This window comes from Notamacropus eugenii, chromosome 2, assembly GCF_028372415.1.
Source record: "Notamacropus eugenii isolate mMacEug1 chromosome 2, mMacEug1.pri_v2, whole genome shotgun sequence".
NCBI lineage: Eukaryota > Metazoa > Chordata > Mammalia > Diprotodontia > Macropodidae > Notamacropus > Notamacropus eugenii.
Genome location: NC_092873.1, coordinates 106,564,927 through 106,708,398, shown reverse-complemented (window position 1 = coordinate 106,708,398; position 143,472 = coordinate 106,564,927). Strand labels below are relative to the sequence as shown.

General features: G+C 43.4%; 4 protein-coding genes across 10 annotated transcripts; 2 read left to right on the top strand and 2 right to left on the bottom strand.

Moving 5' to 3' along the window:
* Positions 1-68,118: 68,118 nt before the first annotated feature.
* Positions 68,119-93,155, top strand: MRPS18A (mitochondrial ribosomal protein S18A). Of its 2 annotated transcripts, XM_072642285.1 has the most exons (6): positions 68,119-68,286; positions 84,449-84,480; positions 86,321-86,428; positions 89,139-89,262; positions 89,714-89,783; positions 92,689-93,155. In XM_072642285.1, the coding sequence occupies exons 1-6, from the start codon at positions 68,175-68,177 to the stop codon at positions 92,831-92,833; spliced, it is 591 nt and encodes a 196-aa protein (XP_072498386.1). In that variant the 5' UTR covers positions 68,119-68,174; the 3' UTR covers positions 92,834-93,155. The 2 variants fall into 2 exon arrangements, with proteins under 2 accessions (XP_072498386.1, XP_072498385.1); XM_072642284.1 differs by lacking the exon at positions 89,714-89,783 and having other exon boundaries at positions 68,128-68,286.
* Positions 77,703-115,656, bottom strand: RSPH9 (radial spoke head component 9). 3 transcript variants are annotated; one of them, XR_011974287.1, is made up of 7 exons: positions 114,163-115,656; positions 111,991-112,156; positions 107,236-107,365; positions 106,477-106,623; positions 94,363-94,496; positions 93,172-93,367; positions 86,166-86,404 (listed from the first exon to the last, which is right to left on the bottom strand). XR_011974287.1 is itself a non-coding variant. In XM_072642282.1 (6 exons), the coding sequence occupies exons 1-5, from the start codon at positions 114,387-114,389 to the stop codon at positions 93,207-93,209; spliced, it is 831 nt and encodes a 276-aa protein (XP_072498383.1). In that variant the 5' UTR covers positions 114,390-115,656; the 3' UTR covers positions 77,703-78,309; positions 93,172-93,206. The 3 variants fall into 3 exon arrangements, 2 of the variants coding, with proteins under 2 accessions (XP_072498383.1, XP_072498382.1); XM_072642282.1 differs by lacking the exons at positions 86,166-86,404; positions 94,363-94,496 and adding an exon at positions 77,703-78,309; XM_072642281.1 differs by lacking the exon at positions 94,363-94,496.
* A 9,450-nt stretch (positions 115,657-125,106) lies between these two features.
* MAD2L1BP (MAD2L1 binding protein) lies at positions 125,107-129,692 on the bottom strand. The gene is made up of 3 exons (XM_072642283.1): positions 129,496-129,692; positions 127,870-128,147; positions 125,107-126,050 (listed from the first exon to the last, which is right to left on the bottom strand). Exons 1-3 carry the CDS (start codon positions 129,587-129,589, stop codon positions 125,550-125,552), a joined length of 873 nt encoding a protein of 290 aa, XP_072498384.1. The 5' UTR covers positions 129,590-129,692; the 3' UTR covers positions 125,107-125,549.
* Positions 129,693-130,113: 421 nt separating this feature from the next.
* Positions 130,114-143,090, top strand: GTPBP2 (GTP binding protein 2). 4 transcript variants are annotated; one of them, XM_072642251.1, is made up of 13 exons: positions 130,114-130,228; positions 130,554-130,702; positions 136,084-136,110; positions 136,385-136,569; positions 136,969-137,077; positions 137,288-137,485; positions 137,695-137,869; positions 138,439-138,658; positions 139,122-139,257; positions 139,407-139,465; positions 140,176-140,347; positions 141,365-141,529; positions 141,768-143,090. In XM_072642251.1, the coding sequence occupies exons 2-13, from the start codon at positions 130,619-130,621 to the stop codon at positions 141,942-141,944; spliced, it is 1,707 nt and encodes a 568-aa protein (XP_072498352.1). In that variant the 5' UTR covers positions 130,114-130,228; positions 130,554-130,618; the 3' UTR covers positions 141,945-143,090. The 4 variants fall into 4 exon arrangements, with proteins under 4 accessions (XP_072498352.1, XP_072498353.1, XP_072498354.1 ...); XM_072642252.1 differs by having other exon boundaries at positions 130,145-130,392; XM_072642253.1 differs by having other exon boundaries at positions 130,177-130,261.
* Positions 143,091-143,472: the final 382 nt, after the last annotated feature.

Genomic DNA, 143,472 nt, shown 5'->3' with positions numbered 1-143,472 from the left:
ACTGAAACAACTCAACAACAACAAATCATGGAAATTGAAGCCCAGAGAGGACTGGGGTAGCTGGGAGTTGTGGTGAGTGGAAAGAGGCTTCTCCTCCAGGGTACTTATTCAGCCATATCACTGTCTAGTTGCTATAGTCGAGACAAGTCTTCTGACTCCAAGTCCAATTGTTTCACACTATACTTGCTCCTCTTTCAGATCAATTACATACAATGCTATATATCTATAAACTATGTATCTGCCTATATTCTCCTGCCTTTGAACTTACCCCCATATTAACCATTTTCAGGTTTTTTTCACTCTGCTCTCTTTCTTTCTTCTCCATATTTCTCCATTTACTCATTTCTTATATACATCCCATAGTCATAACCCCAAATGCTTGAGTCCTTTCCAACTCTGAGATTCTGTGAATTGACTTTTAATTGAACTGATGTTATTTCTCCACTGGTTATCATGGGATGTGATTCTGTGGGGGTTGGAGTGGGCCATCCAGGGACCTTGTCCTACCTGTTCCTTCTTGGTCTTAGGGGAGGGTGTTTTACAGAGAGGGACTGAAGTGTCCTCTGCCTAACTTTCTAGGAGTTAGCCTGGGCAGTCCTGGGGAGAGTCCTAACCTTGCACTCCATCCCATTCAATACAGCACGCAGCCCCTGGTGTCTGCCCACCACTGTGGAAATTTACCAGGCAAGTTGCATCACCATGGTCTTAGAGGAGGTAGGACAAAGAAACCGGAATGGAGATGGATCAGCCCTTGCTCAGGGCAGGAAGAGAAAGGGGGAGGGCTCTCTGGCAGCTGTGTCACTATCACCCATGCAGAATACACACTGGGGCAAGATGGTGCCAATTTTCATCAGCCATCTCCTCCCACATCCCAGTGCCAACAACTCTCCAGGGTACCCCATAGGTGGTTTTGGGTCTGTCAGAAGTATCTGATGGAGATACTTGGGATACTGCTATCTAGAACCCCATGTAGAGGAAGCAGAGGAAATAGTATTGAGGGCTTTCAGGCAGAAAGAGATGGGTTGGTGGGCAAGGAGGGGAGGTCGAAACAGTCCTAAAGAGGAAGCTTAACCAGTCTTATTCTTCCTCACTCCATAGTCATAATATACTCAAAATGGACAGGAGGGGACTAGTAGTACCCACTTACTCCTCTCCCCATCTTCCCCCATTCAAAACCCCAGTACCTGCCACAGGTACCAGGATATAGGCACCTAGTGATGGGTAAATCCAGAGACACAGTTGTCCACAACCATCCCTCCCCCACCCCCCGCCCGCCCGCCCAGGGACCTGGCAGCCACAAGTCAAATGCTCTTGTGGTTTGGGTGCTAGCCCAGCTTCTCGCCCTCACCTCACGGGATCATAACTTCCGTGTTGCATCAGGTTATGTAAAGTTCAGTTGCATCACACATACACATATATACACACATACAGAGCTCATTATACAATCCTTGGTGCAAGCACATGCATATGCACGCACATACACACGCACATATAAACATACACAGACACACCCCTAGGGAAGCCTGACATCACACTGGCACTCTGACCTGTCCACAATGGAAAGAGCAGCTTTGTTCCACTAGAGGAAGTGGGGGAAAGGAAGATAGACACATTTATGTTTCCTCCCTGAGGTTTGGAACTGTGACATGTTTCCCCTCAACTCTACCCTAATCTTTTCCCTTGTCACCCTAGGAAGTTGAAGAAGGTGATAGGTCTTGGTAGGCATGTTATAGCCTATGTAGAGACAGGGATATAATCAAGATCAGAGTCATAACCTGGGTGGGACAATCAGAGTCTTGCTTCAGGGAGCCAAAAAGTATTGGGTGCCAATGGAACCACCTAGAGGTAGGCTTTCGATATCCTGTGGCTACACCAGAGGGGGATTTCTTCATACCCAGTCCCTCCCTCAGAACTAGCAGCCCTTTCCTGGGGCATGTTTCCTCCCTCAAGTACTTCCAGCCCCTAGCCTAACCAGATGTATATTTCTCCCTCCAGCAGTCAGGCCTTTGCCAGTATAAAAAACTCAAAGTGTCTTAATAAATACTTCCTCCCTCCTGATGAACACTACAGGTGGGCTCCCCACCCTGACCTTTTTCACATGTAAAAATTACAAGTTACAAGCCTGGTAAATACAGCCTCTGACTAGGTCCCTTTTCTAGTGTACCTCCATCAATGAAGCATGTGCCCTGTCTGCCCTTTTCTTCTGAGGACTAAACAGTAGGGACTGAGTCCCTGGACCCACTAACTCCTGAACATCCTGCCCTGCTCCCAAACAAAATGAAAGATTTCTGACTCTCTAAGAGAAATAAGTCCTAAGTAAAAGGTCACTGTCACCCTTTCTTGAGCCCTAACCTGGTCAGCCTGTAGGAAACTTTTTTGTCCTTCCCCAGTAAAATCTTTATCAATTGAATTGATCATCCCTTCTCTCTGGACCTCAATTTTTTTACATCTGTTGTATGAGGTGTTGGGACTAAATAGACTTTTTTTTCCAAAAAAAAAAGAAAAATCAGACCTGTAATTTCATCTTATGTTGAGAACTCCCAGGAACTCATCAGTGACTTAGAGTTTTAGAGCATTTCTATGGAGTACAGAGAGGTTTTGACTTGACCATCCATGGTCACAGAGCTGGTATGAATGCCACAGGTAGAACTGGAATCTAGATTTCCTGATTCCAAGACTAGCCTTTCTATCCATTGTGCAGTCTCTCCACATACTTCACACCCATGTTCTCTGACTCCAAATTTATCACTCTTTCCTCTACACCATGATTCTTATCCGCCACAGACATTCTTTCCCAGTTGTTTGGCATGTGCTTATGTGAAAGAGCTCTTAGCAATTAATCAAGTAGTGGAGCTTCAAGTCCTTGGCTCTGCCATAAACTAGCCATGTAGCAAGTCAGTAATTACTGTTGGCTTCGGTTGCCTCTTCTGTCAAATGGGAATATTAATACTTACTGTGCCTACCTCGTAGGACTGTTATAATGTCTACATAAAATACCAGATAGGAAAATCTTTATAAATAAATGAAAGACTTTGTAAGTAAATTAACATGTAAATAATAAAATGTAAGGCTTTGAAAATAAATAAAATATAAGCTTTGTAAATAAATGTAAGGTAATATTTATTCTATCTGTAACACCTTCAATCCACCACCACCACCACTCTTCTGAAACTAAAAGATTGAGGAGAAAAGGAGTCAGTAGTCAAGACTGGCTTTTGACTGAGAGGGTCAGAAAGGATATGATATACTTATAAGACCCAGAAACTTGAGCTGAAAGGTTCAAGAGCAGAAACATATGGGTAGGATGGCAGGTGGGCAGCACCTCCTCTGCAGGCATAATGAATTAGTCACAGTAACCAGTCAATAGTTGGTCAAATAGTAAACATTTATTAAGCACCTCATCTGTGCCAAGCACTGTGCTAAGTGCTAAGGATATGAAAAAGTAACTAAAAGAAAAAAGACCTCACATAGCTCACAATCTAGTAGGGGAGACAACATGCGAACAACTATGTACAAACAAGCTCTACAGATAGAACAAAATGGAGATAATCAACATTCCCTATATCTCCTGAGTCCAGAGCAGCATATGTGTTACCTAGAAACTGAGAAAGGGTGCATTTGCACAGCTATAGATTAGGTGTTGAATGATGTGTTGTTTTGTTGCTTTTGATGATTCTATGCCAAGAGTAAAATGTTATATACAGCATCCAAGCATACCTGAAGAGTTGATTCCATTATGCCAAGGTCCTGTGAGTAGGTTTCCATGAAATAAAGCAAGTTTAGAGGAGGAAGAGTTTCTGGAAGATGGAAGCACCATTAATCACAGCTCCTATACTCAGTGACTCAACAGGATGACTGAAAAAGTGCACCAAGAACCAATATAAATGCTTCTTGTAAAACAGGATCAGGTTAGTGATTAGCAGCACCACCTAGTGTTGAAATACCAAACTACCCAGATACCTCGTCCTGGAAGTAACCCTAGGTTCTTTATATGCTAATAGACCACAAGCTCTGCCATGTCCTACCAAGCTGAAAGGTTTTAAGTGTGGGCTCAGTAGTAGACTGTATGTCTTCCTTCTAAAGACCAGACTAACTAATATATTCAAAGAGGTTAATTATCAGATTGGCCATAGATCAAAGTATCTCCTGGCAATAGAAACTCACGAAGACAGAAGAAAGTTGTGGTCAACTCTGGTGGAGGGAGCACCCCAAAAGATGAAATCCTTGAAATAGAGGAACAGAGAAAGAAAAGCAGAAATCAACAACAATGACAATGACAAACACAACTCAATAACAGACAAAGAATGAGATATCCAGGAATGGACTGGTCTGAGAAATAAGAAGATAGCAAAATGGAGAAGAAACCAAAAGGCTACCTTGGATGAAATGCTACTGACAGGCCACAGAGTGGATAAGCCCCATACAAGTAACTGGGAATGGGATGTATTCCCTAACTCTTTTCCACTTCCTTTATTCTAAGCATTGGCCAAAGGTTTCTTGATCTTCTGGCCCTACTTTCTCCAGAAGGATAGGAGGAAGAATGATAGAGTTTGGACATTGTGTGCCTTTCTCAAGCCTGTTGTCTACCCACATCTGTCCCCTTCCCCTACAACCTCCTCCAACTGTTCCTACTCCTCCTTCCACTCTGTGTTCCGGAAAGGCTTCCCTCGCTGTCCCCCAGCCCTCCACCTACTTGACATTTTAAATAGTCCTGGTATTTTCTGACAGGCAAGGCAGGGTCCCTCCTCCTCTGTTCTCTTCCTCCTCCAGTTCCTCTGCTCTATAGGAAGAGTCCTAGACTCCTACAATATTAGATATATGGGAAGAAGGGAGAGAGGAAAGTCTAATTGTAAGCCCAGCAGGATTCAGAGTACCTATTGGTCACCCCAGAAGGAAATTTACTTCAGAGAAAAAGAATATATGTTACAAACATTTTTGTTGTTCAGTTGTTTTTCAGTTGTCTCACTCTTCATGATGCCATTTGGGGTTTTACTGGCAAAGATATTGGAATGGTTTTGGCATTTCCTTCTCCAGCTCATTTTACAGTTGAGGAAATTGAGGCAAAAGGGTTAAGTGACTTGCCCAAGGTCATACAGCTAGTAATGCCTAAAGTCAGGTTTTAATTCAGAAAGATGAATCTTCTTGACTCTAAGTCTGACTCCTGACACACATATATGTGTGTATATGTGTACATGTATATGTAATTTATACATATATCATATTTATGCATATTATATATACATCATATATTTATATATGTTGTCGTGTTCGTCCTTCATTGCTGAAGAAGACCATGCCATCAGAGAAATGAGGACATGACTTGCACCTGACTTTGTTTTGAATGAGGGAAGGCTGTGCAGGTCACCAGCCTCACTTTCCCCTCCTGATTCATCTAGATCCAGTGACCAGATATTCATCAGGATGACTGATGATGACCCAGGAGTCAATGAGAGACCTTGGTCCCTCTAGGCCAATGCCTATTCAGGTACTCACTATTCAGTGAGTAGGCCTCTTTAAGAAGGAGTCAGAGGATGGCTCCTTTAACTAGCAAAAGACTCTACATATATTATTTCCTTCAATTCTTCTGTGTAAGAACCTTTCCAATGCTAAGTTTGTTTCTCTGGATATAGATGCACATATCTATGTATGCATAGGTATTTGGATTTAGACTCAGTATTTGAAGGGCTGCCTATACATACTGAAAAAACAACTCTGAGTAAATCATACTTAGATTTTATAACAAGTCAGATTTGGGGAAGATTCTGGACTGCATTCAGAACAAGGTAGTCTTATGAGTTTGGACTGACTAGAACAGGAGTGGGAAACCTGTGGCCACACGTGGCCCTCTAGGTCCTCAAGTGCAGCCTTCTAACTGAATCCAAACTTCACAGAACAAATTCCTTTAATAAAAGGATTTGTTCTGTAAAACATCTGAGAACCTAGAAAGACACATGTGGCCTCGAGGCCACATTCCCTATCCCTGGACTAGAAGCTCTAGAACAGATGAGGTTTCTGTATTGTGGGCCTTTCTGCACCCCCGCCCCCACCCTGCCACAATCAAAGCTGCCCCAACTGCACTCACCTTTGGAAAGGTCTGATAAATTCATTCATACTGAGGTATTAATGACTGATAACAGCTTAATGGGTAACCCCCTCAGCTCTACAAGAAAAACACTGGGCTTTGAGTCAAAAGACCTGACTTTGCTACTAATTAACTGTGTGACCTTGGGTCAGAAGATCTAGAACTAGATGGGATTGTAGAAACCATCTTGTTTTGAAGAATCAGGAGTTTAATAGGATAAAAGATTTGAAACTAAAAGGAACATAAGGAGTCATCTCACCCAAACCCTTTTTTACAGGCAGGAAACTAAAACCCAGCAACAGAAGTGACAAGAAAGTGACAGGGAGATTGGATCTCCACTCAAGTCCTCTGACTCCAAATATGGCGGGTGGGCTTTCCTACTGAATCACTGTACCTCTCTAACTACATTCTCTTTTCTCCAGATTCCTTCCAAGCACAGTTTGAGGTGCAAGCTCAACCATGAGGCCTTTCCTGATCTTCCCATTGGTTGGCACTCTTTCCTTCTTGGAAATTACTTCTTATTACCATGTAGATCATTTTGATTTCCTTACCTGCATATGTGTTGGGTTCCTCCTGACACTAGAGGCATCTAGGTGACCCAGTGGATGGAACACTGGGCCTGAAATCAGGAACACATGAGCTCAAATCCTGTTTCAGACACTTACTGTCTAACCTTGGGTAAGTTATATAACTTCTATTTGCCTCAGTTTCTTCAACTGCAAAGTGGGGCTAATGATAACACCTACCTCCTAGGGTTGTTGTGAAGATCGCATAGTGCCCAGCATACAGTCAGCACTTAATAAATAATTGTTTCCTTCCTTCTTTCACATTACCTTTTTTCTTAGTGTGATCATAAGAGGTCATCTCATCATTGCTCTCTCTTCAAACTGGAAAAAACACAGATTATTAGAGTTGGAGGGGATCTTAGAGAGTATCTAACACATCTATCCCCATCCCTGCCCCACTCATTTTACAAATGAGGAAACTGAGTCCTCATCAGGCCCAGATGAGCATCAGTCCAATGTTACTTTACAGAAAAGGTTTTCACAGCATTTCCTTGGTAAACTAGCTCTACTGTGAGGGTGATGGGAGTGGAAAGAATGCTGTACTAGGAATTAAGATGCTGAGGCTCAAATCCTGGCTTTACTACTCATATTGCTCTTGCATGGGCATGACAACTAACTGTACTGTGCCTCAGTTTCCTCACCTATAAAGTGAGACAGTAGGAGAAGGCTAGAGGATCTCTAGGTTGCTCCTCGCTCTAGCATTCTTTGGGAACTTTCCTACGCCTAACCTCAGTTTGTGGAAGAATGAGGAGGCAAACAATATGTCCCCACCCTCCCCTCCAACCCACAGACCCTGGCCTGACGCCACCCCACAAACACACCCATGCCCTCTGACCTTTCCCTATTCAATGTTCACACTGCAGCTTACATAAAGCTCTTGGGCAAGTTCCACTTCCCAACACCCAGAACCCATCCTTTGAGTAACCTAAGAAACTGCTCCTCCCTTCCTTAGGTACAGCACAATAAGGGTTAATGGGGGTCGGGGAGGCAGCTCATGGTAGGGAGACAGGACCTCCCTTGGGGTTACTTGGAGCTGCAGTGACCCCTGCTGGTCCTGCCCTAAACTGCCCCTCTTTCTTCACCCTTCCCTTCCTCCCCCTACCTCTTCCCTTCTCTCTTCAGTTCTCCATTCTCCCCAAGGCTTCTCCTCCTCTATCTTCTCTTTTTTCCTTCCAGTCTATGGCCTCTCCAAACCTCCCTTCCCTCTCTCTTCTCCCTCAAACCTGCTCTCTGTCTTCTCCCCCATTCCCCATGTTATCTTCCCAAGTCTCCCCCTCTTGTTCCTTCTGTCCTTTTGCTTCTCCCTCACTCCTCCTTCCCTGTATTCTCTCCCTTCCCCAGTTTAGTTTCTTTCTGTCCCCTTTCCTTTCCCCAAACCTCCTTTCCTCTCTTCTCTCCTCTCAGTCTTTCTTTTCCCTTTCCAAGCTCCCTGACCTCCTTTCTTATCCTTTTCCTCTTCTTCCTCTTCCTCTTCCTCCTCCTCCTTCTCCTCTATCCCTTCTTCCCTAGTCCTCCATCCTGGCTACCTCAAAATATTGAGGGTGGGGTTAAGGAAGAGAGAAAGCATTTGCATCCCCCTTCCCACACACACCATTCTCCCCATTTCTGGCATGATGGAGACCAGCCTGACTGTAGTAGAGGGATAAGGAGTACTAGGCAAGCTTGAGGGGGAATCCATATAGTTTAGGGTGTAAGACCCAGAATGGCCTAGGGTCACAGAGTCAGAACCAGACAAATAAGAATTACAGAATCTGAGGTGGAAAGAAAACTACAAACTATCTAGCCGTTCTGCAAGCTCTCCAGTTGGGGAAGATCCCACTGCCCCTAAGAGCAACCAGTTATACTTTGGGATAGATCTCTAAAAAAGTTTTTCCTGACCTTAAATTTGCTCCTTTTAAAATTGTCACCCTTTGTTCTGCTTTTGCCATTTGAGATCAGGTAGAACAAATCTAATCCCTCTTCCAGGTGAACGTCCTTCAGATATTTGAAGATGGCTTTCCTGTTCCCTCTAAGTCTTCCCTTTAGACTAAATATCACCAGGATTGACCTTTCTTATTCTAAGACCTTCACCATCCTGGTCACTCTCCTCCATTCATTCTACAGATTATAATCATTCAGAGCTCCATTAGGAATTCAAGGCTAAGACAACAAACTTTCCCAGTTTCACCTCCCCATCCACCCCATCTCCAATTACCATTAATGAGCCTCACATTTCTATACTACTCTTTTAAAGGCAAAGGTTTCCTTTTCCCCCAACAACTCCATAAGGTAAATAATGCAAGTATTATAATCCCCACTTTGCTAAAGAGAAAACAGAAACTAAAATGACTGGCCCCAGTCACACCACTAGGAAGTAAAAGAACTGAGATTCAAACAAGATCTCCACATTCCAAATTTAATACTCCTTACACCACTGCCCCCCCTCACTCCAATTCAACTGGCATCCCTGTGAAGGCCTTCCTCAGAAGGAGGCAATTCCTTCACAGTATGAAAAGAATAGGCATAGGCTCAGGCTCAGGCTCTCCCAAAGCTCTTAATTCCAAGGAAACTCTTTTTCCCTTTATAACATTCTAGCCCTCCATCAAGTACTTTAAACAGACTTGCTTTTGTCTAGGTTTTTCGTTATGAATTTTAAAAATTAAAGAAAATTATTCTATTTGTCTGTCATGAGACAAATTTTACTCTTGAATGTAGGTATAGTAATATCCTTTCCCCATTACTGATTTAGTGGCTTCTTTTCAGTGATCAAATGGACAGTACATGGTACTCCAGATTTAATGAAGACAACACCCTCTCACATTCTTTCACCATATATCTACTGCTTCTCTTTCAATCTCCATTCTATCCTTTTCTATTCTCTTTTTTAATATTCTTGAGAACTTTAATATCTAATTTGACTCCAGTTTGCTCCAGGACAAAATTCTGTCACCGGTACCAAGTTAGACCAAGGTCAAGAAGACTTTTCTAAGTGGTTACAAGTCAGGATGCCCTGGCATCTAACTTCTCTCCATCCAAAGAGAATTTTGAATCCCCTCTTCACCACACTAAATTCCAATTTTTATAGCAATACAACTGAACAACAGATCATAGACTTCACTACTGTCAGCATGGTATAGCAGAAAGGGCACTGGATTTGGAAACTGAGAGCTGGGTTCAAATTCCCATTGAACATTTGAACTAGCTACTTGCTAGCTGCATAAGCTTAGCTACCTTTACCAAAGCCCTTTCCTCATGCTTTGTCATAGCCTAGAGGTGACTCAGGCTGCCTTATATTTAACCACCTTGTATATATTTGTATTTACTAATTTTATTTTTTGCTTTATTTATTTTGATATGCCCTTGTGGGCTCCCCTGTTAGGATATATGCTCCTTTTCAATAGGAATTGTTTCATTCTCTAGACTTATATCCCCGTGACTTAATGAATATTTGTTAGTTGATTATTGGTCCTACAAAATTGGAGAAGTCCAACTGACAGACTGAATGACTACTATTTCAAGATGAACCCACTTAAGTAACAGAGTCCTCACTGCCAGGTTGATGGGAGAGGTGTGTGTATGAGAGGAGGTGGTTAATATTTGTCCTCAGAGACTTTTAAACCATCTCCTAACTGGTAGTATAGTCACAATCTCCATCAGAGAGGGGATCACAGATCCTTTAAGTATAAGACCTTAGTCAATAGATCTAGAATTGAAGGAACCTTTAAGATCCCTAAGTTCAACCCCTTTATTTTATCAATGAGGAAACTGAAACCCAGAAAGCTTAACTAACTTACCTAGGGTCACACAGTTAGTGTCTGAGGCAAAATTGGAACCTATCTTCCTCACTATAAGTCCAGCCCTCTATCCACTATTCCCTGCTGCTTCTGCTCGTTGTTCAGTCATGTCCGATTTTTTGTGCCTCCATGGCCCGTAGCATGCCAGGCCCTTCTATCCTTCACTACATTGTGAAGTCTGTCCAAGTTCATGCACCTTGTTTTCATGGCACTGCCAGTCCCATCCTCTGCCATCCCCTTTTCCTCTTACCTTCAATCTTTCCCAACATCAGAGTCTTTCCCACTGAGTCCTGTCTTCCCATTGTGTGGCCAAAATATTTAAGTCTTAGCCTCAGTATTTGACCTTCTAGCAAACAGCCTGAATTACTTGCTTTAACTCTTGAGCCCCATCTTCTTCTTCCAAAATATAATCTTATAGGAGGGTTTGCACATTAACTTCTTACCCAACAGATGACATTGCTTCACTCAAGGGATCATTTCCATCAAGGAAACAAACGTATACAAAGCAAGTTATACACAGAATAAATAGGAAATAATTAAAAGAAAATATTGAAATAAAGAGGGATTAGGAAAGGCTTCCTTTAGAAGGTGGGATTTTAATTAAGACTTAAAGGAAACCAGCAGCTAGGTGGTGTAGTGGCTAGAGCACTGGGCCTAGAGTCAGGAAGACTGATCTTCCTGAGTTCAAATCCCAAATCTGGCCTCGGACACTAATTATGTGACCCTGGGCAAGTCACTTAGCCATTTGCCTCAGTTTCCTTTCTGTAAAATAAGCTGGAGAAGAAAATGGCAAACCACTCCCGTATCTTTGGCAAGAAAACCTCCAAAGGGGTCATGAAGAGCTGGATATGGCTGAAATGACTGAACAATAACAAATAAAAGAAGCAGGGAAGTGAGCAATCAGAATGGAAGAGGGAGAATGGAGGACAGCCAAAGATGCCCAGAGTCCAGGGATGGAGGTTCTTGTTTATGGAATAGCCAGGAGGCCAGTGTCACTTATAGTGAAGAGTATGGATTGGAGAGTAAGGGGTTAAGAAGAGACTGGGAGGAAAGAAAGTGGAGGTACCAACTGTGGATGACCTTTTCAGGGAATTTAGCTACAACAGGCAGAAGAGATATAAGAAGTGGTGATGGAAGAATCAATTGAGGGGAGACATGAGCATGTAGGAAATGAGCCAATAAGTAGGGAGAGATTGAAAGTAAGTGAAAGAATGGAGACAACAGAGAAGGCAGTCTGTTGGAGAAGATGGGAAGGAACAGGATCACTTGAACAGGTACAGGGGTAAGGAATAAGGATACTTCATCATGTAAGACAGGGGTGAAGGAGGAGAGAATGGCAGAAGCACATGAGTGGTAGGATATAAGAAAGCCAGGAGAAAGGAAGTTCATGGCAAATGGCCTCATTTTTTTCTGTAAAATATGAGGCAAAGGTCTGAGTGTTGAAAAACTAGATCACTCCTTCCCCAACATACTTCCCAGGTCCTATCCATGTCTCCCTGGGCCCCCCACCTCTCCCCCACTACACTCACCTCTCAAGACTGTCAAGCTGTTATCAAGATACCTTCCCCATCTTTATGTCACATATAGAGACGAAGATCTCTCTTATAGCTCTACTTCTTACTTCTCTGTAATACCAGCCCAGAGGGTGGAACCAGTGAAGTGAGGATGATGCTTTTTCAGCTTAAGGAAATGAGGCTGTTTGAACCAATCAGCAGGCTTCAAGGGTAATGAGGTGTGTGTCTATGAAGTGTATCCTGCCCTGTATCCCCTTTGGGAGGAGGAGCAGGGAATGAAGAGAGGTGTCCTAAGGCCCTGGTTACTATCCTGACCTCCTTAGAAAGGTGCCTGCTAACTCTAGGGCTAGAAACCCTCCCCTACTAACCAATGTGATATTCTCCCTTCTTTCCCAATCCAATTTCTCTACCTCTTCACCAAAGATGCCTCTGCCCTGAAGCCTGTTCTGAATTGGTGAGTCCCCGGAGCAGATTTCATGAGGTCCTCACTATGCTCACTTCACTCAGGGCTTCACTATTCACCATCCAATACACACACACACACACACATACACACACACACACACACACACACACACACACACACACACAAACTCTCCCTTATATGTTGTCTTTCTCCTTATTAAAACGTAAGCTCCTTAAGGTCAGCAACTTTTTTTTCTTTTAGTTATATTTCCAGCATCAGGTATGGTCCCTGGCACAAAGTAAGCATGTTCTATCTGTCTGGGAATCACTAGATCTGGAAGGGTAAAAATAAATCCCAATGGTCCAATGACCTCAAAGATTAAGAAGTCCTGATGGGAAAGGGACATAAACCATTCCAATGGGAGGAGAGTATGAAGAAAGGACTGAAGCATGGATTAATATCTGGGGAAGGAAGGCCTGGGTGGGGCCAAGCCACAAATGGCCAATAATCATCAGGAGGCAAACGTTGCAGGTGGCTGATGGCAGGGCAGGGAGCAGTAGGGAACAAATTGTGTTTAAAAGAAAAAAAAAAACAGATGGGGTAGGAGGGGCAAATGGGAACTTTCTTGCCTTGGCCTTAGGGTGCTTCCCATACAGACCACTCTAATGACCTCACTGTCAGTGGACCAGGCCAAGCAGAAGGTTAGGATCGAGGGGCCCCACCAGTATCTGCTTCCTCTGGAGGTAGGCCAAAGACACAAGCATGACTTCAACCCACCCCACCCTCCTATACAACCACACCAAAGGACTCATTTGTCCTTCTCCATGTAGCTCCCTACACTCTTAGCAGCAGACCTCTTTTTCCTATCAGATAATACAGTTCCCCTCCTTTCCTTTCTCTACCCTCATGCCATCACCTCCCTCTGCCAGAATATATTTCTCCTCTAAATTCTGTTCAGTGCTTCCCAAACTACATACAGCTCCCAGGAAGTCTTTTCTGATTCACCACATTTACCACCAATAATTATAATATTTTACATCCCCACAGAATTTGTGGATTCAATATGTATAATTCAGAATCACAGGATAATAGATTTAGGGTCAGAAGGAGCCTTAGGAGCCACCTAGTGCTAGTCCAACACACACACACACACACACACACACACACACACATACACACACACATACACATACACATACACGCACTCTGCCCCTAGGCTTTACATCAGTATGAGGCTCATTACTATACAGAAAACAACCTACTACTCCATGAAGAGAGACGATTGAGGTGATGATGAAAAATGATATCTTCTAGCCCCCTTCCAAATAGAAGAGGTGGAAACTGCTGATAGACAAGAGTAGCTCCCACTCCATCTCCCATGACACCAGAAGAATCCTACCAACCCCTGTGATCATCCTTACATTGTTTACTCATGACTTGTGGTGATCAAAATGTGCCTCAGGTCTGTTGGCGCATATGAAAAAAGTTCCACCTCCCTTTGCCTTCCTGAGTATAAGACAGTGTTACTCCAAGTCACTGTTTCTGTTTACAACTAGCCTAAAATTTTAGATGGAGACAGGTTTTCCTAGACCTATTATTTAAGCTGCTTTTCCTCCTAGAAATAAGAATACTCCTCAAAACTCATCTAAATTTAGATATTTTCTACATGAACTGAATTCTAAGCATGTCATCCCCATACCATACTTGTGCTATGGTGAGCTACTGATCAGAAAAGCTAACTGGAGAATATATCTTTTTATCCCTTTTGTGTGTACCATCTATGATTTGTACATTGTCAACAAACCCTGTAGAGTTAGAATCAAATAAAATGAGGCTGCATTTCTATTCTTTTAGATCTAAAACTGGACTGATTTACTGGGAGCGATGGTGCTAATGATTATGATAATTATGATGTTAATGGAGGTGATGTGAACAACAATGGTGATGAAAATATATAATGCCAGTCCTAAGGCAGCATCTCAGCTAGAGCCTTTCACTCCCTCTAATATCACTTCTTGCTCCCCTATAGATCCAGCAATGGGTTCTGATGATGTCAGTGAACTGCAAGCTAAGATTGGGCTCTCTGCTTGAGTTCTCTTCACTAAACTGGGGTTCTCTCTTGATATGCTCTCTGCTTCCATCTTCAGGACTTCAGTTGTAATTCAAACTCTTCTCTCAAAATGTGAGCTATACTCAGCTCTTTTAGCTCATAGCCTCACAGGTTATTTCAGCTCTTTTGTGATGTAGACCCCAGCCAATAGCACCTATCCAAATAGCTAGAGAAACCCTTAGGAACTTGTCTTTGCTTTTAACTGTTTTGTTCCCCCATGCTGGGATTTGATCAATCAACAATTTATTAAGCACCTACAATGTGCTTTACTTGGTGAGGAAGATACAATACAAAGAAATAACCATCTCTCTTCCTATGGAGCTTGCCCTTATCTGAATTGTGATCTGAAAACTTCTTTTTGCTCCTTTCAAACAGCTCAAATGGAAACCTGGATCCCTTCAGATCATTCTAACAAGTTAGTTGTTCAATTAGGCATGCCATTTAACAAAATCAAAAAGGATTTGGGTGAGAAGATTCCTTTCTTTGCCAATTATATCCTAATCCATGCAAATCAACTCAGGAACAAGATTTAAAAGTCAGGTGTAGCTAGTGCAGCTTTATCCTACTCAACCACCACTACCGCCCTCCACCACTCAAACCAAAATGCTGTACTATAGAGCTTGCAACCTTTGTCTTATTACCTCGCCTGCTCACCCCTCCTCAACCAAATCATTGTACTCCCTATAACAGTGGTTGTGATGCCTCTCTGATGAATGGAAAAGAGCCCTGTGGGGCATGAGAAAGGGCTAGAGGAGAAAGTATCTTCAGACTAACAAGAAGTCTGTTCCCTCTTGACCACCTTCCCCATCTAATGCCCAGAACCCATAGGGACATGAATAGCAGAGTGAAATCATTCTTTCTAAAACTACAGCCACAGAAGGAACATTGGGGCTCTGGTAGAAATTTCCCACTGTATTCAAACAAGGGAACTTAGTTAAGAGTCTTCATGCCTAATCCCTGTAAGATAGATAAACACAACCTGCTAGCACAGGTTTACTCTTGATTTGGTCAGATAGGAAAGACACTAAGAAGGAGTTAATAATCTTACTTTATTCTAGTCTAGTTTTCTCAGGATTGCTGATAATGAGAGCACAAACCCTTATAGCATTCCCTAATCACTCTTCTCACAGGGGCTGGCAAAAAGGGGGGCAACTACCCCTACATCTTGATGGGGTCAATTGAGACAGGCACAACTTGTGCTTCCCTTAAATCCCCTCCAGCCCTGATGGGGGCTGATTAAGACACGCACAACATTTATGCATTCAACCCTAAGGTTCCCCCCAAGCCTCAATGGGAGCCAGTTAAGGCACACACATCATTCCAGCTTGTACACTCAACCCTAAGGTTCCCCCTGGAGGTTCCCCATTCACTGACCAATGACCACCTGCTTTATAGGGCATCAGACAAAGAAGGCATATTTACATCACCTCATCCCTGTATCTCACTGAGCAGCCACAGTGGATGCTTATATTATTTACCATTATATAACTCTGCACAAGCATGGTGGAGATGTTCTGAACCATGACTGTGGGAACTCATATCTAGTACCTGGGAACAAGAGATTGTTATGGCTATGGATCCTGGGAAACTGAACTCTAAGAAATAATAACAAAAAATTCATTTTATACACACTAAAATTCACCTTACATACAGTCCCCCACTCTGACAACCTCTGGGCCTCTACGCCTCTCTCCCCAACTCACAGGAAGAGTGTCTTTCTTCACCACATTGCTTCAGTGACCCTAGGAAAATCACAATTTCTCTGGGTCTCATTTTTCTCAACTATAAAATGAAAGGATTGGGATAAGATGGCTTCTAAAGTCCCTTCCAACTTCAATTCTATAATCTTTTGAGCCTTTCTCTTGTCACTTCCCCTCCTTCCAAACTAAGACCTAAATGGCACATTCTCACCTCTTAGGATCACATCCAAGTCCTTCATTCATTCTCTCCCTCTAGACCAGTCCACCAGCTTATTCCAGTAGTGATGCCTCCAGTCAAACCATGCCTTCTCTGCCATCCTTCCTGGTTTCCTTACCAGTCTTTGTGCAAATCATTTCCCAAGTCTAGGTGACTTTCTCTCTCCCCAATCAAGGGGCCTCTCCAGCCCTACTCTTCTCCATTTCTTTCCAAACCTGCTCCTCACATATCTCCTCCAGGAAGCTTTCCTTGATTCAACACAGTTGTTCTATTCCTTGGAGTCCCCTCAGCTCTAGTATGTTTGGTTTTTATTTTATTCACTGGTGGGTGGGGAGGGGGATTCTGGGTTAGATCTGGAGCCCACTGGAGCCTCCTGCTCGGAAATGCTTCTTCCTCTCCCCCTGGCAGCTATTTGATCTGGCTGAAGCCCAGCTGGCAGGCTCAGCAGCCAAGGAGTTGAGGTGGGGGGAGGGAACGTAGATGACTAGGCAGCTCCCTCCTTATACCCCAGAGCTCCTGGGAGCTGGCCAGTGATAGCCTGCTTCTCCCAAACCCCCTCTCTGCTTACCCTTGACCCTTGCTCCCTCTCCTCCCTATTCCTCTAGTCCCTCCCAACCTTTGAAGGGGAATTCTAGTGACCAAACATGATCCCCCCACTATCCCAGCCCTCTCCTCCTCTCTCTGACCCTACCAGCCAAGAAAGACACATGGTAGAAGAGAAAGAGAAGAGAAGAGAGGGGAAAGAGACTGAAGCAGATATGACAAAGACTGAAAGAAGAGACAGAGACAGAAGCAAACTACAAGCTAAATAGGGGAGACACACAAAAAGACTCACAAACCTATTCTTCTGAGACACCATGCAGACAACCAGTGAGTGTAAGCTACAGGTGTGATCTTAGAGAAGTATCCCAAGGCTGTCATATTTTGGCATTTCTCAGTATCCTCCAAATCCCAGATTTTCTTCTCTGCACACAGTCCCAGACAATCACTTCCCTTTGCCCCTTCTCCCTTTTTTAGTATTGCCTTTACAAGTTGTTTCTGTGTTATGGGTGGGAAGGGGAATCTCACAGTTGAACTGCCCCAACCTAGAAAAATTCTCTAGGAGATCTGATTCAGCATGCCTGAATTCAGCAACTCTTCATTTGGGGAATGGGAGGTGGGGGATGGTAGATGGAGGAGGGATGCTATGTTTCCTTCTGCCTCTCCCCTAAAATTTTATCTTCCTTTCTCATTGTGGGTAGGAAAACATGGAAAAGTAGAATGAGCCCTGGTCAGGGTATACCTCCCAGAAAGCGATAACACTGACTGGGTATGTTAAAAATGCTTGTTGAATGAATAAATGTTTCCTAAATGAATAAAATTTTCCCTACCTCTCTCCAGGTATAGGAAGAAGATTTTTTCCTCTACCTACTCATCCTTCAGATTTGCATAATGTTTGCCCACAAAGATTTACATGCTCTGCGTTGGCACTTTTCAAGCCTAGAAATCTTGGCCAGGCCACAGATGGCCTCTGGGCCACAGCAGAGCTAGAGGCTCCCAGGGCCTCTTATGCTGCTGTACATCTGGAAGGTGTTAGCTTCCCCCTTCCTCCCTTCCCTCCTCAGCTGTGTCCAGCTGTGCCACAATAGCCAACTTCTGGGAAAAGTCCTAAGAGTTAGAGGCCACTAACAAGCAGAATGGGTGGGAAGAGGCAGACTTCGCTCCAACCCCCTCACCCTACCTCTTTCTGAGGAACCTAGGAAAGAATGATGATCCCCCCACCCACCCCCCAAAGCAACCATGAAAAGGAAAAGGAAGAGAGGGCAAAGGGTTAAATTGAAGCGTTCCTTATGAATAAGCATAACAGCAACCAGAATCCAAGAAAGCTGTATCCTCTCACTCCTCTTCCCCACCCCCAGCCTAGAGGGTTACTAAGGTTTAAATAATAGAGGAGGCAAGTCAGAAAGGAGGAGGAAGCAATAATCCGTGTCTCTATAAAAAAAAATCATTTAGCCTGAGCCCCCAGTCTGTAAAATGGGAGTCATATTTGCCAGACCCCCAAGCACTGCCATCTGACATGCTCATGACTCCTAAGGCCTCCGGGTCCTTGTCATACAACCCTTAGACGCACATTTAGGTCTTCTAAGCTTTGCCTTCCACCCTGCACAGATGCTTCCCCCTAAACGTGTAGTTCCCCCAATTAGAAGGTGAGCTTCTTGAGAGCAAGAGTTGTCTTACTTTTCTATTTATATCCTGAGCATTAAGCACAGTTCTTTGTACAAAGTAAATGCTTAACAAATGCTTTTCTGTTTATTCAACCTGCCTTGTGGGGTTGTCATAAGGAAAGCATTTTGTAACCCTTAATCCACTACATCAGTGTGGGGGGTGAGAGGAGAGTGGGGAGGCAGGGAAGGGAGAAGCTGTGCAGAGTGATTATACAGGCAATGGACTAAAGAAACAGAGAATGATCCAGCTGCACCAGAGCTTCAAAGGGTCATCTAGTCTCTCCCCCTGCCTCCAGATAAAACAGCTGCCGCGGGAAGATTTAGGTCAGAAATCCCTTGCCTAAGTAATAATGGAGCAAGAAGCCGCCTGGTCCCCAACCCAATGCCTTTTTTTTAGAAACTTCTAGGCCACAAAGGTGGAAAAGAGGAGTGCGTTAGGGGAAGGGGGTCCTGCAGTAGGTAGACATGTAGAAAATTATGAGGTAGTATTAAAGGTTGGTAGATGGTGGGAATCAGATCACAGGATATAGTGATCATTGATTTGGAGCTGGAAGGGACCTTACAGACTACTGATTTCAATCCCTTCATTTTATAAATGAGGAAACTGAGGCACAGAGAGGTTAAGTGACTTTTCCAATGTCATACGGTTAGCGTCTAGGGCAGAACTCAAACTCAGGTCTTCTAGCATCCTATACACTACAGAGTTAAGGGACCTAAGAGGATCCCTTACAGATGAGGAAACTGAGGCCCAGGGAGGTTAAGTGACTTGACCAAAGATGCACAGGTAGTAATCAGAGGAGGAATTCAAACCCAGATTGTCTGATTCCAAATCCATTCTCCTTTCCACTTCTCTGCTCTGACTTCTTAACCCCTCTAAAGCATCACGCAACAAAAAACAGGCAAATTCTCATTGAAAAGCTCCAGTAAAGAGCAGCTCATTACCTTCTGAGGTAGCCAATTTCATTTTCAGATAGCTCTACTCATAAAGAAGTTTTTCTTTACTTGGACCTAAAACCCACTTTCTGCAAATTCTACCATTGCTCCTAAGTCCTGCCCTCTAGGGCCCAGTTGAAAAAATTCATAAGATTGTGGAATTTCAGACTGGAAGAGATTGCTGAGTTCATCTAGAAAAAATCATTTTACAGATAAAAACATTAGAGCCAGAGAGGTGAGTGTGATTTCAATTCAACAAGCACTTATAAAGTGCCTACTATGGCTAGACTAAATGGCCTCTGAGTCCCTTGTGGCTCTGAATCTATAGTTGCTGTCCTCTGTGTTCAAAAAGAACCAAAATGACATCACTATTTGGGGGTAAAGAAACAGTATGTCTGAGTGTGGCTAATCAGGCCAATACAAGCTCAGAAGGCTCTACAACAAATCAGGCACAAAGAGCCCATATGAACATTTGGAGTGGAAATGTTTCTAAATTTGTCTACCTCAAGTTTCTAGAGGTATGTGCAAGAAGCTAGAGAAACAATTCATTTTCTCCCCTCAAGGAGCTTACATGCTACTGGAGATAATTTTCTTTTGGATTTGCTCAAGGTTGCAAAAGTAGTAGAAGTAGACTAGTAAATGGCAGCTAAGAGACTCAGTGGATGGAACAACAGACCTGGAGTCAGAAGACCTGAGTTTGTGACCCTGGGCAAGTCACTTAACCCCTTTTTCCTCAGTTTCCCCACCTGTAAAATGAGCTGGAGAAGGAAATGACAAACCACTCCAGTATCTTTGCCAAGAAAACCCAAATGTGTTCATAAAGAGTAGGACACAACTGAAAAATGATTAAGCAACAAAAGAGATTCAAACCTACATTTCCAGATTTTAAATCCTGTGTTCTTTTTACTGTCTCCTCAAGTTGCACCCTTTTCCACATGACAGTCTTTAATGTACTTGAAGAGAGCCATCATGCCTCTTCCAAGACTCCTTTTCTCCCAGCTAAATATACCCATTCCTTTCCATCTATCCTCTGAGGAACCTATGTCCATATTATACCTCTTATGCTTCCTATTTGTGAGACCTTAGGCAAGTCGCTAACCTCCCTGGCCTCATTTTCCTTATCTATAAAATGAATGGATCGGACCCATGCCTCAGAGTATCCTTCAAGGAAAGCTCAAGCACTAGGTTGTAACTGAGATCTTTCCTGGTTTATCTGCTAGATTCTTTCTCCCTAACTACCTTCTATTTTACTTTGTGCTTTTTTATTGTCATATCTATATTGGAAAGAGTTCTTCCCCTCTCAGCCACAAAAAGCCCAGAAAAGGATTATAAGGGGTTAATGAAATATTTGATTGACTACAGAAATGAACCTATGCCCTGATCCCTTTACTGTTGCCAATACTTCTCTAACTGGGTCAAGAAAAGATTGGCTCCAGATTGGCTAAGCAAGCAGGTTAGTCATAGGGGAGGGAGTGGTGCGGGAAAGAAGAGGGGAGAGGAGGGAGGGTAGCTATAAATGACCCTGAACTAGTTTCAGAGCTGAAGGCAATTAGAAGAGTGAGTATGTTTTCTTTCCCATCCCCACCCCACTCCACCCAAAAAACTGACCATATCATCAAAGCTACTACTAGGCCAGAAACACTACATCTAGTGGAAAGTAAAGCTGCACACTGAAGACAGACACAGACACAAAGAGCCTCCTAAGGAAGCAGTTCAAGGAATATGATTCCCAGCAATTGAGAGTCAAGATGAGAGAAGTAGATCCTGAGTATCTAGTATGAGGACTACAAAGAAAGAGAGGACATTCAGGCCCTTTGCTACCAGGTACAGCCTACATGTGTGCCTCACTATTCTAAGTCTGAGTCCATTTTCTCCATGGATACTGTGTATATTTGTCACAGAATGCATCCCAGGTATTTTGGGGAGGGGAATGTTTTATGCCTACTGTTCTTACTATGCCTTCTTGGTAAATGCCTTTGCTAAGAGTTAATCAGGTCTACTGACTGACTGTTAATGAAAAACCCACTAGTGGGGGCTCCTGAACTATATACTATTAGGAGGAATCATCCACAGGGTTACCCCTGGAACCATGAAAGTAGTCACCCTTCTGGGGGTCCAACTTGCAAGTGCAAATTAAGGGGGTTGTCTAAAGGGCATGCCACTTATTCATTTTGTATATACATATATATGTATGTGTGTATGTATGTATTTGTATGTATATATTATAGAGTGTGAATTCCTTAAAAGTCAGGATTACTCAGTTTCTTGTATTTCTATCACCAGCCCCTAACACAGCATTTGGCATAGTAGGTATTTAGTAAATGCTTGTTAACTGATTGATTGATGAATTCTAAGACTCCTTTCAGTTTCTAGATCTGTGATTCTATGGTCTTAGGACCTCTTGTCCAATCCCCTCACCCATCCTTGTTGCCTTCCTAGTAAGTCTTCCCACATTAGCCTGACCTCACCTTGATTTCATCTTGATTTAATATTTTCTTGCCATTTGTCTTCAGTTTACAATCTATTCTTTAGCACTTCCTCACATGTTGTTTTTGTAGGAGCTTTACAGTCTTTCCCAAGTGTGTATACCATGTGTCCTTAACTGCATTATAAATTCCCTGAATGTCCCATGCAAACCTATTTTCATCAGATGGAGAATTCCTTGAGGGCAGGCTTGAATGCTACAATATCTACAGGGAAAAGAGAGTTTTCTGGCAGGGCAAAACTCAGATTATATTTTAGAAGCATTTGTTAAATCACAACAGTAAGTGCTGTTCATTCAACATCTGCTATACATTTAGGCCCTGTGAGCCTATGGAGAAATTTTAAAAATCTTTCTCCTGTCCTGAGGGAGTAGCCAGTCTGACACAGAAGGGAGTTCTTGCCCTCAGGGAGTTTCCAGTTTGGCTGGAGATAAAGTTCCTGTTCTCAGGAAGCTTTCTGTGTGGTGAAAACAGACTTAGTCACTTCCCTCTAGGAGGTCTCAGTCTCATGAGGAAGGAAAAATTCCACAAACCTCACCCTTTCAAACTCTAGCTCTAAGTACGGTAATCTATCAATACTTCCAGTCCTGCGTATCAAGACATGGCATATACGTGCCAAGTGGACAGCAATGGGTATGATTGCTGCAATTCTCCATATGGAATAGGCTTGGGAACCTGCTTCTGGGAGTACAGATCATTGCAATGATAGTGCCTTGGAGAGACTCTGAAACAAGCATAAACACTCTATAACTGGTTCCAGTCCGCTAAGCATGTGATGAATGGCAGCCTCTGGGTGGCTATGGAGCTAAAACTAGAGGCCTCATCAAAAGGCCTTAGTCTTGTGGACTTGGCCCTTGTGGGCTGGATCATCCTCTCGGTTTGAGTCCTTCACTGACAGCATCCTGTGAGAGATAATGCCTCTTCTCCAACATATGGTCTGTGACAACAGACCTTGGTTCTGTGTCTGCTGTGGTGTCTACTCTTTTGTTTTCGGTGTAGGAGATTAATCTGGAGGCAATGGCCTCATGAGTTTTGAAAGGTCAGAAGAGTCAGCTGTCCAGGAATCTAATCAGTACTGGGATTTCCAGTCAGCTCATCATTGACTCTGATAATTGACCTCTTAAGTACCTAGTAGTAGCTAGACAAGGACTAATCCAGTAGTCATACCAAATCTAGACATGAGCTTGGTGGGACCAAGGCTAAGTAGATACTATGCTAAGTCTGAGACTAATCTCTCAAGAGGCTGAAGTGGTATGGGGACCAATGTGTCCTTGAGTTGTTGGTGATTTGTACTTTTTGCTATATCTTTGAAATGAATATCTCTTTGTAAAAGCTAATTGGTGGAGGCAGCTAGGTGGTGAAGTGGATAGAGCACTGACCCTGGAGTCAGGAGGACCTGAATTCAAACTCAGCTTCAAATACTTACTAGCTATGTGACCCTGGGCAAGTCACTTAACCCCATTGCCTCCAAAAAAGAAAATAAAAGCTAATTGATATTAATAGGTTAAATCAGGGGTGGGGAACATGCAGCCGTGAGGCCATGTTTGGCCTTCTAGATCCTTGGTCCAAGTTTTACAGAACAAATCCTTTTATTAAGGGGATTTGTTCTGTGAAGTTTGGATTCAGCCAAAGCTCTGTACTTAAGAGGCTACATCTGGCCTCAAGGCTGCAAGTTCCCCACCCCTGGGTTAAATGGACCTGGGACATTGTTATGGTAGCTGTGAGAGGAATACAAACCAATAACATTAGAAAAGAGACATCCCAAACCCCTCAGGGGTACTCCTAGAACTCAAGGGTGACTTAGAGGCCTGATTCTGAGATACTGAGCCACAGTATATGCAACACACTTGGAAGGGACATGTTAATCTTTTGATCTTAATTCCAATCTTCATATATATATATATACACATGTATAGTCTTCCACTGTTAAAATATGAGCACCTCTTGCCTGCTTGTATTTGTACCCACAGCACCTAACACACAGTACTTGGCACATAATAAGCATTTAATACCTACTTTTTAAATGCCACTTTGGAAGCTAAGTCCACAAAATAACTATGTAGTTTGTTCGAGAGTTTTATTCTGAACTCTGAGGCACAGGGACTTTTGGGGAAATTATGGTACAGTGGATAGAAAGCTGACCTGGGTTCAAATCCTGTCTCTGTCACATTCTGGCTATGTGTCCCTGTGTTGATTAACCTCTCAGTAACACAGCAAACTTCTAAAAGTATAAGATGCAAAACAGCAGATGATATCCAGTGGTCCCCTACCAAGTGAGTTCCTCACCAAGAATTCCTTAAACTGATAAAATCACTGATCTGGTCCCCCTAAAAAAAAAACCCCAAACATACAAAACTAGTATAGGTTGAAACATTAAGTATATGAAAGTACAAACATTACAAACATGCAAATCTATTTTTAAAAATTATTCCTGTATGATAAAAATAAATATGGTAACAATAGTTATTGAAAAGAGAATGAAAATTGGTAAATTAGTACCAATCATGGTATAGCTGAAAAAGAACTTGCTCTGAAGTCAGAAGATCCATGGGCAGCTAGGTATTACAGTAAAAATAATGCCTTCCCTGAAGTCAGGAGGACCTGAATCCTAGAAGTCAGACACTTACTAACTGTGTGACCCTGGGCAAATGACTTCACCCCATTTACCTCAGTTTCCTCATCTGTAAAATGAGATGGAGAAGGAAATGACAAACCACTCCAGCATCTTTGCCAAGAAAACCCCAAATGGGGTCACAAAGAGTCAGAAACTACTAAAAAGACAGAACCACAAAAACAAATCGTCGTTCACAAGTACAAATGGCTGCAATACTTCCTTCCTTGTCTCCAAAGTAAATGCACCTAAATTAGAACCATTAGTCACTCTCCAACACCACACACTAGGTCCTGCTTGGGAGCCTAGAGGAGTTAAGGCATCCAGGATATATATGTGTGTGTATGCATATATGTATACACATACACATATGTGGCAATCGGGATTAAGTGAGTTGCCCAGGATCACACAGCTAGTAGATGTCTGAAGTCAGATTTGAAATCAGGTCCTCCTGACTCCAGGGTCAGTGTTCTGTGTGTGTGTGTGTGTGTGTGTGTGTGTGTGTGTGTGTCTGTGTCTGTGTCTGTGTCTGTCTGTGTCTGTGTCTGTGTCTGTCTGTGTGTCTGTATGTCTGTGTGTATCTGTGTATCTCTGTGTGTGTGTGTGTGTGTGTGTGTTTCAATCAACAAACAAGTAACCAGTACCTGCTGCAGGAACTCTGTTGTAGGCTGACAGAAGGATCAACTGAAGTACAGAGACAGACGTAAGATATATTTCAAAGGGAGTAATCTTCAGGACTTAGTGACAGGATAAAAGGGATAAAGGAGAGAGATGAATCAACGATGACTACAGTTTTAAGCTTGAGTATGGCAAAAATGGAGCCATCTTAATTGAAACTGGGGGAAAGGAGGCAGGGGAAAAAGAGCATTTCATTCAGTTTTGGAGAAGTGTTTAAGCTGACATCTGGATGTCCAAGTGGAAAACTCAAAGCAAACTGTAGAAGATACTTGGCTTAGGCTGAGGGGATGGTAAGTGTGCACTTCCCAAGCATGTATCCCCATGAGAGTTATTGGGAAAAGGCAGCTGAACCGTACTGAGGAGCAGGCAGGCAGAAACTGACCTAGGATGAAAGATCTGCCACCAAGAATGCCCCAGAGTTGATAATCCACAGGCAGAGCTTTGAAGGACAGCTGCATTTCAGAATTGGTGACAAGGGGTCGCCAGGGTTAAACTGTGGCAAAAAAAAAAAAAAAGCTGTGAAGTTAGGTAAAGTTGTTTTTCCCTCTAAACATGGTCCATGTGACCCTTTACCCCTAGCCTTCATCACTGCCATCCATCTCCACTCACTTTGAAATATGCCTTACTAAACTGTGTTCAATGCAAGAACTGATGATGAGGCATGCCACCCACATCCTGACAGAGGAGTGATAGTCTCAAGGTATGGAATAAGATGTACATTTTCAGACACAGCCAATATATGAGTCTGTTATGCTAGATTATGCACATTTTTTGCAAAAGTTTCCTTTTTCTTTTTTTTAATGGAAAGGATTGTGAAGGAGAACGGGGCTAGTCTGCAAAAACAAAGAAAAGGAAAAGTAAGGAAAGAGGGCCACTGAAGAATTTTTTAAACGCAGAGAAAAGAAGGAAAATGGGAAATATACACAGGCAAGCAGGATAGCTTTTAAAGTTATATGTTGAACTTCTATATTTAAAGGAAAAACAAGCCATAGATAATAAAAAGTTGAGGTTTCATGTACAATCCTTTTCCATTCTATTTGTATATTGAAGTGTTGATTTTTAGTGTTTGTTAAGTATGAAATAAAAAAGAATTTTTAAGAGGAAAAAAGGAAATTTCCTTTACTGTATCTCTCCCTTCAAAACTGGTCTTTTTATGGCTTTCAAGGACATAACTACCTAACATAATAAGCTTCTTAATGCTAGTGTATGAAAGTTAAATGAGAAACTTCACCCTATCCTTCCTATAGTTTTCTACAGACACTACTCCTACCTTTATCTAACTAAGATCAGGAACTATCATTTTAGACAATGTCAAACAGAAGACTGTAGCGTGGTAGACCCCTACAGAAGATATGTTCCTGCAGGAAGAACTTTATGATATGCCTTACAACATACTACGTAAGAAGTCTCCCTATTTCCTTTACAATGAACCCTGAAGGTCACACTCAAAGATAGGACTTTTCATATTAAATGGATTCTCCCTGATCAGCAATGAAATCTTCATTTCACAGGTCCATGCAATGTTGCAGCTGGAAAGGATCTTTTAATTCAATCCCCTCATTTTACAAAGGAGGAAACTGAGACCCACAGAGGTTAACTGACTTGCTCTAGGTCACAAAATGAACCAGCAAAGAAGCCAGAGTCAAAATACAGGCTTTACAATTCTCAGGGCAGTGCTCTTTCCCCTAGAATATGCAACACTCCACAGGGGAAAGCAGGGAGGAGTTGGGGAATTCACACAAAAAAATACCGAGGCATGTGCTCCATGGGATTTCTATTTTTCTGGAAGGAGAAACAACAGAGATGTTTGGACAACAAAACACAAGCAATAGAAGATTCAGAAATGTTCTTGTCATATACGTCATTCAATTCATTCAACAAACATTTATTGTGTACGTTGTATAAAGCACCTCGTCAGGTTGGAGAGGGGTAAAAGACATTGTCCTCACCTCAGGATGATGTCTAGAGAGAAGATAAGACACAAACACAATTATAATGCACATTACTACATGAGAAGCGCTCATTTTTACTTTGGTCAGGACCTTTTTTTTTCATAAGCATAGGGACCTTCCATCATGAAATCTCCCTCTATCAATACAGATCAGCAACTGTTCTGCAACTTCTAGTCTTAAAGAGTTGCCCAGGGCATTGAAGGGTTAAGTGACATGCCTAGAATCTCACAGTCAGCATGAATGGGGGGGGAGACTCCAACCTAGGTCTTCTTGACTCTAAAGCTAGCTCTCCATCTATTAAGGCAAGCTGCCTTTCTGAGAGAAGTGCATTCTAATTCTAATTCTGTGAAACCAAGTTCTACGCTGATTCTAAGGCAAAGGCTCATTACTGACTGAGGGATCAAGGAAGACTTTCACAGAGGAGGAAGTATCTGAGTAAAGCATTTAAGAATGAATGGGCATTCAACCATTGATGAGGGGTATCGATGAAATTCTAGGAACAGAAAATAGCATAATGGAGAAGAGGCAAGAGAAAGAGGTGTGCATCCTGGAGACAAGAGAGTAGTCCAGTTTGGCTGCAGTGTAGCATTCTTGAAAGAGAGAAATATAAGACAAAGCAGAAAGGCAACAGATTGTGGTAGGTTTTGAATGCCAGGCAAAAGTCTGAACCTTATTTGGTAGGCAGTAGACACCTGCTGATGATTTTTTTAAAATTTATTTATTTAACTTTTAACATTCATTTTCACAAAATTTTGAGTTCCAAATTTTCTCCCCCCTTGTCCCCTCCCTCCACCCCAAAACACCGAGCATTCCAATTGCCCCCATCACCAATCTGCTCTCTCCTCTATCTTCCCTCTCTGCCCTTGTCTCCATCCTCTCCTCTGTCCTGTAGGGCCAAATAACTTTCTATACCCCTTTACCTGTATTTCTTATTTCCTCGTGGCAAGAGAAGTTTTCGACAGTTGTTCCTAAAACTTTGAGTTCCAACTTCTTTTCCTCCCTCCCTCCCCACCCCCTTCTTTTGGAAGGCAAGCAATACAATATAGGCCAAATCTGTGTAGTTTTGCAAATGACTTCCATAATAGTCGTGTTGTATAAGACTAACTATATTTCCCTCCATCCTATCCTGCTCCCAATTACTTCTATTCTCTCTTTTGATCCTGTCCCTTCCCATGAGTGTTGACCTCAAATTGCTCCCTCCTCCCCATGCCCTCCCTTCCATCATCCCCCCCACCCTACTTATCCCCTTATCCCCCACTTTCCTGTATTGTAAGATAGGTTTTCATGCCAAAATGAGTGTGCATTTTATTCCTTCCTTTAGTGGAATGTGATGAGAGTAAACTTCATGTTTTTCTCTCACCTCCCCTCTTTTTCCCTCCACTAAAAAGTCTTTTGCTTGCCTCCTTTATGAGAGATAATTTGCCCCATTCCATTTCTCCCTTTCTCCTCCCATATATTTCTCTCTCACTGCTTGATTTCATTTTTTTAAGATATGATCCCATCCTCTTCAATTCACTCTGTGCACTCTGTCTTTATGTGTGTGCGCGTGTGTGTGTGCGTGTGTGTGCGTGTGCATGTGTGTGTGTGTAATCCCACCCAGTACCCAGACACTGAATAGTTTCAAGAGTTACAAATATTGTCTTTCCGTGTAGGAATGTAAACAGTTCAACTTTAGTAAGTCCCTTATGACTTCTCTTTGCTGTTTACCTTTTCATACTTCTCTTCATTCTTGTGTTTGAAGGTCAAATTTTCTTTTCAGCTCTGGTCTTTTCATCAAGAATGCTTGAAAGTCCTCTATTTCATTGAAAGACCAATTTTTCCCCAAAATATTATACTCAGTTTTGCTGGGTAGGTGATTCTTGGTTTTAGTCCTAGTTCCTTTGACTTCTGGAATATCCTATTCCACGCCCTTCGATCCCTTAATGTAGAAGCTGCTAGATCTTGTGTTATCCTGATTGTATTTCCACAATACTTGAATTGTTTCTTTCTAGCTGCTTGCAATATTTTCTCCTTGACCTGGGAACTCTGGAATTTGGCCACAATGTTCCTAGGAGTTTCTCTTTTTGGATCTCTTTCAGGCGGTGTTCTGTGGATTCCTTGAATACTTATTTTGCCCTCTGGTTCTAGAATCTCAGGGCAGTTTTCCTTGATAATTTCATGAAAGATGATGTCTAGGCTCTTTTTTTGATCAAGGCTTTCAGGGAGTCCCATAATTTTTAAATTGTCTCTCCTGGATCTATTTTCCAGGTCAGTTGTTTTTCCAATGAGATATTTCACATTATCTTCCATTTTTTCATTCTTTTGGTTTTGTTTTGTGATTTCTTGGTTTCTCATAAAGTCATTGACCTCCATCTGTTCCATTCTAATTTTGAAAGAACTATTTTCTTCAGTGAGCTTTTGAACCTCCTTTTCCATTTGGCTAATTCTGCTTTTGAAAGCATTCTTCTTCTCATTGGCTTTTTGAACCTCTTTTGCCAGTTGAGTTAGCCTATTTTTCAGGGTGTTATTTTCTTCAGCATTTTTTGGAGGTCTCCTTTAGCAGGGTGTGGACCTGCTTTTCATGCTTTGCTTGCATGTCTCTCATTTCTCTTCCCAGTTTTTCCTCCACCTCTCTAACTTGATTTTCAAAATCCTTTTTGAGCTCTTCCATGGCCTGAGCCCATTGGGTGGGCTAGAATACAGAAGCCTTGACTTCTGTGTCTTTCCCTGATGGTAAGCATTGTTCTTCCTTATCAGAAAGGAAGGGAGGAAATACCTGTTCACCAAGAAAGTAACTTTCTATAGTCTTATTTTTTTTCCCTTTTCTGGGAATTTTCCCAGCCAGTGACTTGACTTCTGAATATTCTCTTCACACCCACTTCCACCTCCAGATCCGCCCAGCCAGCCCTTGGGGTCTGAGATTCAAATGCTGCTTCCCAGCCTCAGGGCTTTGGGCAGGGGCAGGGCTGCTATTCAGTGTGAGATCAAGTTCAGGTGCTCAGGTAGGGGCAGGGCTGCCTCACGGGCTCAGTTCCCTCAGGGGGTTTATGCAGAGACCTTCAACAATGGATCCTGGCTCCTGCCTGCTTGGGGAGCCCTGGTCTGCTCCCACCTCTGCTGCTGCCTCCCGAGGGGGCCTGAGTTATGGGGGCACCCCACTCCCCTCTCGACCCACCAAAGAGACCCTCTCATCGACCCTTGTCACCTGTGGGTGGAGGGACCCACGCGGCTGCTGGAGATTCCGTCCCTGAAGCCCGCTCGGATCCGCTTCTCTAGGTACCACACGGCCGAGGCAGGGCTGTGCTCGGCTCCTGGTCCGCAGCTTGAAGGACCTTTTGCGAGAGGTTTTCAGGCTCTCTGGAACAGAAATCTCCTCCTCTCCGTTGTTCTGTGGCTTCTGCTGCTTCAGAATTTGTTGGCAGTTCTTTTTTACAGATATTATATGGGCTGTGGGTTCAGAGCTGGCGTATGTGCGTCTTTCTACTCCGCCATCTTGGCTCCGCCCCTGCTGATGATTTCTAAGGAGAGGAGTGACATGACAAAATCTATGTAGAAGAAAGCATTCTGGCAACAGGAAAAAGGACAAGCTAGAGAAGGAAGAGAGGGGAGGTAGAAGGACCTATTAGAAAATAGTTGTAATAGTCCAGGCAGATGGTAATGAGGGCTTGAATAAGAGTAGGAGAGAGATTCAAGAGATGTTGTGAATGTGGAATTGAATTAACTCAGTAGCTGATTGGATATGACAAGTAAAGGAGAGAGAAGAGTCAAAGACAATCTCAAGGCTAAAAACATGGAAGAAAGTGAATGGTAGTATCAACAGACAGATAGAATGGAATCAGAAAGAGCAGATTTGGGGAAAAGATAATAAGCTTTAGTTTCTGACATGCTGAATTTGAGGCAATAGCGTCATCATGGAGAAAAAAATCTTACAGGCAAATGAAGATGGCAGTCAATAGACATTTATGAAATACTTACTATGTGCCCAGCACTGTGATAAGTACTTAGGAAATACACAAGCAAGCAAAAGAAAGTCTCTGCCTTCAGTTAGCTTTTAATCCAAGGAGGGAAGGTAACCCATAGAAGGGAGCTGAAAAATGATAGGGGAGGGAAGGAAGGAGCCATCAAAGAGACATGTTGGTTAAATCTCAAGAATGAAGCCTTCTTAATCTAAGTACTTCTTCAAAATGGAGGTTCTAGGAGGAACTCACTAATGGGAAAAAGAAAACGCTGCAACAGAGGGAGAGAAAACAGCTGAGGAATGACAGTGAAGTTGGGATAATGAGTCTAGAACTCTGAATATGTCACAGCTAAAGATACAGATTTAGGAGTCATTTATATAGTACTGGTAATTGAAGACTTGGTCACCAGAAGAGTATTGGTTGGTTGTTGTCCTTCATTCTTGAAGAGGACCAAAATGACATCACTATATTGGGATCAGGGTGCAGCATGCCCAACTGATTGATCAGATCAACATGAACTTGGAAGGTTCTACCACAGGCAGGCACAAATAGTCCATATGAACATTTGAAGTGATGTCTCTAAAGTTGTATATCTCACAGTTCACATTTCACCAAGAGAGTAGAGAGACAGAAGAAAAGAAAGACAAGGACAAACCCTTGATGAACATCCATGTTAAGGGATCAGGACAAAAATGAGGAGTCACTGAAGGAGACAAGGAAGCTGTTAGAAAGAGAAAGGAGAACCAAGAAAAAGTAATATGTCTCAAGCCAGAGGAGAAGAGAGTATCCCTTAGAAAGGATTGTCCAACTACTGAAACTATGTCCAAAGAAGGTCAAAGACAAAAATATTTGCAAAAATATTTGAAGCAGCATTTTTTGTAGTAGCAAAAAACTAAAAAGGTGCTCATTGATTAAGGAAATGATTACAAATTATGGTTATATGAGTGCAATAACAATATGAAGAATTCAGAGAAACTTGAGAAGACTTTTATGTACTGATGCAGAGTGAAGGAAACAAAATCAGAAAGACAAATCTACATCATGACAACAATAATGTAAGGAAAAACCGTACTGAAAAATGTCTGCACTCAAATCAATGCAGGGCTGTCAATATGGATGTGTGTGTGTTCATCCTTCGTTGCTGAAGAAGACCATGCCATCATAGAAATGATGACATGACTTGCACTTGACTTTGTTTTGAGTGAGGGAGGGCTGTGCAGGTCACCAGCCTCACTTCTCCTCTAGAGCCATCTGAATCCAGTGACCAGATATTCATCAGAATGACTGGAGATGACCTAGGATGAGACAATTGGGATTAAGTGACTTGCCCAAAGTCACCCAGCTAGTGAGTGTCAGGTGTCTGAGGGGAGATTTGAACTCAGGTCCTCCTGACTCCTGCACTGGTGCTCTATTCCCTGCACCACCTAGCTGCCCTCAATATGGATTTATGAGTGGTTTGGATAATAGCAATAGCTAAGGCTTTGGGAATGAGGTAACCAAGGGACAAAGTATAAAGAGGGAAGAGAAGATCAAGCACAAATCTTGAGGAATACCCTGGGTTTTTTTTTTAAGAAATATTGCTCTCTCCATCTTGATTTAATAGGATTAAGATGAAGTATACCTCCCACCTCTTGGCAAAGAAGTAGTAGACTACAGGTGGGAATGAAACATACATTATCAGTCAATGTATTAGTTTATTTTGTTTAACTTTTTTATTAAAAGGAAGAGTTATATGGGGGCAAGGGAATTCTTGATAGTGATAGTAATGTAAAAAAAAAAATCAGTATGTTGGTTGCTTTTTCCAGAGTATCAAAAAGACATTTCCAAGCACTTTAAACAATAGGAATGGCTCATATCGAACCATCCACATTCTCTTACTTTGGCACTTCTCTGTGGCCTAGAGTGCACATTTGTAAGGCCCAGCTGGCTAAGATTTACAAGTGTGGTTTGTGTTGGAAGTCACAGAGCAAAGCTACCCAACCCCACAGGGGTATCCAACAGTGTGCCAAGCAGGGAGTATATGCTGAAAAGATATTGGTGGAGTTGATTTGAATGGCTTGTCTCCCTGATAGTCTTAGCATTATGCTCTATACCTGTGGTCTCCAAAGTGACAAGTTCCCCTAGCCATAGATTAGGCCTGAAGGTTATATGATCAACCAATAGCCACAGCCCACTGTCTTGGTGCTCATCTCCAACATAACCATACTTATCTTCATCATACAACACTGCCCCCTCTCTTCCTCCATTTCTCCCAAGCCTGGTGTCAGCTCTTCAGATCAATACTAACCTAAACTAATTGCTCCCCACAGCAGCTACACCACTAGAAACATTTGTTCCACTACACTCCTGCCTCCCAGACCTGCCTATGGAACAACAGGCATCTGTTGGAGGAAGAGCTTTATAATAGAGGATATTGGCCCATACAGAAGAATCTTACCACTGCCTTTTCATGTTGAATGATAGAGATTGAGTCCCACAGGATGAGCAAGCTTGGATAGATAATGATCTATCTGAAAGACAGTACAGGCAATGTAGAGAAGGTGATAGAATTCTAGTCTTGTAGGCAGGAAGATCTGGATTCAAATCCCACCTCAGAAATTTAATAGCTGCATGACCCTAGACATGACATTTAACCTCTCTATACTTTGGTATACTTATTTATAAACTGAGGCTGTGGAATTAAATGGCCTCTGATGGCCCTTCCACCTCTAAATCTATCATTCTATCATATCTCTTAATTTCATCTTTCCCTGCCAAATCTATAAATCTTTCAAACTTCTCTCTCACTGTCAAGGACGCTACCATCCTTCCAGCCACCTAGGTTCCCAGCCTGAGAAGTACCTCAACTTTCCCTTGCCCCACATTCACATATCCTGTCTGCCAAATCCTGCCAATTCCAACTCTATATTTTTCACACCTGTTCCCTTCTCTCTACTCATAAAGTTCAGGTCCTCATAATTTCTCATCTGGACTTTCATTAATCGGTCAATAAATATTTATTAATCACCTTGTATGTACCAGGCACTGGGCTAAGCACTGGGGAAACAAAGAAAGATTAAGGATAGTCCTTTTGCTCCAGAGGCTCACAGTCTAGGGAGACAATATGCAAACAACTACATGCAAACAAGATAAATAGGAAAAGATCAACGTAGACAAGGGACTAGAATTATGGGGGAGAGGGGAAAGGCTTCCTGTAGAAGGTAGGATTTTATCTGGAACTTGAAGAAAGCCTGGCAAGCCAGGAAGCAAAGAGGAGGAGAGAGCACTGAGCATGGGGGACAGTCACTGAAAATGCTCTGAACTGGGCAATGGAGAGTCTTGTAGGAGGAACAGCAAAAAGCTAGGTAGCAGAAAACATGGGGGAGCATAAGGTATTTGTTGTTGTTCAGTCGTTTCAGTCATGTCCGACTCTTTGTGACCCCATTTGAGGTTTTCTTGACAAAGACCCTGAAGTGCTTTGCCATTTCCATCTCCAGCTCATTTTACAGATGAGGAAACTGAGGCAAAGAGGGTGAAGTGACTTGCTCAGGGTCACACAGCCAGAAAGTGTCTGACGCCAGGTCCTGACTCCAGGCCAAGCTCTCTATGCACCATGGTGCCACCTAGCTGCCGCAGTGTAAGACAATTCATAGGGAGGAGACAGGTTATGAAGATCTTTGAATGTTACACATAAGATTTTACATGTGATCCTGGAGATGACAGGAAGTTGAGTGGAGGATGAACTAGAGAGGAGAGGGGTTTGTGACACAGATACCAACTAGAAAGCTTATTTCAAGAGTCCAGCAGTGAGACACTGAAGGCCTGCACCACAGTGCTGGCAGTGTCAGAGAAGAGAAGGGGGCATAAGTAAATGACGTTACAAAGGTAAAATTGACAGACCTTGGTGACAGATTGCATATGGGAGGTGAGAAAGAGGAACTGTGATGACTCCTAGGTTGCAAGCCTGGGGGACTGGAAAAGTGATAAATAAATTTCATTTATGTAGCACTTTAAGGCTTGCAAAGCGGTCTGTGTGACATATATTTGATCCACAGGAAGCTTTTCACCCTGGAAGTTCACTCCACCCCTGGACTTCCAGCCAGCCACATCTTCGTTTCTCTTCAGGCTGCACTCCTAATTCTCTGGACTTTCTCTACCACACTTCTTTTCCTTCATGTGTTGTCTTCCCCCATTAGGATGTAAGTTAATTGAGGGCAAGGGCTGTCTTTCTTTCTGCTTGTACCTGCATTCCTATTACTTGACCTAGCTTCTTCCATCTGTAAAATAAGGACCACACTTAACACCATCTATACCTCATGGGATTCTCCTGGGGGCAGCACATTGTAACATACAAAGGGGAACTATTTTTATTATGATGGACAGAGGTCAATGAGAAAAAGAGGGTGGGAAATCCAACCTTGAACTTGGGAGGCTGGCAGAGTCTCAGCACTCTGGGGATTTTTTTTTTTAAGGTCAAGAAAGTTTTGTATCTCAGATGACAAAATGCATTCTTACCTCTGGAGACCTGGGGACTTACAAAATGCCATCCATCTCAATGTTCCCTCTATCTAGGGGAGGCTGTGACCCTTGGTATCTAAGTCCCTGATCCACAACATGGCTGTGGGAGTAAAGAGTCACCTACTGGCAAAAACTGAAAGTGAAAGGACCCTATAGGCAGGTGCAAGTCCTGAACCATGGTTGGGATGGGGGAAGGAAGGAGAGCCCAGCTTTTGCCAAAAAGATAAATATTGTTCTAACCCTAAATCCCTCCCTAACTGCCCAGGGCTCCCGCTGAGGCCAGCAGGGAGGCAGGAGGTCAGGGTGGGTTTATACAGCTAAGTAGCTTTTTTCCTACCCAGAAGTTTCCATTTCTCTGATCCAGGAGCTGCTTCTCCTTTCTCTCTCTCCCCATGGCTCTTGCTCTCTGTGCCTATAAAACAGAGTTTCCCTCTTCTTTGCTACTAGCAAAGCTTCCTAGGAACATAGGATTATAGGATATGTTTTATTCATTTTTTTATGTATAGTGACATTGAACTGGCCTACAGGGGCCATTCCATGGAACATACTCAGTTGTCATTTTTGGTTCTGATTGACCACATAGAGGTCTGCTTCTGGTCATATATAACTTAATACTAAAGGTCTTATACTTTGAAAAGTTCTGTTATTGGCTGCTATAAGTACTCATGACTCTGTGAATGTATAAAATTGATCATGCTCTCAGTCTGTCTCTTTCTTTATACCTATGAACCATGTTAGGACTGTTTTAAGCTGTTTTCTGATAAGAGATTGGGGGAAAAGGGAGGTTTGTCCTATCTCCACCCCTCCCTCCAGTCTCCATGCCACCATGATCATCGCAAAGTATATATTCTATCCAGGCAAGCCTGAGCCTGATTTGTAATGCATCTTTTACGTGTGCCCTTTCCTGGTTTTAGGTGAACAAGTATCTATCTTGAGTTGGATATGTCCCATTTGAGAAATCTGAAGGTCCCATGGGTTGGAGCTGAATGGTAGCCAGGTAGCAACACCTCCAAGCAAGTACTCTTGGAGAAGAGAGCCACCAACAAGAGGATTAGCTGAAGCCTGCTATTTCACCAGAAAACATTTACTAGGAGTTTAGGTAGTACTGAGCAAAGATGAAATGTAAAATAACTAACAATCCTACAAACGACTTTCTGGCCTGATGAAATTTACCATGTTTCACCCCATAATCATCGCACGCTGTGGTGTCTGCTTTGTTTTGTTTTTCAGTACAAACATTGGTTTCCAACTTTTCATTGTGTAAGGATTGCATGGTATAACTCTGTTTGTAACGCTGCTTAAACAGAGCAGCAATATATTCACCAGTGGCATATGGATGTGCATTTATCTCTCGCACATTACCAGCAGCAAGCCTAGAATTCTCAACAGATGTGTATTGTCAGTGTATTTCGGGAAGCTGACTTACGTAGTCTGTTTAGAGCACTCAGTACTAACAGTGTTGTTACTCAACCCAATGAAGACCCCCAGGCACAAGGGGAGCGAAGCTACCATAAGTAAGTCATATGGTATGGTAAGACTCACATCTTCCCACACTAGCTTGTCTGCCAGCGATACATTAACATTAAAGTGCAAAGCATTTCTTTCTGATTATGGGTAAATATAAAAACTATTCTGCACACTTCAGGCTGAAAGTGATTGCAATCACTGAACAGCACGGAAACAGAACTGCGGAAAGACAGTCTTCAGCGAGCGACTATCCAATTTTAAGATATATTCATGAGTATTCCTTGCATCCTAATCTTGCACCAATGATAGTTTAGTAATAAATGATTTTTAAATAATACCAGTACAAAATGCCTCTTTTTTTTTTAATTTTAAAGCTTCACATAATGGTCACATCCCACTTTTTTGTAAAAAATTTGGCATAAAATCTGCAACGATTGTGGTGAAATACAGAAATCTAGCATATTGTAACACTAATTGTAAGTTGTTACTGATGCTTGTTTAAGTCATTCTGCTAATACGTGTAGTGAATCTCTTATGTAACATTTTTATATACAGAGAAAAAAAATCACCTCTCCCATACTTGATTTGTATTGACAATGAGATTACATTTTAATATCCCCCCTTTTTGAGGAAACCATAGATATGCTACAAAACCTAAGGTATGTAAATAAAATTGTCCCCAGCCCTGGAGTGAGAATGTCATGACCCAGAGAGTATAAGGAAAGGGAACTTCACTTGAGATAGTCTAAACCCTGTTCAAACCCCTCTAACTTGAAAGATTCTAAACCTGGTCTAAACCACAAGTATGGTTACAGAACAGTGAATGGGAGCAGTACCCTGGCCCTCCAGGACCCCACATCTGTGGACCAGCATCGGTTCCTCTAGATTGCTGCCATTCACTTTAGCATTACAATCATTTCCCAGTATATTCACCACCACACCGAGTTGAGTGCAACAACGAGAACCACAGACACGGTAACTATGACCCAGTTTGACAGTAACAATCTTAAAATCTCTCACCTCTTTATCAAAAGGGAGGAGGTATATTTCACCATCTGTGTATATACTCCAGGGCCAAGACTGGTCATTACAGTTACTCATGGTTTGGCTCACTCTTAGTGTTTTCTCATTTACTTTAATGCAGTCATATCAATAATTTTCCTGGTTCTGCTTATTTCATTCTGCATATCAGTTCAAAAAAGTCTTCCCATGTTTCTCTCATTTCTTCCTATTTAGCATTTCTTGTGGTCCAGTAGCATTGGATTACATTTATATATCACAATTTGTTCATTCCCCAATGGATGGGGTGTTTTTGCTACCAGAAGAAAAACACACACACACCCAAAAAAAACCCAAAAAACCCTCAGTTTTTACGGGATCTTTCTTTCTGTCTTTGACCTCCTTTGGGCTCTATGCCCAATGTAGTAGGATGGCTGGATCAAAAAGCATGAATAGTTTGTGAATTTCATCACATAATTCTATTCAAGAACACTTAGATTATTTCAGCAGTATTAGTGTGCCATACTGCCCCAGTACCTTTAACACTGATAATTTCTATCTTTTATGAGAGTGAAGTGAAATGTTAGTTATTGTAATTTGTATTTCTATTATTATTAATGATTTGGAACATGTACACATCTGGTTGTTGATAGTCTGCAACTCCTTTCTTAAAACTGTTTGTGTCATACCATCACTTATCTCTTGGATAATGACTTATGGTTGTACATATGTGTGTCAATTCTTCATTTATATATACATATATATATATGATATTGGACTGTTATTCAAAGGCAAGTGATAGAAGGACTTTTCCCCCACTCAATAGTTTATTTTCTTATTCCAGCAGCATTGCTTTCATTCAAAGGAAAGCATTTTAATTTTATGTAATCAAAATAATTTTTTATCTTTTATGATCTCTTCTCTCCTTTTTATCTGAGTTCTTCCCAAAGGCATGGTAAAAGGTATTTCATTCAGATCTCTAAGATTTTTTTTAAACAATGTCACATTTAATATTTAAGTCCAGTTTTCATTTGGAATCTAATATGATATAAGATACTGGCCTAAATCTAATTTCTGTCAAACTGAGGCAATGCAATTGGTGTCAAGGGTCTGAGGCTGAATTTGAACTCAGGTCCTCCTGACTCCAGGACTGGTGCTCTACTCACTGCACCACCTAGCTGCCCCCTGCTTTCCTATTTTCTCAGCAGTTTTTGTCAAATAGGAAATATTTGACCATTTCCCCAACGAGTTATTACACACTTGGTTATTGTATTTAGTTGTTTTTCACTCTTACGTTTTTAATCTGTTCCAAAGAGCATAAGATTTAAAACTGAATGTTACATTAAATATCATCTAGTCCAACTCCCTCATTTTACATGTGAGAAAACTAAAGAGGAAGTGACTTCCCCAGGGAAGCCATGGGAGTATGCTGGTAAATGTTCAAGAACCAGACCTGGAAAAAAGTAAACGTATGCGCAGCACATTTAAAATTTTTAATCTGCATTATTAACATTTTCTTGATCACTTTCTTATATCTAGACAATCAACAAAACAATAAAGCCCTGATTTATATAGTGTTTATCAATTTCTAAGGTGTGAATACTCACAATGAAAATTTAATAATGAGCTCTTGAAAGTCAGTTCTAGCTGGCTCCAGTACACCCCTGGACAGAGCTAGAAAGTTGCCAAGTCTAAGATTCAAACTCAAGTCTTCTGACTCAAAATCCAATGTTTTTTTCCTCTATACTAGACTGACTCCAGAGGACAGGAAAGATTTCTAAGCCCATAGATTCATTGGTCTGACAAGTAGGCTGGTAGATAGGGCACTGGATTAGAGTCAGAAAGAATTCAAATCTTGGCTCATATGGCACTTTATAGTAGGGGCCATCTCCAGTCGTCCTGTTCTGGAGGAAAAAGTGAGGTTGATGACTTTGCAGAGCCTTCCCTCACTTAAATTCAATTCACTTGCAAGTCATGGCATCACCTTCCTGATGTCATGATTCTCTTCAAGAATCATCTGTCTTGTTGTTGTGACAGTGATGAAGACAAAGACAATGATGATGATGGCAGTCAGGAAGGGCACACATGTCTTAGGACCACACTGGCACAGCTAAAACTTTGGGGAGACTGAGTCATATAAATGGTCAGCTGTGTGTGATAGAAGCAATAGCTGCCATATAGATGAGACTAGTTTTTCCTTAAAAGGAAACTGTCGTCCAGGTTTAATTGCTCCTGGGGACTAAGACCATTGTCCAGGCCAGTGGTATATCTTCCAGGTCCTAATTACAAAAGCCAGCCCCTGAAGGCTGAAGTTGCTTTCCCTCAGGCTTGACGAACATACCAGCATGGCCAATACAGAGAAAGGGCACCTCTACTAAATCAATGCTATAACCCTGGTAAGTGTTCTTACCATGTTATGGTTAAGTAACTTCCTTTTGTTAACTGCTAAATAATCAATGAGTGTCTCATTTCATTCCAATTCCAATTTGGCCTGAATCAGACCTAGCCTATATCAGCATTTTGTTGTTCAGTTTTTGAGTCCTGTCAGACTCTTCATGGCCCCGTGAACCATAGCACACCAATGGTTTTCTTGGCAAAAATGTTGGAGTGGTTTGCCATTTCCTTCTCCAATGGATTAAGACAAACAGGTTAAGTGACTTGCTCAGGGTCACACAGCAAGTAAGTATATCTGAAGCCTGGATTTGAACTGAGGTCTTCCTAGTTCTAGGCCCAGAGTTCTAAACACTGGAGTCACCTAGCTGCCTCTATATCAGCCCTACCTGAATCCAAATGGCTATCTGAATACATCTTGCTTTGGCACCTGGCATTGACACTGCCATTCTAAATCTACTTGTGACCACTTTCCTACTTTCAGCACCCTGGATCTGAATGTTTAGTGGAAATCCTGGTAGTACTCCTTCCTAGGCCTTTCTTGTACACTTTACTGATCTTGAATTGGGCCATGGTGCCTAAGCATTAGCACAGGGCAGCCCCTTCCTGAGTGGGTGGGTTATGACAATGACATTCCAAGCAAGGAGCTGTCCCTCTGTCAACTGGTAGAAATGTCAATATGAACTGCACCCTGCGGTGCCTTGAAGCCAATGTGACTATCAAATGTCTACATTTGGACAAGACCAGTCCTAGTGCTTGATGTCCTTATACCAGGTGGACAGATGTCCCAGGAATTGTCTCATGACAACAATTATTCCAGGGCCTAAGGGACCAGAATGCTGTTATAAGAAAACTGGTAAGTCTTAACCCTTCCTTTGTGAATGACCAATCAACAGGTATTTATTAGGTGTGTCTCCTCTGTGCCCAGCATTATGTTAAATGAAGAATGCAGAAAACGGAGCAATGGCCCTAGCCTAGTACTTCCCAATCCTCATTTCAGGGCAGGAGGTGGGGAAAAGGAGGAGCCTTCAGAAGAGAGGGAAAAAAATTATACTGCCAACTAGGTTAAAAAAAAAAAAAAGCTACGTATCACATATATACAAGACAGCATGGATGTGGTCAGTGGGAGAGCCTGGGGTTGACAGATAGCCCAGGAACAAAGGGCCTCCCTTCCTTCATCTACACATTGCCTGCGAAGGCTTCAAATTGCCTTTTTGTGACATCTTCTCTTCCCCCTCTTCACAGCTGCCCTGGGTATTCATTTTAAAGAAACCATCTGTAAAGGAGAAGTGGCACACAAGGGGATTTGAGAAGAGCCCTACACCAAGATGGGTCCCCATGCAGATCATCTTTGCCCAAAAGGAGCTCACAATCTGAATGGGAAAGCAAAAGGAAAACATAGCAAACCAAAAGAACAAGAGATAAACTGAGGACTACTGACTATAACTGGAGCCAAAGTTCATAGGACAGGAGCATCCCAGTGGATTGGGGTGGTCATTGGATTTAGAGCTGAAAGGGACTTTAAAGACCATCTAATTCGACCCCCTCATTTTATATCTGGGGAAGCTAGGGACCAGAGATGTTAAGGGATTTGCCCACAGTCACACAGCTCATGGTCAGAGGAGACTTCACGGAAGAGATGAGACTAAACTTGTTTAAGGAGTAAAATTTAGACAAATGGAGGAAAGGATGCTAAGATCAGTGGCCTAGACCTCCCAGCTGAAGTAAGATGCTGTAAGCATTCTGCTCCCTAGGCCTTGTATAACCAGCTCATCAACCCAAGAGAAAGAGTTCCTAGCAAGGTGGAGTACCTCCAAAGCATGTAGGAAATGTCCAGGAGGACAGGATACAGGACTAAGCCTTGGAAAGAGCAGGTAGGACAAGGTTGCCCTCTTTCCTCCATGAGGTTGTCTTCAAGTTAACAAGAGCCTGTTGCCCTTAACCCAGAAGATTCTCTTAGGTATCACAGACCAGGAGCACCAGGTTTGCCCTTTTGAGCCCTAATAGACCTCACACTGAGCATCCAGCCAGAGTTGGGAGCCATCTGGCCATAGCAGTGGGAGGTGGAAAGCCCAGCTGTGCTCCTGTCCATCCCTGCTTCTGACCGATGCTCAGGGGTTTCTCCTTCCCCTAGGGACTGAAGGGGGAGGGGAAGCAGAGGAAAACGTTGGGGAAGTGAGGAAGCTGCAATACTCCACTCTGTGGGTGGCCAGAGTTTCCCTCTGTGATAGCCACACCAGCAACCAGTCCTGGAAGTTTGGGTGGGGGAGGGTTGCTGTGTTGCAATCTTGGCACTCAGCAGCTGGAAGAAAAAGTCAGTCTGAGGACTAGTAACATAGGCCCAAGGATGGTCTGGGGGGTAGGGTGAGAGGACCAGCAAGGAAGAAGGGTGCTGTAACCATTGACCAATAACAGGAGCTTTGCTATCTGGGTTAGTGTGTACTGAAGGGATCCTGGTGATCCAGGAATAACCTTCCCCTACTCAGCTATCTCCTTCCTTCCCTTCCTCCAAGGTCCTCTATCAATGTGGGACAACAGAAAGAGCTCTAGTTTTAGACTCAGAGGACATGGGGTTCACATCCTGCCTCTGACACCGACTACCTGGGTGACCTTAGGCAAGTCCCTTAACCCCCCTGGGCCTCTGTTTCCTCAACTGTAAAATAAAGGGCCTAGACTAGATGGACTCTGAGGTTCCTTCCAGCTCTGAAGCTATGATCATAACATGAGTAAAAAATTCCAGAGAACCTACTTCCCCAGCTCCTTCTCTTTGCCCACCTTTCTCTTCAGACAGCAGAGAGACTTGAGGTTCCCCATAATGTACAGGTCTTCCATAGGGAAATGACTTGTCATAGGGTCTCAAGACTTTACATTCTGTCTCTGATGGTGAGTATGGGCTAGGCTTATTCTCTTACATAGTCTTTTTTGTGGCCAACAGCACGTGTGTCAGATAACTTGGCATGGTCACAGTTGTAGTCAGTAGTCAGTAGCCAGGGACAGAAATGAGTCGACCTGGTCTGAGCCTGAAAAGGAATAGAACCTATGATCCTGAACTCATTACTACCACACTCTAACCAGTGGAACTGCTAACCCTCAGGCTACTCAGAGTTCTTTCCAAGCCTGAAGGCAGAAAAGCATCTAACCATTTTCATGATCTCTTTGTCCTTGAAGAACACTATGAAAAATCTATCTAAATGGGTTGAAAACCAGAACAACCCAGAACACAAGGGAGTTCTCAACTCGGGCTGAATCATAGGATTCTGAGCTAGAAGGGACCCTAGAGATCATCTAATCCAAATTTCTTAATTCAAATATGCAGAAATTTATACACCGAGATTAAGGATGTGGCTAAGATTATACTGGGGCATCTATGTGGCACAGTGGAGATAGTGCTGAGCCTAAAGTAAGGAAGACTCATCTTCCTGAGTTCAAATCCGGCCTCATACTAAGTGACCCTGAGCAAGTCACTTCACCCTGTTTAGCTCAGTTTCCTCTCCTGTAAAATGAACTGGAGAAGGAAATGACAACCCTTTGCCAAGAAAACCCCAAATGGAGTCACAAAAAGTTGGACAAAACTAACTGCAAGGTTATATAGTAATTAATAGGATCCAAATAAAAAACCTCTGATTCAAAAGCCAATTTACTTTCCTCCTCGAGTCTGACTGAAGTAGAACCTAGCAAACCCCCCCCCCCCCAAAAAAAAAAACCTTCCAAAAGACTTAATAGCTTTCTTCAGGTATTTGAAAGTCTGTGGTGTAGGAGAGGGATTCCATTTATTCTGCTTAGGCCCAGAACTAGGGGATTATAGGAAGAGAGATTCATTTCGATGTAAGCAGAAACTGTTTAACAAATAGTATCCAAATACAGAGTGGGTTACCTTGGGAGTTAGTTCCCCTTTGGTGGAAATCTTCACAATAAAGACCAGACACTATAGAGATTTTTTGCTCAGGAAGGGGTTTAACTAGATCATAGGATAAAACCAGGAACATTGGAACGGAAGTTGCAAAGAGGCTAATTTAGGTTTGACATTGGGGAAAAACTTTCTAATTAGTTATCCAATGGTGGAGAGGTGGTGAGTTCTCCCCATTTATTGAGTATGTTATAGTGGAGATTCTTTTCAGATGTGAGTTGAATTAGATGGCTACTTTCACTTATTAAACTCTATGATTAAGAGCTAGAAGGGAACTTGAAGATCATCTAGCGTAACCTCCTCATTTTACAGAATTTACTGAGGCTAAGGGAGGGAAAATCACTTGCCCAAGATCATGCATGCAGCTAGTAACTAACCCAGGTCCACTGACTCCAGAACCAGCGATCTTTCCATGATACCCTGAGGTCCCTTCTAACTCAGAGTCTATGATTCCATTCATCAAAAACCCTCATTTTATAGATAAGACAAATGAGGCCCAGAGAGATGAGATAACTTTTCTGTAATCACATTAAAAGTAATTTATAAGTTTATACGTGGTAGAGCCAAATCCTTTCCAAATCTTTTCACTCCTGTTCCAGTATTTGTTTCTGGTTTTTGTCCCATTCCCCACACTGATTCTATGAAATATTTTCAGGCAAGGATGACCAGTTCTACTAAATTGAGCTAGGCTTTGGTGGAACCAGAAATATTTAAGAAAGAAGAATGAGAGCTAAGAGGATACCAGAAAATAGAATGAGCCACAGTGCTGCAAGTCAAAAGAAGGCTAGCCAGAACCAGCAGGGCTCTGAAGAGATGAGGATTTCCCTGACTCCTCCCTGCATGACCATGAGACTCTAGGGGCTGCTCCCCACCCCAATGACGTTCATACCCCTTTCCCTCCACCCCAAGCTGCCCTCACCCAGACATGTACATGATGTAAATGCTTGCTTCGTCGTGTGTTCTGCTATCAGTTTACTGTTTTCCTTCTGTCATTTGTAGGTCCTTTATGGGTCCATTAGCCTCTGGGTATCCCTTGGAGCCCTCTTCAATTGCCCATTCCCTCTCTAAAGCACTCAGTCCAGAACCACCCATAAATACTATATCAAGGCTTTTGAAGAGGAGGAAGCTGATCCAGGCCCAGAGTTTTAAGGAGATTCTGTTTCTAGGTATCCCTTACTATTGGTCACAAAGTCCAGTACAAGTTATGAAAAGGAAAGCTCCTGGAGGAGGGGAAAGGGGCCAGGAAAGGTAAGCAAAGAGATCAGGAGTTTATTGGTCTTTTCCCATACCCCATTATCTAACAGAGTCATTAGGAGGTTGTAAGAAAGGGGAATCTCTCCCAGTCCTTACTGGAGCATGTTTCTCTGCCATGTCTGTCCTCCCTTTCCGAGGGGAAAGAGCAGCAATGACCTGAACAAATCTGAAAACTCTGGCCTATACTCTCATCTGCTAGGGTTGTATTCCAATGGTCTAGCAGGATCTTCTGTCTGCCCTGTTATTGTGGTCATTACCATCAACAGCAGCAGCAGTAAGACCAAGTCACACAATCGGAAGATGGAAGGAACCTTTGAGATCAATTAATTCATTTATTTCATTTTATAGATGAAGAAACTGAGATTCAGAAGCCAAGTGATTTGCCCAAAGTGGCACAGGCTCACAATTTATGTAGAGATTTTTATGGTTTTCCAAAGCACTTTTCATAAATTTTCTAACTCAATCCTCCAAACAACTCCATAACGCAGGTGCTATCATTATCCCCCCTTACAGAGGAGGAAACTGAGGCTCACCAGGGTTAAGTGAATGGTCCAGGGTCATTTAGGCAAAATTTAAACCCAGGTCTACTTGATTCTAAGTACAATACTCTATTCACTCTTCACTATTTCATATCCAAGGCCTTTAAATGGTTTATGAAATCAACTCTGGAAGTGAGTGAAACTCTGCACAAAACAAGCTAGCTACAAAAAGCCTGAGTCCAGGAGAGAGAGACTGGGGGAAGACTCCTGGGTTGAGGCAAACACATGGACAGAGACAGTCACAAAGCAGATAATTAATGAACACCAAATTTATACTATTAATAAACAGGAAATAAATAGATAGGATTAAATATTTACATTATGTATGGGCTAAAGGGTAAGTACATTAAGAGTGGAGTGGAGGTAGAGGTGGAACAAATTGGGGAAGGAAAGTTAAATGTTGAAGCAGCATGGAATTGGGGTCCTTGGAAGTTTCTGTTTTAACCAAGGGCTTTCAGAGAGATGGAGGCAGGAAAAAAAAGGGGACTCATTGGAGGCACAGAGTAGCTTCTTCAAGAGACTGTGACAGTTCCACCCACCCACCTCTTTGTTTACCCTAAAAGACTGGAATAAAACGTAATCAAATTATGACTCGTTATTCTAACAGGAAAATAGCTACATTCATTGGGAAAGGCAGAGAGCCTGGAAAAGGGGAAACAAGTTGTTTTCCAACCAATTGTTTGTTTGTCTTACTCTCCAGATCCCTCTGTCCCCAAGCCCTTTCCCTCCCTTTCTGCCTTCCCCTCTCTTGGCCTCTTTCTGCCTCTCCTCCCTGGCGCTAGCTCCCTTCTCCATCACAGGCTCTGCAGGCTGGCCAGCCATTCTGCTTTTAAGGTTCCCGTCTCTTTGAGGACCAGAGCTTCCTTGCCTTGACTGGAGTGGCTGGGTCCAGGTGGGAAGAGAGGCAGGGACCTCCTCTGCCCATTGCTATCTGACCCCACTGCAACAAAGTTTTCCCAACCCTCCTCTTCCTCCCCAGTCAGAAAAAAGGTTTTTTAAAAGAGCAAAAATTTTAAGAATCAGTTAAGAATTAAGAGGTACCTACCTCTAAATCCAAATCAGCCCTCATCCCCATCCCCCCTGACTCAATGTGCATGATCCTGGTCAAGTCAATGAACTGCTGTGGATCTCGGTGTTCTGAACCTTGAATGTTGAAATCTTCACCCTTGTCCCTCCCTACCTCCCAAGGATGGCTCGGGGAAGAAATGAGATCATTTTGGTTAATGTTCTTTGAGTTTTTTGGAGAAGGAATAGGAAAGAAATATAACAAAACCTCCAAGTTCATGCTTCACATTTCCCCTACAAGCCACTCTTGAGGTAGAACGCTATCCACCGAATCCTGAGCTCACAGAGCAACTTCAGAGATCAGTGTGAGGATGATAGCCTCCAAGTGGAAAGGATCCCCAAATCACAGACTCTCGGGTAAGGGATTTAAGCCATCTAATCCAACCATTGTGATATGGTGGAGGTGGGAGAAACTGGATTAGGATCCAAGAGATAAGGGTTTTAAATCCCAGAGTTTTGCCACTTACTAGATGTGTGGCCTTGGGCAAATCTGGGCCTCAGTTTCTCATCTATAAAATAAGGGGGTTAGATCAGATGGTCTCTGAGATCCCCTTCCACCTTTATGATTAATGACCATAAGAATCCCCTCTACATCTCAGTTGGCTGTTAGTCATATTCCTCTTGAAGTCTTCCAGTAATGGGTAGCACATCGCTTCCCAATCCAGCTCATTCCACTATGGGTAAAGATGACCAGGAGAGGACATCTCATCCATCCTCTTGACTCCTTAGAAGCATATAGAAGCCCTTCACAGATAAACAAGCCCCTCCAAGTGAACAAGATGGAGAGGAACCATCCTATTTTCAAGGCTAAACCTGGCCTAAGAAGGGAAAATAGAGAATTTCTGTTTTCCTATTGTTCCCACCACTTTCCAATGACTTTCCAAGGAGTCAACCCAGAGAACTTTACTACATTTCCTCCCCGTTGATTCTCACATTCAGTGACTATGGGCGGCCCCTGGTGATGAATGTATCTGAGAGTTTCCTCAAGGGTTAAGAGGAAACTGTGATTAAAGAGGAGAATGTGGCATTTTTCCAGACATGGAGTTATGACAGAGCATACATACACACACATGCACATGGGCACACACACACACACACACACACACACGCTCGTGTGGGCATGCCCAACCCACACACAGGCAAATGCTGGGTTGCATTCTTTTGTTATTAATATCCTTGGTAATAAATCACCCTAGGACTTCCAGAATCATAACTTACCCAGATCTTATAGAGAAAGGGAAGGAAAATGTGAATTAAAATGCCTCTGCCCCAGCTAGGGCTCCTGAATTCAGTGAGATGAAAGCCCCACTTTTCTTAAAAGATGATAGGAAAGGGACCAGTAGGTCCAGGAGAAGAATGCAGTTAACCTCCCTCAATAATGAGATAATAATGGAGTCCCAGTGGATCCCAGCCTGTATTTCTCTCTGATTCTCACTACAACCCCCATTAACTCTGTCACAGAAGGAAGCATGTAACTCTTTCCAACCACAGGAGTCAGAAGGAAGCTTTGGCATACTCTAGCCCAATCAATCATTCCATTTTACAGCTGAGAGAATGGAGGCCCAAAGAGGTAAAATAAGTTACCCAACATAATCCCAGGGATGAGTCATAGTCAGGACTGTGACCCAGTGTTCCAAATTCTCAAATCAATCTCCTTTCTTCTACCCTGAGCTCATGGGACAAACAGGAAAACAATACTATGCAAAAGTTCAATAAGAAACCTTTCCTGGAGTCACTTATGAGTTCCTGAGATTTCCTCCTGCTGATTTAGATATATGTCTGAGAGTTCTGCTCCATGTGAAATTTTCCTGGTGTCCATGGCCCACCACAGAAATGCTGGGTCCTTAGAGGAGAGCCTGGAGGTTCCCTTCCTGACTCAGCCTACAAATACAAGTCTTTGAGCAGAGTATCTAGCTCTTAAGCTCAGTCCCTCCTCACAAGGCAGTCCCACCAGGTTACCCCTTGGGGTGTTGGTCACACCCAGAACACAAAGGATATCCAGAAGGAGAAGGTTCCTTGAGTCAATTCAAAAAGAGACACACCCCCCTCCAGTCTTTGAAATTTTCATTTCATACAATCATAGAATGTGACCTCTTGTTTTACAGTCATTTCCATCTGGAATAACCCACAGAGAAATCAAACCCAAAAACCTTACTCCATTTTCTTTCCATTCATCCCATATTCATTCCCTCTCACATGCCTCAGAATAGTTGTTTCAAAGTTTCCCCTCTGCCCTCAAGCCCCCAATGCCCTCCCACTTTTTTTTAAGCAAACATCCTTGCCACTCTCTTTACTAAGAAGATTGAGATCATCTTTTGACAGTTCTATATCTTCCCTCCTCCCACTGCAAAAAACCCTTCTAAATCTTCATTTATCCCCTCCTCCCCTCTAGTTGGAAGAGTTGGGCCTTTCCTTGCCAAGGCTACCTTAATGCTCTACTTATACCCTTCTTGTCTCCTCTGGAATCCTGCTTCATTGACTATTCTGTCCCCCCACCCCTTCTCTCTTCCTCTCTATTCTCTCTCTCTCATTTTCTCTCTCTCTTATTCTCTCTCTTTCTTCCTCTTTTCTATCTCTTTCTGACTCTGTATGTGTATGTCTCTGTGCCTCTTTATGTCTCTGTCTCTCTCTTCCTTCTCTTCCCCACCTATAAACATACGTAGGTCCTTCCTATCCTTGAAAAAACAACAACCATTTTCCTTTATCTGTCAACCCCTCAAGTCAGCTTCCTATATGTGTCCTGCCCTTCATCACCAAACTCCACAAAGAGCAGTCAAAGCTCATTCCCTGCACTCTTCGATCCCATGCAATATGGCTTCTATATACACCACTCCACTAAAGTTGTTCTCTCCAAGATTAACAATTCAATTCAACAATACCTACTATGAGAAAGAAATTCGAGACAAGATAGAATTCCTGCCTTCATAGATAGAGTACCATCTAGTAAATAACAATGGCACATTGGCATACCACCCTATGGTTAACAAACTACTTTAAATATTCTTTCATTTGATAATCACCTCTTGATTCTATAGTTATAGGGTTGTAAATCCTTGAACATCAAGATCTCAGTAAAAAGATGAACTTAATCACCAATGGTCTTATATTAGACTTCATACTCCTTCATCTTAATAATATAGTGGTATAATGGACAGCAAAATGGATATGGAGTCAGGAAGATGGATTCAAATCCAGCCTTCTTAGCTGTTAGACCCTGGACAAGTCACTTCACTTCTGTCTGCCTCAGTTTATTCACCTATAAAATGGGAATAATAATAACATCTACATCCCAGGGTTGCTATGAGAATAAAATGGGATGATATTTGTAAAGCCCTTTGCAAACTTTAAAATGCTATATAAAAACTAGTCATTGTTATTATCATTATCATAAAACAGTTGTATTAAATGGTCTTTAAAATATTTTTGAACTCTAAATCTTTGATCCCATGATACTGTTGACCACTCATTCCATTTGACACTTTCTCCTCCCTTGGCTTCTATACTCCTTTTTCCTTATCTTCCTCCTACCTGTCTGACTACTCCTTTCTAGCCTCTACTGATTTATCTTCCTTCCTCCAGTTTCCTCATTGTGGGTATCTATGGAGGTTCTCTTTGGAAGAACATTTCTCTTCCACCTCTATACTATCTCCTTTTATGATCTTACCTTCTTATAACCTTCTATTGTCAGCTTTACACAGATGAATTCCAAATCTATACATCCACTGCTATCCTGAGCTCCAATTCCACATTTCTAACTGCCTACTGAGCATTTCCATATGTCATAGGTAACTCAAAATCAATATATTCAAAACTGAATTCATCCTCCCCCAAAACCTTTCCTTTGTCTCAACTTTCCTGTTTCTCTTGATGACACCACCATCTTCTACACCTCTCAGGTCCAAAACCCTGGAGCCATCTTTGACCTTCCCCATTCCCTCATCCCCTACATTCAATAAACTTCTATCACTTCCAATTCTACAATCCTTACCTATTGTAACTGTCTATTTCTTTACTTTCAGACTATCACAACTCCAGTTCAGGCCCTCACCTTTCAGCTGAACACTATAATAAACAGCTAATGCAATCTAGGCTATATTAAATGAGCATAGTGTCCAAAATGAGGGAAATAACAGTCCCTCAGTACACACTTTCCCCCCAGGTAGACAACATCTGGAATATTGTGTTCAGTTCTAGAATTGTGTGCTTTACACAGTGCCTGGCATATAGCAAGAGCGTAACAAAATACTACCTGACACTGACAAGTTAGAAATTGTCTAGAAGTGGGAAAACAGTGGTGAAGGTCCTCAAGATCATATCATATGACTGATCCAATGTCCAAAGGCCAATCAAACTGTGTATACCCTTTGAGTCAGCAATACCACTACTAGGTTTGTATCCCAAAGAGATCATAAAAAAGGGAAAAGGACCTACATGCACAAAAATATTTACAGAAGCTCTTTTTGTGGTGGCAAAAAATTGGAAATTGAGGGGGATGCCCAACAACTGGGGAATGGCTGAATAAGGTGTGGTACATGAATCTAATGGACTATTATTGTGCAATAAGAAATGACAAGCAGACAGATTTCAGAAAAGCCTGGAAAGACTTACATGAACTAATGCAAAGTGAAATGAGCAGAACCAGAAGAACATTGTATACAGTAACCACAACATTATATAATGATCAACTGTGAACTACTTAGCTCCTCTCAACAATGGTCCAAGATAATTCCAAAGGACACTTGATAAAAAATGCTAAACATACCCAAAGAAAGAAGTGATGAACTCTGGATGCGAATAGAAGCATATTATTTTCACTTTCTTTATTTTTTTGTGTGTTGTTTTCCTTTTGGTTGGTATCTTCTTTCACAACATGACTAATATGGAAATACATTTTACAAAACTGCATATATATAATCTATATCAAATTGTTTACCATTTTAGGAGAAGGGGAGGAAAAGGAAGGAGAAAAATTTGGAAGTCAAAATTGTATAAAAATGAATGTTAAAAATTATCTTTATGTATAATTGGAAAAAATAAAATACTACTTTTTAAAAGACCATATCATATGATGACCCACTGAAAGAACTAGGGTTGTATAGCTTAGAGAAGAAAAGACTGAAGGAAGACGTAAGGACATGAGAGCTTTCTTCAAATATCTAAAGATCTTTCATATAAAAGAGGGATTAGACTTGCTTTGCTCAGTCCAAGAGTGAGGAACTAGGTAGTAGTGAAGCTACAGAGATGCAAATTTAGATTTAATGTAAGGAAAAACTTTCTAACAACCAGATGGTGCCTTGCTGGATGTGGAATCAGTAAGACCTGTGCTCAAATTTGATCTCAGACGCTTGCTTACTGTGTGATCCTAGGCAAATCACTTAACTTTCATTCACCTCAATTTCCTCAACTGCAAAAGGGCAATAATAGCACCAAACTCCCAGGGTTATTGAAAAGATAAAAATAAGTTAATATTTATGAAGTTATTTGCAAACTTTAAAGTACCATATGAATGATAATTCTATATTAATATATAATAGTAACAATAATGTTAATAATATTACAAAATATACTGATATTTATGAAAATATTTACAAATCTTAAAACACTATGTAAATTATTATTATTAACAATCAGAACAATTCCAGTAAGGACCAAAATATTTATAACAGTTCTTTTTGTAGTAGAAAAAACTGGTAACAAAGCATATGCCCATAGATTGGAGAATAACTAAACAAACTGTAGTATAAAAATGTAATGGAATATTACAGGGCTATAAGAAATGGTGACTATAAAAAATAGGAGGAGGTATGGAGACATATATGAACTGATACAAAGTGAAGTTACCAGAACCAGAAAAAGAATATATGTAAATGGCTACAGCATTATAATTGGAAAGACCAACAACAAAATGTAAATTGAATGCTGTGTGATTAAAATGATCAAGTTTGTTCCCCCTAAAAGACATATGGGAATGTATACCTCTTACTTTTTAGAGGTGGAAAACTATGGATAAGACGCATCACATGTAGTGTCAGACTTGACTGATGTGTTGATTGGTGTGTTTTTTTAGTTGGTTAGTTTAGCTTCCTCTTAATTCTTTCATAGTCAATCAACATGCATTTATTAAGTACCAACTACATGCCAAGCACATATAAGGGATGATGGTTTTCCAAAATGGGTAGGGGGAAGGAGCATACTAGGAAATTATGTGATGTAAAAACAATTTATTTATTAGAGTTATACAAAATGTAATAGATTGCTGCAGGAAGTGATGGGTTCTCCTTCACAAATTTCTAAAAGAAAGCTGGATAATCATTTGTTTGGGGTGCTACAGAGGAGACAATATAGACCAGAAGGGTCAAATATGTCCAACCAAATTAAAATGTATTTTTAATTACATTTACAATTAAATGTAATTGGGAATATTGAACAAAATAAATAAAAATATGGTAGAACATAAAGAATTTCAATATGTGGCTACAGCAATTCTCATGTGCTATATTTAGTGGCTCCTGTTTCTATTCGAATTAGACACCACTAATTTAGACAGTTTCTGATGACCTTTCCAGCCAGCTATCCTTTAATCTCCTTTATCTCCTGTTTCTTCCCTCTCCAATCTATTCTCCACACAGTAAACAAATTAAACTTCTTAATGCATAGGTCTGACCACTGACTTCCCCAACTCTTATGGCTTCTTCTGGATCATGGATTTAGAACTAGAAGGGACCTTAGAGATCATACAGTATAACTTTCTCATTTTGTAGATGAACAACTCGGATCCAGAGAAGCTAATAACTGACTTGTCTAAAGTCAAATAGGAAGTGAGCAGCAAAGCTGGGATTGGAGTTAAGGTCCTCTACCTTGAAACCAAATACTGTCTTCCACTGTACCATACTGTCTTCTCTATTCTTAGACTGATATTTTAGGCTCTCTTTACTATGATTCCAACCTTTCTAGTATTAATTCACACTATTTTCTTTCATATGGTCTATGTTCCAACCAATCTGTAGCTGCCTACAGGTATTCGAAAAACTAGCATATGAAAGAAGTAGAATTTTGTTTGCTCCCAAAGGGCAGAACTAGAAACAATGGGTAGAAATTAAAAAGAAGCAAATTTGGGTTTGATGACAGAAAAAGCAAGCAACTTTCTAACAATTAAAGGTAGGCAACTAGGTGACACAGTGGATAGAGCACTGGGCTTGGATTCGAATCAGGCAGACTTATCTTTATGAGTTCAAATCTGGCCTCAGACACTTACTAGGTATGAGACTCTGGGTAAGTCACTTAACCTTGTTGGCCTCAGTTTCCTCATCTGTAAAATGAGCTGGAGAAGGAAAAAGCAAACCACTCCAGTATCTCTGCCATGGAAACCCTAAATGGAGTCATAAAGAGTCAGAAATGACTAAAACCATTCATTAACAAAACAATTATAGGTATTCATGTGTGGAATGGGCAGCCTCCAGAGGTAGTAAGTTCTTCTCCGTTACAGGTCTTGAAGCAAGAGCTAGAGGACTACTTATTAGATATGTCATAGCAGTTCCTTTTAAGACAAGGTTGAACTGGAGGTTCTTTCCAATTCTCAAATCCCAAGATTCCGTAATGCTGTATGGTAAGGTTGACCTCTGCCCAGCTTGCCTAAATCTAAATCTGCCCAGTAACAGGGCACTCTGTCAGTTTACAAGAAAACCTTGTTATTTTCTGTGTATGTAACTAACCCCTCTGGTTTGTGGCCATATCCCTGAATGTTGCAAGTTAAGTTCTCCATTTTGTGACCACAATCCTGAAGTACTCAACATACCTGCTTCTCCTTTCCTGCCTCCTTTTATACACTTGCTTCCCCCTTCCTGACATCCTTCCCTGAGGTTAATTGCCCGCACAGGAGCATACCCCCATCCCTAGCTGAGTGCCCAAAACTTGTGTATAAAAGTAAGCCCCTGTCTTATCTCAAACTGCCAGTGCTCCTAAGGACTAGACTGCTGCTTTTGAGTCAATAAAGCCTTCTTGACTAGAAGAACCCCTGCCCTCTGGAGTCTTTCCAGATAAACTCGACTCCAAATTTCATCCACCTCATCACTGGCTAGTTCCCAACTGAACTATCCCAACTCTATGAATTTGCACACACCATCCTCCATGATTATATATGCTCCCTCAATATTTCCTCCTGCTTCTCTCCCTTCAAAGCCCAGTTCAAGCCTTCCCTGATTCTCCTACACCACAGTGTTTTCTCCCCCTTTGGATTTCTTATGACACATTGTGCGGATCTCTCTGTTGTCCTTGTCACATGATAACTCATACCATGCCTTTTTTGGTACCCATCATACATCCCCAATAAATTATAAGCTCCTCAAGAACAAGAATGGTATTTTTCATCTTTGTATCGCCAGAATTTTGTAAATAACACACTTGATAAATACTGAATTCAATTCAATTTGACAAGCAAACCTAATGATTCCTAATGAAATTCTATAATGGATCATTTAAAAGATGGTTAGTGAATATCTAGAAAAGGACACAATCAATGGTCATGAAGAGCAATCTTTATTTGACAGGACTAGTTTATGACCCAACAATGACAACACTGTAAAGAAAAAACCTCTTTGAAAGACTTTTAGGAAGCCACAGCCCATAAAATATCTGTAAAGAAGAACTCCCAACAAATTCTGGAGCAGCAGAAGCCACTGAACAATGGAGTGGAGGAGATTTCTGTTCCAGAGAGCCCTGAAAACTTCTCGCAAAAGGTCCGTCGCACCCCGGACCTGGAGCCGAGCCCAGCCCAGCCCTGCCTTGGCCTCACGGCACCGAGAGGAGTGGATCCAAGCAGGCTTCAGGGACAGAATCTCCAGCGTCCACGTGGGTCCCTCCACCCATGGGCCCCAAAGGTTGGTGAGAGGGTCTTCTCGGCTTGCCGAGACGGGAGTGGGGTCGCCCCATAACTCAGGCCCCCTCGGGAGGCAGCAGCGGAGGCAGCAGCAGACAAGGGCTCCCCAAGCAGGCAGGAGCTCGGATCCATTGTTGAAAGTCTCTACATAAACCCCCTGAGGGAACTGAGTCCCATGTGGCAGCCCTGCCCCCATCTGAGCACCTAAACTTAATCTCACACTGAATAGCAGCCCCGCCCCCGCCCAAAGCCCTGAGGCTGGGAAGCAGCATTTGAATTTCAGACCCCAAGCTCTGGCTGGGAGGATCTGGAGGCAAAGTGGGTGTGAAGAGAATACTCAGAAGTCAAGTCACTGGCTGGAAGAATGCCCAGAAAAGGGGAAAAAAAATAAGACTATAGAAGGTTACTTTCTTGGTGAACAGGTATTTCCTCCCTTCCTTTCTGATGAGGAAGAACAATGCTTACCATCAGGGAAAGACACAGCAGTCAAGGCTTCTGTATCCCAGCCCACCCAATGGGCTCAGGCCATGGAAGAGCTCAAAAAGGATTTTGAAAATCAAGTTAGAGAGGTGGAGGAAAAACTGGGAAGAGAAATGAGAGACATGCAAGCAAAGCATGAAAAGCAGGTCCACACCCTGCTAAAGGAGACCCTCAAAAAATGCTGAAGAAAATAACACCTTGAAAAATAGGCTAACTCAACTGGCAAAAGAGGTTCAAAAAGCCAATGAGAAGAAGAATGCTTTCAAAAGCAGAATTAGCCAAATGGAAAAGGAGGTTCAAAAGCTCACTGAAGAAAATAGTTCTTTCAAAATTAGAATGGAACAGATGGAGGTCAATGACTTTATGAGAAACCAAGAAATCACAAAACAAAACCAAAAGAATGAAAAAATGGAAGATAATGTGAAATATCTCATTGGAAAAACAACTGACCTGGAAAATAGATCCAGGAGAGACAATTTAAAAATTATGGGACTCCCTGAAAGCCATGATCAAAAAAAGAGCCTAGACATCATCTTTCATGAAATTATCAAGGAAAACTGCCCTGAGATTCTAGAACCAGAGGGCAAAATAAGTATTCAAGGAATCCACAGATCACTGCCTGAAAGAGATCCAAAAAGAGAAACTCCTAGGAACATTGTGGCCAAATTCCAGAGTTCCCAGGTCAAGGAGAAAATATTGCAAGCAGCTAGAAAGAAACAATTCAAGTATTGTGGAAATACAATCAGGATAACACAAGATCTAGCAGCTTCTACATTAAGGGATCGAAGGGCGTGGAATAGGATATTCCAGAAGTCAAAGGAACTAGGACTAAAACCAAGAATCACCTACCCAGCAAAACTGAGTATAATATTTTGGGGGAAAATTGGTCTTTCAATGAAATAGAGGACTTTCAAGCATTCTTGATGAAAAGACCAGAGCTGAAAAGAAAATTTGACTTTCAAACACAAGAATGAAGAGAACCAGGAAAAGGTAAACAGCAAAGAGAAGTCATAAGGGACTTACAAAAGTTGAACTGTTTACATTCCTACATGGAAAGACAATATTTGTAACTTTTGAAACTTTTCAGTATCTGGGTACTGGGTGGGATTACACACACACACATGCACATGCACACACACGCACACACACACGCGCACACACATAAAGACAGAGTGCACAGAGTGAATTGAAGAGGATGGGATCATATCTTAAAAAAATGAAATCAAGCAGTGAGAGAGAAATATATTGGGAGGAGAAAGGGAGAAATGGAATGGGGCAAATTATCTCTCATAAAGGAGGCAAGCAAAAGACTTTTTAGTGGAGGGAAAAAGAGGGGAGGTGAGAGAAAAACATGAAGTTTACTCTCATCACATTCCACTAAAGGAAGGAATAAAATGCACACTCATTTTGGTATGAAAACCTATCTTACAATACAGGAAAGTGGGGGATAAGGGGATAAGTAGGGTGGGGGGGATGATGGAAGGGAGGGCATGGGGAGGAGGGAGCAATTTGAGGTCAACACTCATGGGGAGGGACAGGATCAAAAGAAAGAATAGAAGTAATGGGGGACAGGATAGGATGGAGGGAAATATAGTTAGTCTTATACAACACGACTATTATGGAAGTCATTTGCAAAACTACACAGATATGGCCTATATTGAATTGCTTGCCTTCCAAAGGGAAGGGGTGGGGAGGGAGGGAGGAAGAGAAGTTGGAACTCAAAGTTTCAGGAACAACTATCGAGTACTGTTCTTGCTACTAGGAAACAAGAAATACTGGTAAAGGGGTATAGAAAGTTATTTGGCCCTACAGGACAAAAGAGAAGATGGAGACAAGGGCAGAGAGGGATGATAGAAGAGAGGGCAGATTGGTGATAGGGGCAATTAGTATGCTCGGTGTTTTGGGGTGGGAGGAGGGGACAAAAGGGGAGAAAATGTGGAACCCAAAATTTTGTGAAAATGAATGTTAAAAGTTAAATAAAAAATAAATTTTAAAAAAGAGGAAAAAAAAGAAAGACTTTTAGAATTCTAATTAATACAATGACTAACCACAGTTCCAGAGAAATGATTATGAAACATGCTACCTACCTCCAGGCAACAAGGAACTGGTCCTAATATGCAGAATGAGACATACACTTTTGGACATGACCAATGTGGGAATTTGTTTTTCCTAACTATGCAAACTTGTTGGAAGGGTCTTATCTTTCTTTTTAATGGGGGTGAAGAGGAGAGGAGGCCTAGGGAAAGAACAGTCATATACAAAAAGAAAAAAAGAAAAGGTCATTGAAGCATTTTTTTTTTTAATTCACAGAAGAAAACAGAGAGGTCAGAAAAAAAAATCACAGACAAGTGAGGTATATTTGAAAGTTATAGGTTGAATGAGTAGTCATTAGTGGTTCAAGGGCCAGAGAAGGAGAAGAGAATAAACACACACAGTATAATATAAGCCTATTATGTGCCAAGCACTGTGCTAAGCACATTTCATAAGTATTATGTCATTTGATCCCCACAACAATGCTGTGAATTACATGCTGTTATTACCCTCACTTCACAATTGAGGAAATCAAGGCAAACTGAGGTTAAATGACTTGCCCAGGATCACACAGTTAAGTGTCTAAGGCCATATTTGAACTCAGGTTTTCCTGACTCTAGGCCTGGGACTCTAACCACTGTACCATCTAGCTGATTCAATATCAGCTTGGTAAGGGGTTTCCAATACAGCGTCCCAGGGATCTGTGCTTGGTCTTGTGCTGTTTAACATTTTTATCAATGTATATAGACAGTATAGTTATCAGATTTATAGATAACATAAAGCTGGGGGCTCTGGGTAAAGAACTTCTTCTACTAATGCATGTTTATGCCTGTTCTAAAATTTATGATCTTAGAACCTTGTCTGGAGTTGGAGAGGTTAAGAAACTTGTCCAGGATCAAAGACAGTATGTGTCAGAGGAGGTCTAGAACCCAGGTGTTCCTGACTCTAAGACCCAATTCTCTTCTACAAATGTCTCTTAATAACAATACTATGTAGTTAATAAATATTTATTGATTAATTGGAAAAATATCCTCATGTAATATGTCTTCTAGTTCTTTGTAAACGTTATTTGTCTCCTCCCAAAGGCTCTGAACTCAGGGAACTCTTAGGACAGAACATCTACTGCCTGGCTCCCTGGGATACCATCTAATAGACTTTAGCATTAATATACCAAATGGTACATTACTATGACTTCAAAGTGCTAACACTCCTTCATTTGTTCCTAACCTATTTCCTGACATTTGGGCTCAGGGGCAATGATAACTGGGAAGTTTTTAGGCGAGAAAGGACTCAGAGGTCATCTAAGTCCGACCTCCCTTTCTTAACTCGCCCCTGACCATCCTAAGACATAATTAAACAGGATTCTCCTCTATACTGACTACAGTGACTAGGGATTGTTAAGGCTTTTAAGGAAAGAGACATCTTTTCAGGGGCACATCGATTTCTCCCATACCCTTTGCTATAAATCTGAGTTCAGCCAAACTGTGGTAAGTCCTGGAGTGTGCCACTGGCAAATCTACATCTATACCAAAGGTCCCTGTGATGTACAAAGGACAGAAGAAGTGGCATGGGACATCTCCTCCCCAACCCCGCCCCATCAGTTCTATTCAGTGCCTAAGAATGGCAATAATAATCATAGTTCACACATATAACTCATTAAGGTTTATAAACCTTAAGTAACTTTGAGGTGGGAACTATACATATTACTATCTCCATTTTCTAAATATGGAAACTAAGAATCCAGGAGGTCAAGTGCCCAGGATCAGGTAGCTATGCCTGTGATTCTAAGTCCACTCTTTCTACCATACCATGTTACCTCTATCTCTCCCACCTAGATGAAACTGTCCATGAGTTTTTCCGTGGGTATCACTCCTTAGGCCTAGCTTGGTTGAGGGTAGAGGGATGAGGAGGGGCATGTGAAAAAGACCCTCCTCAGGGTTGGTGAACCTGTGGCCTGGAGGCTACATGTAGCCCTCTTAGGTCCAAATTTTACAGAACAAATCCCCTTAATAAAAGGATTTGTTTTGTAAAACTTGCATTTGTTTCCCCACCCCTGTTCCAGGTCTTCTATGCTCACCTCTGGGTTTCATTATTCTCTGCCCCTCTGCCTTTCACTGACAGAGAGGTGGAGGTATGCTTTAAGAAAAGATTTCCACCAGTCAGTCAGCAAGCTTTTATTAAGTGCCTATGATGTGCTAACACTTTTTGGACAAAGATGATCTCTGATTTCTCCTCCAATCTCATGTACTGTAATTCTTAGAAGAAATCTTCTAGCTTTCCTACCCCAAACTTAGGATTCATATATATTATAGGGTGATTACTCATATTATAAAAGGATTCATTATGGAAGGTAATCTGCTGGTTCATTTGTTCACAGATTTTAGTAATAGCTACTTGACACAGGAAGCTTGAGAGTGACAGAAACTAAGAGTTAAAGTGTCAGGCATCTCTGGACACTGAAGAAAAGAATGAAAGCTAAAACATCTTTGAATTGACCCTATGACTTATGGGAAAGATAATTCAATTTATAAATTGACACTGCCAATAATTCAATTTTTAAATTATTCTATTGACACCATTCATTTTTTTTCCAGGAAAAAGGGACACCTGCATGTTGCAGTCACTTAAGCAAGTAGAGCAAAGTCCATTCCAGGATTCCGTCTGGAAGTTCCCAGCCCAAACAGTTAGGGAATGGTCCCTTTGGGTAGTGCTTTAATTTCATGAGGTCGTGGGAAACCAAGGTGAGGCTAGCAAAGCCAGTAGTGTGCAGTGATGCGAGGAGGACTCTGGCAGTGAGGAAGGGCTCCTTCTCGCCAGCTTTCAAGCTGTGGTTCCTCCTCACTCATCAGCTAGGGGCACTGTCCCTTTCCTCACCAGCACAAAAGGAGGTGGCAAATGCGGGAGGTCATGAAAATAAAACCAGATCCCTCTTAAAGCCTGTACAATGTCAAAAAATTCTGAGCTCCCCAACTGGACAGGGCATGCAGGCGTTTAGTTACTGAGGTTGGCCAGCTGGGAAACAGCAGGGGGTTGGTAGGGAAACCACATTAATTAGGAGGAAAGCAAACATCAGTATCACCCCAGCCTGCCAATACTTTCCCCTGGTTTCTCTCCTAGGTCCCCCTCTACTCCCCCCACCCCAAACTTAGCTTCTCCCTCTACTGCTCCTCCCTCTCCAGGCTGCTTCCCTTGCCCTCTACTTTTTCAGTGCTTCTGCTACCTCCTCCCTGACATCTGTGCAGGCTCTTGGCTCTGATCCTCTGCTCCTGAGGGAGAAGGGAGGAAGGCTGGAAGAGTCTCTCTCTCCATAGCTAACCCTCCTCTCCCCCCTCAAATACAGGCTACAGGCCTGCTCAGTCTCCTGACTTTGCTAGCTGCTGCCTATGTTCTTGGCTGCTCCTTCAGTCTCATTTGTGGAAACAGCAGTAGGAACAGACAACTTCTATCCTAAGTTTTAAAACTTATCTCTGGACCCATCCCTGTCAGGTTCTCTCCTTATTATATTTATGGAAAGGTCTGATTCATATTGTTATCTCCAGAGAGTTAGGAGATAGAGAAATTTCAGAACAAGGGGTGGATAAAAGGATGGTCTCCTTGGGAAAAGGGGTGGAGGAAAAGGGAGTTGGGCTGCTGGTAAAAAGGGGGTGGATGAAAGATTTTCTCAGGGAGTGGACATCATCATCATCATCATCATCATCATCATCATCATCATCATCACTTGGGTTTATACATATGTTGCCATAAGGAAGGATAAATAAGAAAAAATCAAGAAAATAAAAGAATACTTGTCTGAGGGATATCCAGTGATAACAGCAGAAACATAACATACAGATGATGACTATGTCAAATAAGACAAAACTCTGGTCAACTGCAATGGATGAGGTTGCTACTCACTTGTTAAAGTTAAAGGACACAATCTTCCTTTTTATTTTTCAGTTTTATTGAGGATTTTTTGTATTTCCCAATCTATTTCCACCACCCCCTACACTGAACCTCCTCCCTTATAACAAAGAAATATAGTTAAGCAGATCCACATCTGGCACTGCATGCAACAGTCTGCACCCATAGGTCTCCCCTCCCCCACCAAGAAAAGGGACGTGTGTTGCATCATGGGAACCATTATTGATTATTGTAATTAAGCTGAGTTTGGCTGCCTTTTGGTATCGTTTACATATATAATAAAGTAATATTGTAGTAACATAGTATCATTATATGTACTGTCCTCCTGATTCTGCTTACTTTATTTCTTATCAATTCATATACATCTGCTCAAGTTTCTCTGAATTTCTCGTATTCATTGTTTCTTGTGGTACAACAATATTCCATTACATTTATGCATCATAATTTGTTCAGTCAGTCAACCATCAATGAACACCCACTTTGTTTCCAGTTTTTGCTACCACTAAAAGTGCTACAAATATTTGGTACATGAGACCTATTTTTTTCTTTGACTTCATTTTAGTATACACTACAGTGGAATCACCAGATCAAAGAACATGAAGAGTTTAGTGACTTCTGAGGGCAATGGCTGGAGTGCTGGAGCTAGAATCAGAAAGACCTCAATTTGATTCCCATTTCAAAAACTTACTACCTGTATGACCCTGGCCAAGTCCCTTAACCTTGATGAGCCTTAATTTCTTCATCTATAAAAGGGAGATAACAGCAGCTACTTTATGGGATTGTGGTGAGGATCAAATTAGATAATGTATTTAAAGCACTTGGTAAACTAAAATTACTAAATAAATGTGAGTTATTTATTTATCTATAAATCCTTTTTTTTTAACAAACAGGAAATTATAAAAGTGTAAAATTGTATATAACCCTGGGCAAGTCACTTTTCTCTGTCTTAGTTACCTCATCTGAGTTGCTTAGTTACACTTAGTTACCTTAGTTAGCACCTACCTTACAGGATTGTAGGGAGGTCAATAATAATGACATTTATATAACACTTTAAGATTTATTTTGCAAATATTATCTCAAGTGGGATTCACAATAACTCTAAGACCTAGGTGCTATTATCTCAATTTTACAGACTAGGAAACTGAAGCTGACAGAGGTAAAATGACTTCCCCCAGGTAACACAATCAGAACGTGCTTAAGGTCCTTTCTCTGAACTCAGATCTTTGTGATTCTAGATCCAGAACTTTGAGACAACATATAAAAGATAGCAGAATGATCAGTGATTGGAGTGATGGGTAATTGCTATCTCCCTCCCCTTGTTGACCTTGATGAGCCCAGAGAATATCTTCCTGGGAAAATCCCTGGAACAGTGGGAACAGCAGAAGGGGTAAACGGACTCTCAGCCCATGAGGCTAGGAAGATCACTAAGGAGGGTTCGTCTTGCTGTGACCGAAGGGAAGCATTGCAGGATCAGAGCTGTCCCTGACTGCCCCACCTCAACAGACTGGGAGAAGATCCTGAGCCCCAGCGGGGTGAAGCCAGCAACTGCCAGCACCAGGACTCCAGGGGTGCCTCAGCACCCCAGGGGAATCAGGAAGACACTAACACAGATGGGATCACAAACTTCTGAGCTTGCCTATGCTCTAGCTCAGCAGAAGAGACCTCCCGTGGCCAGACCACCCCTCCATTACACTTAACGAGCTAGCTCCAGGGTAACTGTGGGGAAACCCAAAAAGACCTCACCTGGCCTCTGCTTTCCAACACCAGCCAGCTCAGCATCAGGTAAGCTGCAGCATTTTAGCTTCCAGCTGAAAGAACCAGAGGCCACAACACACAAAGCCTCAAGTTTTAGGCACAAGAACTATGGGACAGAGCCTCCAATGCCACAGACCTACAGCTCTACTTTAAAAGCCAGGAAAAGGGTTATTATGAGTGAGAAGCAAAGCAGAAAAGAAAAGACCATAGAATCTTTCTATGGGAACAAGGACCAAAACACAAATACCAAAGAGGTCAGCATTGAGATTATACTCCCATCTGAAACTTCAAAAGGGAAAATGAACTAGTCTGAAACATAAAGAGCCTTCTTGGAAGAGCTCAGGAAGGATTTTAAAACCCAAATTAGAGAAACAGAAGAAAAACTGACCAATGACTTTAAAAATATGAAAAAAGAAATCACAGAAGAATTTAAAAGAACAATTGGCAATTGGAAAAGGAAGTATAAAGCCTAACTCCGTAAAAGGAACAACTGGACAGATGGAAAAGGAGATGCAAAAGTTAACTAAAGAAAACAATTTGATAAAAAATAGAATCGGGCAAGTAGAAGGTAATGAATCTATGGGACATCAAGAATCAGTCAAACAGAATCTAAAGAATGAAAAGATAGAAGAAAATGTAAAATATCTAATTGGAAAAACAACTGACCTGGAAAACAGATCCAGGAGAGAAAATCTAAGGAATACTGGTCTACCAGAAAACCATGATGAAAAAAAGAGCCTGGACAATATCATCCAAGAAATCATCAAGGAAAATTGCCCAGAAGTCCTAGATCCAGGGGGCAAAATGTCATTGAAAGAACCCACCGTTCACCTCCTGAAAGGGATCCCAAACTAAAAACACAAGGCATATCATTGCCAAATTCCAGAACTATCAAGTGAAGGAGAAAATACTGCAGGCATCTAGAAAGAAACAATTCAAATATCAAGGGCCTACAGTCAGGATCACACAGGACCTTGCAGCTTCTACTTTAAAAGATCAAAGGAATTGGAATATAATATTCCATAAGTCAAAGGAGCTGGGACTACAACCAAGAATTCACTACCCAGTAAAGTTGAGCATAATATTTCAGGCAAGGAGATAGGCATTCAATAAAATAAGGGATTTCTAGACCTTCCTGATGAAAAGGCCAGAACTAAATAGAAAACTCAATCTTCAAACGCAGGTCTCAAGAGAGGCATAAAAAGGAAAACAGGGGAAAAGAAAAAAAAAAAAGCTTGTTACACAATATGAGCAAACTGTTTACATCCCTATAAGGGAAGATGATACTTGTTAATCTTGAGAATTGTATATTTATTATGAAATGTAAAAGGGATATACATAGATAGAGGAAGTGGGTATAAATTAAATGATGTGATGATAACAAATGTGATTTAAGTGTATGAAGAGAGATGTGAAAAGGAAGAGGCAGAAAAACATAAATTCCATCACAGGAAGAGGCACAAAAATATATTACAGTAGAGGGAATGAGGAGAGGGAGATGAGTATTGTTTGAGAGGTACTCTCATCTTCTTGGATTCAAGGAGGCTACAATAAACTCAGTTAAGTATAGAAACACAATTAGCTTTACAAGCAGTAGGAGGGGAAAGGGGAAAGAAAAGAGAGGGGAGGCTAAAAGCGAGGGAAGAAATAGTAAGGGAAAAGGGGATTAAAAGAGAGGGAGGCTGAAAGAAGGGAGGGAAGACTGAGGGAGGCGATGGTCAAAAATTAAAACTCTGTTGTGGAGGGAAGGGAGAACGGAGAACTAAAAGCATAAAGAAGGGGAAAAGGGATGGAGGGAAAGACAACATACAAAGCTCTTTGTAAATCAGAAAGCACTATATAAATACTAGTTCTAAAATGTACAACATTTGCAATTACTCTTCCAGGCAGTTTTGTTTAACTGGATAATTTGCTGGTGGTTGGTTTGGTTGTGTATATGCAATGCTGTACATAGCTGTCCTGGATTTAAACTGCTGCTACTGCTCAAGCTAGATGTGTTCCGGAAAAACCCATTCACAGCAACAGTAATTACTCTCTAGAAACTACAGAACTTTATGACTTTGACTCTAAGACAAGAACTATCCAGACTTCGATGCTCTTCTATCTACTGATACATTTTAAAGAGTCACAATATCTCTGAATAGGAAGAGACTTCATTAGTCATCTAGCCCAACTTGTACTTTGTACTTAACTAAATATTTCCCCCATCACATCCCCAAAAAGGAGTCATCTAGACCTCAAGCAAGGCGAATCCCAGTTCACTTTTGGACAATTCTGTTAGAAAACATTTCCTTACTTCAACCTTAATCTACTTCTCTGCAACTTTTCCATCCCGTTTTTAAGACTGCCCAGATAACAAAGAGAATTCTTCTTCTATAGGACAGCCTTCATTAAAGGCAACTATTACACCCAAAGTCTTCTCTGCTCCACACCAAACAGCTCCAGTTCCTTCATTTACTCATCTGGTGTAATCTTGCTCCCCTTCACCATCTTGATAGCCCTCCTCTGGATGCTCTACAGATTATTAATATTCTTCCTAAAATGTGGCATTCAGAATTGAATGCAGTATTCCAGATGTGATCTGGCCAGGGCAGTGTACAGTAAAACTATCTCTTTATTCTGGCCACTCTGGCTCTTTTAATGGTCACATTTAAAGGTCCCATTCGTCTTTTCTCATATTTCTGGCACACTGGTCATATCTAGTTTGAATTTGTTGAGCTATATTATTGCCTATTCATCTACATATAACAGTGTACTGTGTACAAGTTCAGAAATAAAACGTAAGAAATCTGGAGAGATTTCAAGGAATAGACATAGTCTGAAAAATCAAGGCCTAAGAGAGGAAGTGTCTTGACACAGAACTAAAGAGGAACAGAACTGATTCTCAAAGCCAGGTCCCCAGACTTCAAGCCCATTGATCTTCCTACCACAGGGCATTGCTTTAGACAGCAAACCATCACCCATGGGCATGTGTCCCTGATAGTCCATAAAGACCGCACTCTCCCCCAGTTCATTATATGATTACAGTGAGGTCCCCGTCGAAAGGTAGAGGGGGTGACGGAGCAGTGGGGAGGGAAGAAACATTTCTGTAACTCCCAACAACCCTGGGAGGTAAGGTGCTATTACCATGCCCATCTTACAGCCCAGATAAGGAAGCCCCTATGAGCTTAAGTGGCTCCCAGGGCAGCCAGGTGGGTCAGGGGACGGACTGCCAGGCCTGCGGTCAGGAAGACTCATCTTTCCGAGTTCGAATCTCACACTGAGCCTCGGCAAGTCACTTCACCATGTTTGCCTCAGTTTCCTCATCTGTAAAACGAGCTGGAGAAGGAAAGGGGAAATCACTGCTTCACCAAGAAAAGCCCCAAACCAGGGTCACACAGCTAGCGGATGTCTGCGGCCGCATGTGAACTCAGATCTTCCGGATTCCAAGGCTGGCGCCGAGCTGCCAGTGGAGAGAGCATCCCTGCAAAGGGTGAGGAAACCCAGAGTTCGCCACCTTGGGCCAGTCACATCCTCTAGTTTTTTAAGTCTCGGGGAGGGCTCTGGACCTGATGGTATCGACGGCCCTTTCCAGATACAAAATTCTGGGATAACTAACCAAGCAGAGGCGGGCTGTCCACTTTAGGAGCGGGCCCTCCCGGCCCTAGGGCGGGGAAGGGAACTGAAGTAGAAGCCCTCACTTTCGGGCCCTCGTCCCCCACCCCCACGCCAAGCGGGAACTGGAGGAATAGAAACCAAGATGGCGGCCCCCACGCTGAGGGACACTGTCTGCGCCAGTGCGGTTGCGCACCGGCTGCCCCGGAAGCGGAAGAGCGCAAGGGCGAAGCAGTCACAGGGGATCTTCACCATGGCGGCCTTCAGGGCGCTGTGGTCGGGATGCGGGCGGCTGCTCCGAGGCTTCCTCGAGGGGCCGGCTCAAGTCAGCTGGGCTCGGCCTCCGGCCCGGGGCCTCCGAGAAGGTGAGTGCCGGCTCCTTCGGAAGCCTAGATGGCCGCCACCTTTCTCTGACCTCCTCGCGCGCTCTTCCCGCAGGTGCGCGGAGCGGGGCCAGGGGCCGCGCCCTTCTCTCCGAGGCCTCGGTCCAGGACCTCCTAGCCCCGCGCCCACCTCCCTCGGTCCGGGGTCGCGCGCTCCCCCTTCCGCTGGGGCTGTCCTCACCTTTCTCCCCCTCCCCCGCGAGGTCTCGCGCTCCCCTCTTTCTCTCGCCCCGCCCCCTTCCCACGCACCCGCGGGGTCGCCGGCTTTCGGTTCCTCTCTGCTCGGGTCCTCTTCCCCGAGTCCGGAGTCTCGCGCTGCTCCCCATCCCCGCTCCTGGGGAGCTCACTCTACTTTCTCTCGGAAGGCGCCCCGTGCCCTCCCCCGAGTCTGGGGTCTCGAGGTATCCCGACTTTGTCTTGCGAGTTTCTCCCGCAGCCCACGCCCCGCCTCCCATTCCTCTTGGTGGCCCCGACCCCGGTGGCCTTTTCCCTTTGTCTCGAGCCAGCCCTAAGCCAGGTACCCCCTGTGGGACCCCGAGGCTGCCCAGTCTGTAAGGGGAGGGGGGTCAGTGACTGCGATCGAGTGGCCGCGGTCCCTGGCCTCCTCTGCCTACCTCCCTGAGCCCGCTTACCATCCAGGGAGGCCTCAGAAGGGCATCCAGACTGCCCTCTTCCAGGTAAGCAGTCCTGGAAGGAGCGTTCTGTAACAGGGCTTTTCTCTGTTTCCTTTGGCTTCTTTTTCCTTAAAACTGTGCATTGTTTCTGAATAGTTTAACCTCCTATTTTGCTGCTGTCTCCAGCAGGGACTCCTTAAGGCTAGGAGGCAAGGGCTCATGGGTCCTTTGTCTAGGGACCACAACTTACGATGTGCCAAGCATATTACTTCTTCTTTTTCCAGAAGGGAAAGGGGACTTGTTGGAAGAACTTTGAGCAGTTCCTTAGAATAGAAAATCAATGACTGGACTGAATTCCAACTCCAAGAGCTGTGGAAAGATGCCTTTGAAAAGAGAGACACAGAGCACTACTACTGTTCTGGAATGCTTTGGAGTCTAATGCCAGGCACTGAAATAGTTCCAGGAGAGATTAAACATTTTGTCAGTTGCTGGGAATAAGGATAATGGAGCCAGGATGAACTGATCTCTAGGAAGAAAATTTGGAGGGATACTTTGAACATCCATATGTTATTTTCCCTTCCTCTTCATGTCAGCTCTTAGAGGACCAGATCTGTTTTCATTCCTTTTTTCATGTCAGCACAGCACCTGGTACATTATAGGTATACAATAAATGCTCATTGATTGAATGATTGATTCAGACTTGGAAGGGCCAATGCCCTCATTTTACAGATGAGCAAACTGAATTGGCTTAATGACTTGCCTAAGGTCACAACATTAATAGCAAAATCAAGATTTGAACTCAAGTTTTCAGACTCCAAAATCAGTTGGGTTTTTTCACCACCTTATGTTGCTAAAAAAGTAATACAAATATGAAACTAGACTACCTTCATAGTTTGCACAATGAACTTGATTAGTTCAGCTAATGTATGAGCATATTGTTGCATGTAGATTATAAAATTCTGAGACCTTCCATTGCTGAAAAAGATCGTGTGTTCTTTTTTTTCTTTCCCAAAGAATTAGAAAATGATCATTAACATTAGTGACTATAAGTGGAATACTGAACTCATCCTAATATATTTGAAAATATCCCTTCACATAAGGACACAGTAAGATTAAAAAAGAGTTCTGTGGGAGAGGGGATAATTATTTGATTTTTGTTAAGCCCCCCCCCATGATGTGTTTGGTTCACTCATATCAGTTGCCATCTCTCTTATCTATCTGCTGTTGTCAGTCTCTCAAAAAACATTTTCCAGGGTCAAATCAGTAAATAAAGGATTTTTTGATAACAGACATGATCACAAAACCTAAAAAAAAAAATTATAGAGTATCACCTTTCCAGCCTGAATTGGAAAACGGAATCTAGTCTAGCCAGAAACAGAGCATTCTAGTGCAGGGAGAGTCTCTAGACAAGGTTCTAGATCCAGCACACAGAAGCCTAATGTGCAAGGTACAGGAACAAGTGCCTCTTATATGTGTTACTGAATTTACAGTCACAGATTCAGGACAGATGAAGGAGGCATTTGGTCCAAGAGTGTTCTTCCAGGGTGAATGTTGGATGACTAGATTGTTAACTGAGCAAGGAGCAGCTTGGTATCTCTTGACCTTGGGAATAGAGTGGAATCTTAGATCCACACTTCCTCATCTGAAGCATATAAGAGCAGGAATCCAAGACCAAAGGGAAGCCTTCAGTTCTGTCCCTCTGAACCAGCAGAATGTTCTAACTAGCTTATAGTGGTTGAGTCCAGTGCCTGCTACTGGGATTCCAAACAAGGAAAATCCATAGGCATGTTGCTCAGTCCTAAAATGAGAGAAGGAACAAGAAAAGCTCAGATTGGGAGTATGGGTGGGGGTGATCAGACTTTGCCAGGATAGCCATGTTGGGAGCACTGAAAGCTTGCAGGTCTCCAACTTGAGCTGTCCTTGCACTATACTGGAATGCCATGATACTCAGTACTTTGAGATTGACTCCAATACATCTACAAACAAAGCTTCAACAAAAACCACAGCTTGGGCACAAGTTTAATTAGGATTTCTGGAAGAGATAAAATGGGAGCTTTTAAATGTTTTTTTATAGATGAAATGAAAGCACTAGCAGGTGAAAATGGAAAAAAAGTGAGAACTGTGAAGAAAGAATTTGAAAGGTTATTAACAACTTGGCACAAGAGGTACAGAACCTTACCCAAGCAACAAACTCCCTGAAAATTAGAAGGGACAAAACAGAAGTGAACAGTTCCATAAGACAAGAAGTATTAAAACAAAGACAAAAGATTGGGGGAAAGTAGAAGAAAATAAAAGATTTCATAGCAAAAACAAAATTGGGTTGAGGAGAGAGAATTAATTGAAGAGTCATTGAATCTCCTGGAAGCCTTCACCAAAATTAGAGCCTAGCCATCACATTTCAAGAAATCATTAATTTAAAAAAAAAAAATCTGCCGAGATATCTTACAGGGGTAGGGAACATACAAACCTCCAGGCCACATGTGGCCTTCTAGGTCCTTGGGTGGAGTCTTTTGACTGAATCCAACTTTTATATAACAAATCCTTTTATTAAGAGGATTTGTTCTGTGAAGTTTGAATTTAGTCAAAGGTCCACACTTGAGGACCTAGAAGACCAAGTGTGGCCTTGAAGCCAAAGGTTTCCTACCACTGCCTTAGTGCCAGAGAGTAAAGTGGGAATAGAAAGAAAACACTGGTCACCTTGTTAAAAAACAAAGTAAAAAACTAAAATAAAAGTCACAGCCAAAGTCCCAAGCTTCCAAATCAAAGGAAAAATATACTTCAGGCAGCCAGAAAGAAAGAATACCTAGAAGCCACACATGGATTTTTTTTTTAATTTATTTATTTTTAGTTTTCAGCATTTACTTCCATAAGATTTTGAGTTTCAAATTTTCTTCCCCTCCTCCTTCCCCAAAATGGCATGCAATGTGATCCCAAGATGGCATGCAATCTGATATAGATAGGCTCTACTTATGTACTCATATTAAACATGTTTTCACATTAGTCATGATGTGAAGAAGAATTAGAACTAATGGGAGGAACCACAAGAGAAAAGGAACATCATAACAGAAAAAGGAGAGCAAGTAGTATGCTTCCATCTACATTCAGACTACAAAGTTCTTTCTCTGAATGTGGACAGCATTTTCCATCATGGGTCTTTTGAAGTTGTCTTAGATCCTTGCATTGCTGAGAAGAGTTAAGTCTATCAAAGTCAGTCATCACACAGTGTAGTTATTATGTACAGTGTTCTTCTGCTTCTGCTCATTTCACTCAGCATCAGTTCATATAAGTCTTTCCAGGTTTTTCTGAAGTCCAGTTGCTCATTATTTCTTACAGCACAATAATATTCCATTACATTCTTATATCACAACATGCTCAATCATTCCCCAGTTGATGGACATCCCCTCAATATCCAATTCTTTGCCACCACAAAAAGAGCTACTGTAAATACTTTTGTACATGTGGTGGGTCTTTTTCCCATTTTTATGATCTCTTTGGGATACAGACCTAGAAGTAGTATTGTTGACTCACAGGGTACATATGCACAGTTTTATAGGCCTTTGGACATAGTTCCAAATTGCTTTCCTGAATGGTTGGATAGTTCACAACTCTACCAACAACGCATTAGTGTTTCAACTTTCCCATATCTTCTCCAACATTTATCATTTTCCTGTTTTATCATGTTAGCCAATCTGATAGGTATAATGTGGTACCTCAGAGTTGTTTTGGTTTGCATTTCTCTAGTGAGTCGTGATTTAAAGCATTTTTTCATATGACTATAGATAGCTTTAATTTCGTCATCTGTGAATTGCCTGTTTATATCCTTTGACCACTTATCAGTTGAAGAATGACTTGTAGTCTTATAAATTTGACTCACTTCTCTCTGTATTTTAGAAATGAGGCTTTTATCGCAGATACTGGCTGTAAAAATTCTTTCCCAGGTTTCTGCTTTTAATCTTGGTTGCATTGACTTTGTGCGAGAACTTTTCAATGTAATGTAATCAAAATCATCCACTTTGCATTTCATAATGTTCTCTAGCTCTTGTTTGGTCATAAATTCTTCCATCCTCCATAAATCTGACAGATAAACTGTCTCTTGCTCTCCCAGTTTGCTTATAGTATCAGCCTGTACATCTAAATTGTGTACCCATTTTGATTTTATTTTGGTATATGGTGTAAGATAATGGTCTGTGCCTAGTTTCTGCAATACCATTTTCCAGTTCTCCCAGCAGTTTTTGTCAAATAGTGAGCTATCCCAGAAGCTGGAGTGTTTAGGTTTATCAAACGTTAGATTACTATAGTCATTGGCTACTCTCTCTTGTGTAACTAGCCTGTTCCGCTGCTCCACCACTCTGTTTCTTAGCCAGTACCAAGTAGTTTTGATGATTGCTGCTTTACAAGAGGGTCACACGTGATGTAGCAATCACCACTATAAAGTAGCAGAGTTTGAAATATGATATTCCAAAAGGCAAAGGATATAAGCTTATAGCCAAGAATACCTTATCCAGAAACTGTGTATGCTTCTAAAGGGAGGTAAACGAACATCTAACGAAATAAAGGAGTTCTAAGTATAACTCATGAAAACAACTGCATAGAAATATTGAAGTGCACAAACAAGAATCAAGAGAAACATTAACAAGATAAACATGAGCAATCATAAGACTCTAAATAAGGATAAACGTTTTACATTCTAATTCCAGCACCTTCTCTCTGTTGATTATCCCCTTTATAGCTTGCTTTGTATATGTTTGTTTGCATGCTGTCTCCGGCATTAGATTGTAAGCTCCTTGAGGGTAGGGATTTATCTTGTTGTATCTCTAGCACTTAGCACAATGCCTGGCACTTAAAGGGTATTTAGTAAATTTTTATTGGTTGGTTGACTGTCAAGGGTCATAAGAAGTCTAAATAGACAAAGAGCCTGGAATGATCATTTTATGTTTTGATGATTTTAAAAGAAGGAGGGAAAGGGAGAAGAGAAATATACAAGGGAGAGGAAGAGTGGGGAAAAGTATCTCACACAATCTGTAGTGAATAAGTGGAAGTCTTGGTAAATAGGGAGGAAGGGGTGGGGAGCAGTTGGTACTTGAACCTCACTAATATAAACTGATCAAAGGAGGAGAAAATATACACATAGTTTAATATAGAAATACATTTTAGTCAACAGGGAAGAAGAGAATAGAGAGAAGAAGAGAGAGAATAGATTAAGGGAGGAACTAGTCCTAAGCAAAACAAACTCTTAGAAGGTGCAGAAATACTTATAGTAGCTATTTTTGAGTGATAAGATACTGAAACTGAGAGGATGCCTGAGAATTGGAGAATAACTGAATGAGTTATGGTATATAAATATAATGGAATACACTTCTGTTGTAAGAAAGGATGGTGAGGGTGGTTTCAGAGAAACCTGGGAAGACTTATATGAACTAATGCAGAGTGAGGTGGACAGAACCAGGAGAATGGTTTATACTGTAGCAACAATATTATAAGGACAAATAACTTGAAAAATTTAGGAATTTTGATCAACAGAATGACCAGTCCTGATTCCAGAGGACTCCAAAGAAACATGTTACCCACTTCCAAATAGAGAGGTAATGAACTTGGTGCAGTTTGAGATCTTTTTTTTGGATGTGGCCAGTGTGGAAGTTTTATATATGTCAAGAAGCAGATTTACATTTATACATGTCAAGGGGGTTTGTTTTAAATTGAAGGAGGGGATGGGAGAGAAAGGTGTATTTTTGTTTAATTGAAAAAACATTTTTGACCTTTTAAAAACTTTAATATTTTATTTCTCCCCTAATTACACATCAAAACTGTTTTTAACACAGTTTGTCTTTGGGAGTGAGACAGTTGGAGTTAAGAGACTTGCCCTAGGTCCTGCAGCTAGTAAATGTCTGAGGCTAGATTTGAGTTCAGATGCTCCTGACTCCAGGACCAGTGCCCTATTACATTGGCCCCTTAACATTCTTTTTTTTGTTTGTGTTTTTAAATTTTGAGGTCCAAGTTGTTATATATGAAAGTGATAAAATACTATTGTCCTATAAGAAATGTTGAGCAGAATGTTCTCAGAAATACCTGGAAAGACTTGGAATGAACTATGCAAAGTGAAATGAGTAGAACCCAGAGAGAACATTTATACAGCAACGGCAGTATGTTATGATCAACAGCTAACAACAGTGATCCAAGGCAGTTCTGAAGGACTGTAATGAAAAATGCTGTCACCTCCAGAGAAAGAGTTGATGGAGTCTAAATGCAGATCAAAGCATACTTTTTTCTTTCTTTTAAAAAAATTTCTTTTCAGGCAAGTCATTGAGGGGTAAGTGACTTGCCTGGGGTCACACAGCTAGTGTCAAATGTTTGGGGCTGTATTTGATCTCAGGTTCTCCTGACTCCAGGGCTGGTGCTCTATCTACTGCACCACCTAGCTGCCCTATATACTTTTTCTTTCTTTACTTTTCTTGGATTTTTGTATGTAGAGTCTTTCACAGTATGACTATCATGGAAATGTTTTGCATGACTGCACATGTATAAAATATCAAATTGTTTGCCTTCAATCATGGGTAAGGGGAGGGAAGGAGAAAGAGAATTTGAAACTCAAAAATTTTAAAAAACAAATGTTAAAAATTGTTTTTACACGTAATTGGGGGAAAAATAACATTAATTTTTTAAAAGTTGTTCCAAATTCTTTCCCTCACTTCCACCTTTATTGAGAAGGCAAGCAGTTTGACATGGATTATACATGTGCAGTTTTTTACCGTTTTTGAAGGATTAGGGCTAGGCTAAAGTTTATACTATTCCTGGTAAGAAATGTCACTTTTCTTCCTGGACAATTCCAAATCATGCCCCACCATCCTTTCAGCCAACACTCCCTTCCTTCCCCTAGCTTCTTACCTTATCAGGTTGTATGCTTTTTGAGGGCAGGGGCTGGCTTGTTGCTTGCAGTACCCTGGCATATACTGTAAGCATTTAATAAGTAGTTTTTTCATTCATTCATCAAATTTCCGACTATGTTCTCAGTTTTAACCATACCTGCTTGCTATTCTGTATGAAATATTCATCTTTTCTTGATAGTGTGTCCATTCCCACACATGAAGCATTCTCCCTCAACCAAATTATTTGCCTTCCCAATGTCAAAATTCTACTTAAGACCTTGTCTTTATGTAGACTTTTGAGAACAGTCTTACCTAGATGTTGGCTGCAATTTCTATAGAAGCATTTCCCAATCCTTGATTTCACTTGGTGCTCTCATCAACCCCATGAATTTAATTGCCATCTCTGTGCTGATGATTCTCACATATCTCAGATTGCAAGTCCATTAGATGTCTTAAGCTAAACATGTTGAAAGCAGAACCCGTCATTTTTCTCTCTAACTCTCCCCACCTCCAGTCTTCACTATTACTGTAAAAGGTAACACCACTCTCCCATCCTTCAAGCCCACAAGCTAGGAATTTTCCCATCCTGGATTCTTCATTCCCTCTCACTCCCCATGTCCAAGCTGTGGCCAGGGCCTGTCAGTTTCACTTAAGCAACATCTCTCATATACTCCCCCTTCTCTTCTCTGACACTACCACCACTCAAATACAGGCTCTCATAACCTTGTAACTGGATTATTATAGTAGCCTGCTGGTGGATCTACCTAATTCAACTCTCTCCCCTCTCCTGTTGGTTCTCCATTCAGCCCCTAAACTGATTTTCCTAAAATACATCTGATCATGTCACTCCCCTATTTATTGCCTCTTGGGTCAAATACAAAATATTCTGCTTAACATTCGAAGCCCTTTTTAACCTAGCTCCCTCCTATCTTTGTAGTCCTCATACCTGACTCCCCTGCCTCATTGCTTCTATCCAGTGACACTGGCCTCCTGGCTGTTCCGTGTGACTGAGATGCTCTCCCTTTTCAAATCTTACTTACTTCCCTGGCTTCTTTTAAGTACCAACTAAAACCCCACCTTCTATAGGGAGCTTTCCCTAGCCCTTCTTAATTCCAGTGCCTTTCTACTGTTAATTATTTCCTATTTATTCTGTACATAGCTTGCTTGTACATATCCATTTGCCTGTTCTCTCCCCCATTTGATTATAAGCTCCTTAAGGGCAGGGACTGTCTGTGGCCTCTTTTTATATCCAAAGTGCCTGGCGCATAGTAGATGCTTAATAAATATTGGTTGATTGATTTCTCACCGAATATCCTTGATCTTTCCTTACCTCATCTTAGATTTTATTCTCCAGCACGTGCTCTGGATTCCATGACACTAGCTCTTTGCTGTTCTCAAACACAACACTCCTATCTTCTGACTCTGAGCCTTTTCACTGACCTCTACCTCATTTCCCCCTCTGGGCTTCCCTAGTTTCTTTCAGGTCTCAGTTAAAGTCCCACCTTCTGAAAGAACCCTTTCCCAGTCCTCCTGACTCTCATTACCTTGCGTCTGAGACTATAATTCATCCTGTGTATATCTTGTTTATATAGAACTGTTTGCATGTTGTCTCCCTCATTAGACTGAGTTCTTTAAGAGCAGAGACTGTTTTTCACCTTGCTTTGTATCACTAGTGCTTAGCATAGTGCCTAGCACATAGTAGTTGCTTTATAAGTGCTATTTGATTCACACTTTTCTACTTATATTAAGCACATACAATGTGTACAGTTGCAGTTATTAATTATATTTGTGTTTGCTACATGTTTATGTTCATTGGAGACTCACCAGTTGTTATTTGGTATAGTTTGATTCATTTTGGACACCTCCTTGGGGTTTATTTACCAAAGCACTAAAAAGACCTCTTTGTAAAGCCTTTGGAGTCTTTACTTGGACTTCTTGATTGTATTTATTTGTTTTAATTCCCTTTCACCCTCCAGGGCAAGGACTGTTTAGTCTGCCTGTGTATTTTTTTTTTTCCCATGGGGATATCTCTTTATTTTCCAATTTTAAAAAGTAGGAATACAAAGGATTACACTTTGTGAAAAATTAGAGACCTCAAGGATTATTTAATTAAAGCCTCTGATTTTAGAGAGAAGAAAACTGAGGTTAAAGAAAAGGAAGTGACTAAGTCAGGGTCACACATTAAGGCAAAGGTAGCCAGCATTGGACCAGACCTCATCAAGAGTCAGGGATGGAGTTGATCAAGGGTTATAGTTAAATCTTCTCTTGACCTGGGGATGAGGCCTTGCTGAGTGCTTAGGAGGCTAATGATCTTCGGTTTAGGGGCTGTCCAATCATCTGACTGGGAATGATGTAGGCCTCTGGCTGCTGGATCTGTGTGGGCTCCAAGTCAGCCAGGTGCTGACCACTGGAAGCAGCCAGAACTCTCTTCAGTTCCAGTACTAAGTCCTGCCTCCCAGGGCTGTAAGCATTGCATTCTGTGAAGATGGGCTGGCCCAGGAGGTCTGGTTCCGGAAAGATGCTCCCAACTGCAAGAGAGAATCCGAGTTGTTCTTCTCAGAGTTTTGTGTTATCTGGGCATAATCTCTATCTTTCTGAGCTGGAAAGTGCTGGCTGGAGCTCTGAGGAAATCTGGGACTTTTCCTGCTTGAGTAGATCAAGGGAAATTTCACCTGGAGATCCAGGGAGGATAGAAAGCTACACCATTTCGCCAGCTAGAGAGACATAGTTTCAGGCTCTTTCTGCACCAGTCATGATGGCATTGCCAGAGGATGTCGGGCCCCTTCTCCACAAGGGTTGCTCCCCTCAGTGACTGTAGCAAGGGCCACCCACCATTCAGGATCAAGATGCACTCATGTCAATTACACATGAAAGTGACCTAGGTTAGGGTTCCATTCCTCAGTACATCTCTCCAGGATGGTAGGAGTTGTTTGTTTGTTTTTCGATCTTTACTCTCACCCCCAATTCCATGCCCAGTCAAGATGATTTATGCAGTAGGAGCTTAATCAATATTTGCTAAAGGAGTGAACATGTGGAATGGTCTGCCAGTGCTCCCCTAACTGGGACTCTCTAAGCTAATGGTGAGTGCCTTTGGTGGGGGAAATGAGGAATCTTGTTCGGCTACAGGATGAGTTGGATGGCCTCTGCTGTCCTTTGCAGCTCCAGAGGCTTGGAACCCTGAGAATGAATGGAGGAAGATTCTGGCAGTGATTGACAGAAGCACCCAAAAACTTAACAGGATTCTTCAGTAGAGAAAGACAGAGAGAAAGAGGATGAAGAGGGGGAGAAGAGGAGAGAGGGAGTGAGGAGGAGGGGAGAAAGAAGGTGGGGGGAAGGGGAGAGAGAGATAGAAAGCAAGAGGAAAAAAGTGCTTCTGTGTTTCTTTACCTTTCCCTGTATGGTGCAGTGGAGAAAATTATGACATGATTCTAGGGCAGATTATTTAATGTGCACAATTAAAGCCTAGTCATATTGAGAAGACCTTCCTCTGTGTTCCTGTCACAGCCACATCCTAGCATATAAGGAAAATACTATCTTTCTTAAACCTTTTATCCATAAGTCTCTAATTTTCAAAGTTCTTTCCTTTCTCTGCTCTTCCCCCATTCACCCTGAATGGGCAGTAAATAGAATAGCAGCCAGAAGAAAACTGGATCTCAGGTTTTGTTTGGTTCTGACATTTTTTGTTTTGGGTAATGAATGTCTCAGAAATACTTGATTTCTATCTCTCATTTTTAATGGTTACAAAATAATTCATTGGGTTTATTCCAGTCTCCAGCATAGCCCTTATCCCCTCCACTGAGATACCTTCCCTATCAAAGGTCACTTCTGGTTTGACAGATTGTCTCTTAGATAAGTATCTGCCTGTTGTTTTACCCACTTGCCTATAGTAAGATGATTTATTGGCTTGCATTTGCTGTGTGGGGAATCTCTAGAACAGTGGAGCTTGCCATGTGCTTTGATCTCTTTTCCAGGGGCCAATAGGATGACTTCAGGGTTTGGTTCATTGCCGTAAGTGGTGTGTGTTTTGTTAGGGTTGTTTACCTCATGGTTGGGACCCAAGTGCCTCCATAGAGAAAGAGAACACATGTTTATCCAATTTCTGTTTCAGTGCATTGTGCTCTGCTCAGAGTTGGGTGGTACCCTAATCGGTCTCCTTTTGTTTCCTATTGTGGTTCTCAAAAACAGGCCCAGTCCCACCATCCCCCAACCTGTTACCCATGACTTGTCCTCATCCTCCCTTCAGCTTGGTTTGTACATCTGCAGATTTTCCATGGTACCTTGTTTTCATTCTCAGTCCTGTGTTGGGCCAAGGATGCCCTTTCCTTACTTTCCTTATTGAAAATCCTGTTTGCTGGTTATGTTACTGTTCAGTGAACACCATGTTTCCCACCAACTGTGTAGCTATGCTCTGTTCCAAACCCATGGGCCTATTGAGTTCCATTCTTTTCTGATTGTGTGTTTATCAGGAGTCTAATCAAATACTGAAGTGTTCTCTAAAGGAGAAACTACAGGGCTGTTGTGACCATTGATACTGCTTATGCTTCTGGTGTTAAATCTGAAGAAAGAAATTGTGGGGTAATAAGCCTACTTACATAGTCTGGTCTAGAGAAAAAAGAAGTAAAACTGTAGGTAGTTTTTGTATCCTATTAGATGGGAATCTCGGAGTTAATAGATCCCCACCCAGTAGCATCCTAGGCTTCCAGTTGGATTATAGTAATTCTCACTTTTTTCCCAATGCATTTTTTGGTAATTTTAAAAATTTATTTTAAACTTAAATATAAAATGAGAGAAGGGGGAAAAAATTGCCACATACACAGCAGAAAATAAGAGAGGATTTGATAAACAATAAATTTCCATTTGAAGAAAATATATGTAATAAATACTACATATTGTTTTCAGAGCTAGCCAGCTTTCCATTGCTTCCTTGTAGGTTTTCTTTTATTTTCTGCAGCATACTTTTTACTTTATTTTTTCTCTCCCTTCCCTCCACCCTAAAGACGACTATAGTTAAGTGTGTGTGTATAGATATATTTATAAGCATAAACACATATGCACTCATACACACACACACACACTCACACACACACATATATATGACTGTACTGTGCTTATTTCCTTCCACTTGTCATCTGTGTCTCTGAAGGTGGATCACATCCTCCTTCATAAGTCCAAGTTTTTCCATGTTTTTCTAAATCAACCAGCTCATTATTTCCTACACTACTGCAATATTCCAACCCAATACTATCCGATTAGTGAGATTGTCTATGAAACTTTTTTCCCAGTGTTCTGCATTCCTTCTATTCTTGGCTACATAGGTTTTATGTATACAAAAAAATTTCAATTTAAAATAATCAGAATTACCATTTTACACTTCAGTAGTGCTCTCATCTCATAATATATAGTTATGGTCTGATACTACTGAATCTACTTTCTTTACATCTTTTTACCCTGGTTTCCTTGAAGTTCCTGACTTTTTGTTCTTCCAGATGAACTTTGCTATTGTTTTTTCTCAGTAAAATAATTTTTAGTAATTTAATTGAGATGACATTGAATAGATTAGTTAAGTAAAGTTGTCATTTTTAAAATTGTATTAGCTTTACCTGCCCATAAACAATAAATATAAGTTCACTTATTTAGATCTGACTTTATTTGTACGAAAAGTGTTTTATGTTTATGTTCACATAGTTCTTCAGTCTGTTTTGGCAGATATATGCTCAGGTATTTTATATGTTTAGTTATTTTAAATGTTCCAAAACTATTAAAAAATATTGCTGACACAGTGTAGTTTCTTTATTTTTCTCTTTTGATTAAATCTATTTTAACTTTGAGATCTTAATTACTGCTCCTGTTTTTTTCTTTAACCTAATAAATTCTACTTTTATTCTTTATTTTATCTTTGTGTATATCTCTCATCTTTATAGCAATATATTGTTGAATTCAAATTTTTTATCTGCTGTACACTTCCATTTTATGGGTAAATCCATCCCATTCACATTCTAAGCTACAATTACTTGTATATTTTCCTTCTTCCTATTTTTCCTGTTTTTCTCATCCCATTTACTCTATCCTTATTCCTTACTCCTCTGTTTTACTTCACCCTGCTACCTTGTCCTCCTATTCCTTAACCTACCCAGCCCTCCCAGAGTCTCTCCTTTATCCTCTCCCCATCTCCTTGCCCTCTTATTTCTTTCTGAATTTAGAAGACTTTTATACCTTTCTAGGTATATATGTTGTTCCCTCTTTAACATATTCCAAATACTACCCTCCCTCCCTGATATTAGCTTCTTCTGTATCAATTTTTCCTTTTATACCTCATTTCTATGAGATAATTACTCCTTTTAATCTCTCCCTACAGTTTTATTTTTCATAGGATTTACCCCATCATACTCAGCTCATCCCAGTCTTTTTTTCAAACTACCCAAACAATGACAGCCATAAATGTGCTGTTAATATTGTCATATATAAGAAGAAATAGTTTGACCTAATTGAGTCCCTTATAATTGCTCTTTAATGTTTACTTTATATTTCTCCTGGATACTACACATCAGATTTTCCCTTAAGTTCTGGGGGTTTTTCCCAAAAACCTAAAAGTCTTTCATTTTGTTAATGTTCACTTTTTTTTCATTCAGGATGATACTTTACTGGATAAGTTACCCTTGGCTGTAACCCCAGTTCTTTTGCTCTACTGAATATAGTATTTCAAGGCCTACATCCTTAAACTTTAGTAACTGCTAGGTCTTACATAAAACTTAGTGTCGCTCCATATTTAAATTGTTATTTTCTTGTTGCTTCCAATATTTTCTCCTTAACCTGGGAGCTTTGAAACTTGGCTGTGATATTCCTGCAAGTGTTCCTCCTGGGATCTCTTTCAGGTGCTGATCATCGGTGGATTTTTTTCTATTCCTGCTTTGCCTTCTTGTTCTAGAACTTCAGGGCAATTGTCCTTGATAATTTCTTGTAATATTGTATCAAGATTCTTTTTTATTGTAATTTTCAAGTAGTCTGACTATTACAGTATTTTTCCTTGATCTGTTCTCCAGATCAGTTGTTTTTCTGATTAAATGTTTCACTTTTTCTTCTGTTTTTTCATTCTTTTGATTTTTTAAAATTGTTTCTTGGTGTCTTAGAACATCACTAGCTTCCCCTTGTCCAATTCTAGTTTTTAAGGGATTATTTTTTTTCCTTAAGTTTTTGTTTCTCTTTTTGAAGTTGGTTGACTTTCTTTTCATAGTTTTCTTGGGTTGCTTTTATTTTTTTCTAATTTTTCCTCTATCTTTCTTATTTGATTTTTAAAGTCTTTTTTAAAGTTCTTTAAGAACTCGTTTTGTGCTTGGGACCATTTGATGTTTCTCATTGAAAAAAGAGTGGCTTTTTTAGCTCCATTATATTCTTCTGTATGTGAGCCCAGACCCAGTACCATTTCTCATGTCTCGCTTTCAGTACCAAGTCTTTTCTCCGTGGTGGATGATTTTAGATGGTCAAAGTGAGTGTAACAGGTCCAGTGTCATTGAAGTGCCATGAAGATGTGGTCGCATGATGGTTTTTATGTCCAGGGTTTTTCTTGGGGAAGTGAAGTGATTTTGAACATTAGCTTCATTACAAATGAGTAGCAACTCATCAAGAGAATAAAGTCCTCTTGTGTTATCTCCTAGTTGAACAGGTTGCCTAAAGTTGTAGAGTCAGAAGACTAGATTTAAATTGTACTTCTGACCCTACTAACCCTATGACCCTGGGTGTGACCTTGCTTTGTAAACCTTAAAATTCTTCTGGAACTATAAGCTAGGACTGTTATTTCAGTATTTCTTTGACCTTGCCAAGATTGTCCCCCTGCTGTCTGCTCATCCTACTCTGACTGCTTCAGCAGTGACAGGCCAGAGATTTGGTCATTCCAGGGGCCCTGTTGAATTGGTATGTCTTTGGTAGAGCTCTGGTGCAGAAGTAGATGAACTTCCTCTTTGTTACCCCTACCTTCCATTTCCCTGTAGAAGTAACATGGTGCAGCTCTGCAAAGAGATGGAAAGGGCTAGGAAACAAAAATGATTTCTACCTGGTCTTGTACCACAACCACTACAACCTTTCTCTGTGAATGTTAGCAATGATCTTCTTGCATTCTTAACCCACTGCCAACCTACTAGGGGCTAAGTTAGTATAGTCCTTGGCTCTTGGCACTTAACATTTACAAACTCTTAGAAGCTATAGACCTTTTTTCCATAATTCTCTTTGTAAAGAGCCATATGCCGTTATATAATCACTAAAGCCTTTCAGTAATGTTACTGTAAAGAGGCTCAGGTGAGATTTGTGGAGCGCAGCAAGGGAAGCCATTCCCCCAAGTCCTCAGAATCTCTTATCATTTAGAGGGAAATGATAAAGTACTTCTGGACAGAGAGCCAAATGCTTGTAAAGGCCCAATGACATCCTTCTGTCATCTTTTTAAAGAAGAAATTTCAGGGAAGACCATGTAGGGACTATAATCTCTGAAAATCCTCAAGTGGCAGTCACAGGCAAGTCCAATATGAATTCTTTTCAAAGTTGCCCTGGATGGACCCATGGGAACTCACAAGATCTATGTTCTGCTTTTTGCATGTGTAAAATTTGAGCTCTATGATTTGAAACTCTTCCTGTTTCTTATTAAACAGCTGACCTCATTTTTCTCCTTTATCTCTGCAGTGGTGGAGATCCAAGAAGGCAAGACAACTATTGTAAGTATCATAGTATTGACCAGTTGGAACCTCTGTCATTCTTGGAACTGCTGAGTCGTTGACATTATTAGAAGAGAGCCTCAAACCAGCCCTTATTGGGGACTTCCTGAATCCAGAACCAGCTCCCTCTGGAACCATAAATCCTGGAACCTGTATCTTTCTAGCTGTGGATTGTCATGGCTTAGTCAGAAAGTCTCCAGGCTTGGAATGAGATACTGTTACGTGATAATGACCTGGGTTCATATTGCTCTTTGAATTACAAAGTCATAGAGGTCTTTGTTTATATTATTTTTGACAGGTTATAGAATTTTCAGTTTTCAGAAGGAGAGACTGAAGCAGAGTCTCACTAAATTGTCCCAGAGCCAGAAACCTATATTACATATATTTTCCTATCTCCCTAAAAGTTATTTTTGTGGTAGTATAGTTAGGAAATCATATCATTTATGCACATTTGCCTTCTCTCAGATCCTTTGGCCTATCTGTTCTTCACTATTGAAATTTTTAGCATACCTATAGTTGGGCCCTCTCAAGTTATAGTCAGTAGGCCAAGATTCCTTAATTTTTTTTTAATCTGTTCTCACTGGTCTCCATGGAAGCCCTGCAGCTGGAACCCTTCAGAGACCTCTTAAGAGACTTGAATCCACAGCTCAAAACAGGGGTTTTGCTCTGCCTCCTGTCCTCTTCCCCTCACTCTCTCCTCTCCCCCCGCACCACCAGCTGGCCATGGTAAGGTCAGTAGTCCTACAGGAAGTCTGGGCTCACCAAAAGACTGGCATGTGTCATCACTTAATAACCCACATCCCTCAGGATATCCCCTTCATTTGTCCCTCTTTAATTATAGAGGACAAACATTTGCTCTGAAGACCCCAAGCCTGAAGGACCAAAACCACCAAACTGGGAGATGTGAAAAGTTTTCTTTACTCTAGAAGTGAATCTGTAGAAGGCAGACAAGCATGGCACTAGATCTGGAATTCATCACAAAGTCCTATGCTTCTGCATGCTCTGTTGATAAAGTTTTCCCTTGTGTCCTGCCATGCCTCAGCTTTACCCAGAATCTCACCTTTTCTCACAGCGCTCAAGACCTGTACCCTCCATATTCTAGTCCTTTTCCCCTCTGACCATTCCCATGTCCATGAAAGGTGCAGGTTCTCTAGATGCCTGTCAGTGCTGTCTCTGGCTTTGCTTCCACACCCCATGACTTCCTTCTAGCATTACTTTCCGCCTCCACTTCCAGTAGGAGCTTGCTACTGGGATTGACAGCTTGTTGCTCTTAGCAGCTTCAAGGCTACATTATAATAGGAAGAGAACATAAGCTAGGCCAAGACTAGTTGAACTCATTTCATATATGACTTTTATCTGGGTTTGAAAGGTGACATCCAAACCAATGAAGCATATAAAGCCCTCTTCCCCCTAACCACCACCACCTGCCTTGCTATCTTTGCCCCTGATAAGGAAAGGTGGGTTCTAATAGGCTAAGGTAGTAGCATGATTCTGTGGCCTGTTGACAATTTTTAAATTATTGATGCGTGGGGAGGGGGAAGGGAAGGTTGTCACTGTTATTTCCAATGACTCTTCTTCCTCCCCACCAGAATCTTTCCCTGTAACAAAGAAAAAGTGATAGTATTTTCATTTCTAACTAACCAAGGGCCAACTTATTATCCCCTATTAAGAAAAAGTTTTGCCACTTCAGGCTGGAGAGATTTATTAGGTTAGGTACTGCCAAGAGACCCTCAATAAAGAGAACTGCTCTTCACCCTCCAGTTTCTACATCATAGTATTTACTTCTGTATTAAATAGGATGTTTGGTTCAGTACTTGACGTCTCCCTTTCTACTTCTTAGATTGAAGGCCGAATCATAGAAACTTCCAAGGTGTCACCAGATCCTCCTAACCCCTCTGGCCAGTGCCCAATCTGTCGTTGGAATCTGAAACACAAGTATAACTATGTGGTGAGTGTGCCTTCTGACTAGGTTAGCCCAAAGAGAATTAGCCACAGGTGCAAGTATCTGTTGCACTTCTGTTAAGTGTAACTTGGTCCTCTTGTTTGCCTATTGCTGCTAGATCTAGAGAAGAGAGTTTGGTCCAAGGTTTGACTGAGGATTAAGGATGCCTGGGTTCTTCACTCTAGCCCTTCCTGTGTTGACTGTGATTCCTCATCACATTTTGTTTGGGTTTCTCCCATAACATATATTTGAGGAGACTCAAATGGGCTAAACAGAATACTTGCTCTTCGGCTACAAAGAATATTCCTTGCTCTCCAGGAGTGGTTTTGACCACTGCTCTTTGTTGCCCAGCAGCATTTGTCTTTAGTGTTGGTCACTGATACCTGTCACTTTGAAACCAGCTACTTCTGAAGAAGTAGGGAGGAAGACTCAGTGACAGATCATATCTTTAAGGAAAACTACCTCACTCCTTAGCAATTTCTGAGTTTTCCATAACATGGTAGATGATGTGGATTCTGGGCTAACTAGCTCCACAAGAAGCCAAACCTGAAAAGAAATGCATAAAGTAGGTTTGAACTGAGATAGATGTATTCCTTGGCCCTTCTAAAAGTGGCCAAGAACCACAATTCAGTGATATGGTGAAAGAGCATATATCCATGAGGCATGATGACCCAAATCATTCTCCAGGGTGGTCACTCCCTAGGGCCACGTAGGGTAAGAAGTTTGATAGCCCAACTGAAATGCCAGGCCCTCCTGTTAAGTGGTGCCTAGAGTTAGCTTCTTATGGCATACGTTTGGCACTAGAGTTGCTGGTGCTGCTCAGAATGCAACAGCATCAGAGGGAGGTAAGAGCCCACACCTGCCCAGCCACCAGACACAGGCATCAGTCCCCTAGGGGCACTACCCACTGGCTTTTCCAGGAAACACACAGCCTGAACTTGGCTTTGTTTATCCATCAGAAGAAACCCAATCCCCCACTGAGGTGAAGGCTAAATTTGTTTTTGCTTTCACCCTGTTCACTCAGAATATGCTTGAGCTACAGAGATCCGTCAGCTCACTCAGCAGTGCTTGCGGGGGGCTGGGGCTGTGAGTCTGGTTTATTAGCCCATATTAATCCAATCCAAGTTGTTTTCATCAGATGCTGAAGATTACAGGGGTGGGAACTGGGGGCCTGTGTCCCTCAGGAGCTGTCCAGTGATTAAAGCAAATCTGCTGTTACACGGCTTGGCTCCCAGCAGTGGAGCAAGTTAATTTCATGGAACATGACCACTAAGGCTGGTGTGCCAGGCCCTAGAGGAGGGGTGGAGGGGTGAGTTTTGTTTAACCCCACTTTGTGTTCTCATGGCATTTTCCCAGCTACACAAGATTCCAGGATGGCTTCCTGTCTTGTGGCTGATTCTTACTGTTCTTAACCCTGGGATCCCTCCAAAGCAGTCTGAGAAGCTGGACAAGTGTAGCAGAGACATGACAGGCAGAGGGAATTAGCATAGCTTGTCCCATGGAGAAAGAGAGCCATGATGATCCCCTCTTCTTACTCCAGACCCCTCATAACTCTTCTCGTTCACAGCCTTCACCCTCTCCAACCCCCCTGAGCACACAGCTGAACTCAGGACCCTACCAAAGCATGTCTGCCCTAGTTTGTCACAAGTTTCAGCTGCAGAGCTAGTCCTGGGTTTCCTGCATCCCGTCTCCACACTAATGAGACAGCATAGGTCATGTGTGCTCTCCATCTAGGAAAAGAGATCTCTCATGTTCCCAGATCCCATCAAGAGTGAACCCTTAGCAAAAGAGTAGAACTAAATTCTAAAGGCGGTAACTCCTGTTACCTGTTGGGACCAACTGAGGTGTAATTGTAGGGAATGATGAAAGGTCCTTGTGAACTAGTACAGAGTGAAGTGAGCAACACCAAGAGAACCGTCATGCAACAATAACAGTGTAAAGAAAGTAACTTGGAAAGACTTGGGCTTAACTCTTGTTTAATGACAGTGATTCACCATATCTCTGGAAGACTTACGGTGAGTGTTTGACCTTGGCCACTTTGTGGATTTGTTTTGACTGCTTGTTAAGGGGTTTTGTGGGGTTTTTTCCTCTAGATTTTTAATTGGGAGAGGGATGGTTAGCAATAGTGATCTCAAAACACAGGGCTGTTGGAAATATGAAAAAGCAGTTCAGAATAAAGCACAGACAGGCACGGCGGTTTGCAAAGTAATGTGCGGATTTTTTTTAAGTTGCTATTTTTAAAGCAAATGGTTTGAAATGGAGATTGACCATTTCATATATAATCTTTTTGTGTTCTGTGTTTATGAAAATGCTCTTTTTTGGCATTTAAGGTCATAATAAAATTATAAAGAGATGCTTTAGTTCCTAAAAACATTCCTACCTCTGACTATTGAATAGAATTGGTCTTTTACTTTTGAAAGAAAACCCTAGAGTAGGAGCTCTTGGCCTGGTTAATAGGATTCATAATCTCTTACTGACATTTGGGATTTAACTTGGGCCTGACTGTCCCATTCCTTTCCTCAGAAGTCTGGGATATAGGTACAGTAACAATGGGCAGATTTCTTATAGATCTTATTACCACTGGCACCTGTGAAGACAGGACCAGTGATAAGAACATAACCTCTGTTGATTGTCTTACTCTGGCTCCCAAGTGCTGGGAGCAGTACAAGCCCACCTTCTTTTCCACCATCCTACCTCTCTTTTCCATGCCCTGCAGGATGTCCTTCTGCTGAGTCAGTTCATCCGACCTAATGGGGGAATGCTGCCACGGAGAATCACAGGTCTATGCATGGAAGAGCATCGGAAAGTGGAGGAGTGTGTAAAGATGGCTCACCGAGCAGGTAGTTTGCATCCCTTCCCCCACATCAAGTGAGCCCCCTATTCAGAAATATTGAAGTGATAAGGTATCTAGCTGTTTCCACTGTACTCCCTGTATTTAGGTAGGATGAAAGCAGTTTTGTAGTTATTGTCAGTTGTGTCTGACCCTTCGTGATTCCATTTGTGGTTTTCTTGGCAGCTTCTCCAGCTCATTTGACAGATGAAGAAGCTGAGGCAAACACACACAGCCAGTGTGTGTCTGGGGCCATATTTAAACTCAGGATGATGAGTCTTCCTGACTCCAGGCCTGGCATTGTGCCCCCTAGCTGCCCATGAAAGCAGTTACTCTGGTGATAAAAGAGGAGTGTTACTAACAATTAGGGAGCTACTCCCATAGTATAACCTGACCTTATCTCAGGAATTGCTGAAGAAGCTATATAGTAGCTTCCCTGACACACACTTCCCTTCATCTAGGTCTGCTACCGAATCATAGGCCTAAGCTTCCTGAAGGATTTGTTCCCAAGAAAAAACCCCAACTCAATCGGTGAGTGAACTGGGAACTAGTCATGATGGATGGCTACAGCTCAGGACCTCCAGGATAGTTGTGACTCTACTCCTAACATCCATTTAGTTACTCCGTGGCCCCTCAGCCTTCTCTATAGCCATTGATGGCTGTATGGATTAGAAAGCATTTACTTAAAGATGCCCAGTCAAGAGTACATATGTCTGTAGTAGCAGCATAACCAGTCATCACCCCACATCCTGGGACAACAAGTTCTGTTGATTCCTGTTTCCTTCCTTTCCTTTCCTCTACTCAGCTGCAGTTTACATCGTTCACACTCCATTTGGCCTGGAGTATGGGTGAGAGAAAGACCCCTGGGATTCCTCCTGTGTGTTTCCATAAGGAAACTTAGGAAGAGTTAGAGCTGAAAAGTACATCTTGTCACCTATCCTTACTTGTTGGGCATTAGGAAGTGTTAATCCCCTATTTATGACATCATGCTCTGTTGTCATGGAGATGCCAGAATAGTTTTCTGAACTTTTAATATTCTTGCTCTCTCTCAGCTCTGGGGTTACCAAAGGGCAGAAACAGACATAGGAAATGGTAGACAGACCTCAGAACTTTTTGTGGTCCTGGTGTGACTCTAGAGGTGACTATAGAAGGGCAGAGTTACTTGAGTGGGAGGTTAAGCTCTAAAACATGACCCACTCCTTGCCCTTATACCAGCTCTGCCGAAATGGACCTGGTTTCCAAAATGGGCAGTAACTCCCTTTCTAACATCTATGGAACTGCACTGAGTTGTCTTTTAACCACATGATCCTGGGCCAAGCCCTATGATGTTTCTCTGCTGTAGATGTGAAAGTTGTCTTTGGGTTTTCTCTGATTATGTCTAACTCAACTGCGTGTCCTCCTTCCCCTCATCTCCACCCCTGTTCTCATGCTGCTGCTGGCAGTTCACTCTCAGTGAAGGAGCATGTGTGTTGGGCTCAGCTGAGGGTTTTCACAAAGCAAGACTCCTGCCTTCTTAGCTTTCCTTCCTCACCTCCCTCACTCCCTGGGAGTGTCTAAAGAAATTCAGGGTCTGGATGACTGAAGCAGCAAGGAAACAAACCAGTACATTTCTACTATTGTAGAGGAAGGGTGGGGGCAGGGGGTACTGGAATGTAGAGCCAAGAACACAATTCATCTTGCCCTCAGGCCTTTGAGGAGAGGCAAGGATCCCTCCCCTTCAATCCATTATCCTTTAATGTGATATGGTATTGATGATGTATGGACTACAGAATTGTTAAAAGGGACACAGAGGAAAATGAAACTTCCCTTACAAGGAAGGGCCTTGAGTTACATGTGTAGCCTTAACATCAGCTGGATTTGGGGACCAAAGAAGGTCCCATAATATTGTCTGAGCTTTACTCTTTCCTACCCTTCATAATTACTTTGCTGCAAGAGAGTTGGGAAGGTACCGATCTGAGACAAGAACTGGGATTGTTCCTGGAGTTTGGCTGTTCCCAGAGAGCTTATTGGAGCCCATCCAGCCATTCTCCTTGCCAGCTGGCGACTCTTTGTGGCACTTACACTAGGCCCAAGGCTAGCTGGAACTTCATTCTCAGGTCAGATCCTTCTAGGGCAAAGGGAGAGAGAATAGCTTTGGGCCAGCAACACCAGAGAAACTGCTTAGCTTCATGATTTGCTTAGGTACCACAACCTGATTTTCCCAGTAAGCAATTTCTTCCTATAGTGGACAGCAGTAACCATTCCATTTTCTCCCTGATCCTATCTCTTACTTTTTCCTGTGTGTACAGTCTAAATCAAGGGAGCTGTTGATGTATGGAATAGCCAAGATGAAGTATTCTTCATCCCCACCTCCATGTCCAGCCCCTCTTCTGGGTATATAGGCAGGTACTTCTTTTGGCTTCTTGGTTCCCCTAGTCTTTGGGGCCATCTCAGTGCCTACACTCTGTTCTTCCATTTGGGGAGATGGCTCCCCTTTTTCCCTCTTTGTAGGGCACAAAGAAGGGAAGCATTCTCATCTTCCAGGAGCCAGAGGTCAGTGGAGCACAGTTGAAATATATCACTTAAGTGGCTTTAGAGCACAGCTGGGTGAGGCAAGCATGTTGAGTGGGGGCCAGGGCTTTCCAGGCATGGCTGGGGCCCTTTCTGGGGAGGCTAGCCTTTGCCACTGCTGAACCTCTGGAACAGGCTGGGGCCCAAGTTTCATTCTGGACAAAGCAAGCCTCAACCTTACTATCATAAGCCACTTTTCCCAGAACCAGCAGTCCTGGCCCTCTTCTCCACAGAAGAGGCCAAAGGACCATGCCTGGAATTATTCTCTTCCATGAGAGTTGTAGAACTTACCCAGCCAGTCTGCACCCATAGCTCCCACCCTTTGGCTCTTATTCTCTTTGGGGAGGGGGCCACAGGCTATGGCTGCCCACGGGAGCTGCCCCTGGAGCTGGAGCGACTATCTAAGCCAAATGAGTAAGAGCGAAGGCCTTTTTTGCCCAAGCACTTACATCAACCTCTCCTCTCTCTGTGGTCAAGGGCAAAAAGAATGACTTTGGATCTGAGCAGCCACTTCTCCCTCCTCCTCTTCATATACACAAACACTGACAACTCATAAAAATCAAGGAAGCATATGGCCTGTGCTGCCTGCCACACACACTCAGCAGCTCCAGCAGTCAGGAGCCCCATTTGTTTACAGCATGCTCAGTTGCTTACTCTGTGGAAGTACAGAACTGCTCCCTTCCTCCCCTTCAAATGAGTGAAGCCACTGTGGGCCAGTTCAGTTTAGTTGACCATAGTAAGAATGGGAAAGCCAGTACCCCTATTCTCCATAGCGTAGGTGGGTCAGAGTCAAGATCCACGTAGATGTTTTATCCACTGCAATACTCAAAATGAATAAATTCCCCACAGGTCTTCATTATACTATTCTGTCTACCTTCTTCTACAGGTACCTGACTCGTTGGGCTCCCCGCTCTGTCAAACCCATCTTAAAGAAAGGTCCAAAATGGAACAAAGTTCAAATGGCTGTGGGCTCCCCTCTGCTTAAGGATAATGTCAACTACACAGGCAAACCCCTGGTGATGTACCACTGAAGGGAGATGTTGACAAAAGCCCACAACCCCTGCTCATGGGAGCTGTCTTCCATCATTCCAACAAGGGAGGACTAGAAAGTAAATCCAGCCTAGAACTGTTGTAGACCTAGATGTCTTCAAAACTAGTTATTCCTGATCAAAAGGTGGACAGAGGGAAAGGCAATAATAATCTGATCCTGATTCTAATGGAACTGCTTGTAGAGTTGTGGGGAAGCCATTGGCAGCTGCCATAAGATGTCATGATCAGCTCTGACTGAACCCTTGAGTCGAGTGATATAAATATTACCCATGAAATATAAAACAAGACATAGTTGCTAAACCACATGGTGTATGCTTACTTCTTGGGAAACTGGAGATTCCTGGACCCTCAGCATCATAGCATGAAGGGTAGGTCTATGTTCTTCTCACCAGTGCCCACATAAATATAACCGTGATTCTTGGTCCGGGGAGCATGATAGAAGGTCAGGCCTGGCCAGAGCAAGCTTCGAAGCACAACCAGTGCATTACCCCTCTCCATCTGGATACTCCAGGATCCTGGGGAAGGGACAGACAGACAGATGAGGAGGAATCAAAACCAGGGGCCTCCAAGAAGGCTCAACTAGCTTCTGGAAAAGGTTCCAGAACTGTTGGGGATTTTGTCCTGGTTTATGTGGTTTCGTTGGTAGGAATAAAGACAACTCAATTATCCAGAGGTTGATCGTTCAGACCTTTTACATCTCCTGAGTGCCTTTTGGCCATTTCATTGCTCATTAAAACCTCTTCCAAAGTGAGGGCAAAGGAAATGAAAAGAGGTGAAACTCCAGCCAGTCCATATTGCTCATATCTGCAACTGTAGTTGAAGATTAAGGAGAGGAAACCAAAAAAACCAATAAAATGGAGGTTTGAAAGTTTTTAGTATTTTGGTACTCCTAACTTAGGCTCATCCAAGCTGACATGAATGCATTCTTACGTGTACTCTGCCCGCAGTTTGCTGCTTCCATTTTTCTTTCTTGCGGGGAGAGGGGGTATCTCCCACATTTTTAAAACTGATAACATTTTGTTTTGATACACGACATCACAGCTAGCACCCTCTATGCACGCGCACACACACACACACACACACTCACACTCACACTCACACACTCTCTCTCTCTGTCTCCCTCTCCCTCCCTCCCTTCCTCCCTCCCTCCCTCCCTCCCTCCATCACTCTCACTCTCTCTCACTCTCATATTCATGGTCTTCCAAAAGCAGGAAAGCAGATCACCTAAGAGAGTGACTTTGTCCCCTTCTCCTTCTCTACCTGTGTCTCCACCCTCACTCAAACGCTCCCCATCCCTCACCCCTGTAAATTTCCCTACCAACCCCCACCCCTACAACCTTAAACACTGGTGTGGATAGACCCCAGTTCTCAGACTCTTGACCACGTAAGTATAAAATCACTGCCCTTTTTTGGCAACCTAGCCAACTAACAATCCAGATATCAGCTGGAGAGGACCTAAGGCTAATTGAAGTGTAGGGGTAGGGATTTAAGAAAAAGCCAAGATTTTTACCCTTCACAGGCCTTATCCTGGTTCCTTATGCTCCCCCAAACAGGAGCACCCCAGTCTGAGGTGGAGTTCTGCAGCCACGATGATGACTTGGCGGGAAGAGCCTGTCCCAGCTCCAGGATTGAGGGAGGGAGCCGCTGTGTGGGAGGAAAGAGCCTGGGAAAATCTCCTCTGGATGGAGATCTGGAGCTTCCTATTCCCCCTGCGCACTGTGGCCTCTCCCCCCTTTTCCCCAGCCCAGCCACAGCTCTGCTCACTCTGCCAAAAAGGCAAACACTTTGAAGGTTTTGGTGCTGGACCAGCCAGCCCTGCAATGAGATCTACTCTTGCAGCCTTCATCAGCTGCCAGCTCAGCCAGGCTGCCTGGCTCCAGCTGCCCCAACTTCCCACGGGCTTTCTTTGGCCATGGCCTGCCCTGGCCATACCACACCCAGAAACCCTGTACATGGCTCAGCATGATCCCCCCCACCCCTAAGGGGCCACCCTGCCTTTGGACCCAACCGACCGCCAGTAACCCCTAGCCCTGCCCAGGGTGGAGCCACGCTGCCCTAGGCCAGAGCTTGAGCTTCCAGAGGAGCAGGCAGGGCAGTCGTAGTCATCACTGTTAAGGGGAAAGGAGATGAGACCAGGAAGAGGAAGGAAAAGCAAGGAGTCTTTTCTCTTCCTCACCCCATCCCACCCCCTTCACTATGGCAGGATGTAGTCTTTAAATAATCCCTCCAAAGTAGCCATATGCCTCATCAGCCTTCTTCAGCCCCCTGTCTCACAGCCAGAGGTAAATGAGTGGTTACAAAAAGGATATATTAGCCAGTCTGTTAAGTATTCCCCTAACTGGGTTGTTCCATAGGGTTGTATTATCACTAAGTCCTATCCTTATCATAGTTAATGTTCTGTATCTGCAAACCTTTCCTAAGTTTTTACCCGCTTCTGCCTAGTCCTGAAGAGTTGAGAGTGAACTTCAAATGACTTCACCTATGCTCCAAAAAGGTGGGAAATGATTAGTTTCAACAACACACTCAAGAGTTTACTAGACCTGAGGGATATCTCACCTTCCCCCTTAGCCACACCAGTCTCAGAAGCATTATCTGGAACCAATTCAATGAAAATCCTCAACACTGATCCCCCTAGCCAATGGGCCACTGAACTGGAATGAGTTTGGGAAATTCAGTTGCTGTCTGCATCCTCATCTTACCCCATTCCTGGATAGGAATTAAACAACAGTGTCTGCCAGGTCCTACTCCAAACAGGTCAGATCCATCCATGTCACTCCTCTACTGAGTGAATTCATTTGGTCCTATTACCTGTAGGGTCAAGTACAAACTCCTTGGTTGGGCATTTAAAGCCCTTCACAACCTTACTGTAACCTGTCTTGCCAGCTTTATTACATTTTCCTCCCTTCCTCAAAGGCTGTCTTCCAGCCAATTCGGCCTTGCTTTTCACACAAGACATTCCAGCTCCTATTCCTATGTATCTGCATGGGCTGTCCCCCATCCCTGGAATGCATTTCCTAACCCTAACCTAGTCTCCACCTTTTAGATTTCCTCCTTTACTTCAAAACTCGGGTCAAGTGCCACATACATGAGACCTTTCCCGACATCTCTAGCCCCTAGTGCTTATTCCTCCCCCTGCCAAAAACAATTAGCTTGTAATTCTGTGCGTATTTTATATATGTACAAGTCTTCCTCCTCTGAAATGTAAGCTCCTTGAGGGCACGTACTATGGTATTTTTGTCTTTTTATCTCTACCACCTGGCCTGTAGTAGGTGCTTAATATTAAATGTGGATTAGTTGTGGGGCAGGGATCCTAGACAAGAAAGAGGTTGTTAGCCCATGACTCCACCAAAAGAGATTTCAGGCCAGGGAGCAAGGAAGAGGGGCAGGGATGCCAGAGTCACTTCCTCAAGTCAGACAAGGGAGCTTTGGTCGGGTGTTCCAGCATACAAATGGCAAGCCAAGCCTTTGCCGCCTCCCTCCCTCCCTTGCATTCCTGTCACACTCTTCCCAAAGTCCTCGCTTAGCTGGTCGCCTGGGAAACAGTGATTTTCAACGTGCCAAGAGTCACGTAGTGTCTACCTGAAGAGCTAGGGACTAGTCTGTCACCTTCACCCACTTTCCTAGATTTAAACTGAAAAGAGGCCTTGCCCTCCCCAGCCATAACCCCACCCCTTCTGCTACCCTGCTAGCATGTTCTTGCTCCTCCAGGACTCAAGAATGACTGGTTCCCCAGCCAAGCTTGGACCCACTGGTCTGTTGCATGTAATTACTCTTTTGTTTCCTTACATCTTGCCACCAGATTTGCTGGTAGCACTAGGCCCTTGCCTGCCCTCTCAAGTATCCTCTGGGTAGCCACTGCAATCCAGAGTATCCATCTCTGCAAACTGGGAGAAGGAAGGACTGGGGATTCTAGGGATGGGAAATAGGAAAGAAGTTAGCAAAAGTGGGGCCTGCCCTACAACACATAAACCCTCCCAGGTTGTCTGTCTCCAACTGGCAGGTGAGACAGTCCAAAGAACCACACACCTCATACCTATATGAACTCTTATGAAAAATAAGGAGTTTATCATCCCTGCTTAACATATTATTGGCTAGGGGCTCTAGGAATGGGAAGGAGGAACCAAATAGGTCACTACAGAGCTTAAGCTAAACTTTAGACTAGAAGACAGACTCTCAGTGCTGTAAAGACCTCTAGGGTCTTCCTGAGAGATTCCCAACAGCCACTTCCCTCTGGGCCTAGTCCCCTGCCTGGTGACCATCTCCAGAAAGACAGGGACTAGGAGGCAGACTGAGGCAAGTCATCACTGACAAGGAGTTTCCCTAGTGTGGGCACCTGCCTGAGACCTCCATGAAAGGGACCTAAATACATAGACAGCTCTAAAAGAATTATTCTCACATATTTTCTTCCACCCCCAATTCCCAACTAAGTGCTGTCCTTATTTCAGACTGTTGGTCCGTTTGACTTTCCAAAAGCCATCTTTCCACCACTATAGAAAAAGCTGGCTCCATGCTGACCCCTGCTGCCTAAATTGAGCATTGTGGCTCTGATTTAACCAAGGAAAAAGTCAAGCCTCCCCACTGCTACTTCTGTGTGAGAGTCACCCCTATCCCAGCTTCAGGGAGTAGGAGCAGGGAAAAAGGATGGCTTTCTATCCTCAGGGGTCAATGGCAATACCTTTTTTGGCCGTGCTTTATTGCCTGAATAGTAAAACACTTCATGTCCACATACTGCTTTTATATATTAGAACACTTTTACAGTCATTCTCTCATTTGATCCTTTGTACAACACCCTTGTGGGGTATGTGCCCTAAGTATTAAGTGTCCCCATTTTGAGGGGGTTGAAGAAACAGACTGAACCAAGTTACAAGACTAAAATCCCATTGTAGTGTTTTCTGCCTGTCACATCATACTGCCTCCCAATTACAAAGTACTCAACAAATGGGAGAGATGCTCCTTGGAGCTTGACAGTAGAAGAGGAGGTCTTCCTTCTAGGATCCTTTGAGTAACCCCTGCCTCCCCCCCACCTTCCCTACAGTGAGAAACAGAAAACTAAAGCTCCCTAGAACCTGGCCAGAAAACAGCACTCTGAATGTGACCTAGGACCTATCCATTACTCAACCCCAAGGAGGGAATCTGAAGGAACTGATTCAAATATATAAGAACAAGAGGCATTCCCCAATAGACAAATGACCAAAGGATATATATAAATAGGCAGTTCTCAATAAAAGAAAAGCAAGTTATCAGAAATCATCAAAAACACTCCAAGTCACTAATACTGAGAAAGATACACATTTAAACAACTCTGAGGTTCCATCTCACACCCACTGGATTGGAAAAGATGACAAAAATGACAACTGTTGGAGAGAATGTGAGGACAGGCACAGGATGCCCTGTTGATGGAGCTGTGAACTGGTCCAACTAACCTGAAAAGCAATTTGGAACCATACCCAAAAAGTTACCAGGCCATGCAAACCCTTGACCCAGCAATACCAACTATTAGGCATATACCCCCAAAGAGATAAAAGCAAGCAAAAAAGGATGTGTGTATACAGAAACGTTCAGGGAGCAATTTAGAGAGACTTAAGAAGAAATGAGGTAGACAGAACCACAAGTACATTTTATATGACATCGTAGGGAAAACCGACCAATCAGGCCTCTAGAGCACTTCCAAACAGAGCAGACTAGAGCAACAGAATGAGACACGGTCAACTGGTAGTTGTGTTTTGCTTGACTATAACAGCTAGCTAGGATTTATAAAAGGTCACATAGCATGGTATATCGTATCTCATTTGGGCCTCACAACCTTGTGAGGTAAATCCTATTGTTATCCCCATTTTACAGATGGGGAAACTGAGGTTATAGGTCCTCCAGTGACTTGGCCAGGGTCATACACTAGTAAATGCATAAGAAAGAGTTTGAACTTAGGTGTTCATGACTCTAAACCCAGTACTCTCCACAGTCCCACCCAGCTGCCTTGCTGGACTTATTTGTTACAAAAAAAGGTTCTTTTTATTTGGGATTTGGGAAGGAATTGTGGGGAGGACAAGAAGAGTGATACCCAAAAAAAAGAAGACAAGAATGTCAATGAAGCATTTAAAAGAATGCACAGAAAAGAACAGAAGGAGATATAAAGGGAGACAAAGGCGAGCAGGAAAACAGAATGAATATGTTGGATTTTTATATACTTTTAATAAAATATATACTTTTTAAAAAGAAAACAAGCTAGATGTAGTGGAGATAGGTGTTTTCAAATGAACTCTTGTCTGTTTTGTAATATGAAAAACATTTGTGTTTGTTGGTGTTTTCCAAGATTAACAAAAAAAAATTTTTTTCAAGAAGGACAATTGAAGTGTTATCCTTCCACTCCCAAGCTCCGTGTCCCAATGGAGTGTCTCTGGGCCAGTCCTATAGATCATATTTGGACAATGCCAACCAGAGAAAGTTGGGGCTGACAGGATCCTACTCAAATGTCTCCATGAAACCTTTTCTGATTCCTCTATTGGTAACTTTTCTTCATATGGTACTTTGTTTTCCAGTTTTGTAATGCTGAGGGACAGCATGGGTGAAGCAGGAGCTAGAGTGACATCTTCAGAGAAGGAGAGACCAAGGTTAAGTCTCTTCTGACACATACTGGTGGTGGAATTCTGGGCAAATCAGTTAACCTCAATACCCTGAGGAAATTCTGTGATTTGTAAGTTGCAGAACAATTGCAAATCTGCATTTGGAGGGAGAATTTTTCTCCATGGGAGCAAACTACCCAAATGAAATCATAATTCCTGACCAAAAAAAACCATTATCATAGAACATTGGGTATTGCAGTTAATATTATATGTAGTCTATCTCTAGTACTTAATGGTAAGTCCCAAAGGAGAAATGTTTTCTCTAAACTTTAGTGACACTTCCCCCACCCTTCACCCCCACTTCCCTACCCCCACATTTCATATAGTGCTCGGCACATAGTAGGAACTTTTTTAGATTTATTTCATTAAATATTTCCCAAAGTTGTGTAAAAAAAAAATTAACAAATTTTTTGAAATTTTGAATTCCAAATTCTCTTTCTCCCTCCCACCACCCTCCTTGAGAAGGCAAGCAATTTTTATATCAATTATACAAGACAGTAAGAACTTAATTTCTGTGAAATGATAAAGCTGAACCAACCTCTAGAATGGAGAGCAGTCACTTTTAAGCAGTGTAGTTTCTTTCTAGACAGAACACAAATGGTCAATCCCATTTCTCTGGCCAACAGTCTTAGATCCTCACTCAGAACTAAGATTCAGGAGTTTCTGGGGCCTGTACTTTGATATCTCTGTTTCCAACTTAGTGTTTCCATTAATGCATCCCTGCCCACCAGGGACAGCTCCCACCTCTAGCTCAGTTTCAGTCATTATACATTTTTACCAAGTTTAGGGGCCCATTTGCTGCTCCAGTCCTCTCCCCTCTGTGGGAAAAAGCTAGAACAGGCTTTCTAGTAGTTCCTTGGAGGCAGCCCTAAGAGGACAGCACCAAAGTCTCCGGGCCCTGGTCCAGAGGCCTTATGAGCTCTCCAGAGAGCAGTCTGTAGGAGGACCATGACTTTCTTCCCCTGAATTCCCTCCCTAAAAGTATTTTGAGCCCTCATTTTCCAATGGTCATTCATTCTGGTGAAACATGTTAAAAGCTGGGTGAGGAAGAGGAATACTTATAAGATTTAGAACTGGAATGGACCTTGGGATCATTGAGTCCAATTCCCTCATTTTACAAAGGAGGAAATGGAGGTCCAGAGAAATTAAATGACTGTCCAACATCACACAGATAACAGAACCAGGATTTAAATTCAGGTCTTCTGATTCTAAACCCAAGACTCTTTCCACTCTAAAATGAGAAGAAGGAAAACACTCTAACCAGTACTAACTGGACTCACTCCCAAGAAACTAGGTCAATGGAACAGACTGTTGCAGGGCTCAAGACCTTGCTTCCTTCAGCTCCTGGCAAAGGCTTTCCCTTCCCTCCCCTCTTCTTGACCCTATGGACAGCTTCCCCTAAGTGAAGAAGGGGAAATTTGTTCCCTCAGAAACCATACTAGCACCACCTCCTTCCCAAAAGCCAGCTAACATGTAGCTTGAGAGAAATTACTGATTCTGAAATCTCTGAAAGGCTTTACTTCGGTGTAGACCCACAGGTGTCTAATCAAGGGATTGAAATTAGGACGTACTCTTTCTTGCAGAGAGTCTCTGCTGGAGTGCTAGATTGCTTGATCCAACGGAGGTCCAAGTGGGACAAAGGCAAGGGCATTGGAGGCAGGGGAGAGGTAGGACAGGAGTCATGAAGACTCAGTTTCATATACACATCCCAGGATCCCCTGTGGCCAAACTGACTTTGATTCTTACTACATGAGCAAGGACTGCTATGGAAAAAAAAAAAAAGAAATGGAAAGAATGTCTCCCCTTTCACCCCAAATCAGAAGATGTTCTCTCTAGAGGTGAGAAGTCAGGGTTGGAAATCCAAGATTGCAGTCTAGCCTCCCACACAGATGCTACATAAGAAGAGTTGTCTGGATACAGTTTCTCCCTCAAGAATCTTGAGAAAATACATATATTCCAAGAGGCCTGGAGATGGCAGGAAAAGCCCAGTTCATTTTGGGGAGGGGAGGGAGGAGGAAATCAGGTCAGAATCTGAATAAAAGAAGGGAATGACAAGATAGGTCCTACCCACACTGGGGAGACTTAAGGGCCACTTCACTCCCCTGAATTCCATCATCTCAGTATTCCTGGCCCCCATTGGTAGATAGAGGGCATCTGCTACCCATCTCCTGGCTCCTGCCCTAGCTGGGAACTTGGGAGTCCAGCAAAGATAAAGGGGCTTCAGACTGTGCTCTTTATAGGTGTGGAATAGCCCAGGCCCTATAAACCTCTCCTTAACTCTAGGAACCAGCAGATTCCATTCTCTGAATGAGAAGGCTCAGGATGCTGCCCACAGTGGACACAAACTCCCTTCCTGGGCTCAGCCAGGGCAACCATTCTTGGTCTCTGACCACTCTTCTCTTCTGCTCTGGGACCTTTGCCTCAGTTCCTAAGACATGCCCTGCTCACTCCCCAACCTCCTTGACCCAGCAGAACAATGCAGAAACACACCCAGAATGCCCGGTTATTATATAGGTAACTTGAAATTCTCTATATACACTCTCCCTCTGTAGGCCTCCATATCACAACTAAGAGGATGGGCAGTCTCCTGAGATTTGGCTCCACCTTGAACTGCTTGCTGGATATCTCTCTCCCTGGATGTTCGACTATCACATCAAATTTGTGTCTGAAACTGAATTGATCATCTTTTCCTTGCAATAAGCTCCCCCTACCTCTCCTTGCCTCACCCCTGGACTTGCTTAATTCTGACATTCTCCCAGGCTGAACATCTTTGACTCTTCCCTCTCCCTCACCATCCAGACAGTCTCCTAACCTTGACAATTCTTTTGCAATGTCTACAGCCACTATCTCTGTCTAGGACTACTTAGATTCTTAGGATAACCTCCCAAATGGTCTCCCCATCCCCTCAGTCTCTCCCTATTCTAATCCATCCTATACAGTCCTGACATTAATCTTCCTAAAATATCGTTTTGTATCTATCTATAAGATGGGGAGGAGGGAAACTGGCCAGAGAAGGTCCAATCCTGGAAGTATGTGAGTGAGGTGAGTATTTCTGAAAATTTGTGATCATGTGTAATGGAAGGACCCAGCTTTCCATTTCAGTTGAAAGTATTTCCAGTCACTTTGCTATGTGACATTTGATTGGCTGTTGAATAAGCACCGGGTGTACATAAAAAAGGCCAAATCATTCTCTGCCCGATTGGTACAGCCAGGAAGACAAAATACGATAAGCCTCTGGGTGAAGAAAGAGGCCTCAGATCTTTATCTCTTTACCTGGCTACTGCCAAGTGGCTTGTGAATCTATTGGTTTTGTCCCTGTCCTGCATATTCTTTCCTCTTCTTTAGTGGAGGAGTTTTAGAGATGGAACAGACTAGAATTTTGAAAGGTCAGTAGAGCCACTAAAGGTCCAGGAACTGGAGGCCATCCCAAAATTTGCCAGCAACTGGGCCTGATGTACCTGAACAACTCAGAGAAGAGACCTGCTTGGCCCAGCTCAGGGTTGAATCAATGATGAGATTTTACGTTCTGCAAGCAAGGGAGTGACTACAGTCATTGCCACATCAAGACGTGAACTTGGGAGGATGAATGCTTTGTAGCATTTAAGTTTAAGCCTTACTTCTTCATGGAATCAAGGTAGTAGAGGGAGGAGTGTGCCTCATGATTCAGGGGGTGCTTTTGTACTTTGACTCCTGCTATTATCTTTTCAGTAAATATCACTTATAAAAGCTAATTTATATGAACTAGTTAATATTAAAAAGGAAGCAAGTGGTCAAATTGATACTAAGATATCACCAATCAATGGCATTGATAATATTGAGGAGATATTGACTGGCATGGCAATTGATATTGGGGAGAGGACACTGGACTGAGGGCTCAAGCCAAGAACACTTGAAATACACCCCCAGCTATTCACAAGAACCCCCCAGAACAATGAAGAGGTGTAGTTAGCTGCTCTTTAGGCATTCTACTTACAACTGGGAGTAGGATAAGGGCTCCCAACACAAATGTGGTTATACATCATCCCCTATTCAAAAATCAGGATAAAGTCCAACTCTTTAATTTATCCAAAACCTAGTTCAGATCTCTTGGTCACTCTAGTCCTCAGTGACTCAGTAGACCCCCTGTCTACCCTAAATACCTATAGGACTTATTTGCCAAATCATTTATATATGTGATACTCTGCACTGTCCTTTTATCTTTCTATGTGTTTATGTCCTGTTTCATGGTTTCATGCCACCCACTAATACAAAGGCAGATCTTTTAGCACCAATATTCTCCCAATTATATTGCATGACTAAGCCATAGACTCCCACAACATAAGAAGAGTCACGATCATAAATGACTCAAAGTACAATGAAAGCGTGTATCGGGCATGAGGCAGCTGTAGCGTATTATCAGTGATGACATATAGCAGCAATGGCAAAGAAGACATCACCAAAAACTAAGTGAGGGCATGAGAGAGGGGAGGTTGGTCAACAGAGACAGAATGAGGAATGAACAGCCTGGGAATTGTACTGATATCCCTCAGAAAGACCTCTAGTGCCCAGGAGAAATGCTCTATAGAGAACTGATCACACAGGATGAGAGGGAGGTTATGGAAAGAGCTTGATTTGCAACAAATGAATGAGTATTCCTGAGAAAAACATAAATCCATTGTAATACATATGTAGATGTGCATATGTATACATGTGTGTATATGTATGCATACCCATTTATTTATAATTATATATGCACATCTATATAATTCCCCAATGAGTTGTAAGCAGTTTCACTGCAGAGACCCCTTACATTTGCTTTGTGCTTTATTTGCATTATCTTAATTGGTCATGTCTAATACCTCTTTTTGCATACCTGCTGCTCAGCACGTTATTCAACATATAGTAGGTACTCAGTAATGTTAGGAAAGTGGGGCTGTGAGAGTTGAACTATGAGGAAAGCTGAGCATGGCAGAATCAAAGCTTATGAATTGTACTGAAGAAGACTTTTGAGTGTCCCTTGGTCAGCAAGGAGATCAAATCAGTCAACACTTAGAGAAATTAAGTCAGACTATCCATTGGAAGGACAAATACCAAAGCTGAAGCTTAAATACTCTGGCCACATAATGAGAAGATGGGATCTACTAGAGAAGATCCTAGTATTGGGAAAGATTGAAAGGAAAAGGAAAAGGGAAGGCAGAAGATGAGAGAGATAGCGTCATGGAGACGATGAACATGAGCTTGGACAGATATGGAAAGATAGTGGAGGATAGAAGGACCTGGCATGCCCTTGGGGCCATGTTTCTATTGAGTCACAAAAAGTTGGACAAAACTAAATGACTTAACAACAAACAAAAAAAGTGCTTTGCAAACCTTAATGTACTATATAATGCTAGTTACTCTTAGGATGATAATAATGAAGTAGAAGACCATTAGCACACATGATATGAATGTCACTTCTATTTGGCTCCAGAATGCATTATATAACTGGGGCGGGGGGAGGGGGGAGCAGGGAGAGCAGAGTTTTTCAATACCTAATCTCTCTTGGTTTCAGTTTGTAAAAAGAGGAGGTTGGACTCAGCAACTTCTAAGGTGTCTTCCAGACCTAAAGCTAGGACCCTTCAGTCCTGACAAAGGAGTTTGCTTTGGTTGCTGCACACACCAACTGAATACCCATGGGGATGGTGAGGATGGGATTAAATATTCATCAGTAATCTACCATAGGGTAATCTAAATAAAATGGTAAGATTGGCAGTATAAAATGAGCACAAAACCACTGCCAAGCAGTAGGAAACATCTCTGAGTGGCCAAAATATTCATCAGCTTTGCTAGTTTGGGGAGCTGAGCTGAAACATTTGCTCCCTTCTCTCTTATCCCAGTCGTCTTCCTATCACTCCTCCCATCATTCAGCTAAGAGAACACCCAGGTCACTGGAAACCAGCACCCTCAAATGTCCATGACTCTCTGATACCTCTCTAGAAGAGAAGGGAAATATGGTCCTTGCTCAGTTAGCCCTTGGACATCCCCTGCCTTTTCTTTTCAGTACTTTGTCTGATTTCCTGTAGCCTGATCTCTTTCATGTAGCTCTCAGAACATCATCTACCATAAACCTTCCTCCTCTCCACTGGGAATGCCAGAGGCTGAGAGGGAGATTAATCCTCTGCTACCCTCTCCAAAAATAGTTAGGTCTTTATCAAGCCTAACAAGTCAGGCTCTACAAGTCAGGAGACCCGTGAAACTATGAAGAGGACAAGTATAAGGACTGTATCTAGAACATGTATGACTACTAATGGTTAGCACTTATACAGCACTTTAAGGTTTGTAAACAAAGAATGTTGTGAGATAGATGCTATTATTACTTCCATTTTATAGATGAGGAAACTAAGGCTGAGAGAGAAGTCACATAGCTGGCAAGTGTCTGGACTCAAGTTCAGCACTCTATCCACTCTACTACCTAGTGACCTCTAGAAAAGGAATTAGGTCAGTCATGTAGAAAATGATGGGTGGTTTTTTTTTTTTTGTCACGTCCGACTCTTTATGACCCCATTTTGGGGTTTTCTTGACAAAGATATCAAAGTGGTCTGCCATTTCCTTCTCCAGATAATTTTACAGATAAGGAAACTGAGGCAAACAGGGTGCAGTAACTTTCCTAGGGTCACATAGCCACTAAGTGTCTGAGTCTTCCTGACTCCAGGTGTGGTGCTCTGCACCACCTAGCTCCCAGCCCAAGTATTAAAATGGTATCCATGAAATATTAAGATACCTAGAAGAAGGCCTCTTGTTCAAAATACCAAGATTTTATTAAAAATTAATTAATAATTCCATAATGGGATATTAAAAAGATGTTAGGGATGTTTAAGCACCTACTAAGATCTGAGGATGTTATAGAGAAACCCCCACTACACACACACACACACACACACACACACACACACACACACAAACCCTCAGTTCCTCTATCAGAAAACAAAACCTTGCACCAGACAATACACTACTTTCACTCACAGTGATTACACACTAACTAGTACCTTTAGGAATATCATGTTCCAGGGAATCCAAAAAGTCCAAAGAAGGGTCCAAATCAGCTTTCTCCAGCAGGCTCTTGTTCTTTAATTCCACAGGCTCCGCAAAATGGAAATAGGAACTCAGTTTCTTGGAATCTGCCAGAGTCAATCCTGGAAGGAGGCAGGTGGGGATTGTCAGTCAGGTTAAAAGCCCCTGACTCTCCATTTCTTCCAAGCACTGCTAAGATTTACAGGAATAAGAGGCAGGATTGTAGAAAGGTCTCAATCAAACCCTAGGAGGATGGAATCAGTCAAATGTCCCATCGCTATAACCATCTCCATCCTCTGATGTTCTGACTTCTGACACAAAGAGTGATCACAGCACTCTGGGTATAGGGAATGGGACTAAAGCTAAGTCTTCCATGCCAATCTGGTACCAAAGAGAAGGAGTAAAGAAAAACAAGATTGGAATCAACTCCATGGACATTAGTCCAAGTGAGGAAAAGACTCAGGAGTGAGGGCAACAGTATGCTACAAGCTGCTCTAGCAACAAGAGATTGTGGGTCAGCTAGTTAACTGTACAAAACTTCATAAAGTCATATCACTGAGAAATGTCTAGGGGATTAGTCACTGATCTTTCCTTAAGGAAATAGGCAAGTAATTGAAGGTTATTCCCAACAATATACCATATTGTACCCCTGAGACTTCATACACATCTCCTTATGCCTTCCCTCAAGGTAAAAGAAGTGAAGGCCTCTTTGGGAGAAGATGTGGGGGACTTACCTTCAAAGGTCCTATTAACATGGACGGGTCCAAAGGGGGTCTTGAAAAGGGCTCCACGGGGGATGACTGACACTGCCTTGTCAATTTGGTCAATGACTGACACCAGGCGAGATTCCTCCTTGATTTGGACCTAAAGAAATGCATGATGAGTATTAGGCTGTGTCCCTGGGCTCTCCTCTTCCACTTCCCAGTAGTCCTAGACTAGGATGTAAGTGGATCAGAGAAAGAGTGATTAGTAATCAGACACACAGTCTGTGGGCACAAAGCCATCCTTCATGGGATGAGGACCTAGGGGGAAAATCCTCTCATGATATTTGTATATAGGGGAAAGTTTATTAAAATGAACATCAAGCCTTGATCAGCATAGCCAAAAATGGAAATATTAAGAACAGCAATAGAAGTGCCAAAGGACAGATGACACCAGGCAGCCTGCACGGCTGGTGTGGAAGAAAGGAAGCCGTGACATTGTTATCAGGCAGCCAGTCTGTCCTGGTGAGCATGTGCAAAGGGGATGTTTGTGTCGACGGTATCTTCAGGCTTCCAAGCTCTTTGTTTTTACATCTGCTGGCACCACGTCTTCAATATCTCCCTCCTTTGACCCCCTCCTCACTTCAGAGTTCTGGCTGTCTCCTCCCTACAGTAGGTCCTGATTCAATTCAACAAATATTTATTAGTCACTATTATGGGCTAGGTTGGGGGGCACAAAAAGCTATAGAACAAACAGTGCCTCTCCCCAAGGACCTTAAATTCTAATGGAGAGAGAAATACATCGGTTTATTACAAAGTAGGGAATGATGGGTAGCAGAGAAGAGGCCCTGACAGGAAGGCTACAAGGTGGAGATGGCTCCTGAGCTGAGCCTTAAAGGAGATGAGAGGTCTAAGAGACGGAGATGAAGAGAGGAGGCATCCCTGGCACGGGGATGATCTGTGGAAATGCAGAGAAGTAGGAGATGAGTTGGCAAATAAAGGGAGCAACTAGTCTGACCAAAGCATGGGGCCAAGGACAATTTTCACATTTATCATGCCCTGAGGGCCTCTGCATCTCTCCTGTTCTAAGAGCTAACTATTCCCAGTTACATCCCTCCATACCTCCCAATCCTAGTTCACAACCACCTTTACCCTCTCTCCTCTCAAGCTTCTCAAACCATCTTAGCTGAGACCATGCCCAGTGAACTCTCTTTTCTTCCCTTCTCTCCATCTCAAAAACACGACATCATTACCTACTCCTCCTCTCTTGTACTCTCTGATGCTCAGGTGACCCTTCAGACCACACTCTTTACATTTATCCAAGATTGCCATTCCCTCCATCCTCCAGGAAACTGCACCCCACGATAGTCCTTTTTCTTTCCCTCTATTCTTTAATACTGGCTTCTTCTCTGATGCCTACAAACATGCCTGTCTCTCTCATTCTGAAAACAAAAACTCACAAGTTATTATCCTATATCTAAGCTCTCCTCCCTTTCACAGCCAAGCTCTAGAAAAAGCTATCTACACTCATTGCCTCTACCTCCTCTTCTAGCACTCTTGTCATAGCTCCCTCCAACTTGATTTACATCCTTCACACAAATGAAACCAATGACCTTTTCATTGCCACATTTCATGGCCTTTTCTCAGACTTAATCCTTCTCAACCTTTGCACATGACACTGTTTGCTACTCTCTTCTCCTAGATACTCTTGTCTTTGGGTTTCTGTGATGCTGCTCTCTCTCAGGTCCCTTCCTGTCTATCTCCTTTGCTGGCACATCATGCAAATATCACACATAATAACTTTGTGTATTCCCCAAGACTTTGTCCTGGTCCCTCTTCTATTCCCTTTCTACACTCTCTCACTTGATAACCTCATCAAGAACCCTAGGTTTGATTATTATATCTGTATACAGATGAATCTCACATTTTTATGTAGCCCTAGTCTCTTTCCTGTGTCCCAGGTTATTTAGTAAATATCTCAATCTCTTAACGCCATTTGGGATTAAATAATAGCCCCACTGATGGAGAATCTACTGCTATCTATCCTGAATAGTAAAGTCAAGGAACTTAGATCTCAGAACTAATCAGAATGAGTGAGGTTTGGCCCTGTAAAAGGGAAATGGGAAGCTCAGGAAGATGGTGGTGCTGCGGGGCCATGTTCTTCTGACTGTCCCTTTAGGACAATAACACATGAACATGGGTAATATGGCACTATCAGATTTGGGAGCCTTGACTTGGAAGCTTTTTTTAATATAGGGGCTTCAGAGACCTGTCTATGAAAGATCTAAGCCTGCTTGTTATGGGAGAATGGACTGACCAAAGGGAAGAAGCCCAGAAGGATGTACGTACAGTAGAGGGAGAGTTTTACTCGGGCTACCATTTTGGAGAAGAAACTATTTGCTCTGTAGGAGGGAAGATGGAGCAGAGAGTAAGGGGGATGGCAAACCATGAATTAGCCTTTATTCTCAATTTAGTTGGTAGGAATCCCCTCCATCCTTTTCTCTCCATTCACATAGCCACCACCTTAGCATAGGTTCCTAGTACTTCTAACTGCCTAAACTATTGCAATAGCCTATGAATTGGTGTCCCAGTATCCAGTCCCTCCCCAGATCCATCCTCTGCATAGCTGCCAAAATGATATTACTAAACACAGGTCCGACCATATTCCTCAAGTTGCTCCCTGTTGTCTCTACGATAACACATAGACTCCTGTTTGGTATTTAAAATCCTTCACAATGTGACTCCAATCTGTCTCTCTAGGCTTATTACAAGACTTTCCTCCTCCATACATTCTCCCATCCAGCCAAACTGTCCTATTTGCTATTTTCCATCTATCAGATATTCCATCTCAGTGCCTTAGCCTAGGCAATCTCTCATTGCTGGAATTCACATCCTCCTCACTTCCACCTTTAAGAATCCCTGGTTTCCTTCAAGGTCAGGCTGGAGTAGAACCTCCTACACAGTGCCTATCCTAATTCCCCTAGCTGCTAGTGTCTTTCCTTGTATATATCTACATGGTTTCTAGTAGACCATGCTAGTAAGATCCTTATACACAACAGAGTGTGGTGGTATAGTTGTTGTCTTTTATTCTCGAAGAGGACCAAAATGACATCACTACATCAGGGTCAAAGTACAGTAGGGCTGGCTGTGGTGGATCAGACCAAGATGAGCTCTGAAGGCTCTACCATGGGTTGGGCACAAATAATCCATGGGAACATTTAGAGTGGAGATGTCTCTAAATTTGCATGTTTCACATTTCCTTTGAGCTACTGTAATTCTATTTTGCTCATAGAGCAAATGATGAGGTCACGCCATGCTGGATAGTCCTGTGCCAGTGTCTCCCATGTTTCACAATAGATTCCAGAGTTCTTCAGAGAGACCTTGTATTGCTTCCTCTAAACTCTACGTGAGCCCTTGCCTTGTGTTTGTTCCCTGTTAAATAGTCTTGTAGGCAAACATACTTTTACCATTTGAACAACATGGCCAACCCATCAGATCTGTGCTCTCTGAAGCAGAGTCTAAATGCTTGGCAGTTCAGCTCAAGAAAAGACCTCAGTGTCCAGTACCTCATCCTGCCGAGTGATCTTCAGAATCTTACTGAGACAATTCAAATGGAGTTCAGTTTCCTGGTATGGTGCTGGTAGACTGTCCAGGTTTCACAGGCATACAACAATGAGGTCAGCACAACAGCTCTATAGACCTTCAGTATGGTAGACACCCTAATACTTCTCTCCCATACTTTCCTTCAGAGCTCCCAAACGCTGAGCTAGCTCTGGCATAAGAATAAGTTCTTGATAAATACTTCTTAAATGGATGAATAATGAAATGCTGTAACCAGGGTCCTCCCACCTTTGACGCCCAAATACGTTAGAGTCTCACAGGGGTACCTTGCCCTTCCAGTGCCCCAAATGAAAAGGCAAAGGTACTGTCTGGAAAAAAGCCACCATATGTAAGCCTTCTATCCAGATATGGGGATTGAGATGGGCATTGCCTGATTGGAAAAGGGACACAAAAGAGGTGGGAGCCATATGGAAGGTGGGCTATGAGAGCTGTGGACACATACAGAAAATGGAAAGGCAAGATGGTTGGGGGAAGACAATAACAGAGGCTATGGGGGGACAGCGTTAATGCGATGTCCCCACATCCAGATGTCTTGATGGAATCTGATGATCCCAAAGGCAAGGTAAGAGTTTTCAGTTAATTCTGGTCACTCAATGGGTTGAGAAACCTCCATGCTAGTTAATGGGAGCTGAAAGGAGACTAGAAAAATCATTGATAACAGTCCCCCATTGTCTGAGGGAGAGTGTCTATGGAAAACCTCACAAGTTTTCCACAGAAATTTTCTATCCCATCCACTACTTGGGGAAGGGTAGAAGACCGTATCCACTTGTAAACTGAGATATGAGGTGATTGGGCTAATTATTTCATTATTATTTACATCCTCCACCCCAAATTAAATGCTTTTGCTATTGGATTAGTGACTTTTACATGGTATGGAAAGCTAGAGCCATGATTTTTTAAAAATGATTTCCCTCATCCCAACCCATTATATTTAACCTAGAGAAAGCAGTAGGGGGCTCCAGACCCAAAGTTTTCAGAGTTTTAGGAGCTTAAATAGTGTTAGTTAAGTGGTAAGACTATGGAAAATCTAGCCGAAGTCGCAAAGTGGATGCTAATCCAGTGTGTGTGTGTGTGTGTGTGTGTGTGTGTGTGTGTGTGTGTGTGTGTGTGTGTGTGTGTGTGTGTGTGTGTGTTTCACATCTGGCCTTTCCCTTTTTTCCCACCTACCACCACCTCATCTTCATACGTCCTGTCTCCTTCATTCATCCGCTGCATCTCAACGTGCTCGTATTCATGTGAAGGGTCCCCCATGAATCGGCCCTTCACCACTGATGTCCGGGTGACCATCTCTTCTGTTGCCGGCGGCAGGAGACTCCATTCCATGCAGTTCAAACTGGCAATGACACCCACACCCAGGAACTTGGGTTCCAAGTACAACTCAAAGACAACACTTTACAAAGTGTTTTTCTCACCACAGTTTTAAGTGCATATATTATCCCCATTTTTATACAGTAGGAAGCTGACATTCAGATGAGGGAAAGGAACTACTGAGGTAACACAATGAGTGGCAAAGCCAGGACTTTCAAGAATTCTAACTTCAAGTCCAGGGCTTGTCCCTTTATGCCACACTATTCTCTTTGTGGTTCTGGGTTTGAGATACCCTTCTTCAAGATCTTCAGAAACTCTTCTCCAGCTTTTCCCTTCCTCATCTTCCCTTCTCCCACCTCTTGACTTGAAAAGAAAACAAAGCTTCCCTCACCTGGTAAGTCAAAGAACGTTTATTAAGCACCTACTATGTGCCAAGTACTGTGTTAAGTACTAGGGATACAAAAACAGGCAAAAGACCATCCCCGCCTTCAAGGAGCTCATAATCTAATAAGGAAGACAAGACTTATACAAACAAGCTGGAGACAGAATAAATTGGAGATAATCAGCAGAGAGCTCACACTAGAATTAAGGGGGTGAGTAGAACCAGGAGAATAATCTATATAGTAATGGCAATATTGTAAAGATAATCAACTGTGAAAGACTTGGTGACTCTGATCAATATATTTGTATCTGACTGGTCGTGACCCTATTTGGGGTTTTCTCGATAAAGATACTGGAATGGTTTGCCATTTTCTTTTCACTTTACAGATGAGGAAACTGAGGCAGACAAATAGGGTTAAGTGATTAGCCCAGGGTCACACAGCTACTTAGTGTCTGAGGTTGAATCTGAATTCAGGAAGGTGAGTCTTCTCACCTGTAGACCTGGTGCTCTATCCACCTTACCATGGAGCTGCCTCGATAATCATTACAATGATCTACCATGATTCCAAAGGCTTCAAGACATATAAAGCTATTGGCCTCCAGATAGAGAACTAACATCCTCAGAGGGCAGACTGAAGCTCTAGGTGTCCATTCGTTTCTTCATGAGGCCATGAAGTCCTGCTGTCTTGTATAGGAGTGAGTATCGCTGGAACTGTTCCAGGGAGGTTACAGAGGAGAGTCTCATGTGGGTGGGAGGCTGGACTAGGTGGTTTCTAGGATCCCTTCCAATTCCAAGATGCTAGAATTCTACACCCTACTCCCACCCCCCATCCAACCCCAAACTCTCTCCCTTTCCCAGATGGCGCCCATCCCTGCAGGGCTGTCTCCTGCAGTCCTACACTGTACTGGTCTCCTTCCCACATCCGCACTCTGTCCCCTCTCTCTCCAGTCTGCATCACCTTCTCCTAGCACCCACTCCCCCCAGCACCTCCTTCCCAGTATGCTGTATTCCTTCCTTTTTTAGATCGCACCTCCTAAAATCCCACTCCTCCTCTCCATTCTCTCCCCTGCCCTACCCTTTTTCTCAACAAATCCAGTACAGTCGATTGAAAGCGAGACCTGGAGTCAAGAAGACCTGAGTTCAAAACCGACCTCAGACACTTGCTAGCTGTGTGACCCTGAGCAAGTCACTGGGATTCTGTTTGCCTCAGTTTCCCCATCTGTAAAATGGGGATCATAATAATAGCTCCTATCTTGAGGCGGCGTTGGATGGATCTGATGGGATGACAGGGACAGATGGATAGTGCCTGACATGCAGCAGGCACTTAATAAACGCTTTCCAATCCCTCCCGCTGGCCCTGGCCCAGCCTTCTCGGTTTCATTCCTTTCCTCTCCTGGACCCTGCCCCAGGCACCCCTCCAGCCTCCACCTCCTCTCTGCTTCATGGCCTTTCCCCTTTGGCCCCGCCCCCTGGGGAAACTTCATCTCCTAGGCTTTGCCCTCACCTTTTTCTCCCTTCCCAAAGCCTCGCCCCCGAGGAAAACTTCCTTTGTGGCCCCGCCTCTATCTTCTCCTGACTTTCCCCCTCCCCTCTCCAGGCCCCGCCTCCCCCCGCCTCATTTCAGCCCCTCCCTTGGTCCCGCCCCCTACCTGTACAGGCTTTTGCGCTCCTCAAGCTGATCCTCCGCCAAGCCCTGCGCGATGTAGTAGTCAGCGACCAGGCCGAGGATCCGGCCCCAGAACAGCACCCGCTCGTAGCGGTAGTCGCGCTTCACGAGAAGCAGGGAGGTGAGCAGCGAAGCCCGACGATCGGGGCTCAACCCTTGCCCGCTGCCGGATGCCAGCTCCAGGGAGAGCAGCAGGCTCTCGGAGTCCATGGCCCCGACTAGCCGCCGCCCGCCGGTTAACAGGGGAAGCTGTCACCATGGAGACGGCGAAGCTCCGCCCCGCGGCGCCGGAAGTCCGCCGTGCTGCGTCCCTCGGTTGCCCCTAGAAACGCTCGCCGCGGCGCGGCCGGGGTTGTCGTGGAGACGGTGCCGCAGCTCGGATCCGGCCCTCTCCGCGGCCTCAGCTGTTGCCTGGGGATGTCCGGGGAAAGGTTGGGCATGTGTCCTCATTTGCGCAAAGCCCCCCATACCTTCTACGCAGCCTCCCGTCTGGGCACAGGGCGAGCAGCAGGAAGGCTGCCCGTGGGCATAAAGAGAACCAAGGAACTGGAAGAGCTCCAGCTGCGGCCGCGTTAGCTGTGTGGTCTAGGACGAGTCATTCTGCCTCCCTGTGATGGGCCGTTGGACCACGAGACTTCCGAGGACCCTTCCAGGGCTGTCATTCCGAGGCTGTCCCTGGATGCCCCGAGCCGGGCTGGCCTTTCTGAAGGGCCTCCTTAAGAGGCCTGTTCCTAACACTAGAGTCGAAACAGCAACCTCATATTGCTTCAGGATGGCCAAGATCTCCTCTGACCCTTCTTTGCCAAAGGCTCTTCATTCCTTCATTTGCCATTCCTAGGGGACTGAGACTTATTTTAATTTCTAGCCTAGAGTGTCTCAACACTTTTTTAATAAGGGAGTAGACTTAACAACTCATAAGTAATTCAGAAAAGTGTGACCACAATGGTCAGAGGACTAGTGACCATACTACACAGGGCTCAATGGAAGGAACTGGGGATTTTTAGCTTAGAGAAAACAGTAGAGAAAAATGGCAGGTGCCTCTCTTTGGAGGGCTGTGATACAGAAGGACTAGATTTGCTCTACACAGCTCTAGAGGGTCAGTGGGGGAAAGGCTGATTCATATTTTGACTTGATATGATATTCAAAGGTAAAGGGGAATGCCTCTGGAGGTGGTGGGTACCCCTTCCACTATCCCCATGGGTGATCTATAATAGCCTGGACAAACATCTCAAGATTCCTTTTCTGTGACTTAGACAAGAACTTGCTACTTCCTCCTCACAAAGAGGTGGCGATTGGAACCAGGATCCAGATTGAGACATATATTTTTGGACATGGCCAATACAGGATTTTGTTTTATTTGAATATGCATATTTGTTACAGGAATTTTGTTTTCCTTTTTCTTTTCAGTAGGATCAGGAATATGGTAAGGAGAAAAAGTGCTGTTTTTGTTCACTGAAAAAAATAAATTTAGAAATAAATAAAATGAACGACTTGAACAAGATGACTTCTGAGATCCCTTCCACTTTCTAGATTGCCAAGGAAGGATAAACAATGGTCAAAGGACTAAGCAGGATCCCACTGGCATTCTAGGAAAACCCCAGGCCCATGCAGCATCCTATCTTTATTATCAATCATCATTTTTAAAAGGCTTTTTGATCCTAGTTTCTTCTGAGGGAAAGGGTTATGAAATCACCTAGTCTAAGTCCCCTCTGCCAAGCCAAACAGAACTAGGTAATTACTTGCCTTTGACAAACATTGTACATCTTCTATATCAATATAATTTTAACTCCATATGTCTGTTCTATTACCATGTAAGAAAAGCCCTTTTACTCTAGCTCTACCTACTTTAGGGCAGGAAATACAGTCTCTATTCATCAATAAATACACATCCCCTAAAAGATGGATGGCTGAAAGCTTAGATACACAGGACACCACTCCTGATCCCATAGCATGGAAAGTAATCCATGAAGTCCCCTCTGGTAGGAGAATAAGCCCTACTCAATCACTCCATGGAAAAATGTCACCACTGTTATTTTAAAAGGGTGGGAGTTTAGGTGCACTCAATCCCAATGTGGGTCAAGATGAGAACTGTTGCATTTCCTGGCCTGTACAGCAGGTGGAGACAAGAAACCAGCTACCCTGTTAGCCATGATAAAGGACAAGTCAGGGTCCCCATGGCTGATCAGTTTGAAAATGACACACTAAGAATGAAAATTTCTAAGCACAATACTGCCACCTAGGGTAGGCCATCTGTGCCAAGGTCACGTGTCACTTAAGTATCCCCTTCATGGTGGGGCTGACCAAAACCGGACAAAGGATTCTACAGCACATTAACCCCCAGGGAGCTGATCCCACATGGCCCAGAACCTCTGTCAGACCTTCATCCAACCCCTCCTCTTGTTTCTTCCTTTCATTCCCATTAGTTTATAATAACATTCCCCTGACTACTACTTACACAACCTGACAGGGTATCCACAGGAGTTCAACATGAACAAGCTTAGTCCTGGGGTTAAACTCCTTCTTCTATATCTCAGTCTTATTAGCTGGCTCACAGGTCATGTTTTGTGATAGACCTCTGGCATAAGGGAGGTCCCCCCTGGGGGGATGCAGGGTTCCCCTATTGACCCTTACCAGACTCTCAGTGTCCTATTCCATCAATGCAGGTGCAGTTCTGTCAATCAGTCTTTGTCCAGGTATCTAGCTTATGTCTAAGAAAAAGTCCATAGGCCAACCAGAGATATCCAGGAAAACAACCCTTTAATGAGTTTGGGTGCTGAGAATAACATGTAGAACAATGGGAGTCAGTTCAGTGCAAAGTTTTATTACAAACAATGGAGAAGAAGGAGAAGAGGAGAGAGGAAAAAGAGACCCAACATTCAACTCAGACATACACACTAACATAGAATATGACTCATGTAAGGACAGCACTGTGTTGGGGAGCATAGAGACACAGGTCCATTCAGCAGAAAAGGAGTCCTCTAGCAAGAAGGGGTGCTCCTGATGAAGGGGGAGGGTATGCTCCAAAGTGCTTTTCTAGGAGTAAGGTTCTTATGCAATGATTTTCGATGGTCTGCCTGAAGCTGGCCAGATTGCATAACGGGGGTCTGGTCAAAATATTATTTTGGGTGTTATCAAGGAGGAAAAATAAGGTGGTGGACAAAATATAATTTTGGGCATTTGTTATTAAAGAGAAAAATAAGTTGGTTGTAGATAAAATATTATTTGGGTAACAATTATACCAACCCTCAGAAAATATTATTGTCACTATTTTTCCATGAGTGAGTTCTATAAGCTTACAGTCTCCCTTAAGGAGAAACTGTCATGGTGGTCTCAAAATCACCAGGCCTAATCTTGTAACACCCCATTAGCTTAATAGCTGCATTTGGCTTACCTGCAACTGCCAGGGTAAGAGCTATGTTTACTACTACTCTTTTGCCTGTGATAAATGTGACTCTTGCTTAGCTGGTCCAAGATTAAAGAGTCTTGCCAAGGGCCAAGAGAGGCAATGTGGTATGTTAGGCAGAGCTAGTTAGGTGGGAGATCTGATTCTAGTCCCAGATCTGCCACTAACTAGTAACCAGCTCAGAGATCTCAAACAAATATAGCTGCCAATACAGACCAGCTGACCTTCATCCCTACCTCCTCTCTCTCCTTCCCTCTCTCTATTTTTCCCCTTTAATTTGCTTCCCATTTGGGAAGAGAATAAAGGAAAGTGGTATGGTAAAATGAGTACTTGATTTTGAGTGGACAGACTCAAAGTTCAAAGTCAAAATTCAAGTCCCAGGTCTGCCATTTGCTAAGTCCTGCTTCCTCATTTACAAAACAAACAAATGACCTATTTTATTTTCTAAGATCCCTACCAGTTCTAAATCTATGCGACAGCATTTGTTATCAGAGAGAAAAACAAGTTATGGTAGACAAAAAATTATTTGGGGAACAGTTATACCAACTCTCGAAAATATTGTATTTTTCAGTGAATAAGTTCTATAAGCTTACAGCCTCCCTTAAGAGGAAACTATCATGGTGGTCTCAAAACGCTGACCTTGAGAAGGGATTTCATTGTGAGTCCTCTCAGCCCTATGGTAAATTCAAAGAAACGAAAAGTAGCTTCTTCCCCCAAAAAAGCTTGCCACCCTTCTAATTCACCTAGCTTTTCTCTGCTTGATTTTTTTGGCTCTTTCTGAAAATTGAGCCAATCTTTGAAGAAGGAAGGCTTGCTACCAAGTTAAGAGGTTCAGAAGGAGACACATATACAGAATTGATGGCAATTTTGAAAGAGGTATTTTGAGCAAGGATACCTTCATTGAAATAAAGGACCTATGGAATAAAATGAGTACCTATGAACTAGATGAACTCTAGATCATCTTCCTAGTCTAGCATATTGGGTTCTAATTCTAAGAGCCATTTCAAAAAGCATTTTTATTAAGTACATAATGTGCAAAGCTCTGCTACGGAATTGGGGTTTGGGTAGGAGGCAATGATGAAAAGGAAAAAAAGTCACAGAATCACAGAATTTTAGAGTTGGAAGGGACTTTGGAAGCAATCTAGTACAAGTTAGAACTCATACCCAAAAGAGAATCCTTACCATAACATGGAAAGTGTTCAGTCTGCCTCTGCTGGAAGACCTAGAAGAGGGAAACCCATTACTTTCTGAGGCCGACCGTTTCAAGGTTGGATAGCTCTAATTTTTAAGACAGGATGATTACATCACAGAAGAGAACACAGCCCAGCAGAGGGCAGCAGCAAGCAGCAGAATCAAATGCAAGGAAAGGTTCCCACTAGGGCAATTGTAAGAGTATTAATTGGCCCAGTTCTATACATTTCTTTTGTATGTCCCTTCTAAGTAACAGAGTGTAATTTTTGGAGAGCACGCTATGTACATAAGGGCATTTTCCTTCTTATTTACTGTGTTAAACTGTTGAATTGTCTTTTGTTTTGAACTATGTCCTTGTGCTGGTCTGGTAAAAGAAAAAACATGGGGTGGGGGTCTGTGAACTGTCCCTTTGAATATGCGGTAACCAAAGCACACCTCGTACGGGGGGTCACTTTTAGGGTGCTGACATATGTGAAGGTCTCAGGCCGCTTAACAACTTTGGGAAACATTTTTGTAAGCACTTTGAAAACCTTAAAGCACTGTATATGTTGGTTATTAAATTATTAATCTACCATCAACACATCTGAATTAATTATATGATGAGCTGAATTTCCCAAGATGCTAATTAAATACAAAGCTTTAAAGTGTCATGAATCTTTATGTTTAAAAATACTCCTAGGGGCCAGAATTAATCACAATAGCTCAGACCTGGACCATGGCCAACCAATTATTAGTCAAGAAATCATACCAAAGTAACCAGTCACCCCTTGTGACTTACCACCACTTAGGACTAATTAAAGTGGTGGCTGTGACCTGCAAGACCCTCCCTCAAAAACATCTTCAGAATGAGTTTTATGAGGGTAAAAATTCTATATTAACACTATTATTAACCATAGCTTACATTTGTAGTGTGTTTTAGGTTATAATGCACTGAGGTATGGCACAGGGCAATGGAAGGAAACCAGAACTTATCCATTCAAATGAATTGCTGTCCCCTTCCCAATATTCCTCTGGCGTGGCCATAGCCCTATTTCAATGAAACCATCCTCACTCAAAATACCTTTCAGAATTGTCGTCTATTCATTATATGTGTCTCCTTCTGGACCTCTTAATTGGTAGCAAGCCTTCATTCTTCAAAGATTGGCTCAATTTTCAGAAAGGGCCAAAAACTCAAGTAGAGAAAAGTTAGGTGAATTAGGTGAGTGACAAGAGACATATTCTACTGGAGGATTCTACAAGTAAACAGACAATAACATACAAAATAATTTGAGAGGGAGAGAGCACTAACTGGAGAGGATTAGGAGAGGTTTTTGACTGTGGATGAAACTAAGCAAAGCATTGGAAACTAAGTATTCCAAAGGGCAAATGTGAAGGAGGGTATTTCAGATGTGGAGGATAGCCAGTGCAAAAGAAAGAAGGAAGATGGCATGCTGAGTTGAGGAATAGTAGATAGATTAGTTTAACTGTAATTTAGAGTGCATAACAGAGGGCAATTCCAATAAGGTAGGCTGAAGCCAGACTCAGAAGGGCTTTCAATGTCAGACTTTAGAGTTTGTATTTTAGAACAGAGGCAATAAAAAGCCACTGAAGAGTCTTCAGCAGGCAAATGACATGGTCAGCCTTGTGCTTTAAGATTATACTGGAAGCAGAGAGCAATTTGAAACTATGCCCAAAGGGCTATAAAACTGTGCATACTCTTTGACCCAGCAATACCACTTCTAGGTCTGTATCCCAAAGACATCATCAAAATGGGAAAAGCACCCACATGTACAAAAATATTATACTCTTTTTGTGGTGGCCAAGAATTGGAAATAGAGGGGTTGCCCATCAACTGGGGAATGGCTGAACAAGTTGTGGTACATGAATGTAATGGAATACTATTGTGCTATAAGAAATGATGAACAGACAGACTTCAGAAACTCCTGGAAAGACTTATATGAACTGATGCTGAGTGAGGAGAGCAGAACCAGGAGAATATTGTACACCGTAACAGCCACAGTGTGCAATGACTGACTTTAATAGGGTTGGCTGTTCTCGACAATGCAAGGATCTAAAATAATTCCAAAGGACTCATGATGGAAAATACCATCCACATCCAGAGAAAGAACTACCGAGTCTGAATACAGATCAAATTATATTATTTGCTCTTTTTTTGGTTTTGCTTCCTCTTTTTCGTGGTTTCTCCCATTAGTTCTAATTCTTCTTTACAAATTACACGCCATCTTGGGGTAGGGAGAGGGGAGAGATGGGGAGAAAATTTGAAACCCATAATCTTATGGAAGTGAATGTTGAAAATCTTTAAAAAAGATCATAATGGAAGTGATCTGGAGGATGGATTGGAGAAGAGAGAGACTAAGGCAGGGAGATGAATTAGAAGACTGTTAGAGTCGTCTCTGTGGGTTGTCCTGGATTGAAGAGATGCTACAGAAATAGAATTGACAAGGCATGAGAGGTAAGAGAATGTGAAGATGTCAAGGCTGATCTTCGAGGTGACAAACCAAGATGACTGGAAGGATAGTAGGTAGAGCCCTTAGCAATAAGAGGTAGCTATAATGAGAAGTCCCTTGATTATGGAACTTTTGTTGTAGTTTCAGCATTTCAGTCATGTTCGACTCTTCATGACCCCATTTAGGGTTTTCTTGGCAAAGATACTGATGTGGTTTGCCTTTGCTTCTCTAGCTCATTTTACAAATGAGAAAACTGAGGCAAACAGAATTAAGTGACTTGCCCAGGGTCACACAGCTAGTGTCTAAGGTCAGATTTGAAATCAGGAATTTGAGTCTTCCCGACTCCAGGGCTGGCACCTAGCTGCTCACAAATAAGGAACTACAACTTATAATTTTAATGGCAGTAAGACAAGTCTTGTCTTAGTTATGCAGCCACAACTATACAGTCATAAACACACCTTTCAAAACAATAGGTAATAATGATAATAGCTAGCATTTATGTAGTGCCTTCTGTGTATGCCAGGCACTATGCTAAGCACTTTTCAAATATTATCTCATTTAATCAGTAAAAATAATAGGTATTAAACTGTAAATTCCTTGACGGTAGGGGATACATTATTTTTCATTTTTGTATCTTCCACAGCAACCAGCATAGTGCCTTGCATGTAGTAAAGTGCTTAACAAATGTTTGTTGAATTTTAAGCCTATTAAGTGAAGGACTGACTTTCTTTTCATCCTTGGATCTTTCCCAATATTTACCCAAAAAAAAAAAAAAAAGAGGAACAGTCACAGAATCACAGAATTGCACAGCACAGAATGTAAAGAATGGCAGGTATTATCTAGTAAAATGGTTCTCAAACTTTTTGGTCTTAGGATCCCTTTGTATCCTTAAAACTTATTGAGACCCCAAAGAGCGTTTGTTTATGTGTGTTCTATCAACATTAACCATGTTAGAAATTAAAATTAAAACACTTTGGTATTATCATGGAAATACTTTTGACTTTGTAGAGCCCAAGAATGTGGTCTCAAGGACCTCAGACTATACTTTGTGAACCACTGATCTACTCTAACCTCATTTCTACAACTGAAAAAAGAGATCCTGGGAACTTAAGTGACTTGCCTAAGGTCATACAACTAATAAAAGGAGTAGAGCCAGAATTCAGACCCAGGTCTCTTGATTTCAGGTCTGCTGGCTATATAAAACACCCTAGAGAAGAGAAAAAGATAAACATGAGTCTGAGATTAAGAGAAAGTCAAGACAGGAAAAAGAAAACCTGAAATAGAGAAAGCAAATACAGATCTGAATGGATCAAAGAAGTCACTGTCAGAAAAAAAAAAAAGCTCTTAAACTGAATGTCAAAGGATCACAACAAATGCCAGCTTATCTCCCACTTCTGTAAAAACAGGCTGGGGGGTAGTAGTGGCAAGAATCCCAGAATGTTAGGGATGGAAAGAACCATGGAGATTGTCTCCTACACCCTTACATTTTACATAGGAGGGAAATGAGACCAGAAAGACCAAGGAAGCAGCTTGTACACAGTCCCATTTCAAAGTGCTGCCCCGTGAGAACGCAATACAATAACACATCACATCAGCTTTTTTTAAACCAGACCTTTGATTTCATCAGTGTTGGGAGTTCCCATTGAGAAATGTTTGGCACCTCTTCTGCAACTGACAGAGTTGCCAGGGGCCCTAAGAGGGACTACAGACAGTATGTCAGCAGAATTCCATCTTCATGAGGGAGGCAACTCTATATCCATCATATCACACTTGCCTTCTCTATCTATTTATTTTTGTGAACTTCCAAAAGTGAACACAAGTAGTAAGAAGTGGGAACTGTATAATCCCTCTCCTTCAGCATATTGATGTGAACTATTAGATACCCACATTCCTCCTGGCCCAATGTCTTAGGCTAGAGCTGTTTCTACAGAGGTCATCCTCAGTTTCCCCAGAGCTGGAAATTAAACAGAAGTCACAAGAAAGGATAGCATTTGGAATCAAGACTAGGCCCATCTGGAAGAACCAAGGGAGAAAAAGTGGCAAGCTTTAACACAGACTTTCTAAAACATTATAGTGTACAACCAAGATAACAGGAGGCAGCATAGTGCAGCTGTAGCAGGGGGTCAAAAAATGAGCTGGGCAGGACAAGATATGCCTTCATCTCAGGCAGAGACTAAAAATGACAACTCTTCTGTATCTGGAAACTGCACCAATTGTTTAGGTCCATGAATGACTTTTGCTTTAACAATATGCTTTGACAGAAAAAAAGAAAGAGCTATGTGTCCTGAACTTTCTGGCATTTAAAAAACAAAATGGGCACTTACAAAAATATTGAAAAGATCCCTTTGTTGTAGCCCTGTATGTTGGGCCCTAGGGTGCTGCCTAATTCTTTCTGGCCAAGAAACTAGTCATAAGAGCATAGGTAAATTGCCTGACCACTCTAACATTCCAATCCAGAGATAACATTCTGGAATTCTGTCTGAAAGTGAACAACATAAGAGAAAAGGAGGAAAAGTTAGGTAGCTCCCTGCAGCCTCAGGGAGCAAAAAAAAGGTCAACCAAATTTACTTCTGCTATCATAATAGTGATAATGACTGATATCACTCCTCAGCATGAAGAATCCCTGGTTTCATTGGTGTGGGTATTCTCTCTTACCATCACATGCTACAAACCCACTACAACTTGATAGCCAGTCTTCAAGAGCCACCATATTAAAAAAAAAAAAAAAAGGCAGTTGCCCTGTAGCCAAACTGGAGATGGGCCTCTGCCAGCTCTGCTGATTTTAAGTGACTCCTTACATGGTCCACTGTTGGCCCTCGATGCCTTTCCAGCAGGATGTGACCTGATAGAACTTGTGCACTGATACAGCCTTTAAGAACCAAAGATCATAGAGTCACAGATCTAGAGCTAAAAAAGAACTTCAGAAAGCATCTAGTCTAGCATCTAACCCTTCTTTGTCATACCCTCCCCCTTTGTCAGTCTGGTGAAGCTAAGGGACCCCTAGAACAATGCTTTTAAATGCATAAAAGAGGATTACAAAGGAAATGAGCTACATTAATAGTTATCAAAAAAAATTTTTTTTAAATTCAAAGACTCTAGGTTAAGATCTAGTCCAAGCTCATTTTTTTTCAGATGAGGAAACTGAAGTCTAGGGAGATGAAATGACTTGTCTAAAGTCATACAGGCAGTTAACACAGGCAGTGGAACTGGAACCTAGATCCTCTGACTCAAGTCAATGCTATTCCTACCAAATACCAGCCATCTTCCTGTGTCAGAGGATTTTAATGATAGTGACATTGGGCATTATAATATTATAATAACAATATTATTAAAAATTAAAGCAACTTTACAGTTCTATTTGAGGTTCAGAAAGCACTTTTTCTACAGTTACAAACATTATTCCTGTTTTGGATGACAAAACTATAGACATGAAATAGCTATAGTGGGATCCCAAAGCTAATGGTATTGGAGCTAATACTCTAACCGAGGGCTTCTCAACTCTCAGGACAAGGGTCAATCCAATATCTGATGCTGCCTTCCTTTCTCTGAAGGGTGGGTGATAGCTTTCTCTTCCATAAAAAGAAACCACATCTTTACACTTATCTTCTGATTTGATTACCTGATTTGGTACAAGAATTCAAAACTCATAAGTCCTAGAACATGGAGTCTATTCCTGATGTTGGGCAGAGAGAAGTGCCCTAATCTTCCTCAAATCTATATTAAGTGAGCCTAGCAACCAATTATACTGATACCCTCTGAATTTGATGCTGTTTGCTGAAGCCCAGTTTCTGTCTCAACGTAGCCAAGGAAAAGAGCCCTCAATTGACAAGATTGGCCTAGGAGCCCTGGGGGCAGAAAAGGCAAAAGAAAACAAGACACTAAGGTCTCAAACTTGTGCAGTCCCTTTAAGTCAGCGGAGATTCAGGAAATTTTAATATGAACACATTCATTTTTATATACAAGCTTGGTCAGTCACACCCACATCATTTCAATGGAAGGCTCAGGTTCAACCACAGTTGGGCAAGGTTCGGAGGAATCTTTACAAAAGCAGTCACAAGCCTACCGCAAACCTTCTCAGCCCCAGTACAGAGTGACCACTGTCCACAAGAAAAATCACCCTGGGATTAGCAGGAAGACGTGGCTGCTCAGTTATCACAATGTACCTCCACAATACAACCCTTTTGAAGCCCAATTGGGAGAAAGTACCAAACCCTCAAACAGGACAAATCCTTTCGTTAACAAGCAGCTCAGCTGTCAAGCAAGCAAGGTTCTTGGCCCACAATGCAAAAGATGAAACCGCTGTGCTGTCTGCAAAAGCCAAAAACCTCTTCATTCACGAAAGCCTTTGAGTGTCACTGGTGCCTGGAACCAGATATAATCATCCCAGGTAGAATCTGGGAGGGGGGGACCCCCACAAGATAAGGTCACAGTCAACTTGTGGCCCCGTTTTGGAACCTGATAATTGAGTTTGGGGCGAAACCAGTCCTCACCGCACTCACGATGTCCCTGGGCCATGACAATGGTGCCCATGGCCGGGGCAGCCGTCAGTTCACTGAAGGCATCCGCCATAAAGAGGGCACGGAAGAGACGACGCAGGCAAGCAGACGTGCTGAGGCTTTGCCCCATCCTGCCCAGGGTCAACCGAGCCAGGTCCAGCTCATAGAACTCCTTGGGGCACAAAGCATTGCCCCCAAGAAGGATCAGCACCCGTGGCACTAGCGTCCTGGCAAAGAGGCTCTCGAGGTGGCTCAGGATACCTTCCAATTCCACCAAGGCCTGCTGGAATTTCTTGTAGCTTCGCTCAGCTTTCTTCCTTACCATGTCTTCTGCCTATGGGGTGGTCCAGGAAGGAGAATGAGCATTAAGGGCCCATGCTTGGCCTCTCCAACCTATCCCTCCCTCCCATGTTTCCATACCACCTACTCCAACCTTGCTAGGTTACCCCAATACCTAGGGATTATAAGATCATGGATTCAGAAACTGGAAGAAACCTTTTTCAATGGCTACCTAATCCAATGGCTACCTTTCACTGTTCACTGAAGTTAACCGAGGTCTAAAGTGGTTAAGTGAATAGCCCAAGTTCCCATAGCTAGTAAATAACAGAGCCAGGATTTAAACCCATCTTTTTATTCTAAATTAAGGATTCTTTCCACTACAACCTACTTTTCTTTCTTAAGGGACAATGGACACGTCTCAAACCTAATTTGTGAGGACATTATAGAGAAACTGTCCTTTCTTAAACAGCTCCTCAGTGCCCCACCTGGTTGAATGGATCAGAAAGCTGACCCAATTTCACCTTCACTCTCATCTGTATAGTAAGGAAGGCATCAGAGTAGTATTTACCAGACCTCAAAGCCCCATCAATTTGAACAACTGATACTCTAAATTCAGATGATCTCAGCTATCTTTCTTCAATTGTTGGGGGAGCTTATTGTGTGGCACATGGCTGCAGCAATCCTAATTCTGGGCATTTGCTAGGGCAGTGCTTAACACTGAACCACACTAAAACTTTGCCATCATCCACGGTACACAAGGCACTATCAAATTATCATCAGAAAGCACAAAACACCTCAGAGCATGTAGCGACTCTATACTGTGGTCATTCCTTCCATAAGCTCCAATCAGCAAGGGAAGACTCAGGATAGTTGCTTTCCAGCCAAGGGCTTAAATAAGAGAAGAGATTTGAGGCAGAGAGGTTAAGTCATAAGTTGAGTCATTGGAATCAATCATTACTCCTCTGGTGCTCTTTCTACACTCCAAAGCCTCTCCTTTTGATTAGTTTATGACTGACAAACCACTCAAGGGAGTCTTTTTCCTCATCTACAAAACGGAGGTAAAGCACCCAACATTAATGAAATCATGGGTCTGTTTAAAAACTATTGTCCTGGTATACTCTACTTCATGGGGCCATTATGGGAACTGAAGGGGGTGATGTCACCTTTCAACCTGTCAAGTGCTACATAAATATATGCAATGGGGTCTGTGGTTGCATTGAAATAGGGACCTTCCAATGAGGTCCAGTGCAGATGGGCTGCACCTTTTCTGCACTTCAGAGTTTTAGAGAATGAGCTGGGCCACTAAGAGGTTATGGGACTTGGCCAAGATCACAAATGTCAAAGGCAGGACTTGAAGCTAGGTCTACTGGACTCCAAAGCCAATTCTCTAGCCACTCCCCCACACCGCCTCCTCTCTTATTTGTATCTCTATAGCACTGTACAGTCTGAGAAGTGATGTTTCCACAAATGTTGGATTTAACAGTTAGAAGATGATGGCCAAGCTCTTTAGGGGCAGTTTCAGTAGAGCTGTGGGATCAGAAGTCTGATTGTAAGGTGCTATGTGCTATGAATCAAAGAAATGGAGGCAGCAAACCTGGAGGAGGCAAAAGGCACCAGAGCAGCTACCTAGAAGGAACAACCCAACCCTAAAGGGAACAGCCATTGGAACACCCTTGACAAATGGTCATTTAGCCTCCACTTGAAGGCCTCTAATGAAGGGGGACCTACTACTTTTTCTATGCCAAGTCAAGGATAGAAAGGAAGGATAGGACTAATGATATTTGAGACTGAAACAGGAGCTAGTTAGTGAATTTAGCCTTTTTTCTGTCTAATTCCCTTTTCCCACCTTACCCCAGAACAAAGCTCATACTTACCTGGGGAGAGGGCTTAGAGTAGAAGACTGTGAGCTGGTCATATGGAAGTGGCAGCTGCTGCCTCTGGTACATGATATGCTTCAGGAGCTCACAGGCAAATCGGCAGCAGCCTTCTGAGCTCACAGGTCCTGGGAACACCACAGGGACCATGAAATCTCCAGGACAGAGATGCTCCGGGTTGCTGGAAGCGTCATAGGCTGAAGCCGACTCAAGTAGTTCTGTCTGGGAGGCACAGGACCCTTCTGAATCCTCGAACCTTTCCAACTCTGAAAGTTGGGCTAAATAACAGGATGTTAAAGGAAAAGTCAAATGCAATAGCCATGTTTATTTATTCTTGTTTTCATTGATTGAAATTTCCCTGTATCCATCTCAAGAATGACTTAACTAATGGCTCAGGTCCTGTAGTGTGGAATCTGTAAAATCTAATCTGTCAGTCTACACCCTGATGTACCCTTTGCCCACCCCTGGATCTGGAAGGGAAGAATAAAGTCCCTAGTCCATCTGACCTAAGAGCAGAACTTGTGGGTGGTGGGAGAGTTAAGGCTCGAGTAAGATCATTTATGTTAAGTACTATACAAACTTTAACATGTTATTTATTATATATGTATTATGAATATACACATGTGTGTACATGCAAACATATATGTACATGTATACACAACGCCTGTATACACACATGTGCATACATGTGTGTGGATAAATATATGTACAGACATATATAGGGGCAGTTAGGTGTTACAGTGGATAGAGTGCTGACTGGGTCTGGAGTCAGGAAGACCTGAGTGAGAATCTGACCTCAGACACGTAGTGGATGAGTGACCCTGGGTAAGTCACTCAACCATTTGCCTCAGTTTCCTCATCAGTAAAATGGGCTGGAGAAGGAAATGGCAAGTCACCGCAGTATCTTTGCCAAAAAAACCCCAAAAGTGGTCACAAAGAGTCAAGCAGGAAGTGGCTGCAAAGGACTCAACTACAAAACAGACACACAAACGCTCTACGTCTTGGCATATACACTGTGTCTCTATAGGTATATATTATATACATACAGACAGACATACAGACATGTACATAATCAGCGTGAAGGGGTGGGGTAAGAAGACCCGCCTCATAAACTTAGTTACAAGCCAGCTAGGTCTCAAAGAAGAGTACTCACTAGAGCAGATCAGAGGGGATTAGGGAGAGGATGGAAACCAAGGAAGGCCGGGTTTGGGGGGCACGGGTTCCAAAGGGGGTGGCCCGCAGCTGGGTTTTGACGCGGACCAGCAGGCACGCCTCTAAGAAGAGGGAGAAGGGCAGCTCCCGGAAGGCAGGCCCTGGCTGGCCTTGGTATCCAGGGCAGACCGAGGGCCGAGCCGGCCCAAAGCAGGGGCTTCCTAGCTCGCTGACTGACCGGGGGCGGCCGGGCGCTGGACACAAGCTGGCAGCTCAACAGCTGACTGACTGGTTGACTGACCAAGAAGGGAGGGAGAGCAGAGAGGACGGAAGGCAACGGGAAAAGAGGCCGGCCTCCAGGCGGGGTGGGAGACCTCCCAGGGAGGGGACTCATCCCAAAGACCCCAGAACGGATTAGCGGGGCAAAGGCCCGGCCCACGATCGCCCCCCGGAGCCGCGGAGCCCACGCTTTACCACCGACCGCCGCCACTTCCGGTCTCGGCGCCGCCATCACAACCTCCTCCCTCCGCGGACCGGTTTGAATGAATCCCTCCTCGCAGGGTGCCATGGGAAGCTACTACTTCCGCTTCCGGCGCCGAAAGGGGCGAAGAAAGGCGGCGGCGCTGTGTGGGGGTGGGAGCTCCGCCTTCTCTCCTTAGTCTGATCGGTCCGAGACCCCTGCGCGTCCCCGCGCTCCCTTCCGCTGCTTCCTCCCCTCGGAGCCCACGCCTTGGCCTTTGGCTTTCATTGAGTCGGGGCTGACGCTCCGTCTGGGGTTTTCTTGGCTAGGAGTGGTCTGCCAAGTTCCTTTTCCAGCTCATTTTACAGATGAGGAAACTGAGGGAAACAGGGTGCAGTGACTTGCCAGTATCACACGGCTGGGAAATGCCTGAGGTCACATTCGAACTCAGTTCCTGACTCCAGACCCAGTGCCCTTTCCACTGCTACCCCATACGTGCACCGTAGCTTACTGCCTCACAGACACCCCACCCTTCCCTCCCTAGGGAACTTGCACACTGCACCCTCCTGCCCAGGCACTCCCGCCTCTGACGCGTCGGTGACCTGTCTTGCCTCACCTGTCTGCCCAGCCTTATCTGTTTGGTCAGGCAGGTCGAGAGGAGGCAGAAGTGTTGACCACCTCCACTAACTACCCGAAATCCCCTACCCCTTGAAGACCAAAAGGATGCGGGGAGAGAACGCCGTCCAAGTACCCGTGGGGCAGAGTGGGTCGGGTTATCAGGCCAGTGCAGCAGGGTGGCTATCAGCTTATCCACGTGGTGGACTGGGGGCCCTAGGGGGGACAGAAGAACCACCTCCCTTGCAAAACCCGTCCTTCCTCCTTTGCTGGTCCTCCTCAGAAAGTGTGCCTGGGTCAGTCCCCACAGGAATTCCATCCGAAGGGGTCCTTGGCTCCTCTAACTCCTCCACACCCAAGTAGTAAAAGGAGGAAAAGATCCTCTGGTGGGGTTCTTGGACAACTGAGACCGACAGTTGAAGTCAGCTGGTGTGGGGTGGTTCGTTTTGTTTTACAGATGTCACTTTTCCACCCCCTCTAGCCCACGGAGAGTGGGGGGAGGGGAGGAAAGAGATAGGAACGATGACCCACAGTCCACTGCACTCCTTGCTTTCTGCTTCGGGATCCTCCAGCTCCTCCTCAGAGCCCCAGAGAGCAACACCAGAGGTAAGCCACTGTCTCTAGCTTGTAGAGAAACTGAGACTTGAAGGAGAACATGCTTATAGTTCAGACAGTGTGTTCGTCCTTCGTTGCTGAAGACCATGCCATCAGATCATGACTTGCACTTGACTTTGTTTTGAGTGAGGGAGGGCTGTGCAGGTCACCAGCCTCACTTCTCCTCCAGAGCCATCTGAATCCAGTGACCAGATATTCATCAGGATGACTGGAGATGACCCAGGATGAGGCAATGGGGGTTAAGTGACCTGCCCAAGGTCACACAGCTAGTGAGTGTCAAGTGTCTGAGGTGAGACTTGAACTCAAATCCTCCTGACTCCTGCACTGGTGCTCTATCCACTGCACCACCTAGCTGCCCCATAGTTCATAGAATGTTAGAGCTGGAAGGAGGAAACTGAGGCTTGGTGGAGAGCTCAATCGATGGTTTTTGTTTATCATGTGCCCACTGTTTGTGCATGAGGGGAAGTGGACACTAAGTGAGTCATCGGTGGTGTCCAGGAATAAAAATCTTGCGTCCTGACTCCGAGCTGCCCATTGAACTAACCACTTGATCACTCGGCCTTCCTGGTATCATTCGTTAATCCTTGTGCTGGATGTTTGTGCAACATCTGGTAGTCAGGGCCTCGGAGGGTGCGGATAGTGTTAAGAGCTGACCCAAGCTATTAAGTCAAAAGTCAAAAATCCTTTCGGCTCTTTGCCAAGTTTCTACTAGTGTTAAGTCCCCTCCTCCTCCCTACCCCGTCCTCCCTCCGGCTTTCCTGGATCTGATGCAACTAGGACCTCAGCTCCTCCCCGGGAGGTACCTAGCCCCTCCCATAAGCCTGGGTGTTTGGAAATAAACCTTAGTTATATCCTCCCTGATTGGTTCGGCTTCAAAACAAAGAGGAGGGGAAGTTGATCTGGGGGGTAGAAGGGGGGCGGGTTAGGTTCGGGTAGGCTGTGTTCAGCTGCTTAGGTGTGTTTTTAGCCCTGGGGCAGACCCTATAGGTTTATAGACTTCTACACCGTGTGCCGACAGTGTAGAGGTGCCCCAGGCTGCTGAAAACAGCGTGAAGTCCTCTTGGAAGACGGAAGGAGGCGGCAATTGAGCTGAGTGGCTACCGTGTAAAGACGGCAGTCATCCCAACAATAACAGTCATAATTAACCTAACCACGTTCTCCCACACGCCCACAAGCCCTGGGCTCCCTGACTCACCCCGATGGCATGATTGTGACGGAGGCACAAAGGAGAAACTGAGGCAGGCTGGGCTGCGGACGAGCAGATAGGATTAGAGGCTTCACATTCTCGTATCTCGGAGACCCTCAAACCACGGGGTCTCAGCTCCTAGTTGTGATACGGTCCAGAGCCAGCTCAGGGACACTGAAGTCCCGAAATTCTATCTGTCCCTGAGAACCCAGTAGCACGACCCTCATTTTTTTATGTAACGCTCCCCTTCATTTCCTCTACCCTTACTCCCACGCTTAAAACGGGACTCGGATAGCTGAACCCCGCACCAGCCCACTCAGAAGTGTGTCTTTTGTGCGTGTGTACCAGGACAGAGCGAGCTTAGTACTTTATTGGGGCGCCCTCCCTTTGGAAGGTTAAGGGAAAAAGTCTCTTGCAACCCGGGGATAGCCGAGATGAGACTACAATTTCCTTGATGCTTTGCGCCCAAGGACAAATTTTGTCCCCTCCCCTGAGGTTTTGCGCCACGGTGCCTACCGGGAATTGTAGGATGGCAGTATATTCTTTACAGTGGGCGACCGTAACGTTGGGGACTTCGTATCCCGTGGTGCTCCGCGGCTGTTTTTCTGACGCGCTCGAAGGGGGTGGGGGGAAAGAGTGCCAAGGGGCGGGGCCTGTTCAGGCTCCGCCCCGCTCTCCTCAGGCTCGGCCCTACGCGGTGGTGGCGGCGGAGGCTCAGACTAGGCGGCCGCGGCGGCGGGGGGGAGGGGCAGGGGCAGGGGCGGGGGGCAGCGGCGGATGGACTCGCGGGTGTCCGAGCTGTTCGGCGGCTGCTGCCGGCCAGCCGGAGGTCCTGTGGGAAGTGGAGGTGGTGCGGTCGGCGGCGGCAGCGGTGGCGGCGGCCTCAAGACAAGAGGCGGCAGCGGCGGCGGCGGGGCCCCGAAGGGGAAGAAGAAGAGCGGAAGGAACCGAGGGGGCAAGGCCAACAACCCCCCGTATCTGCCCCCTGAGGTGAGGAGGGCACCCCCGCTCCCGTCTCTACCTGCGCCATGGGGGTGGCCCCGAGGGCAGAGAGTTCAGCCCCCCGCTCATGTTCCTGCCCTATGGAGGGTCCTGGAGGGTCAGAGAGCGCCGCGCCGCGCCCCGCTCCCCGTTCCCGCCCAGTGGGGGGCCCAGAGTATTAGAGAACACAGCCCCCACCTTTTCGGGGTCCAGGAAGGTCAAAGAGCACAGCACCCCCTCCTGTGTCTGCCCTGTAGTGGGATCGCAGAGGTCAGTGGACCGTCCCCCCTTTCCGTGCCTGCCCCATGGGGAGCGTATCCCAAAGGATCAGAGAGCACACCTGTACCTGTCCCATGGGGGGAGTGCCTGAGAGCACACCTCCCGTATAGTACTTGTTCTACGAGGGGCATCCTGGGGGATCAGAGCCCAGGTTTCATCCTGTCCTGGCTCCAACCCCTTATCCTGAACCTTCTCTTGTCCCGGGGGGGAGTGAGTAAGGAGAGGGGCAGATAGGGCATCCCTCGTCTTGTCTGTGTCCTGTGGGTTGGAGAGGGGTAGAGAGAGCACCCCCTTCAACTCCATGAGGGAACAACTCCAGGAGAGGCAGTCAATTCCCTCAATCCTGAACTTCCTTTTGTCCTAAGAATTAGATTGGAGTGTCAGGAAGGGGCACAGAGAGAGAGCACACCCGACCCCTCCACCCTCATCCTATCCTGTACCTGGGAGAAGGATCTGAGAAACAGAAAATACATCCCTTCCACTCTATCTACCCGTCCCAGTCCCATGAGGGGTGGTTGAGAAAGAGCAGAGGAAACACTTTCCTCTTTCCATCCTATATCTGTTCTATGTGGGAGTGTCAGGGGAGGGGGCAGTGTTCCATTAGGAAGGGAACTTTTGGAAAAAACAACATCCCTGAGTTTGGGGGCTTTGGTCAAAGAACCCTCTGTCCAAATCCTGATCTTGTCCCATAGGGTAGGACTGAAAAAGAACAGAACATTTCCTCAAATCCTATACCTGCCTTGCACCCAAAAAGAGAGGAGACCTGAGGGGGGGGAAAGAATATTCTAACTCCCCATTCTGTGTAATCTCTAATCCTGAAGGTTGAGGGGATTAGGGAGAGACTGAGAGAACAAATACTGCCTACCTTTTGGGGAGGAAACCAACAGGAGAATCAGAGGGATACTTTCCCCCTGCCTAGCACAAACTCATTTCCAAAGTGAGTTAAATGATGCTGGGGAGAGGAGCACAGAGAACACCTTTTCCTTCTGTTTTGTGGGAAAGGGAACCCCAGAGGAGATGCATATGTATGCCCTGAGTTTCTCTAGTTCCCTATTGCCTGAAAGAATTGATTACAAAGGAGGGGGTGAATGTTGACAACCCTTCTGCTTAAATTGGCCCTTTTGTTGGGGATAATTGGTACTTTGAGGTGAAGACGACCCCGGGTCTGGGAGATTGAAAGCCCGTATATCCCTTCTTCATCAGGGACTATAAGGTTATAATCTCTAAGGGGAAAGGTCTGAATTCAGTTCAGTAAACATTTATTATGTCCTTATTGTGTTCTAGGTCCTGAAGGAAATTATAATTCTAGCTGACAATTACATAGCACTTGAAAGATTTCAAAAAACTATGTACATTCTCATTTTAGCCTCAGAGCTCTGTGAGGTTTCATTATTCCCTCTACAGATGAAAAGACTGAGGCTCAGAGGGGTTAAGTTTGTCTATGGTCACACAGCTAAAATCAGAGATGGGGCAAGTACTTCTAGGGAAACTTAGTGTAGCAGGAGATATGAGACACATACATAGATAACTGTAATACTCAGTAGGACATGATAAGTAAGTTAAACAAAATGTAAATCAGAATACTAGGTGACGTCTGAAGGAGAAAGGTCTTTTCCAGAATCAAAGAATTTGAGAGCTGGAAGGGACCTCGGTGACCATCTTGTTCATGCCAAACCTTAAAGGAATCCCCATGGTCATTCAGCTTCTGCTAGAAGACTTCCAAGGGAAGGAGAGCGTCTCCTCTTGAGGCAGTCCATTCCACTTCTGGGCAGTTCTAATTGTTAAAAAGCTTTTCCTGGCATCAAGCCTACATGTGCCTTTTTGCAACTTTTACTCTTCTAGCTTTGTCTCAATACCTACTACTTCTTGTCACTAATTCAGTAAGTGCTGCTTGCTAAATGATGAGGAAAACTAATTGGGAAATAAAGACAGACCACGAGGATAGAAGTAGAAATCGGGGGAATGAAGGTTAATGATTACTGAATGAGTGGGGACTAAGCCCCTGAATCCCTGGGCCAGCTCTAAGAAGAATGGCTGGGCACACACAGTAAGCATTCATTTGTTTATTTGTTTGTTTTTAATAAATGAACAGATTAAAGGAGTGAGAGACTTGAAGGAATGCTGAGTCTTGTTCATTAAAGCCTATAGGGTGACAATGCAGTGAGTGCAGAGTGGAACCTAGGAAGGGTGTGAAGACCTTTTTAGAGAAAGGAATTTCCAAGAAGATAAGGCACTCTTTCCTGTCTCTCTTTTCTTCAGTGGCAGGAGAAGACATCTTTGGATAGCATTAAGGCCTTTTAGGACATAAGCAAATTTGGTGTACTTCCCAAATGCCTCCAGCATTGTTCAAGGGTCTCTAGGTTTTCAGCATACTTTTGTCCCTCTCAGCTTCAATTCATGTCCCTTGCTTAGACCTCTCCTAACCTGACCCTCCTTAGTTTGGACTTCTGCGTTTCAAGTGGACAGTGCTAAGCATACCTTCTGTCCCTGACACAGAAGGTATACAGCCTCTTATTCCTCATGACATCAGTCAAGGGGGTGGAGCAGGAAGTGCTGACTGGGAGAGAGATGGTTAGATCAGCCTGAGGGTAGAGAAGGCTCTGACCTCTGGGGATATCAGTTTAACATCTTTTCCAGTGGAGAGTAATGACCCAAAGGAGGGAAGAACTCCTGTGTTCTGTCCTTGGCTCATTGGATTACTTCCCAGGATCTAGCAGGGCAGCTTTCCCCACTGGAGGGGCCAAATTGGGACTGGATGAGGGAGTTACCCTGGTCCCTCAGATGCCTCCTGCCTTGGCAAGATGCTGCATTCTGGGCTTCCTGCTATTTGAAGAGAATAACTTGGAGACTAGGCTGGAGTCCAGGAGAAAAGGGGGAGGGATTACGGCAGTGTTCAGTGACTGCCCGGTGTTATGTTTCTTTACAGGCTGAGGATGGAAACATTGAGTACAAGGTGAGTCTTGGGGTGAGTAGGGGAATCAGGATTGTCCCTGACCTGTGTGGGTTTCCATCCCCAAGTTTCTCCTGAATTCCTAGCTCTTTAGAGGAATGGGACTAGAAAAGATTGTCTTAAAAGGGACTGGATTCATTCCCAGGGTGGAAGTAGGGCCAGGTGGTAGACAAATTAAATTACTCGAAGTAATCTATAGGGAGGTAGATGGCCCTGGTCTTTCTTGGGGCAAATGAGGGTGCCTGTGTGACTTCACCTTCTTACCTCTGTTTCCCAGTTGAAGCTGGTAAACCCATCCCAGTACCGCTTTGAGCACCTGGTGACACAGATGAAATGGCGGCTCCAGGAAGGCCGGGGCGAGGCTGTCTATCAGATTGGGGTGGAGGACAATGGGCTATTAGTAGGGCTGGCTGATGAGGAGATGCGGGCATCCCTCAAGACCCTGCACCGGATGGCTGAGAAGTATGTCCCCTTCTCCACTCTCCTTCTTTCTCTCTGTACTTTTTCTGATAGCACTTCCCTGCCTTGACCCCTTTCCCCAGGGGATCATGGTTGGGCTTCCCTGCTCTCGTCTTTTGGCTAAGGTTCAGTGCCAGAGGTGGGGAGGGATTGAGGTTCTGGGGCCTATTTCAGGGGACCCAGACTTGTGGCCCTTGCTTTGAGCCTTTGAAGAGGTAGGGGAGGCCATGGTTATGGATGGGAAAAGAGAAAAGGAGTAGATGTATGGAGTAGAGATATCAAAGGATTGAGCACCTGGTCGATCCGGGCTAGAGAGGCAAAGGAAGTCAGGTGGCACTAAGTCAGGATGGGACGGGGATATGCATTGGACTGGGAGTAGGAGATTGACCTTACTGTGCACAGGGTGGGGGCAGACATCACAGTTCTCCGGGAGCGAGAGGTGGATTACGATAGCGATGTTCCTCGAAAGATCACTGAGGTGTTGGTGCGCAAGGTCCCTGACAACCAGCAGGTAAAGCCTGTCCCCTAGCATATACCTTCCCTCCCACACACACACCTGAACATACATGTGTCCCTGCCCCTCTTCTGGGATCATCTCCCCTGGTCCAAGCTTCTTGGGGTGGCTCACTCCTTCCTTGTTGCCCCAGGATACTTTATCTCCTGTCCCCAAATTCAAGGCAGGAGGGAGAGGAGCCCTGACCTGGAGTTGATTTCTTCACAGTTCTTGGACCTTCGTGTGGCTGTCCTGGGCAATGTGGACTCTGGGAAATCAACTCTCCTGGGGGTGCTGACCCAGGGGGAACTGGACAATGGGCGGGGCAGGGCCCGGCTCAATCTTTTCCGTCACCTGCATGAGATCCAATCTGGTCGTACTTCCAGCATCAGCTTTGAGATCCTTGGCTTTAACAGCAGGGGAGAGGTATGCAGAAAGAGAGGAAGCATGATTGGACCAGATTCTAGGGAAGGACTGGGAGGCAGTAGAAGCACTTTGATGACTTTTAAGGTGGTGAGGAAGAGATGCTCTTTCAAACTAAATGGTGTTTGGGTCAGGTCCATGAAGCTCAGCCCTAAATAGGAGGAAGGGTCGGGGTGAGCTAGCAGCAGGTGCTAATAAGAGGGCTGGTCCAGGTGGTGAACTACAGTGACTCCAGGACAGCAGAGCAGATCTGTGAGAGCAGCTCCAAGATGATCACCTTCATTGACCTGGCAGGACACCACAAATATCTACGTACTACCATCTTTGGCCTGACCTCCTACTGTCCTGACTGTGCCCTGCTTCTAGTCAGTGCAAATACTGGCATTGGTGAGTACTTTCAGAGGCAACATGGCCTTCAAATCTGCTATTACCCTGGGCCTTTTCAAAGGGTAGGTTCAGATGGAGGCAGATACGTGACATGGGGAGTAGAGGACTGGACTTGAAACCAGGAAGACCTGAGTGCAAATGCAGCCTTAGACATTTACTAGCTACACGGCCCTGTGAAAGTCACTTGACTTCTCTGTGCTTTAGTTCCATTGTGTAAAATGAGGAGATTGTACTCCATAGGCTCTAAGGTCCCTTCCACCTCTAAGTCTATAATCCTATGCCTCCTAAAGTCAGGAAGGCCCAAGTTCACATTCAGTCTTAGATTCTTCCTAGCTGTATGATCCTGGGCAAGTCACTTATCCTTTGCCTCACTTTCCTTAATTGTAAAATGAGGATAATGACAGTACCTACCTCATAGGTGTTGTGAGGATCAAATAAGATAATATTTGTAGAGCACTTAGTATAGTGCTTGGCACCTAGTAGGTGCTATAACAAGTGCTTCCCTCTGGTTCTCTCATTTCTGTTTTTCAATTTTCTAATTCTTCCTACCCCTTGCTTCTTTGTTGCAGCGGGTACCACACGGGAGCATTTGGGGCTGGCCCTAGCCCTGAAAGTGCCATTCTTCATTGTGGTCAGCAAGGTGGACCTATGCTCAAAGGCCACAGTGGAAAGGACAGTGCGCCAGCTGGAAAGGGTCCTTAAGCAGCCTGGCTGCCACAAACTTCCCTTGTTGGTCACTTCTGATGATGATGCTGTCACTGCTGCCCAACAGTTTGCCCAGTCACCCAAGTAAGTCCACCCCCCATTCAGAGCAGAAGATAACCAGAAGCATTATCTCTCCCCTTCCTTCCATTTTCTCACCCCCTAATCTCTCCAGCAGTGGAGAGACCATTCTAATTCAATCTATGAGTTCTTCAGAGTAGTGTACTACCACAAGTCATCCTCCTTCCAACATAACTGTACTGCCAAGGCCAATACCAAGCTACACTGACCTGGTCCAGGACCACGGGATGAAATGTCTGTACTTGGACATTTCTTTACATACTTTCTACTCCAGGTGCCATGCTTCTTCCCTCATTTTCAGAGGACTATCTCAGAGGTCCTAAATATGGAGCTAAGATAACAGCAGGGGAAAATCTTAAAACCTCACCTTCTTTGATAGTAAGATCCTGAGGCTAGCCTAAGAAATCTCACAGGTGCCCTCTACTCTAGGGACCTTCCTTGACTGACCATTCCATGTCTTTCCTTACAGTGTCACTCCCATCTTCACATTGTCTAGTGTGTCTGGGGAAAGCCTGGACCTGCTCAAAGTCTTTCTCAATATCTTGCCACCACTCACCAACAGCAAAGAACAGGAAGAGCTCATGCAGCAGCTGACTGAGTTCCAGGTAGGAGATGGGCTGGGGCAGGGTAGGGAGCTGGGATAAGTTTGGTTTGAGCCACTTGCCTTGAAGCTGATCCTCAAGGTCTACCCAGAGGCCTAGGAACCTCCTGGGCCTCTTTGGCCACCCACTGATGGTGTCCTCTTTGGTCTCAGGTGGATGAAATCTACACGGTGCCAGAGGTGGGGACTGTTGTTGGAGGGACACTTTCCAGGTGACTCCCTTGTTGGGGGAGATTTTGTTAGAGGGTTCCCTCCACATGATGGCATCAGGCTCCAGAGGAGGTAAATCCCCACCTCCCTACTACGAAGCTGAGCAGACCCCAACCAAAGGAACTTAACGGCTTCAAGAGTCTATGCCTTCATTGTCAGAAGTGCTGGAGACAACTAGCCTGATGCTATATGTGGGAAGGAACAACATTCCTATCTTCTGGGAATCATACCCTAAGATAATTAGTCTCCTGGACCACTGGGGTGAGGTGTGGGTGTTTGGGCCCTGGGGAAGTATCCAAGTTCCACCTAACTAGTCTTAACTAAAAAAGGGAAGATGAGAGTTCCTTTCTGGGATCTGCCTTTGAATCAGAGGTCACATCAGAGGATGATAGGGTCAGGATTCACACTATTAATGTTTCAGCAAACTCTTGATCATGAAATAGTAGTGCTCTAGTCAGTGTGGCATTCTCTAAGCTTTGGGATGGATTTTCCTCATAGATTTTTCCTTCAGAGTTTGAGCTTTGAACCCAGAGAGAGCAGCTCCCCACCTTTGAGTCAAGTGCTCTTTCCCAATTAATCCCAGTCCCATCTCCCAGGAAAAGAGGCACTGCTATAGGAGGAGTTTTAAATGGGAAGGGGGTGGCCCAGAACCTCGTGGGAAGTAGGCAAGAGGCCGGGGCTGACCCTGTACAATTCCCACTCTGGACTACAGTGGGATCTGCCGTGAGGGGGACCAGCTGGTGGTAGGTCCCACAGATGATGGACGCTTCCTGGAGCTGAAGGTGTGCAGCATCCAACGCAATCGTTCAGCCTGCAGAGTACTTAGAGCAGGCCAGGCGGCTACACTGGCCCTCGGTGATTTTGACCGTGCTCTTCTTCGAAAGGTGAGTTTTGGGTGGTAAGGTAGGACTATTGGGGAAATACTTTCAAAGGCAGGGCTGTTTGGCTTATGTGCAGACTCCTGTTCTTATCTACTACTGCAGAGAGGCATGAAAGGAACAGTTCCTACCCTTCTGAATCCCACGGTGAAAGTTCATAGACAGGATACTCCAACACTAATAGTCAATATGTACACCCAGCAAATATGTGTTAAGCATTTACCATGTAGAGAACATTGTTCTAGGAACTGGGTGGGAGTGCTACAAAATTAAATAAGGCATGCTGCCATACAGACCCTTTTGTGGGGCTTACTGTCCAGTGGGGATTAAGATACAAACACGGATTAGTGTAATATAAAATATTACATTATAAATGAGGTACAAAACAAAGTGCATGTGAGGTCTGATGGGGAAAGGTTATCGATTAGGGGATTAGGGAGGACTTTGTGGAGAAAATGGCATTTGACTTGACTTTTTAAAAGGTGGGTAGAAACATGGGGAAAAAGAACACTCTAGATATATTGAATATGAGCAAAACCACAGATGGCAGTATTCAAGGGGTGTTCAAGGGGGGGTACAGAGAAATCTGTGTTCACTGGATTATAAAATACATGGACAGAAGTGCTATAAATAAAGCTGGAAAGGTTGGGTGAGGCCAGATTTTGGAGAACTTTTTATTCCAGGAAGAAACAGTAGGGACCCACTAAAGATTTGTGAGCAGAGGAGGGACATGACCAAATCTAAGAGATTAATCTGTTGTGAAGGATGACTTGGAGGGAAAAGAGATCTCAACAAGTGGGAATTAATGTAGTGCAAACTGAGCGTCCTATTACTATCCTATAAAGTGCAGAGAGTAAAGAAGTGATTAGAATGATGAGGAGGTAGGAAGGCTTTCTATAGCAGCTGTGTTTTAAGTTAAGCCTTATGGAAGGGGAAATATGCAAGGGCTTTTGATGTTGAAAAGCTGGAGGACATAATTTGGGGTCTGTCCCATCTGGGCCTGAGTGACTTCTGCTTCCACAGGGCATGGTGATGGTGAGCCCTGAGATGAACCCCACTATCTGCTCGGTGTTTGAGGCAGAGATTGTCCTGCTGTTCCATGCTACCACCTTCCGGCGTGGCTTCCAGGTGACTGTGCACGTGGGCAATGTGCGTCAGACAGCTGTAGTGGAGAAGATCCATGCCAAGGTGAGTGGTGCCCAATTGTTCCCTGATTCCTTAGGGGAAGATTCATTTCTACCTTAGAAAAGAAGGGAAATGCCCTGGGCTTGTAAAAGCATCTCTTACTTCCCAGAGTGGACAGATGTTCCCATGAGGTAGATAGAACCTGAGTAGTACTCACTGTGGGGAGAGCTGATAGGACCCCTAGCTCTCTAGCTGGGACAGGATCTGCTGACCAGCACCAGTGATTGCATATCTGTTGTAGGACAAGCTGCGGACTGGGGAGAAGGCAGTAGTGCGTTTCCGCTTCCTGAAACACCCAGAGTACCTGAAGGTGGGTGCCAAGTTGCTCTTCCGGGAGGGCGTCACCAAAGGCATCGGTCATGTCACCGACGTGCAGGCTATTGCAGCAGGAGAGGCCCAGGCCAGGCTGGGCTGCTGAACTACCCCAGGCAAGGGGCATCTTCGTTGCTGTCCCTACAATATACAAGGTGACTTCAGACCATGCTGCCCCCAGTGGCAGCTCTGTGTGTTAATAGCCATGGGGAGGGGGCGTTCCCTGCCAGTTGCCTCTCCCAGCACCTCTGGAGTGGTGCCCAACTTAATGTGGCCAGGGGAAGGAAAGTCCTGTGAGAGAAGACAGGAAAACTCAGGGTACTGGCTTAGGGCCGTGCCCCAGGCTTGGCTTCTCCAACTCTGGCCAAACCATGGCCCTTCTGCTGGGGCCTTGGAAGAGACCACTTTGGTCACTTTGAGCCATACCCTTTCAGAGATTTTGGACTGGGGTGAATCTCCCAGCATGATCTGGGCTTCTTGGAAACAGTTGTAGCTTGGGGTGATTCTCAGGAAGGAGCCTATTTTCTAGCCCTCAGGGCTAAATAAATTTCCAACAGAGGCCAGTTCCATCTGACTGTGGACAAAAGACATGTCCCCATGTCTACCTGGAGATCAAGGTCCAAACGGGTAAGGAGTGGCATGTGGGCAGTGAGTTTTACTGCCCACACTTTGTGCCAGGGCCTAATGGTCCATCCCCCCACTTCCTCTTGTTCCCTGTTTTAAGGATCTCCATCACTCCATCCTCATCCCCCAACAAGCCCCATAGGTGCTATTGATCAGGCTAGTCCAGGGCTTGACGTACTAAGGGTCAGCTGCATGTCAGTCATGGTCTTGTCTGCCCTGTCTCTCTGAAGATTTATTGTTTGTTTGGATTTTTATTGTTTTTTTGTTATGGATCGGACATGTTTTACTTTATAAAAATGGGTGACTGGGTACTGGGGTTCCAGCTCCCCTGTCAACCTTTACCTTTCCTGCTTCCAAGCAGTCGTATCCCTCACTGTTCTATTTGTTTGCAGTGATTCTGTCCTGCCCGTTGTTGCAGGTAACTTTTCCCCTCCCTCAAAGAAATGGAGGGTTGTTATGTCCCCTGCTCTAGCAAAGGGACTTCCTCCTTCCTCATTATTGATGTCCTGGGTTATCTTGGGCTCAGGGATCATTTGTTGTTTGAAGTTTCTCTGCATCTCTCTCTCTATATATATACACATATACATATGTATATATATATTGTACAGAATAAATATGTTTTATTGAATGAGCTGTGCTGATGATTAGGTCATGGATCGCCTCCAGGGGGAATCAGTTCTTTCCCAGAAAAAAAAGGAGAGCTATAACCCCAACTTTGATACATTCTGAGCAGGATATAGAGCTCAGCTTAGCGGGGCCTCTTCACCCATCAGGCCTAACAGGTATTGTAGATAGTATAATTAAGTGGGCTAGCCCAACCTACACAGGACTTTACTCTGGAGCTGCAGAAAAACAGAGGCAATAAAGGAATAGAAAATGAAAGTTGAAACAGGCAGCTATTCTGCATTCCAAAAGTTGCCTCTTCTCCAGTGACCTCAAAGACATTAAACAGGCATACGTGACCCCTAAATCTCTACTGCCAGTGACATTTTGAGATTGAGGTGCAAACG

Excerpts from the sequence above, each read along its gene's own strand:
- MRPS18A (XM_072642285.1), top strand. The coding sequence starts at position 68,175 with ATGGCGGCCTTCAGGGCGCTGTGGTCGGGATGCGGGCGGCTGCTCCGA. Across the intron at positions 68,287-84,448 it reads GGCCCGGGGCCTCCGAGAAG|TGGTGGAGATCCAAGAAGGC; the intron begins GTGAGTGCCGGC and ends TTATCTCTGCAG. Across the intron at positions 86,429-89,138 it reads AACACAAGTATAACTATGTG|GATGTCCTTCTGCTGAGTCA; the intron begins GTGAGTGTGCCT and ends CATGCCCTGCAG.
- RSPH9 (XM_072642282.1), bottom strand. The coding sequence starts at position 114,389 with ATGGACTCCGAGAGCCTGCTGCTCTCCCTGGAGCTGGCATCCGGCAGC. Across the intron at positions 107,366-111,990 it reads CGTATGAAGATGAGGTGGTG|GTCCAAATCAAGGAGGAATC; the intron begins GTAGGTGGGAAA and ends GCATTTCTTTAG. Across the intron at positions 93,368-106,476 it reads GGAACATGATATTCCTAAAG|GATCCTGGAGTATCCAGATG; the intron begins GTACTAGTTAGT and ends TCCCTTCCCCAG.
- MAD2L1BP (XM_072642283.1), bottom strand. The coding sequence starts at position 129,589 with ATGGCACCCTGCGAGGAGGGATTCATTCAAACCGGTCCGCGGAGGGAG. Across the intron at positions 128,148-129,495 it reads GGAAGTGGCGGCGGTCGGTG|CCCAACTTTCAGAGTTGGAA; the intron begins GTAAAGCGTGGG and ends CCTGTTATTTAG. Across the intron at positions 126,051-127,869 it reads ACTCTAAGCCCTCTCCCCAG|GCAGAAGACATGGTAAGGAA; the intron begins GTAAGTATGAGC and ends ACCACCCCATAG.
- GTPBP2 (XM_072642250.1), top strand. The coding sequence starts at position 132,675 with ATGGACTCGCGGGTGTCCGAGCTGTTCGGCGGCTGCTGCCGGCCAGCC. Across the intron at positions 137,078-137,287 it reads AGGTCCCTGACAACCAGCAG|TTCTTGGACCTTCGTGTGGC; the intron begins GTAAAGCCTGTC and ends ATTTCTTCACAG. Across the intron at positions 140,348-141,364 it reads ACCGTGCTCTTCTTCGAAAG|GGCATGGTGATGGTGAGCCC; the intron begins GTGAGTTTTGGG and ends CTGCTTCCACAG.